This window comes from Schistocerca nitens, chromosome 8 (assembly GCF_023898315.1).
Source record: "Schistocerca nitens isolate TAMUIC-IGC-003100 chromosome 8, iqSchNite1.1, whole genome shotgun sequence".
NCBI classification, from domain to species: Eukaryota; Metazoa; Arthropoda; class Insecta; order Orthoptera; family Acrididae; genus Schistocerca; species Schistocerca nitens.
The window spans coordinates 388,103,557-388,247,735 of NC_064621.1; the positions used below are offsets into that span (position 1 = coordinate 388,103,557).

Consider the following 144,179-nt stretch of genomic DNA (forward strand, 5'->3'; position numbering starts at 1 on the left):
GTTCAACATGTAGCTCTCCCAGCTACGCATTCTCACTTCGCGTAGTTCCTTCTGAAACCTCTGCTTGGCCTCCCTGTATTGCAACTGCCATCTTTGCCTTTCCAGCCAGACGACACTGCGCTGCGCTGGTAGTTCCTCCTTACAGACTGACGTAGTTCCTCTAATTCGGCCGACCATGGTGACGGTGAGGCCGCCACGGCCTTCCTCCTGCTTGGTACAGCGGCCCTCACTGCTCTGTGTACTGCGCCCACCAGTTCGTCAGCTCTTTCGTCCACGTCTATGTTTTGATGTACGTCACCTTCCGGTAAGGCAGGAATGCCGCACTCCCTTGCTAGGCGTTCCCAATTCGCTTTGTTATAATTGAATTCCCACCCCATGGTCCAGCGGCACTCCCGTTCACCTAGAGTGAAGGTTATTAAATTATGGTCATTCGTGGTGGCATTGCTCACGACTTTCCAGCTCTGTATGAGATTTTCTGCGTTATGAGATGTTAGGGTTACGTCCATGTTCGTGCCCTGTCCTCCTCCTGCTGCGTAGGTAGGAGGATTGCCCGGCTTGTTGGCCACCACGAGCCGTGAAGCCATGATAAACTCTTCCACTTTATCACCGTTTGTATCTCTGGTGCCGCTGTACCACAGGGGGGATTTTGCATTGATGTCAGCTGTTAAGACTATCTTCCGTCCCCGAAAGCCGTGGTAACTCTTTCCAGATGTTCTAAATGCTGTTCAATCTCGTCTCCATATTGGAAGTACATATTTATGAGAGTAATTACTCCAACTGGGGACTGAAGCTCCACGACGTTGCAGTGACTAGTTGTAAATTGTGAGAGCGTGGTGACCCTCAGAAGTTTATATGTAACTGCTATCGCCCCTCTAGGGTCCTCCCCTCTGCTGACAATTTGCCATGTTGCGGCAGCAAAAGCTATTTTTCCAGCTTGGGAGTACGGCTCCTGTAGGCAGAGCACATCCAGTTTCCTCTCCTCCACCTCTTTACAGAGCTCCTGCATAACAAGTCGGCTATTGTGGGTATTTAATTGTCCAATTGTTATTTCAGTCATCATGGGAAGTATGTGTGCATGTGGTCGTCTGGCCAGGTCTTACTCCAGTCGAAAGCAATTCGTCCATTTGCCAGTACAGCCTGTTCCCAGATGTCCAGGAGGTCAAACTTCTCACCATGTCTCTCAAAGACTTTTTTCAGCAGGTCCCGCAGGGCTCCGAAATCAGTGGGGAGATTCACTGACTTTAGATGAATTCTGTCCACAGCCTCCATTACCGAGAAGGTTACCTTCCTATCCTCTTCATGTCCTACACGGACCACATGTAGTAAGGCAGTGGCCAGTGTAATCGGCTCTTCCAGCCTGGGCAGTTGCATCGTGTACTCGATGTTGGGATACACCTTTACCAGGTCCATAGGTGGCAATCTGACCACTGGAGTGCTCTGCGTTGTGGACTTCAGGCTTGTACTTGTGACTGCGTTGTCTTGAATAGGTTGGTTTTCTTTAAGTTTGGTTGGGGTTGTTACAGTCATAGGATGCCCTTGCCGCTTCAAATGGACTGCCGGCTTCGTTCCCCGGCGTTGAGGGGCGGGATCTATGCCCATTGCGGGGAGATCTGTCTGTATACTGCTGTCAATCATATAAGGCTCTGTTTGGATGGCCTTGTCTATTACTTCTGTCTTAGTGGCGCCAGAGAGCGCCATCAAGAAGTTTTTAAATCTGGTTGCCCTCATAGCGTCCCGCCTCCCCTTGCTCGGGGATTTGCGCCTTGGCATCCAGTTTTGTGGGCTGTGATCAGCCATAATCGATTCTAGAGATCAAACGTTGCTCTAGAATTCGATATGTTGGGCAATTACGTCCCGTGGCTCCACATGACTTTTTTCCGCGGCTTTTGCAGGGAATGGAGACCGCTGCTGCTTTGCAGTCCTTGCGGTTATGTCCGTTTGTGCCACACTTCGTACAAGCCGACTTCCTGGTACAAAGCCTTAGAATGTGGTCCAGGTCACCACAGTTGGGGCAGCGAGGTACCACGATGTAATCCCTGACGTTGACCGAATGGAAGCCAACGTATAATCTGCCCATTGCCATGATCTTCCTCCACATTGGTGCCGTGACCTCAGCAACGTGTTGAACATCACGCCCCCGAGTCCGTCTTGAATCTTAATTTAAAGCTGTTTCTAAATTCCTCCTCATTTACGTCATCAAAGTTTTGCTCCCTTATTGTGTCTGACAGTTCCTAATCAGTCATTATGGTGGGTACATCGTAAAGGATTACTAGGGGATTTCTCTTCTTTGGAGGTCCACACTTGACTACTGAGTTTAGTTTTTGATTCAAAATTGTTGAGGCTTTCGTGGCCACTTGTTGACAAACTGCCTATTGGCTTCTGTCTCGGGTTCTTCGGCCGACGTTCATCTAATGATTTTTCTGACGTTTCGCCAGCACGAGTGGCTGGCATTGTCAAAGCTTCACCCTCCATTGCCGGTGGTGAACTGGAGCCGAGCTCGCGGGCGCAGACTATATGTACCTGGCGCGCCAACGTCCGAGGGCTTCTCCGCGGTCATTTCCGGTGCGGTTCTCCTCTTGCTACCTGCGACGGTCGTTCGCTGCAGTACGGGAAGCCAGGATCCGTTGACCTTCAGGCTTTCCTCTTTCTTGTTCAAACTGTTCGCGTGTTTTTGTATTTCTACAGCTTCTCTGAACAAGCGCGTGTGATAGTGGTTCTCTACAGCCAGAACTTCCGTGTCGGCGAATTTTATTACGTGGTCGGTCTCATTCAGTGCGTGTTCTGCCACGGCCGATTTCTCCACCTGCTCCAACCTGCAATGTCGCTTATGCTCCTTGATCCTGGTGTTAATGGATCGTCCAGTCATCCCGACATAAACTTTTCCGCATGTGCATGGTATGCGGTATATTCCCGACATTGAAAGTGGGTCTCTTTTCTCCTTCGCCGATCTAAGACACTCTTTGATCTTCCTTGTCGGTTTGAAGATCGTCTTTACGCCATGTTTGCGCAATATACGGCCGATTCTGTCCGTCACTCTGGGAATGTATGGCAGAAAGGCCGTACCCGACATTTCTTTTTCTGGTTCCTTACTTCGCCGAGTGTTTGGCTCAGTTACACTTCTAATATAATTTGTGGAGTACCCATTGCTCCTCAGGACTGTTTCCAGGTGTTGCATTTCTCGTTTGAGGTGTTGCGGCTCACATATTCGTCCTGCTCTCGTTACGAGCGTACTAATCATGCCCCTTTTCTGGCTCGGGTGGTGGTTTGACAGTTTGTGCAGGTATCGGGCCGTGTGAGTCGGTTTTCGATACACGCTGTGTCCCCGGTTTTCGCCGTCCCTTGTGACCAGCACATCTAGAAATGGCAGTTTCTTGTCCTTTTCTACTTCCATGGTAAATGTTATGTTGGCATGGAGGCTGTTCAAGTGTCTTAGGAAGTCACCGAGCTGTTCTTCACCATGGCTCCACACCACGAAAGTATCATCGACGTACCTGTACCACACCTTAGGTTTGCAAGTGGCCGAGTCCAGTGCCTGTGCTTCGAATTGTTCCATGAAGAAGTTGGCCACCACTGGACTGAGTGGACTACCCATGGCGACGCCTTCCAGCTGTTCGTAGAAGTCGCCATTCCACGTGAAATAGCTCGTGGTGAGACATGCATGGAAGAGCTTTCTGATGTCTAGCCGGAAAATGGAACCGATGTGCTCCAGAGCGTCACTGAGTGGCACTTTCGTAAATAACGAAACAACATCAAAGCTGACCAGGATGTCGTTTGGTGCAAGTTTCAGTTTCTTCAGCTTCTCAATGAAATGTCCTGAGTCCTTAATGTATGTGTCGGTCTTCCCCACGTGTGGTTGGAGCAGAGAGGCCAAGTGTTTTGCCAGCTTATATGTCGGTGATCCAGGAGCGCTAACGATCGGTCTCAGTGGAACGTTGTTCTTATGGATCTTGGGTAATCCATACAGCCGAGGTGGTAGGGCTTCTGTGTTGCGCAGGTTTCTCTGTATGTCCGCCGGCAGAGAAGACGCCTTGATCAATCGATTCGTATTCCGTGTGATACGTTGCGTCGGATCTGCGCTTAGTTTTCGGTACGTCGTCGGATCTAATAGGTAAGCGCAGATCCGACGCGGACATTTCATTGAGAAGCTGAAGAAACTGAAACTTGCACCAAACGACATCCTGGTCAGCTTTGATGTTGTTTCGTTATTTACGAAAGTGCCACTCAGTGACGCTCTGGAGCACATCGGTTCCATTTTCCCGCTAGACATCAGAAAGCTCTTCCATGCATGTCTCACCACGAGCTATTTCACGTGGAATGGCGACTTCTACGAACAGCTGGAAGGCGTCGCCATGGGTAGTCCTCTCAGTCCAGTGGTGGCCAACTTCTTCATGGAACAATTCGAAGCACAGGCACTGGACTCGGCCACTTGCAAACCTAGGGTGTGGTACAGGTACGTCGATGATACTTTCGTGGTGTGGAACCATGGTGAAGAACAGCTCGGTGACTTCCTAAGACACTTGAACAGCCTCCATGCCAACATAACATTTACCATGGAAGTAGAAAAGGACAAGAAACTGCCATTTCTAGATGTGCTGGTCACAAGGGACGGCGAAAACCGGGGACACAGCGTGTATCGAAAACCGACTCACACGGCCCGATACCTGCACAAACTGTCAAACCACCACCCGAGCCAGAAAAGGGGCATGATTAGTACGCTCGTAACGAGAGCAGGACGAATATGTGAGCCGCAACACCTCAAACGAGAAATGCAACACCTGGAAACAGTCCTGAGGAGCAATGGGTACTCCACGAATTATATTAGAAGTGTAACTGAGCCAAACACTCGGCGAAGTAAGGAACCAGAAAAAGAAATGTCGGGTACGGCCTTTCTGCCATACATTCCCAGAGTGACGGACAGAATCGGCCGTATATTGCGCAAACATGGCGTAAAGACGATCTTCAAACCGACAAGGAAGATCAAAGAGTGTCTTAGATCGGCGAAGGAGAAAAGAGACCCACTTTCAATGTCGGGAATATACCGCATACCATGCACATGCGGAAAAGTTTATGTCGGGATGACTGGACGATCCATTAACACCAGGATCAAGGAGCATAAGCGACATTGCAGGTTGGGGCAGGTGGAGAAATCGGCCGTGGCAGAACACGCACTGAATGAGACCGACCACGTAATAAAATTCGCCGACACGGAAGTTCTGGCTGTAGAGAACCACTATCACACGCGCTTGTTCAGAGAAGCTGTAGAAATACAAAAACACGCGAACAGTTTGAACAAGAAAGAGGAAAGCCTGAAGGTCAACGGATCCTGGCTTCCCGTACTGCAGCGAACGACCGTCGCAGGTAGCAAGAGGAGAACCGCACCGGAAATGACCGCGGAGAAGCCCTCGGACGTTGGCGCGCCAGGTACATATAGTCTGCACCCGCGAGCTCGGCTCCAGTTCACCACCGGCAATGGAGGGTGAAGCTTTGACAATGCCAGCCACTCGTGCTGGCGAAACGTCAGAAAAATCATTAGATGAACGTCGGCCGAAGAACCCGAGACAGAAGCCAATAGTTAGTTTTTGATTGTTCAGTTATGTATCTTTGTCCTCCTCCGAAGCAACCTCCACAATTACCGAATTTTTACTTGGTTTAATCCTCTTTATTCTGATTTTGTCTTTTGCTGGATTTATTGTTTTCGTAAATAGCTCCTGAATTTTCTTCACACTGGTGTCTTGCCCACCAGAGCCCTGAGAAAGACCGCAGTGTGTGTTCTCTTGGCTACTTTGTCTATTGTCTCTTTGGTTGTGTGTGGCTTGGTTGGCACTTGCGCAGCCACCGCCACCCAGGTCTTGACCGGTTGGTTCCGCAATCTGCTGTTTTCCTTCTCTAACTCTTCCACCCGGCCTTCAAGTTTTACATGAGCAATGGCCCACGCTGTAAGTTCATTTTTTATGATAGACGGAGCCACTTGGCTTATCTTACCATTTTTACAATCTGCTCTAAGAGCAGTGAAATTCTGGCGTGCCTCTGTGTTACTGTTTCACCCTCTGCCTGTCCTAGCTCGTCCTGGGGAGTGGGATCAGGCGCAGTAGAAGTGCGTTTCGATGCACACGAATCACTCGTTTCAATTGTCGCCATGATGAATAAACGAGTTATAAAAGATGGGAGCCCGTCACTTACTCCGGACCGGCTCCTCTGGCAGGGGGGGGGGGGGGGGGGGCGGGGGACAGAAAGGCAGCTCGCCCACCGGCCTCGCCCCAAGGCCAAGGGCACTCTTCGAACGGCAGGGTTCAGCACGCTGTTGCCAGCGCACTGGTCCCCGTCGGTGGCTCCGTCATCGTCGATTTCAACCGACGCTCCTCGGCAAGTGTACCCCGCACTCAGGAGGGGCAGATGTACCTCTCGCTCTTCGCCGCTTACTAGCCCGGGCTTCCACCTCTCGGCCAACGACCCCCTCCTACTCAGGTGGTGGGTCGGTCACCCAGTCGTTCAGCGGTCTGGAACCATCTGACCTAGCCCAGGCGATGTCATCACCTCCTGGGTTTGGCAGAACACGCCCCGGTTACCCAGGGGTGCGGCGAAGCACCCTTGCCGAATCGCGCCGCGATCCCACGCCGGCAAACGAGGTCTCCTGCATGCAGAACACCTGATGGTCTGTGCCCTGCGAACAGACAGGGACTGATGTTCGGTTCCTCGACACAGCTCCCCCTGTGCCACGCACCCTTCTCTTTCGCATCGGGTTGGGTCGCAGCTCTCCCTTTCGTCGCAAGGCAGAATGCCGAGCTTAACATCTGGCACCACGAGAAGGCGGAAAGAGCCACTTGGGAAGGAGAGGCTATAAGAGACGCATCACTTCCCCGTGTGAGGACTGCCGCGGCACGCTCGACTGGAAGCGATACGCCCTAGTGCGGGCCTCCGTGCCTTACGGCGCGCCGGCAACGGGCGGGCCCGCGCCGAACGCGCCGTCAAGCGACCGGCCTCACCCCAGACGAGTACAACAGTTTCCACCAAAAAAAAAAAAAAAAAAATCCGACGCTTTACAACTGTTTCCACAAAACCGACGCTGCACAACTGCCATCTTACAACCACCTCGTTTTCTTTCTTCAGATGCAACACGCTCAAGTAGCACCACCGCGGCCTTGTTGTTCATAGGCTGAGATACTCCTGAGATCGCCAGTGAAACCTAAATAACTCCCACGTAGCAGAAAGATATCGAAATCGGCCAGCGAGCGGTCGGAAATGCACCAAATTTCCCTCCCGTAATTGACATGCAAAAATACGTAAGCGAAATGAAGGGTGACCGAATCAACAGACACCTTTAAAAAGAATAGAATGGTTATCAAAAACGTTCCGTAAAGGTGGGACCACGAATAATACGTTTGCGAAATAAATGGTAATGTGTGCTTACGAGCTTCCAACAAATTAAGCATGAAATATTCTATTTACAATACCAACGTTTCTATTGAGCCCCGTGTAACAGGATTCAAATTTTTAATGGTCTATCTTAAGAAGAAGTACTACGTGGGCTTGTTAAATGTTACAGTTTACTGGTACACTCATAACTATAATACGAGGATTCCACGTTCCATGCTCACATTTGTATGCAATGTTTTATTTAATATCCCAGAGGTTTTATTATTGCTTATTTATTCACAATCGTCTCAGCAGTGAGTCTTGAATTCTTTGAAGCTCCTTCGAGCATCACCTTACCCTTAATAAGTTCGTACAACTCGTTGCTCGTCCTGTCCTCGTGATTTTATCGCTGGAGTAAAATTGAAGATAGACTTTCAAAGTAGAATCCTAAACATTTTGCTACTCTGACCGTCTATTACGTACAGGAAGCATGAGAGTTGCTGTTGGGTCCTTCCCACTCGTCTCTTATAGGGTGTCCAAGGAAGCTGTTTTTTCTGAATTGCTAAATGACAATTCAAGGAAATCACATTAATAGTTTCCAGAATGAGATTTTCACTCTGCAGCGGAGTGTGCGCTGATATGAAACTTCCTGGCAGATTAAAACTGTGTGCCCGACCGAGACTCGAACTCGGGACCTTAGCCTTTCGCGGGCAAGTGCTCTACCATCTGAGCTACCGAAGCACGACTCTCCTACTTACGCACTACACACAAGGTTAGTTTGCTAAACTGTAATGCAGTGCAGGATACGATCCTTGGGTGTATAACATACAAAAGAAAGATATGTGAGCATAAGACCAGAAACGCGTTCCTAAGGAGGGACGCACACTTGAAGTAGGAGAGTCGTGCTTTGGTAGCTCAGATGGTAGAGCACTTGCCCGTGAAAGGCAAAGGTCCCGAGTTCGAGTCTCGGTCGGGCACACAGTTTCAATCTGCCAGGAAGTTTCACATTAATAGTTTTTGTTACAAAAAAGTAGATTGACAATAATTAATTTTGGGTCGCAAGCAATGGGCGACATTCAAATACGCTATGTCCTTCGTTTTATACAATGTCCATAAAAGTAAATGACACGACTTCATATGGATCACTAATAACGGTTCTTCTAGCGCCTCTCTTCTAGGGCGTGGTTTATGGTCGGGGTCTGCTAGTGCGCGTCTTCTACGGTCCGCCGAGTGTTTTTTTTTTTTTTTTCTTTATGTGGAGCCCCTCCACGTCCACACCGGCGTGAGGGCCAACTTAAAGGGTCTCCTGCCATCTCTGCATAAGGGTTAGTTTTCACTAATGTGAGGTGTCTCAGGATGTGGGTACTGCGATGTTTGCATACGTCTGGTTAATGTTATCCATTAATACGCGCTCATCTGGAGATAGACTGGGTCCAAATTCGAACGAAGAGTAGCGGTTTGAAGGACAGAGAAAAAAAAAAGAGCCAAGGCAAGCGCCAAGGGAAGAAAACTCCTGCGATAACTAGGTCGGCTGGTAAGAGCAGTAGAGGATGTCTTTCTGACTACGACAGTTCATGCAAGAGTAGGTTATTTTAATAGTAGGTATCGTGCAAGAAGATACCGGGTCAATGTCAATGGTCGTTATAATAAAAGGAGTCCGGTGCGGCAATACAGTGCGTTGCCTTACGCCCTCTGCTGTGCTGTGTCGTCAGTGACTTGGCACAGCTTCATCAGGCTGGTGCTGAACGGCGGCAGTTCGCTGTTGGCCGGTGTCTCCTGCTACTGTGCGGCGCAGTTCTGCCGCAGCTGCTCCCCGAGCTGTTCTGCTTGCTCAGCGTGCTGCACCGCAGTTTCACCGGAGGACTGCAGGCCGTTCTCTCGCGCATGCGCGATGTAGGCTGCCCTTTTTGAATTCTCCATCCCCTGCGGAGGCTGCCCCCACGGCGGTCGGCGTCGGCGCCGATACCGTTGAAGCGGCGGTTGTCCTCTTGGCACCCTTCCCCTGCGACGCTGCTGGGGTGGCCGGTAGGGCAGGCACCCGAACGTCCTACTGCGAGTTTGCAGGAGCGTTCGCAGGGGTCCCAACCCCTTCTCCTGGACACAGGCCTTGGGCAACGTCTGCACGCAACTCCCTCAAAGCCTCTTCCTTTTCGGCAGCAACGGCGGTTGCGAAGGCAGCCCTCTCTGCCATCATGAGGGCTTTGAGGGCTGCTGTGGCTTCCTCCACAGCGGTCCTGATGTCAACGCCGCTAGCTGGTCGTTGTGGCCGAGCAGTTCTAGTCGCTTCAGTCCGGAAACGCGCTGCTAATACGGTCGCAGTCTCGAATCCTGCCTCGGACAAGGATGTGTGTAATTCATTAGGTTAGTTAGGTGTAAGTAGTTCTAAATCTAGGAGACTGATGACCTCAGATGATAAGTCCCACAGTTCTCAGAGTCATTTGATTTTTCGACGCCGCTGTTCTTCTCAAGGGCGCGTGCTGCACCATGGCCGACCGCCTCCGGGCGGTCGGCCCCGCTCTTGGCGGAGGAGCCGACTCCTCGCTGTCCTTCAGCTGGGCCGAGCTGGTCTGCGCCCGTGGGCGTCACCGACGTCGTCGTCTCTTCTGCTGCGTCAGTGCGGCCGCTGCCGTCTCGCTGCCTTCAGCGCGACTGTGGCTTGAAAAAGCCGGGCAACCGCGCCAGCTGGCGACGTGCGGGACGCCACACCGGTCGGAAGTCGGCAAAGCTTGTCTGCCGCGGTCGCAGGCGCGGCTGGCGTGCTAGCCAGAGCAGTTGACACACCGCACCGGGTTGCGGCAGCACTTCGAAATATGGTCCTCGCCATGACACTTTAAGCAATGGGGCTGGGGTCCATGGCAGTCGGGTGAGCCTCTGTCGTCACCGGGAATCCCAGCGGCTTCCGCAAGCCGAAGATGTCGCCCTTGCCGTCGGCCGTTTGCACGGTTACGGCATAGAGCGGCGGCTTCTTCTTGTCGGTTGGGTTGTGCAGCCTTGCGGTTGCGTTACGGAACCCGGCTAGCAGCAGTCCCTCACGAACCGCTGCCTCATCACAGCACTAAGGCAGCCCCCTTAGGACTGCCTTGGTCGTCTTCTTCCTTCCATCTGAAGGCGCCTTCTCACGCGCTGGGCAGGGCGTCGGGTGGCCACAGCGCTCTTGATCGCCATGTGGTCGGTCAGGTTTGCTGCCAGAAACCAAATCAGCGAGTCTATGACGACAGACTCGTAGACCACCACATTCTTGGCGCAATTCGTCATTAAGTCGAACAGCGCTGTCCACCTGCCTTTGCACCTGACGTACAAAGGAAGAACAGGCTGCGACTCGTCTTCTCGGGTCTTCCTTGCTTGGTGGGCAAACTCATTGATTCGCACAACCGAAGGCCTCCTCGTGGCAGTAGGTTTGTTCTGCGAATTCTTCTTTCCCATGCTGTGGAGCGCAGAAGACGACAATTTACTGGCGTTGTGAAAACAACACACGACAATCTGCTTCTCGCGGCACCCACAGCACAAAACTTCTTCTAGAGATCTCCTCGGCCGAGATGAGGTGCGCACTCCTCGTGGGCTCAAGTCGAACTGGCCTCGCCGAGGCTGGCAGGAGCGGCGTTTATGTCCTCTTCGAATAGAGGCCGCTCCTGTTGTGGTGCAGTCCTTGCGTGCTATTGGCTGACCCGTCTCACGGCCTTCTCTGCGGTTACGTTCCCGACCATCGTGCGGCGCTTGTCGTTACTCCGAAACACTGACTTTCTATGGCGTAAACAGTCATTATTTCTTTGGTACATTGCCAACTGAAATGTGACGCTAAACAGCAGACTTTACACAAAGCACTCTCAGCAGCGTCTTTGCGTATTACTGTATATCTGCAGGTGTAGATGTGAAACCCTAAATGTTTATTCAGTTTTCCATTTTTGACCAGCTAGGAATTGTAGCTGGATCCCTGCTTACAGTATCACAAATTACAGGGTGATTGTCCACATTGACCAGCAAATGTTACATCTTCATGTTTTTACTCTTAGCCTCCCGTTCACCATTACAGAAATGATTATGCTCCTCCTACGCTATTTGGAAAATCATATAACGCTAACCTGTGGAGCGGTACTTACTGAGTGACGGTTATTAGTTCTCGACTCATGACAGTCTCTGCTTACTAAACTGAAAATACGACAGTTTCGCCTTTGATTCCCGGAATGCTACGGAGATCTATACAGTTGGACCACAAATGCACGTGAGAACATAAATGAAAATCTGCTGTTTGCAAAATAGCAAACTTCACACATCCGAGACTGACGCTTAAATGAAGAGCCACTGCTGTGAATCACACTCCTGTTGCAGGCATTGTTGATGTTAGGATCCATTCAGGTGTGCCACATTGCCCCTATTTCTACGACATTCCTTCAAGAATGGACCACCTATTTACTATAGCCTAATTTTGCACATCAATTTCAACACAATGTATAATATCTTTTTTTTCTTTGAGTCGTTAGTCTCTTACTGATTTGTGGTTTGATGCAGTCTTCATCCTCAATTATCTGCTGGATATATTCCACTATTTCAGTTTGAAGCATTACATGGACAAACCCACGTAATTTTATGTAAACCTAAATGCAAGCACAAAAATACGCACTAATCTAATTTTCACTATAAATAACTTCATATCTAAATAAGGTACACACACTAATTTGATGAAATGTAATTATCGTTTTTCATAAATAGCATTTCAAATATGTAGCTGCAGTAATCCTGTGGCTGACTGCGACCGATTTTAATACTTTTTTTTGTTTTAGAATATAAGTGAAGCACTTTGCTGCTCGTATCTGTATCTCTCTTGTCTGTTAGCCTTGGTTCCGATAGAAAGCAGTATAGTTACGTTCCTTGAGTATCAGTTAATAATCCTTCTTTTGCGTAGACAATTGTTATCTAAGTGTCATGTTTTAGCTTTAGAACCATCTGTAATGAAATTAATGTAAATTACTTAATTCTCATTTTAACAGTTCTCGTAATAGATTTAATATAAAGAAAATGACCAATAAGAGCATAACGAATCGTGGCTTGGAGAACGCAATGGCCGAATACCATTAGTATTCTGTAGTATGCTGCCTTGTACATGCAGGGCAAATCTGCTTTATGAGCCGCCGCAACGGCAGAATCCTCTTCGAGGTATGAGCGGTTCGAACAGGCGTTGTTAAACAAATATTGGTCACCACATATTGAAGCACGCTTAAGACGTGAAGTATTCAACCCGGAAACGTACAATGTCACGCAAGAAAATCTTCGGAAATATTGTGAAAACTACTTTGGAAAGATACTCTATTAGGACATTCCTATATCGGACAAGACCGCAAGTCTCTAGAGGAACGGAGGGTTCCAAATGATTGGAAAGAGCACAGGTAGTCCCAGTCCTCAAGAAGGGTCGTCGAGCAGATGCGCAAAACTATAGACCTATATCTCTGACGTCGATCTGTTGTAGAATTTTAGAACATGTTTTTTGCTCGAGTATCATGTCGTTTTTGGAAACCCAGAATCTACTCTGTAGGATACAACATGGATTCCGTAAACAGCGATCGTGTGAGACCCAACTCGCTTTATTTGTTCACGAGACCCAGAAAATATTAGATACCGGCTCCCAGATAGATGCTATTTTTCTTGACTTCCGGAAGGCGTTCGATACAGTTCCGCACTGTCGCCTGATAAACAAAGTAAGAGCCTACGGAATATCAGACCAGCTGTGTGGCTGGATTGAAGAGTTTTTAGCAAACAGAACACAGCATGTTGTTATCAATGGAGAGACGTCTACAGACGTTAAAGTAACCTCTGGCGTGCCACAGGGGAGTGTTATGGGACCATTGCTTTTCACAATATATATAAATGACCTAGTAGATAGTGTCGGAAGTTCCATGCGGCTTTTCGCGGATTATTCTGTAGTATACAGAGAAGTTGCAGCGTTAGAAAATTGTAGCGAAATGCAGGAAGATCTGCAGCGGATAGGCACTTGGTGCAGGGAGTGGCAACTGTCCCTTAACATAGACAAATGTAATGTATTGCGAATACATAGAAAGAAGGATCCTTTATTGTATGATTATATGATAGCGGAACAAACACTGGTAGCAGTTACTTCTGTAAAATATCTGGGAGTATGCGTGCGGAACGATTTGAAGTGGAATGATCATATAAAATTAATTGTTGGTAAGGCGGGTACCAGGTTGAGATTCATTGGGAGAGTGCTTAGAAAATGTAGTCCATCAACAAAGGAGGTGGCTTACAAAACACTCGTTCGACATATACTTGAGTATTGCTCATCAGTGTGGGATCCGTACCAGATCGGGTTGATGGAGGAGATAGAGAAGATCCAAGGTAGAGCGGCGCGTTTCTTCACAGGGTTATTTGGTAACCGTGATAGCGTTACGGAGATGTTTAATACACTCAAGTGGCAGACTCTGCAAGAGAGGCGCTCTGCATCGCGGTGTAGCTTGCTCGCCAGGTTTCGAGAGGGTGCGTTTCTGGATGAGGTATCGAATATATTGCTTCCCCCTACTTATACCTCCCGAGGAGATCACGAATGTAAAATTAGAGAGATTAGAGCGCGCACGGAGGCTTTCAGACAGTCGTTCTTCCCGCGAACCATACGCGACTGGAACAGGAAAGGGAGGTAATGACAGTGGCACGTAAAGTGCCCTCCGCCACACACCGTTGGGTGGCTTGCGGAGTATAAATGTAGATGTAGATGTGATAAGAATTTTAAAAGGTAAATTGAAAAAAACGTTCAGGAGAAGCTAATACATGCACCCGAAGACCCATTGGGAAAAAAAATTATCTGCTCTGGATTCGCTTTATTTAATTCAAGGAGTTGAAAGCGTCAACGGCAACCGCTGCGACCGCCCGCAACATAACCCGAACCACAACAGTGGTAGGGATCACGCTGGGAACGGCAACGGTGCCACACCTACTGGCGAGCACAGGAATGACAGAGCGCACACACAAAATCAGAAAGGTTCGTGATTTGTGTCCAGAAATAAAAATAATAACCACAGATACCACGCCAGATATCAGAATAACAGACACTTGCAAAATCAGGATTACTGGGGGCAAAACCAAAACCACAATGGGGGTCAGTAACGGCGTAATTTTTGTGGGCTACCGCCGGAAAATTTTTCACAGCAGCCTCCCGGCTGGCAATACCAGCAGCATCACGCCAGATGTACTAATCAACACATACAAATAGTTGAGGTTACAGTTGGCAATCTCAACGACAAAATCGGGCGTCAAACTAAAAGCGGTCTATCCTGCTCCCGGATACCGGCCGCGAAATGGAATGGGTCCGAAATAAATAATGTTGTGTCGAACATGATTCATCATAACGAAGGAACTGACATAAGGGATTAGTTATATAACGATTATTGTTGAGCACAGAATGTTATGAAGAGCAAAACCAGGCAGTAGTAGGTAGAATGCCAACCACCGTCACTATAGATAGTGGGGCGAAATTAAATGTACTTGCTTTAAATATTTTTAATAAGATATGTGAGACCACAAAGGTTCCAACTTTACCCATGTAACGCTATGTCGTCCTGGGAGGCATTCACGCACGGAGACAAAGGTTGGAAATGCAGGCACAGATTGAAGCGTTATTTGAAAGCGGAGCAACAGAATGCACGTTTCTCATCGTTAAGTGCTTGTTTGTGTTCTTCTAAGTGGGGATGCAAGGTTCGACATCAGGAGTGGAACCTGCCAAATAGATGTTGGAGGTAAAGAGTTTATTTTGAATTTGTTGCGCACTATGGCATGTCAAGGCAAATTTTAAATTAAAGGATATAGGCAGCAAGGTGTTGTGGGCAGACAATCATCTTGTTGACTATGAACATGGCACGCTAGTATCTCATCAAATAAATGATGATTTATCTGAATCTAATAAGATCGTCGCTAAGGCACGAGAAGCAGAATACTTTAGCGAACAGCAGAAAGCTGAGCTGTCTGGTTTGTTATTTTCTTTCATAAATGTGTTTCCTTGTAAACCTGTAGTCATTGAAGGATACAATTAGAAGATGAAAGTTACTCCACTTGAGACGTTCTCACGCCAAACTTATTTCATTCCGCGGTCAAAAAGGGAGGCAGTTAAATGGGAAAGACAAAAGATGCTTGCTGGAATATTATAGATACACAAATGTCGCCTTACAGCAGTCCATTGTTAGCAGTAAATAAAGCAGGTGGAGGCGGGCGTCTTGTACTTGACGCTTGAAACATAAATGAAATTGTTGTAACCCTGAGAACCCGGCCTGAGGTTTGGAAGAAGAACTTCAAATGTTATTGGGAGTAAAATACCTATCCACGATCGATTTGAGATCATCATTTTGGCAATTGGAATTGCCCAAGTAATATCGAGAGTACAAGGCGTAAATTTTTTCCGGTCGCTCGAACCAATTTAAAGTATCGCCTTTGGCTTTGAATGTCAGTTCAGGTGTTTTTATCGCAGCCTTGAGATTGTGAAGGATCTTGATTTATTAGATTAGGTAAATGTATGTGTAGCCGATTTGTTAGTTGCTACAGCTACATTGGATGAACATGTTTGTTTATTAAAAAGGGTACTAGAGAAATTTTCAGAAGCACGTATTATTGCAAGCCTTGAGAATCCCAAATTTGTCAAGACTGAAATTAAATTCCTGGGCCACATCATATCTTCTTCTGGTATTGTCCCAGATCGAGACAAGATATCTGCTATTGCGAACTTTCCACCTCTTAGTACAAATAGGCAACTAAGAGGATTCTGTGGTGTCGTCTCATTCTTTAGAAAGTTCGTTCAAGACCAGCTGCTCAGTAATAAGTGCCTGTTTAAACTGTTAAAGGAAAATGCTCCATGGGTTTGGATAGTAAAGTGCCAGGAAAATTTTTACACCATTTAAAGGTCATTGGCGTCCTCCAATTTACTTCACCTTCTAGATTTGATGAAGGACTTTTGTACTGCGCCTAACGCGTAAAATTCAGGACTTGGAGGGCGTCTCTTTCAGATAACTGAAAATAATGGGAAATCTGAGATTCACTATGTTATTTTTCCTAGTAGAATGTTACATGAGTGTGAAAGAGCTTACTCAGCAACAGAATTAGAAGCACTGAGTGTCGTGTGGTCATTTCGCAGATTCAGTTGTTACTTATATGGTCATCATGTAAAGATATTATGCGACCACAAAATGTTGAGTTTTCTCCTATCATCCAATTTGGTTCACTAAGTATTAACCAGATGGTGTCTTACATTGCAAGAATACGATTTTCAAATTGTTTACATTAAGGGTGGTGAAAATATCATAGCAGATGTACTCTCCAGCTTGCCACAAGGGCTTCCTCAATTCACCAAGTTAGTAGAACAGGCGAACGATTGCAATATCTATTTAATGAAAGACGTTGCACATCGCAAGTACTATCTCGAGATGTGTACAATCATGAGTAATTTGCAGATTACTAATTCCAGATGGAATGAAGTGAAGCAAATCATTCGAAATCAGCCTACACACAAGATTGCAAAATTTTCCAGATTATATAATAATGTTTTATTCCATAGAATTAGTGCCGAGTCTCATGCATGGAATGTTTGTATATCGCAGGCGTGTGAAGAAAACCTAATCTGGTACATGCACACTTAGCGTGGGGACATATGTGAGTAGGAAAGTGCAAACAGAAGATTGCAGCTTACTGCTACGTACGAAGCCTGCACAGACGTCTGCATCAGTTAAGAACTCGCTACATCTCACAGAGAGCAAATTAGATAAACGCCTCCACAGAGATGCCAATGCACCCCATTATAACATCTGAGGGTGGAGAAACCACAGCATTGGAAACTGCGACCCATACCGTCAATTCAAGGGACGTATCAAGTATATTGTAGAAGTACATGATTTATTTACCAAACACGCACGGCTGTACACTGCTAAGTCAACAAAAGCAGCATCGATTGCGAAGGGATTAAGGGTGACTATTTTCCAAGTTTCGGTAAACCAAAAGCGGTCCTATCTGATAATGCTACAAATTTCATAGGTAGAACATGGCTTAATATCTCACTTCCATTCCGAAAAATACTACACTGAAAGGGTATTTAGAGAGTTTAACCAGTTTATAGACACGTATTGACAAAACAGACATACCCGATGGGTAGAATTTTTAACCCTTTTTGAACAGATTATGAATGGCTTGCCACAACTTTTCACAGGATTCAGTCAGACGAGCTTATGTTAGGCAAAGAAACAAAATGAGTAGATGAGTGCACTTCCTCAGACTCCAATCAATAGCGTTTCGTTACAAGAAAGAATACGTGAAGGAACTGATTCCTTAAAAAAAATGTGCCCAGGCCAGAAAGAATGCTTATGATAAGTAGCAAGGCCTCACTGGAAAATACTCAGTTGTAAATTTAAATTTGCTCAGTAGCCATCCAAAACTGTCCTTGCTTAAACGCTAAAACCAGAAATGGTAAACAATGTTTAACGGTCCAGTCAAAATTGTCAAAATAGCTCATGAATGGCCGGCCGAAGTGGCCGCGCGGTTCTGGCGCTGCAGTCTGGAACCGCGAGACCGCTACGGTCGCAGGTTCGAATCCTGCCTCGGGCATGGATGTGTGTGATGTCATTAGGTTAGTTAGATTTAACTAGTTCTAAGTTCTAGGGGACTAATGACCTCAGCAGTTGAGTCCCATAGTGCTCAGAGCCATTTGAACCATTTTTGAACTCATGAATGATTATATTTGGTGGCATGTTCAAACAAAAACAAGATCTACGGATTGTACCACCACCACGATCTGAAAAGATTTATCCAGTAAATATATACGTTCACGTATTTTGAAAGATTTGTCAGTAACTTCTTTTACAATTACTTTGTCATGTATGTATGTGAATATTTTTTTTTTTTTGCCTTATACTATTTTGTGTTGTCATAAATTGACAAGACAGTATTATTTGTATTAGAGCAAATAAATTGTAAGTTTTGTAAATTGTAAATATCAGAGTTTCACGGCACGAAGTAATGCAAGGGCGGGACTAAATTCTCTGCAAACAACTGTGTAAGTGAAATTGCACGGACTAAACTGCCGGGAAAAACTTACTTTCGGAGTGCAGAACAAACTTTCAGTGACACTTACATGTGACCGTGTGCTACAGAAGTGTAAACAGTGCAATACTACCTTCGCCAAGCAGTAACGCGAAGAGACAAAAGGATGGCCGGCCGATCTGGCCGAGCGGTTCTAGGCTCTTCAGTCTGGAACCGCGCGACCGCTACGGTCGCAGGTTCGAATCATGCCTCCGGCATGGATGTGTGTGATGTCCTTAGGTTAGTTAGGTTTAAGTAGTTCTAAGTTCTAGGGGACTGATGACCTCAGCAGTTAAGTCCCATAATGCTCAGAGCCATTTGAACAAAAGGATGAAACAGTAAACAGAGTAACCCGATATCGACGAGCTGCAGAAATAATAGACACGATTCACAAAACACTCGCACGTATGCAAACATAATGCTCCCGTAAACGTTAGCCAGTGAATAATGCCGCCGACATTATGGAGTGCTACAGAGATTAATAGTTAGCGTGCGGTGTTGTGTGCGTACTAAAGTAAAAAATTTAAAACTGTTACCGCGTGCGAGTGACTAAACGAGCACTTCACAAGATACTCGTGTGTGCACTGTAAATATTAGGTTAGTGCAACGTATGAACAGGAAACAACGAACTCCTATGGCAGTGAACAAAATTCGGTTCGTTCTATGTGGTCTAACTAGCTACAGACATATGCCTCAATAACTTTTGACAAATAAACGATACAAGGTTATACAAACTTCTAAATAGTCATCCATAAACTAAATTTGAGTGCACTTTACCAAGATAAAGAGTCAGCAATTACTGTGTTTGCAGCTAAGCGGTTTGTAGTAGCTATCAAACGATTGATATTGCTATTTTATCTTTTCCGTAAATAATCTCGGACGCTGGTGGACGAGTTGGCGACATTGTAACTGCTTGTTTCTCGCCAAGGCTGTCGTGAGAGTCAGATGTCACAGCAAACTGACAGCTGAGCCACTCACGTGTTGGCGAGGTGCAGATGTAAACATTCCATTAGAAGGGGGCGAGGCGCATGCCGCTCCTTAAAGACATGCTCAAATCTGTGGTCACGGAGCGGTGAAACAGAACAACAAACTTTTACAATTTCTTCTAACAGCGGAACAACGAGTCGACATAGCGTTATATAAATTCACATCGTCGAAATTCTACTGCTCTTCATCTACAACCGTCGAACACTAAGACAACAACAAACCTTTACAATTTACAAATCATGGATCACAGCAATCAGTCGTTTTTTTTTTTACAGGTTTTATTTGGCAAATCTAGATCTCGGCTAGTGCCTAGCCATTACCAATGCACTGTATCATAGTATCAGTGCATGTCAGATCCCTGTTGTTCTGGCGTTTGTCACAGTTCTTTTAGGACTACTACATCTACCAGCAGAACAACGAGTTAACACAGCATTGTATAAATTCATAACGTCGAAATTCTCTGGCTTCACCCCTACAATCATACATCTACAAGGCGTCACAAAGTTTTGTATTTCTTTGGAAATTCGTGGAATGTTCCTATGGGACCAAACAGCTGAGGACATTGGTCCCTAGGCTTACATACTACTTAGCCTAACTTAACCTGACTTACGCTAAGGATAACACACACACACACACACACACACACATACCCATTTCTCTGTCCGGGGATGGGTATTTGTGCTGTCCTCATCATTTCATCGTCATCATCATTCGTGATAGTATATATATTAGACTGTAAAAACAATAGCAGTATGAAAAAATAGGGACTCTGTACAGGCGCTGATGACAGCGCAGTTAGGCACTCCACAAACCAAACATCATCACACACACACCCTTGCCAGAGGGAGCACTCGAACTTCCGACGTGGAGCAAGGCGCCTTAGACGGCGCGACTACCCCGCACGAAAGCTTTCTATATCCATCCCATAACGACAACGAGTCTACAAACATTGTATTAAATCGAAACCATTGAAGTCTACAGAAATAAAGAAAGAGACCATAATCAAACAACAAAAAAGTGTAAAACATACCAGTTTATGTAAAACCCTTATCCCGTACCATATATCCGATGTACTCTGATTTAATTCATTCCGATTTGTATAACTAATATAATGTTTTATTTACCTATATATGTGTACATGTAAATACGTTTTTGATTGACATTTTTGTGAATGTATTGAAGCAGCAGTTTGTGAGTTCAAACAGTTTTAATTACTAAAACACCTACCTCATACTCCGCAAGCTACCTAATGGCGTTTGGCAAGGGTACTTTCGGTAACACTATGATTCCACCAACCCTGTTCCACTCACGAATAGTGCGTGGGAAGAATGATTGTCGGTAAGCCTCTGTATAGGCTCTAGTTTCTCGAATTTTCTCCTCGTGGTCATTACGCGAGATGTATGTGGGGGAAAGTAATATGATGTCCGACTCTTCCCGAAAAGTGCTGCTCCGAAGTTTCAATAGTAAACCTCTCTGTGATGCACAACGCCTCACTTGTAACGTCCTACAGTGGAGTTTGTTTAGCATCTCCGTAACGCTCTCTCGCCAGCTAAACGATCCGGTAACGAAAAGTTCCGCTCTTCGGTGCATCTTCTCTATCTCCTCTACCACTCCTACCTGATAGGGCTACCAAATAGATGAACAATATTCAAGAGTCGGGCGAACAAGTGCCTTATAAGCCACTTCTTTCATGGATGAGATACATTTCCTTAAGACTCTTCCGATGCCTCTGAGTATTGTGTATGCTTTTCCCACTATCTGTTTCATACGGTCATTCCACTTAAGGTCGCTCTGCATAGTTACGCCTAGATACTTTACGACAGACGATGTCTCCAGCTGTCTGTCATCAATAGTGTAGCTGTACAGTAGTGGATTTCTTTTCTTATATATGCGCAATATGTTAGATTTATTTACTTCTGGGTCAACTGCCAGAGCCTGCTGCATTCACCAATTCCCTGCAGGTCGTTCTGCAAATTCTTACTATCTTCTGGCGTTTCTACTTTGGTATGGACAACTGCATCATCCGGGAATAGCGTTAAAGAGCATCCGACGCTTTCTACTAGATCATTCATATATAGAGTTAACAGCAACGGTCCTATCACACGTCCCTGTGGTGCTCCGGATAATATCTTTACACCTGCCGATTATGTTCCGTCAAGAGCGGCGTGTTGAGTTACGTCTGCAAGAAAGTCTTGAATCCTACCGCGGGTCTGCTCCGATACTCCATAACCTGGTATTTTCTTCATTAAATGTCAATGCGGGACTGTATCAAACGCCTTACTGAAATCAAGGAACACAGCATCAACCTGAGAGCCGTTGTCCGCTGCACTGTGGATCTCATGGTGGAATAGAGCGAGCTGAATTTCATAGAATCTCTGGGGAATCCATGTTGATTTTTATAGAGGAGATGTTCATTTTCCGAAAACGTCATAATTCTTGATCATATAACATGTTCCATAATTCCACAACAGATTGACGTCAACGATATTGATCTGTGATTGTGTGGATCTGTCAACGGCTTTTCTTAATATCGGGAATGACCTGAGCTTTTTTCCAGTCGTTAGGTGCCTTTCGTTGCTAAAACCATCTACTATAAACTACTCCTAGAAGGGGAGCAAGTCCTTTCGCATAATTTTTTTGGAATGTTATAGGTATCTCATCTGGTCCTGAAGCCTTTCCACTACTAAGCGATTGTAGCTGCTTTTCAATTCCTCGATCGGTTATCTCAATATCTGCAATTTAGATGTTCGTACGACGATTGAAAGGAGGGACATTGTTACGATCTTCGGGGGTGAAACAAATTCGGAAGACTGAGCTCAGTATTTCGGCCTTCCTTCAGTTCCATTTCGCTACCGGTGTGGTCACTGAGGCAATGAATAGATGATTTTGACACGCTTACTGATTTTACGTACGACCAAAACCTCTTAGAATTTTTAATCAGGTCGGTCGACAACATCTTACTTTCAGAGTCATTGAACGCTTCTGTCATTGCACTCCTTACGCTTGTTTTCGCTTCTCTCAGCTTTTGTTTGTCAACTAGGATTTTACTTCTTTTGAATCTGAGATGAAGTGCTCTTTGTTTACGTAGCACCTTACGACCATGGCTATTAAACCACGGTGGACATTTCCCATCCCTTAAAACCTTACCCGGAACTTATTTGTCCAGGGCATATTGAACGATGCCATTGAATTTTCTCCATTTGTTCTCCACGTCTTCGTCTTCATCACCGAATATTTGATGCTCACTGCTGAGACCTGTATCCTGTCAACCTTTCTGAGCAAATGAATCTTCCTACTTTTCTTAAATTTCTTTGTAGGACCCGTCGTCACACATGTGGTCACAGCCTTATGATCACTGATACCTTCCTGTACGTTAACTGATTCGATAAGTTCAGGTCTGTTTGTTGCCAGGAGGTATAAGACGTTACCCGCACAAGTTGGTTCTCTATCTGCTCAAGGTAATTTTTGGGTAAGACATCCAGAACAATGCCTCACGATTCCCTGTCTCTGGCACCAGTTTTGATATCATAACACTCCCAGTCTATTCCTGGCAAGCTGAAGTAACCCCCTATTACAACGCCATGATCAGGAGAATTACTAATGACATTCTGCAAGTTCTGTCTGAAGCGCTCTACAACTACAGATCCTGACCCGGGTGGTCTATAGAAGCATCCGATCACAATTTTTGACTGTTCTTTGATACTCAGTTTCACCTAGAACATGTTGTATGAACACCTGCTCAGCCAAAAACATGTCATTATTAACCGTACGAAAAGGAATATAAATATTTCTAAAGTTACGTGCCGAAGCCTTGAAGATAATTTGTAAATGAAATAGCCTCAAGCCTTCCTGGAGGCGAATGAAGCAGTACAGGAATAGAGGGGGCGTAATTTTATTTTATGTAAATGTAATTTCGCAAAAGTGCCGAAAGCACAGCAACGCGCAATAATCTATATTTTACTGTATATAACTTCATATCTAAATAACTTATGTACATTAATTTGGTAAAATTTAATTATGTTTTTTCATAAATAACATTCCAAAGATATAGCGGCAGTCATCCTGTGGGTGATTGCGATCGATTGTAATTAATTTCTGTTTTGTTTTAGAAAGTATGTGAAGAGCTGTCTTGCTCGTATCTCTCGCTCTTGTCTGTTAGCCTTTGTACTGATAGGACGCTCTATAGCTGCGTTCCTTGCGTGTCAGTAATTAGTTTTCCTTTTGTGTAGACAAATGTGATGTGTCATGTGCTAGCTTCAGAACCACTTGTAATTAAATTAATGTAAATTAGTTAAATCTCAAGAGTTCTGACTTTAACCGTCCTTCTAACACATATAAGATGCATGAAATGTTTTATTGTTACAGCCAACGACCAATACGGGCATAACGGATCGTGGCGTGGAGATGCAGTGCCCGAATACAATTAGTATTCTGAATGCAAGCGTAGAACCTTAACTGATCTGGCGACGATTCCATTTCGCCCGTAAATAACAGATACCGGAAACGCAAAACTGATAATGATAATAAAGGATTTTATTTTCTCTAAATTTTACAGCATTTTTCTAGAAGTCAATTTGGCCACTAACAAAAATGTATCCACCATCAACAATTACCGCCTGCTCCAGTTAATTTTAAGTTCTTTTTCCCATAGTTAATTTCAATTTCTACTTAAAACCAAATTTTAGTAATCTTGCATGTGAAGAGGCTTCAAATCACTGTCTCCCTCTACAGATTTTATCGTCTACAGTTCCCTCTGATACCAAGGACGTTAATCCTTGATGTCTTAACAAATGTCCTGTTATCCTGTACCTTCTTCTTGTCAGTGTTTTCCACATACATATTCCTTTCCTCATTCTTTACCTCATCAGATCAGCTAGTTTTCCACATTCTTCTGTAGTAACACATCTCGAATGCTTCGTTTCTCTTCTGTTCCGGTTTTCTATGTTTTGCTACCATACAGTGCTATCCTCGAAACGCATATTCTCAGAAATTTCGGCCTCAATTTAGACCTAAGATTGATATTAGCAGACCACTGTTGGACAGAAACTGTCTTTATGACAATGCTAGTCTGTTTTTATATCCTCTTTGCTGCGTCCGTCCTGGGTTATTAGGGTGAATTACATATTATGCTGAATATGTAACAGAATTCCCAAACTGCATCTATTTCTTGACAGTAACGATAGCAATACCTAAAATTATAACGAATATGGACATACAATGACTAGGTAACTTTTTATCAACTTTCATTGTACTGCAAGTGGACACTGCACTTACAAATTACGCCTTCGATTACGATCTAAACATGTATACATAACTCAATGATATCAGAAGAACTACATGGATAGCAATGGTGTCGCAAGGCACTGACTGCATTCTCTGAAAGGTAATAATCTTTTACTTTAACGCAGTAAACCTATTTAGAATATAAGATAAAATATGAAAACCATAGTGTATTAACATGAACCAGCTTGAGTGTAACAACAATAAAAACTTAAGCCGCACAGAACACATATTTAAAACTCATACCTCTATCCTGTTGGTAATAGGAGTTCTATGACACCCATGTCATTACCACATGCCATGTTTCGTAGCGAAAAGCCATATCTACTTGTATCACTGTTTTTCTGAAAAACTACGTATAAGTACTGATATGTCCAAGGCTGCACCAGAAATCTTATTTCTCTGTTGTGAGCCTGTGGATCCGGCTTTGCAGAGATGTTTAAAAGGCAATGAAATTTCAAGTAAAATTTCAATTAATAGTCATATACAAAATATCACTCTATGTTACAGAAAAGTGAATTTTTTATACAGTTTTCATCCTGAATTTAGATTTTAGTCTTGTACTTGTGTTTCCTATACATCACGTAGACACTGCATGCGCTTTCATTCACATTAAACTATTACTGAACTGTTATTATTGTCACCGAGAGCGTTCAGTGCTTGCGACAAAGATACACTGGTATTTCCTAAGATATGAAATTATTGAATACTTCGTCCCGACACCAATACTATTGCTATCCAATCATATATATCGATACTTGCTTAGGTAAGGTATGTTTATAAGTCTCTGAATACCTGTATATGTGAGAGAGAGTGACGGGAGTAGCTGTCGGAGAATGATCCACTGCAATCGCTGGTTCCGTGCTCTCAGATGATTCATCACATCTGACGGCATGAAGCTATGAACAGCAGAATCAAGGAAGCCGGAAGCAGCAGACCGCCATAATTCTCTACACGCAAAATACGAACTACAAGGAGACTGTGAAACGTTTAAGCCGTATCCACATGGACCGAGCATTCCAACGTTGAGCATGTTGAGCTTCTGACGTCATGGAGTGGAAGAAGCACGTTGGGAAGTCTTTCCGAACGTGCCCAAGAATAACTAACGCGATAGAGATTTTAAATGTGTGTTTGAACGTTCGCCAATGAAGTGAGAGAACCCTACCTCTGTCACAGGCACGCCATCCGAGGCCTACGAGAAAGACAGGCCGCGGCGCGTACGTCACGAAGTCAGGCCTGAGCTCGCTCACTGGCTCAACTCAGCAAACAAACTCCATTTCTACACCTATTAACTAGTGACTAGGTGTGTACGTACAAACGAGAATTATATCTTCTACTGGAATCCGCTATTATGGAGTCTTACTGTTATTAGTCCTACAGTGGTCGGAAGTCCAGAGACCTACTAATAATTTGCTACGGCTTTGGTGGGATACAAAAAGTTAAAACCAAGCCAAAACGATTATCAGTTGCAAAAGCCAGCACTTCTTGTACGAATTGAAGACTATTGATCAGAAGAGACTAAATACTATAAACAAGGCGATATAAAATTTTTATTTTGTATTGATCTTAAATTTTGTTGTAGTACTGTTGATCAGTAAGGCTTCATAACAGCGGATTGTTGTACCACATGCAACTCCCGTTAGGACGTGCACACCCAGGTGCGAGTTAACAGGTTTAGGAACGTATTTTGTCTGCTGAGCTGAGCGAGCGAACGGGTTCAGGCCTACCTTCGTGACGTACGCGCCACGGCCAGTCTTTCTCGTGGGTCTCGATGCCATCTCTCTTCAATACAGAGTCACGAGAATCCATATTGGATTTCAACTGAATCCCGTATGTATATAAGCCTTTTAGAGGCATCCTAAAATTGAAGATCTCTCGAAAACCAGTCGTTATTTGTGTGGTTTGTTGTAATAAAATTTCTGGAACGTCATATTGGTGGTTAAAGAATTATTGTAACTTGGGTATTGTCAAAGTATGCCGTTTGAAGGCAACGGCGCACTAAGCAAGGCCGTTTTCTTGGTGCAATTTGTTATAATCGTTACACTACAATTAAAGCTTTCAAGAGATGGAGAGAAGCAAAGTACGGTCGCATAGGACTCCTGGTCCGTAAAGCGCAATGAGTAGCAACGGAGCCGGCCGCTGTGGCCGAGTGGTTCTAGGCGCTTCAGTCCGGAACCGCACTGCTGCTATGGTTGCAGGTTCGAATCCTGCCTCGGGCATGGATGTGTGTGATGTCCTTAGGTTAGTTAGGTTTAAGTAGTTCTAAGTCTAGGGGACTGATGACCTCAGATGTTAAGTCCCATAGTGCTCAGAGCCATTTGAGCCATTTGAAGTAGCAACGGAAAAGCGCAAGATAACGCGTGGTGTGTTACGGATTCGAGCTTCACTGGATCCTAAAATTCATTTTAGTAGCCTTCAAGTTTTATGATACGTTCTAATATTTTCTTATTAGTTTCGTTGAAGTCTATTCCGTAATAGCCGATGTTAGAAGTGCGTTCTTTCTGAGGAGTGAGTTTGTTCGATTGACAGTTTTCGAACCAATATCTGTAACTAGTGTCAAAAGAGTAACAGTGCTCCATAAAAATAAAGGTAAACATGATGAACAGCGTAAAGAAAAATTTCCCAATATTAAACTGTGCTTATGTTTCGGAAATGAAGTGGTTGTGCGACCTCCAGACCAGTTGGGAGGAAACTCAGATGCCAACAAATTGTAAGTAATTACTTATTTTCATAAAAAAACTTCGTGAACTGTTTGATAATTTAAATATAACACATATAATAACATAATGTATCGTTCTAGAATCCACTGTAGATGCCTTAGAGTAAAAAAAAGGGCGAAACGCGCAGCAAGAAAAGGCGATTTTATATACTTATCAGAGAAATAATCTGTAAATATTTAATCAAAACGAATGCTAAATATATTAAACCGATCACATAGGATAACGATGTTTTCTACAACTCGTTAATTTGAAATTAAAAAAGGTTATAGTACCAAGCATATAAGAATACGCGAACACTGGTCTCATATCAAATTAATAACCAACTGTAGAATATTCTACGTAGCAAAACAAAGTATGGTCCCGTAGAGCAAGCATAGACTTAACAGACACCAGTAGCACGTATCAATTAAGCGAATATACCACACGGACCACCTCTGTCGAAAGGGCACGAAAATTCCGCTTTAAAAAATCATTTTTTTTTTAATGGGAAAGAAACAGACTTTTCCGTTGTCTCTGAGCGTCACATGAAAGGCATGATGAGCAGTATTTTCATGGGCTAACTGCAGCTGGATCCCTGAAAAAAAAGTAAAAGTTGAAAATATCTGCCAAACACCAAAGCAAATATGCCTGTCGACTGTTGCGAGCGACATGGGCTGCAGTCTTACTCTATTCCAATTTTATCACCTATGAATTTTTTTTATCAGGCTCAAGAGCGTTAGGCAAGAGCAGAGTTTCCCAAAAGATTTTATAATCACAGAAAACTAATTCGTCTATATCAACAAGGCGAAGTTCAGTACACATCTCATCAGTATTACCCGTTATCTCAGATGTTTCAAGATGAAAAGAAGTCGTTTACATCAGTAATTGCCTCAGTGACTCAGCAGTTCGGAGTACGTATATAAAGTACCTCAGAGACTGGTGAGCGATAAGTGCCCGTCGAAATGTTGGCAGCCATCTTCCTTGCAGCTTTGGTGGCTGTCGGCTCCACGCAATCGACAGATAACAAGTTCCCGGATGGCTTCTTTATGGGGTGTGCAACGGCTTCCTACCAGATAGAGGGAGCATGGAACGAAGATGGTGAGTGCCCATTTTAAAAGCGTAGCTCCAACTTCATTAGCACAGCAGTCTGAAAACTTTAACGAAATGAAATGCAGTCGGTTACTCTTTACGAAGAGAAAGTCCTTATTTCCGAGAAGTAGCTTGCACACAGGTAAGACTTGATAAAGGCGGAGTTTCGTTCCAGACGTCATCTGAAAATGAAAGTAAAACTATTATATTTTTACAGCAAAATATTGCAAAATAGGTAGTGTATTCAAATTTAGGACTTGTCTGTGTTTTTAAACCATTTCAACATTCTCTTCCAAATGGAAACCTGGGACTGATTCAGAGAAATTCTTATATTCAAGTAGCTTTGGTACGACACGTTTTCTGCACAACCAATACTTTTTGCAGGAGCCAAAAGTGATTAACAGTTGATAATTCTTGGAGAATTTTCGGGCATGATAGGACGTTTTGGATGTCTAAAATTTCTGATTGTTAGTAACGGTTATAAATAAATCAGAGCTGCTACAATTAACACATACTTAGGTGACATGCAAGTGTACTCAACAGCGATCGCCATTATGTGGCTGGGAAAGTCGCCTAATGCCTGACTCTTCCGGTTAAGATCTGTCAAAAGAACTGCAAACGAAACAGCAAGTGCTAGTAAAACTCTTCAAAGTCAAAAGCGAAATGTAAACACTTGAATAATTTGCGACAAGGAAGTACGACAACATTTCGGGGAACTGGTTCAATCCATTCATTGCTATAACAGTGACGCCAAGATGTGTGGAAACAAATGTAAGATAAAAAAGTTATCTGTTTTATTTTGTTTCATTTGTAATTTGGATTGTGTGAACAGCAAAAATTTATACCTCTGAGGCTTTAGACAGTCTAGCACGTTCACCTCGTTACGCAACTACGTGCACAAAGAAAGTGACCAGTCAAATGTGGGAGTTCCCTTACCCAGTTCTTCCCTGTGTTCTTCCTTACCTGACATGACTGGGTCAAGTTTGGTTGGTCACAAGCACAACACAGTCCTACAGCAACACTTCTAAAACGGAAACTTACATATACCTTTGCTTTATTTCTTCACTAAGACGGTTGGGAAGCTCTGTTTGTGCAACTTAGCGATTCCAAACAGTTCTAATTTCTATGATCCTCTAATCCTAATCAGATGAATATTGTGACGTATTTAGCCTGTGGTACGAACTACAATTCAGTTTCATGCTAGATCCAGTTTTCACAACATTATCTTTAACGAACCGGGACTCGTGCTCTGTAACGCCAATTGTATCTGGAGAGCCGCTTGAATGCGAGCTCTCAACGGTCTGCTTCCCTACCCTCTAAGCTAGTTATTTCGGAAATGGCGCTACGTATGCCTTCTATTTCTTAAGAATTACTTCTCAGCACAGCCGCCCCTGCAACATAATTACAAGTTTCTCAGGCTGTTTCTGACCACCCTCTACATTTGTGACAAAGCTAGTGGAAGAAAGCTGCTGTGTCAGGTTGAGGTAGTAGAGGGCCGGTTGCAAAGGACAGCTCGACGATAAAACTGTCAAAATTGTAGGTAAGGAACAAGACATAGAGAATTAGACTGAGAATATCTTAGTAAGGAAATGTGTAATTATATTTAAAGCACAACACCACTGAACGCACGGCATGAGTGTATGAAACATGTGGAACAAAGAATCCCAGAATTTAAGCACAAGGAAATCAGTATACGCCGAAAGTTATTAAAAATACTTGCTAATCGGAGATGTGGTGAATAAAAATTTGCTGATATCTGGGTGGATAAGTATTAACATAATTGTTTACCGTGCTTCGCAGGTTACACTTCTCACAAAGCCACGAACCAACCTAGGAAGTGGTCATTAAAGATCTATGAATGCTGAAAATGTCGACATCCCAAGCTCTGGAATGGAAATTAGAAAATAGTCCGTTTCTATACCGCGATGTCTGCGAATGCACGATAGTCGCTGACTTCAGTTGTACTTAATTATTACTCAACTATCATCGTGTCTTACCACACCTGCATTTCACAAAAAAGGCTAGCTTTGTCCATTGAAACCCAAGCGGTCTCCAACAACCACGTGCCGTGTTACACTCTGATTATGTTTCATGATTCGGCCCTCCATAGAGCACCTTACAAGCGTCCTACTGAGTGTTGTCAAAGATAGTTATGCCTTCAAAGACAGACAGTCTGGTGCAGAATATGTCTATGCAAATAACAGGCGCGAGAAAACTGGCAGTGAAAGGTTTGAATTTTATGGACACCTTTCAAGAGTTGTCGAGAAAGCTGCATTTCTCGTTAGGGGCAAATGCAGTTGCGTTTTTAGTATGTGGTGGTAGAGAATGTAATGCCCAAAAAATCGGAATGGATTTACCAAGTAACGAATCGCCAGAGCCTTCATTCTAATTTGAATGAATTTTGTAACATACTTACAAACTTACGAGAAACTGAGTTTCTATGCTATAAGTGTCTCCATAGAAAATGGTTTGCATAGGAAAATTTCAGTGAATGTGTTGTGTGCGATACTATTCGTTCATAGTCGACCTTTCGCCTGTTGCAGAAATGCATACATAGAACTAACGGCGTCGAAGGTATAGATGGAGCAGCAGTATCATGCTAATCTAAAACGAAGTGTGAAAGTAATGATGGCACATCATTCAATTCTATCAGTGGGAGTTGTGGCGTGCTCCTTGAACCCACCCTACTGGGACACCCTTTGTGGGAGTTTCTGAGGTTAGGAAAGCCGAACTCTCAAATCGTCAGGAAACCGAAAGAATGGAGAAAGGATGATACCTCGGCAAACCGAAGCCAATCATGTGGTCACTGAGTCAGTTCTCTTTCAGTTTACACTATCTGATCACGATTATCCGGACACGCCTATGTAATGCGGAAGTAATCACTAGACGTGGCACCTGTCAGTAAAAAAAGAGGCTTGGGGTACTGTATTTTCCGTAGACAAACGAAAACGGCAAAATGAAAGGTTAGGAGAGCTCAGTGACTTCCGAATGTGACTAGTCATTGGATGACAACTGAGTAAAAGTCCGTCAGAGATATTTTAACAGTCTAAACGTGCCATACCGATTGTTGGTTTTGTGATTGTGAAGTGGAATCGCGAAGAAACAACCACATCTAAACCAATACCAGACGCACAGGAAAGGTGAAGGACTGCGGAACGTCGTTGAAAAAAAAAAAAAAAAAAAAAAAAAGAATTCAGACAAAGAAATCAAACGTATCTGTCGTCAGTGATAAGAGACGCTTAGGGTGGTGTAAAGAGGGACGCCTCTGGACAGCGGCTGATTGGATACGAATGATTGTGGGTGATGAATCACGCTATACTGTGTCGCAGTCCTGTGGAAGGGTTTGTGTTGTCGAATGTCTGGGGAATGTTGCCTACCGTCATGTGAAAGTGCCAATAGTCCAGCACGGAGGAGGTGGTGTTACCGTATGGCGATAATTTTAGTGGCCGCGGTGTGGTCCTCTTATTGCACTTTGAATGCGGAAGGGTATGAACGCATTTCACAGCATTGTATCCTGCATACATAGAGCAACAGTGTGGAGACGATGACCGATTTTATCAGTACGACAGAGTACCCTGTCTGAAAGCAGCGTCTTTGAGGCAACGATTTGCGGTTAATAATATCCCTGAAAAGCACTCGCCTGCACGGAGACCCGACCTGTGCCAAATGCAACACCTTTGAGATCAGGCCCCTACAGACGTTCATACTGATAGTGTCAGCAGCAGAGTAAATGCCTTTATAAAGAAGGTGACAAAGGGACTACGCCAGGGATCCACACTTGCCCCTACACTCTTTAAGATCTACCTAGAGGAGGCATTAAAATCATGGAAAAGGAAATGCGGAGGAATGGGTGTCCCTATAGACGACGAGATCTTGTTCACTCTATTTTTTGCTGACGACCAAGTGTTAGTAGCTGGAAATGAGGAAGATGCAAATTACATCCTCCGCAAATTAAAAGAAGGATATGAAAAAATGGGGTCTTGTCATAAACGTATCTAAAGCAGAATATCTGAAAGTGGGAGAAAATACTGTTAACGACTTACAGCTCGGTTCTGATACTGTTAAAGGGTGTCATAATTTTAAGTACTTGGGAGTGACACTGTCGTCCAATGGTAGACGTATGAATGACGTAAACAATAAAATAGGCCAGGGCAAAGGATCCATAAAACAACTAAATGGTATTCTCTGGAACAAATACATAACGCGCAAAACAAAACATACCATCTACCACACAATTATTGAAAGTATCACAGAATATGGTGCAGAGTTGTGGGAACTAACTCAGAGGCAGAAAGATCGCCTGCTGGCTGTCGAGATGGCTTTCTGAAGACGGAGTTGTGGACACTCCAGACTTGACCATATTAGAAATGATAGGATCAGAGAGGCTATGAATGTTAAAAGCACAATCCTAGACTACATAGAAAGGAAGCGCCTACTCTGGTATGGTCACTTATAGCGTATGCCAGACACAAGATGGCCAAAACGGGTATGGCAATGGACTCCACATCAAAGAAGAAAGCGCGGTAGACATGCAAGATGCTGGAAAGACGACGTCAACGAAGCAACGGCGGCGAGAAGTGTTAATGAAGGAGACTGGAATGACCGTGAATGATGGAGATTGGGATGCGAGAGGTGGCGGCAGCCGTAGAAACCTCACTCTCATATACATATATATAAGACGGAGGAAGAATGCACCCAGTATTAATGTCTATTATTATTTGTACGGACACTTTTGTCCATATTGCCTATTCGCTGATAACTAATCGACTACGAGCCCCTCCACCCCTTCCCCTGCCGCGCGGGGTAGCCGTGCGGTCTTAGGCGCCTTGTCACGTTTCGCCCGGCTCGCCCCGTCATAGGTTCGAGTCCTCCCTCGGGCATGGGTATCTGCGTTGTCCTTAGCATGAGTTACTTTGAGCTAGATTAAGTAGTGTGTTAGCTTAGGGACCGAGGACCTCATCAGTGTGCTCCCATAGTCCTTACCAAAAATTTCCAATTACTACCAGCCCAAGTATTGTTAATCGTAGAAGCTAACGTTGTGGATGGTATTGATGGAGCAGCTGTTACATCCTCATCTGAAATAATAAATGAAAGCTATGACGTCAAGAGATATTGCCAGTGTATTATCCACTGTAGTACTCGTACTCACTAGATACAAAGTTAGTAAAATGTAGTTCGAAATTTGGTTTCAACATGTTAGTGTTTTAGAAGGCATGCTTCTATTCGAAGTTCCTACATCCAATATTCGAAATGATTTACCCTGCCAGCTACAGGGGGCACTACAGTTCAATGTGGACTCCGGAGCAAGTTACAAACCAAACTATTTCATAACAATAATAATAATATACGAAGAATGGAAAAGAAAATTGAGGATGCGCTAGATGACGATCAGCTGGGATTTAGGAAAGGTAAAGGCACGAGAGAGGCAATTCTGACGTTGCAGCTAATAATGGAAGAAAGACTAAAGAAAAATCAAGACACATTCATAGGATTAGTCGACCTGGAAAAAGCGTTCGACAATGTGAAATTGTGTAAGATTTTCGAAATTCTGGGAAAAATAGGGGTAAGTTATAGGGAGAGACGGGTCGTATACAATATGTACAAAAGCCAAGAGGGAACAACAAGAGTGGACGACCAAGAACAAAGTGCTCGAATTAAAAAGGGTGCAAGACAAGGACGTAGTATTTCGCCACTACTGTTCTATCTGTACATCGAGGAAGCAATGATGGAAATAAAAAGAAGGGTCGGGGTGGAATTAAATTTCAAGATGAAACGATATCAGTCATACGATTCGCTGATGATATTCATATCCTGAATGAAAATGATGAAGAATTACATGATCTGCCGAATGGAATGAATAGTCTAATGAGTACATTGTATGGATTTATCGCGAATCGAAGAAAGGCAAAGGTAATGAGAATTACTAGAAATGAGATCAGCGAGGAACTTAACATCAGGATTGATGGTCACGAAGTAGATGAAGTTAAGGAATTCTGCTACCTAGACAGTAAAATAACCAATGACGGACGAAGTAAGGAGGACATCAAAAGCAGACTAGCAATGCCAAAAAGGGCTTTCCTGGACAAGAGAAGTATCATAAGTGCATTATACCCCGTCTGAGGCATGCTGGACCACAACCGTTGCAACTGATCCTTGTTATACTGGAGAGTCGTACTGGAACGGGGTTGACGTCTACGGTATCCCACGTATGTTCTATCAAGGACGGATCTGAAGATCTTGTTGGCCACAGAAGTACCTCAAAATCACACGTTCCATGTGTGGACGAGCATTTTCCTATCGAAAAATGTCTCCACGTTACTGTTGTATGGAAGGTAATACATGAGGTCTCAGTACGGTTGTGTCGTACTGCTGAGCTTTAAGAGTTCACTACCAGCCGTGACCTCAGTTCACACCCGTTGGTTCCCTTTCGATGTTAGAGCACCCACAGCTCTGCCTCTCCAAAAAAATTGGAAGAATGAGACCTCTCTCCACGTCACAGCCATCGTCACCGACGATTGTCATGGGTTACTCCAAACAGCAGTTGATCGCTGAACACAATTTGCCGCCATTAATCAGCAGTCCACGCTTCCGAGTAACGGCTTTACCCAAAACGATGGCGTTTGCGTTGCTCTGTTAACGCCAGCCTCTGCGTGGTACGATGTATTCCTGGCTTGGCTGCTGCTAGTCTCCGACCAATGGTGCAGGATGATATAGAAGGATGCAGCTAGTCTACTACTTTTTCTTGGATGTCAGGAGCAGTTTCAAAGGAGCTACGATGCACCTGGTGCCATATGTCGATACGTTCTTAGGGTGGTCAAATACTTTGATTAGTATGCCTGTCCACGTGTTCCCACTCTGTCCAACATCGGAATACTGTTGCATCCAAATGTACGCAAATCTATATAACTTCACCAGCCGGCCAAATGGAGACCCACGTGTAGTCCACTTTCAAACTCTCTCAGTTTCTGATAACGCTGTCTCACATTAGTATGCGGCGTCTCCAAGTCATTCACAGTGATTATTCAATAACTGACGCTAACTGCGCCGCTTATATGCTCTACCAGACTTGTTAACTGTACTAACACATGAACAACACTAATGCAGGGTGGTGGTCATCCTAGCTGTCATAGAAAATTGCACGTCCTATAATTTTAATTCCAGCAGCTGGCGTGTACATTTATGAAATTACACTAACAGCCGACCATTTCATAAGACTGTGACATATAGGTGACTAATGTTTTGTGAAACTATTACCGTATCTACAGTATTATACTGATTTGAGACGCAGGTGGTCAAGAAGGAACAGGAATTGGATGTCTAGAATGTGCAGATGTAGTTTATGAAAACAGACAACGTATTTAAAAGAGACAACATAATCAGGAATGGTGTTATCGGAAATGAATGAAACACATGCAACGTAATAGAAAGTTAGAATAAAGTAAGAGAAGGTAAAGAGAACATATACAGAGATCGCATGCTGAAAAATTACTTGTAAACCTAAAGAAATACAAACCTCAAGAAAAGGACCCATTGAAAGATGAGAGAAAGTTTGGGCACCATAATAGCCAGTAAATGAGCCAAACTGGGAATAGAAGAAGAAGAATCAAAGAAAATGGTAAAGATATATGCTTTTCAAAAATAAAGTGACTCAATGTCACTCTCATTTAATTCCGACCTTCTCATTATATTTAGCAGTTGTCTGAGCATGCCGGCCGAAGTGGCCGTGCGGTTCTAGGCGCTGCAGTCTGGAACCGCGAGACCACTACGGTCGCAGGTTCGAATCCTGCCTCGGGCATGGATGTGTGTGATGTCCTTAGGTTAGTTAGGTTTAACTAGTTCTAAGTTTTAGGGGACTAATGACCTCTCAAGTTGAGTCCCATAGTGCTCAGATCCATTTGAACCATTTGTCTGAGCATGTGATCTTCCTATAACTACTGCATGTCTTACAACCTCTGAAAGTAGATAATCTCTCTTGCGACTTGTAGCAATATTTAAGATGTTGCTTCTATTTTTCTTAGGCAAGGGAGAGAATATCTGGGACCACATGTTTCACGAGCATCCGGAATACGGAACAAACGGCGACAACGGGGATGTGGCCTGTGATTCTTACCACAAGTACAAGGAGGATGTGCAGATGCTGAAGGCTCTAAACGTGAGTAGACACTGGGGCATTTCACATATTCTTATCCTTGTTATATTTACTTCTATACTTCACAAGCCTCTTTATGGTGAGAAACGAAGAATATCTCTTTTACCACTATAATTTCCACTAATTTCTTTTTCATTCAAGGATGGTTCTTTGGAAGTTCGAATGTCGGTAAATTACCATACGAATTTCCATACAAGATCTAACATGTCTGTTTTTCCAGTCGTGTTCGGTTCGTGATATGTTTGTGGAAGTAATACATTATCTTATTTTTCTTGGAACTAACACTCTCGAATTCAAATTGTAAAGCTCTCTGTTGCACGCAACCAACGTCTTGTAGTGCTTGCCTCTCAAGTTGGATCAGCATCTGTATAACTCTCTAGCTAAAAGAGCCCAAAATGAAACGTGCCGTTATTCTTAGAATCGTCGGTATCTCCTCTGTCAATCCGGATTGGCAACTGGCCCAGACTGTCCAGTGTTACTAACGTTCACACTCCGATTAATTATTGATACCTTTCCATTGTAATAGCTAGATGCAAGATAAGTTAAGGATTATCCAAACGGGTATTATGGCGCCGATATTATACACGAAATACGAAGTTGATATGGACGAAAGGTCAGGAGGTACTTGTTTTTGAAGGACGCGGCAGAATTTAGAATAGTCTGAATGCTGGAAAGTGTATCGGAATTCAGGAAATTCTATACAACATTAACGCTTGGTGCAGGGGCTGCAGTTGACCCTCACCATAAGAAAATATAACTTGTTAAATATACTTGTACGCATATGTGAAAGAGGAGATAGTGTTCACAACCCACAGCCATACCAAATAACGTCGAAATTAATTCGGTATTGCAAATTCCTTGACATAATCAGTACTATATAAGATGTACTACCAGCTAGTGACATACGAAACTTTTTGTTGGACACTTATTTGCACACAGTTCGTATCAAAGCTCATTGAAATGTAACTTGTTTTAATAAGTGCCTGCAATATGGTTCTAATTATATTCTTTGTAAAAATAAATGCATGAGTAGGTGACAGTGAAGTACTGTGTCTAATTATTCAATATACTCAGTTCTAACCTACCTTAAAAAGTGGTATTTCAAAATACGATTGCATGAATTAATACTGCGTACATCACAATTACAATTACGTTGCAAAAAAGGAATGTTAGAAACGTATACATTGACGGAAAAAAAAATCAACACCGCAGAATACAGAGTGATGAAATTTCGGGAATGAATTTGTCCAGGCAACATATTTAAGTGATTAACATTGCAAGATGACAGGCTTATGTAAGCACGAGATAAGCCATTACAAATGCGAAATATTGATACATAAAAAGCCGGTGTAAGCGCCAGAACGTAGGATGCAAGCATGCAAACGTGCATGCATTGTGTGGCACAGGTGTCGGAGTTAGGTTTGTGGGACAGAGTTCCCTGGCTGTAGCACTTTGTCGGTCAGTACAAGGACGGTTAATGCTGTCTGTGGATGAAGCTGGATTTGTCGTCCGATTATAATCTATATATGCTCGATTGGAGACAGATATGGTGATCTAGTAGGCCAAGAATACATGTCCACACTCTGCAGAACATGTTGCGTTACAACAGCTACATGTGGACGACAGTTATCCAGATGGAAAGCACCACCTGGAATGCCATTCATCGATGGCAGCACAACCGGTCGAATTAACAGACTGACGTATAAATTTGCATTGAGTGGGCTTTGGAATGCCACGAGAATGCTTCTGCTGTCATACGAAATCGCACCCCAGAAGATAACTCCAGTTGTGTCTGGCACGCTGACTGGTTGGTCGCAGGCCCTTAACTGGTCTCCTTGTAAACAACACACTGTCATCAGATGACATCGAGACAGGGCCAGCTTTCATGGGAAAACACAACAGAGCTCCACCCAGCCCTCCAGTGACCTCTCACTCGATACCACTGAAGTAGCAAATGGCGGCGGTATGGGGGGCGTCCTTTGCTCGCAGCTGTCCTTGGAGTAACCTATTTGTAACAGTTCGTTGTTTCACTGTAGTGCCACCTGCTGCGTATGCAGTACGACCCGCTAAAACCAAACGCCGAACACGTTGCTCTTCTCTCTCGGTAGGGACACGTGGTCATCAGGAGCCAGGTCTTCTTGTGACCGTACATTCCCGTGACCGCCGCTGCCTGCAATCATGTACAGTACCCACTTTGCTGCCAAGTCTTCCTTCAGTATTGCAGTTGGAATGTTCAGCTTCTCGTAGCCCTATTAGACAACCAATTCAAACACAATGAGGTATTGACAACGGTGACTTTGTCACCTTAATGGCGATCTAGACTGACATCAATTCTGCACGTCCAATCTCAAAGATAACTAACGCTCACAATTGTTTCAGCGTGTATTTAAAGCAACCGTTATTCATATTCTCTTTGTGGCGCTACTAGCACCACTCTTATGCGACTAGTGCGATATCTGAATAGACAGCATCTTTAAGATGTAGAAACACGCCTAGCCACTTTCGTTTATGTCGCACAACTCTTTCTTGGTGTTGTGATTTTTTTTCTGTCATTATGTACGTCAGATGAAGCAGAACATATGCTACCAAATGCAGTTCAGCAAGTGGTTTCATAAGAGTGAGCTATATGGCCATATTTCCTTAACAAGAGTGAAAATCTGTGTATGATAAATAAGTTTTCATTTTTGGAAGCATCGACGTGCAAGTCGCCGAAGTGGCGTCAAATCGAAAGACTTGCACCCAGCGAACGGTCTACCGATGGGAGGCCCTTGTCACACGACATTTGTTTTGCTTTATTTTTGAAAACCTATGCATTATCGAACTAGCACACAAACATATGTGACAAATAATTCTCTAGAAGAGCAACAGCACACAAATGCTGCTTTCCTAGATTGTAAACCAACTTGAAAGTGACATGGATACGGATGACAGTGTACACACATACATTATTTCCAATACTGCAAAAGACACTGTATGTCCATGCGTGAAGCAGACTGATATTAATACCTGAAATCCGACTCCAAATAAGATCATGTGTTTTGGCAGATCCTTTGTGATACTTTCAGAGTTAGCTTCCGTATAACTTTCTGGCAAGATTTCTTGTATGGTTCAGTGTTTTTCTCATGTATTTTCGTATATGAACAAAGATGCTAAAACATTCTATAGAATACCAGGCTGAAGTCAGCCTTTACCAAAACACAATTTCGTCTTTTATCACAAACATGTTTCACTGCAGTTACAGCATTTTCAGTGGGCTTTTATTTTATGCCTGTTAAACACAAATAATGTTCTTTACTGTTTATATACATGTAAATATAGTTTTTAAAAACGTTATTAAGGATTTTTGAAGAACACAAAAATTTATGTATTCATGCCTTTTTACCATTGGTGTGGTTTTCCTAATGTATTATGCTTTTATAGTGATGTCTTTTACAGTTTGTCATCTGAAACCATATACAACTTCATGTACACAAATGATCTAAGCAAAAACTATAATTAGGGACCTGTTATTGATATGCCTGAAATTAATTACTTCTGTGTGGGAGTGTGTGTGTGTCTATTTACATTACGTTTCACTTACGTTTTCTTCTTTCCTCATTTTCTTCATTGTGAAGTTCTGTATACTGAGCTCTGATTGTTACGGTTTCACTGTTTACTAGCTGTAAAAGCAATGTGGCGGACAGTGGAATAGTTGAAGGTGTTCCTGGCAGTTTTTTTGAATCTTTGAGAAGTGTATGTGCCCTTGTGTGTTTGTGTGTGAGTGTGTGTGTGTGTGTGTGTGTGTGTGTGTGTGTTTGTCAAAAATGGAGAGAGAGAGAAAGAGAGCGAGTGAGTAGGTTTGAGGACAACCAACACCAATTCTTCATATTCAGGAAACTGACTACCACCAGCACAGCCATTCACAAACATTCTAATCATCCGATCGCACACAAACTAGCTGGTTTCCAGTACACTCGTATGTTACACAGATTGAACAAAACTCCACTCACTGCCAGCCGGGGTGGCAGAGCGGTTCTAGGCGCTACAGTCTGGAACCGCGCGACCGCTACGGTCGCAGGTTCGAATCCTGCCTCGGGCATGGGTGTGTGTGATGTCCTTAGGTTACTTAGGTTTAAGTAGTTCTAAGTTCTAGGGGACTGATGACCTCTGATCTTAAGTCCCATAGTGCTCAGAGCCATTTGAATCAAGTCTACTCACTGAAAGCAATTATAACAATGAATTAGAGACAATCAGATAAATAGCTGTAGAGGATGGATATGATACAAACGCTATAGATAAACTGAACCATAAAATTAAAAAAAAAACACCCAATACACAAAAGCAAAAGAATTCTCACCAACTTAAAAACACACATATAAACACATATGAACAAAAAACATCCAAAACAACAAAAAAGTGGCTCACTCTCACCTACAAGAACAAAGCAGCCCACAGAATAGCAACATACTCAAAGAATAGCCTACAGGACAGACAACTCAACCAGAGAAAACTATGGATAACCAACACAAGCCCAGACAAAGACAACACATCTGTGGTATTTACCAACTAACTTGTCAGAACTGCTAATCAGTTTTTATCGGACAGACAAGCTGAATCTTTAATACCAGATACACACATTCCACATTTTCTGAATATCTTATGGACAAGTAACATATCCCAACAGACATCAATACTGAGTTGAAAATTCTCAAATGCTACAACAGCCTCCCCCACAAAACTAATAATTGAAGAATACTATTAAATGTAAAACGCCATAATTGAAGGAAAACAAGTAATAAATAAATACACAGCTCTCTCCAATGGAGCTCTGTTTTCTGCCCTCAAAGAATTATTAGGTAACTCCAACCTATAGAACCCCCCGTCCCCACAAACACATACATACATACACACAAAACTAAAAAAATAAATAAATAATAAAATACTGATAATAACAATGAAAGATCCTCAAACCTACTCTCTTTCTCTCACTCTCTCTCCATTTTTCACTCTCTCTCTCTCTCTCTCTCTCTCTCTCTCTCTCTCTCTCACTCACACACACACACACACACACACACACACACACACACACACACACACACACACACACACACACCCTTCCACATAGAAGTGATTAATTTAAGGCAGAGCCATAACAGTTCCCAAATCGTAATTTTTGCTTAAATAATGTGTCTTCATTAAGTAGTATATTGTTGCAGATGACAAACTGTGAAAGAAAACAGGTCACTATAAAAGCATAATATATCAGGAACACCACAGCAATGGTGTTCTCCTAAAGTCTGTAATTACGATTATAAAAAATAAAATTTACATTTATACATACAGAAAAGAATGTTCCAGAATGAGATTTTCACCCTGCAGCGGAGTGTGTTCTGATATGAAACTTCCTGGCAGATTAAAACTGTGTCTCGGTCTGGCACACAGTTTTAATCTGCCAGGATGTTTCATATCAGCGCAAACTCCGCTGCAGAGTGAAAATCTCATTCTGGAAACATCCCCCAGGCTGTGGCTAAGCCATGTATCCTTTCTTTCAGGAGTGCTAGTACTGCAGGGTTCGCAGGAGAGCTTCTGTAAAGTTTGGACGGTAGGAGACGAGATACTGGCAAAAGTAAAGCTGTGAGGACGGGGCGTGAGTCGTGCTTGGGTAGCTCAGTTGGTAGAACACTTGTCCGCGAAAGGCAAAGGTCCCGCGTTCGAGTCTCGGTCTGACACACAGTTTTAATCTGCCAGGAAGTTTCAGAAAAGAATATTATTTACGTTTAACAGGCATAAAATAAAAGCCCACTGATGATGCTGTAACTGCAGTGAAACATGTTTGGGATGAAAATCAAAATTGTGTTTTGCTAAAGGCTGACCCCATTAAGAAGCATATGTACTGTTAAAGCATACACGGACAAAGAGCTTCAACCTCAAGATGATTATTCTACAGAATATTTACTGCAACCGAACATGCAGGGAAGCAAAGACACTAACATAGTGTCTTATAATTTAACTCCTTTTATATCTCACACTTTAGTCGTTGACTTTCAGCACTCGTATTACTATAGTCGAATTCTATCTTACGTTGTGGCACTTACTGAAGTACAAATTGCGGAGTAAGCAAACTGCCTAAGTTTGTTCACTATATGCCAGGTATTTTTTGGTGGTGCAACCTCTGTTCTTCGTTAGATACAAGATGCTTTTCTTCGGTATCCTTCAGATCTGCATTGTGATTTTGAATTGCTTTCTTCACATATTTCTGATACACTTTGTAAAACGTGGAGCTCATGTCTTCGTTTGTTTAACACTTCAAAAGCTTCTCTGAATTCCATGCCAAGAAGCTGGCATCGTATGCTTTATTTAAATCAGTACAGGTTTCCCGAAAGCTATTCATTCCAAAGCCTTTCTCTGTTTGACAATTGGTTAGTGATTCACAGAAGGACTACAAATCCAGTCGCTTTTAATTTGCAACGGCGAGCATGATTCGACATGAATCCTTTTCACTTTTCGTACTTTGAATTATCCGTGCACGCTTCCCGGACCGCCCCAAACTTCCATATGGCTCGTAATACCTACATGCATTAGTTAGACTGTCTAATGAATTCATTAGACAGGAAGAAATGGTTAAGATGGCCGAAGGGGTAAAGACGACCGCGTGCGATAACCAGGAAATCCTGATTCGAGTCAAGGTTCAGCATAATTTTTCGAATGTCAGTGTTGGGTAATTGACTGATACTTAGCACACGTGATGTCAAGAAGCACATGCAGCTCGTGGTCGTGCGGTAGCGTTCTCGCTTCCCGCGCCCGGGTTCCCGGGTTCGATTCCCGGTGGGGTCAGGGATTTTCTCTGCCTCGTGATGACTGGGTGTTGTGTGATGTCCTTAGGTTATTTAGGTTTAAGTAGTTCAATGTTCTAGGGGACTGATGACCACAGATGTTAAGTCCCATAGTGCTCAGAGCCATTTTTGAAGGAATACATGGTTAGCAAATTATATTCGAAATAGGCCCTCTATAGTAGGCATACCACGATTCGTCAAAAATTTGGAACTGATCATCTCGTGTATGTAACGAGGAGCGCGCTTGCTTGCGAGAGATGCATATGAGCGAGACCCAAATGCGAGCAACGGATTAACGGCCGTGGACTGGTACACCGGCCAGAGTGACTGCTGGGCTGGTTCCCAGATTTCACCTGAAAAATACGATACACAAGCCGTTAAAATATAGTAAGCACAACAAGGTTTACACAGTTCATTCCCTTAGGTTACGTTGAAGAGTGTGGGCATTCTACCACGAAGTTAACTAATTAAATAGAATTTGCTAAGGGTTGCGAAATCGGACCCCGTGCTAGACGGTAGAAACCCTATGGAAAAGAAAGAATGTGTCTTCGGAGCTACATTAAAGTTATTGTAGAGAAAGCATATGCCATACTGAGATCCCTTGCAAAAAACCGAAAGATATAAACTGTAGGTAAAAAATCTTAACACCAAGAAGGAGTTGTGCGACATAAATGGAAGTTGGTAGGCGTGCATCTACATCTGAAAGATGACGTCTATTCAGATTTAGTGCCGGACGCATAAGGGTGGCGCTAGCAGCTTCACTAGGGCTATTTAAGTCAGTTTTGCTTTAAATACACGTTCTAACGGTAGTGAACGTTAGTTATCTTTGAGATTGGGCGTGTTGAGTTGACGGTAGTTGAGAATGCCTTTAAGGCGACAAAGACCCCATTATCAACACCTCACTGAGTTTGAACGAGACCTTGAAACAGTGCTATGAGAAGCTAGACGTTCCTTCTGGGATACTAAATAAAGGCTTCGCAGGACTGTTACCACTGTAAATGGTAGGTGGCAGTGGTGATCAAGTGCATGTACATTCGCCATAAAACCGGTCTCCAGAAGGTCACATGGTACTAACGATATGGGAGACCATCGTGTTCGGCGTGTTGCTCTGGAACAGCGTACTGCATTTGCAGCAGCAAGCTAAGCAGCAGTTCGTATCATATTGGACATCGATCTGTTACAAATCGGTACTTTAAGGACAGCTCCGAGACAGCCGCCCTCTGGTGTGCAAAACCAAAACCACATCCGTAAATGACATCCATTTGCATATTTAGTGGTGTCGAGCGAGAGCTCGTTGGAGGGCAGGTTGGAGGTCTGTCGTGTTTCCTGATGAAAACTGCTTCAGCCTCGGTGCCAGTGTTGGTCGTGTTTGATTATAAGTAGCCCAGTTGAAGGCTTGCAACCAGCCTGTCTGCGAGCTAGACACAGAGGACCTACTCTTGGAGTTATGGTCTGGGATGCGACTTCGTATGACAGCAGGAGCACACTTGTAGTCATCTCACGGAACCTGACTGCAAAATTGTACGTCAACATGTTGATTCAACCTGATGTGCTGCCATTCCCGAACAAAATTTCAATGGTTGTTTCCCAACAGGATAACGGTCGCCCACATACCGCTGTCGTAACCCAACATGCTCTAGAGAGTGTCGACGTGTTGCCTTTGTACACTTGATCACCAGATCTGTCTCCAGTCGAGCATGTATGGTACGTCACCGGTAGCCAACTTCATCTTCCCACAAACAGCTCTAACCGTTCGTGTATTGACCGACTAAGTTCAACAGGCATGGAACTCCATCCCAAAAACTTACATCCGACACCTGTATAGACCAGTACAAGGCACGTTTGCATACATTCAACATTCTGCCGGTTATACCGATTACTAAAGTAACAGTGTTTTACATTTGCAATGGCTTTTCTCACGCTTACATGAACCTGTGGTCTTGAGATACTAATCACTTATCCCTGTAAGTTACCTAGACAAATGTATTCCCTAACTCTCATTACGCTGCATTAATTGATTTTTGGCGTTGCGTTTTTTCCGTTAGTGTATAAGTTACGTAAAAGATATCGTCCTGGTCTCCAGTCCTAAGTCTGGTCCCTTTAATCCCACAAAACCAACCAACCAGTCCTAAGATTGGTTTGATGTAACTCTCCACGTAAGTCTGCTTTGTGCAACTCTTTTCATGTCTGCATACATATTGCACCGTAAGTTCATCTGAACCTGCTTACTGTAGTCTAACTCTGTTCTCCGTTTACAAAGGCCTCCCTGCCCACCCTTACTCTCACACGTACACACAAAGGTTGTGCACGAGAAACTCCGAAACATCCGATTCTCGAATACCGTTCACCTGTCTGAGACCACAACTAGTGAAGATTAATAGTCGAGGAAGAGATATCGAAGGAAGCGCGGAGAGTTTCGGCATGTGTTCTTTTGCTCATGCCATGAAGTGCCAAAGTCGGACGGTACAAATGATATGCATTACGTAGTGCTTAACAGTTAAATGCTCTTGATTTCATTCCAAGAAGAGGTAGGCTAAACATTTATTGTCTTTCACATACAAGCAGCGAGAAAAGAGCACTAGCTATTTCTGTGCTCAATTCGGTGATACGGAAAAAGGAAAATGGTAGTGGTAACGAAGAAGTACAATTGTTGCGGAGTAAGAATATAGGTGAACTTTCCAAGTTCATTTTTATGTCGTTCCCGGTTTAACGTAAGACTGAGATCAAACGTCATACTACATATGTAACTGAAAGAGACATCTCGGTCGCGCTGGATAGCCGTGCGGTCTTAGGCACCTTATCAGAGTTCATGCAGCTGCACCCGTCGGAGGTACGAGCCCTCCCTTGGGCATGAGTGTATGTGTTGTCTTTATCATAACATAGTTTAAGTTAGGTTAACTGGTGTGTAGGCCTAGGGGCCGATGACTTCAGCAGTTTGGTCCCATAGTACCTCACCACAAATTTCTAAACTTTTTTTCAGACATCTCTATGTGAACTGCAACTAAATAACAATATAGCAGGATTAAGTACGACAATAGCCAGTTCGCGTACATCATATACATGTCTATTCATTAGTTCTAAGGGTGAAGTTACTGCTCATTTTTTGACATTTCTTGGAACACAAAGAGATAAGGTGTCTTCCAGTTTCTTCAGTGTTCTTTGTTAACCGTGTGAATCGCTTGACTAGTGTTAGCGGCCTCTAATACTGTGTCAGGATGTTGTGAACTGCAGTTCAAAATGAAGAAACAAAGAGACTGACAGTATCGGCACATAGTCCAGTCCTCTCAAACGCAGCCTCACATCCGATGGATGGATGACCTTTAACTCTTCATTGCACTGCCTTGCACATCTGCCCAATTTTAACCGAATTTTCTCTGCTGTCAGTCAGAAATCCAGAGTGCAGATTGCATTGCTGATATGAACTGGTGCAGATCGGTACTGGTAAATGTGACTATATACACACAGTTTTGAAGATCTGCAAAATTAGAAAACAAAAAACACTTTCCAAAAAACATTAAGTGAAATATGTTTAAAAAAATTTCTGATAGTCCTTGACCAATATTACACATAAACAAATTATTGCTGGTCATTTATAAAAAGATGCGGAATGAAGGGTTCAGTTGTTGCCTGTTCTACTCAATGAGACACTCATACTCAGTCGAGCAATATTTGAAAGTTATCACCTCACCTTCCGTCAGCTGCTCAATGGTTATGAACATTTCTCCTCCTCCCGTCAGAATTCGAAGCACTGTCCCCCAGGTGAAAGCAGCTTCCATGATATACACTTTTTGCCTGGCAGTGAAGGCGGTTAGCTTGATTCCTGAGGATGTAGAACAGTTCCATCGCCTTACTGTGACTGGCAGTGCACGTGAGACCGGTAATGTACGTTTACCATGAGAAAAATATTATTTCATTGTCCTTCCTCAGAATCGGAATGTTTTGGTAGTGGCTACACAATATAAGGTGGCCGCTGTGGACAACATATAACTCTATGTACATCGGACCATACTCTGACTGGGAGAAAACCTCTAACTAACTGTGGATCTCCTTTAATCTGCCGAGTGACCGTAGCTTAATTTTTTACAGTAAGTGGTGCTGGAAAATACTTTCTAACTAAGCTCTGTGGACTAGATGCCAAATGGGTCTCGTGTGGTATAGAAAACTATCTGTGACAAGTTGTTGCGTGTAAGAACATTATGGATATTTACCCAGATTTGCGGAAAATAGCCATCTTGACAAGAACTCGCAATGAAACAGTTGTGTCCGGCCCTCTCTGATTGTTGCTTAAGTGATAAACGTTCTTTATCTCAAACATTTCTTTATCTGAAACTGTTCTGAATCAGGTGGACGTGTACCGCTTCTCTATCTCCTGGCCTCGCATCTTGCCGACTGGAGATGTGGACATTATCAACCAGCCGGGCATCGACTACTACAATAACCTCATCAACGAACTCCTCGACAACGGCATCCAACCCATGGTAAGTGAAACAGCAGCTATTAATACTTTATCCAAACGCTATTGTGGCCACTAAACGACAATCACTTTTCCGAAAACATGAACTAAGATACTATTTACTGGATTTGTTGAATCCCAATCTTCTATTGAAAGTTTCAGGAAGACCGATTACATTTCACAAGACTATATCCTCTATGTGAATGAAAATGTAAGGAATGCGTTAATATGGCTTCTTCACAAGACGACGAGGATCTTATTTACTAAATGACCATCCATTTTTTGCAAGGGTACACCTCTTACGTGCATGCAGATAAAAACATGGGGAACTTTACAAAATTACGTTGAGGAACGACATTTTCGTTTATCTTTAAGAAATGGTCTGTGTACCCTTACCAGAAGACAGTCAAAATCATAGTCAAGGTTTGCTAGATAGTTGGAGTTATTGTACTGTTTGCAACATCGAAAACCATCCAAAGTTGTGACAACGGTGGGTGCATTGCTAGAGGCTTTCAAAACCCGCTAAAAACCACTTAATAGGGGATCATCGAATCCTGGAGGCCAATGATTTAGTGGGAGGCCTGTACACCCCCTACAGCCGATGAGTCATTGAGGCAACACAGTGGTAAGGAATGCTCTTACATCCAGCTGACAGTACAGTGGTATTTTGTCTTGCTGATAACTGAATTTTTTGGCCTGTCCTCGGAAAATCAGATCTCCAAGAAATCGAGATGTGTGGTTCAAGTAAACACTTTCCACGTAAAAAAGACAATGGATCGTAAATCGTATCTCGGAAACGACGCAAAACACATACAGCTTTACACCGACTCTCTCACACTCAATAATGTATGTGGCTTCTTCGTCCCATTGTCCCATATTCTCATATTGTGACGGTTTACTTTATCTCTTAAATGGATAGTAGCTTCCAATCTACCATGCACACATCCAGAAAGAGTTCATAAATCTCTACACGCTGTTATTTTTCCCTATTATCAAGGCCTAATAGTAATTAAAGGCTGTACGTTTTGAAGAGTAGACGCCAGACTCGTGACTGGTGCGTAACAGCCGATTGGCACGACTAGTCTTCGGTGGAGTACGGACAACAGAAACTAAAAATAGGAACTTCAGTCGTCAAATACTTTGCACTGTTTGCTTTGGAGTGCCGGACATTCGGCGAAAAACCCGCCGCGTATTTTACATCTCTCGAAAACGAGAATGCTAAACGACTTTTATTGCCATGTTATCACTTTGGCGTCGCTGAGACTCCACCGCCAACTGCACGAACCTAGAGCATAAATTAAAATGTACCTCAAGTGGTGTCTCCATTCATGTGGAAGATACAAGTTTTCTGAACGTAGGCTACCAGTATTTTTGTGAAAACCGAAATGCCACTAAAGCTTTTTGTCAGAATGGCAGAATTTGCTCCACATTAAATCTACGGTATACGAAGAAAATAATATGTGTACACCTCTGGTTTGTTCCGTATTGATCCGTGTGTGTACGAGTGAATGAGGGACTACTGTATTAACAGTGTTGCAAAACACGTTGTTCCGTATATCGGTGGTTGTCTCAACGAATTTTCTCAATCTTTCTGAGTTCTGACAGGGCCATGAATCACACTGAAAGTAATTTGATATACTCTGTATCATTAAACCTCCACTGATATTGACTGTGTGAGATATAGATGAAATTAGCACGAGCGTAGCAAAAATGTTTGGATCATTGCGTGTCTAAAAACCTCAACTTTACAGTGCAATAAAATAATGTTGCATGTTGAATATCAGAAGTTGGCGCAGTTGTGATACGCTGCTAAAGCAGCCTCTAATTGTAAATGCACTGGGCTGAACAAGTTTTCACGTTGTCACTCAGAAATGAGGAAGCTAAATGACAGCTGTTGGACAAGTACTGCATGAATGCGATATCAATGACGAATTGGCGTTAAATGCATCGGACCACATCCTCAAAAAAGCTAGCACATATAAGTCATAGAATGAAATCCGGGAAGAAACGCTGTGGACGAGAGGTCACCAGTATTACAATGTACAGTCTTTTCCTGTCAACAGTTCGATATTTTTCGATTGAACTTGTAGTAGACCTTATCTAGAGTCCGTCATAAGAATGCGTTTCCGCCACGGAAACCTCCCCAGCCACCATACACTATTACTAGCAATAATCCTCGCAATTCCTGGATGGAGGGGGGGGAGGGGGGTACTCTATGCTGGCCACTTTAAAATGTAATCTAGTCAGTTAGTTTACCTTTTAGAATATTGAAAAAAATTTCTTGTTGAATTCCTCTACGAGATTACGTAAATGTTTTCAGTTAAACTATAAGCCAATTGTAAGTCTCCACAGCAGATATCAATTTCCCAATGAATAACGTAGATACAGGGCCTTACTTACATATCAATGTCTCTATAAAACTAATGGTGAGAGAAAAAGCCTATAAAAATGAACGAAAATAGTATTTTTTAAATTTTTTCTGCTGTTCGGGAGCTCAGTACCACATATTATTGGAAGTGCGTAAATACTATTAGGAAAGTGCTGAGAGGTATTTTCAGGTTCTGGATCCTACTGATGCATGAGTCCTTCTCTAAAAGGTATGTCGTAGGTATAATTCAACAATAGTTATCGATTTTTGAAAATTTTTTTGTGTGGGTAGACAGAAAGAATGCCCTTGGCTATTGGTAATGCACGTTATGGAAAATACCTTGCTATTAATAGTTTTAATACAACGCCTCGTAGAACCATCATGAACTTCGTAAGAGATTATAAACGCACATATAACTGAGTGTATTAATACAGTTCGTGTATTAATACGCTTCGTCTGCAATCCGCGAAACGAGAAACCCAGTCCGTATTATCTCCGCTCGTCTGCATCATGAAGACGATTGGACGAGGATAAATCCATCCATCTGCTGCGCACCTTTCATATCAGCTTAGATGTAGTGCACAGACAGGTTCAAGGGGCTTTTACCATTGTTAGAAATTAATAAATTAGTAATTTATAAAAGCAACGCAAGAAATGAACGCGAACTGGATTTATGTAACTTATCGCAAACTGCACTACACTTTTACGCGTCAAGTAAGTACTTCGTGATCCTATAAGACACTTACAGAGTCTTTCTGGGAAAGGCCATTCAACCTACCAGGCATGCCGTTCGCTCTTCAGTTCACAGACAAACTGAAGTCGGGATGGTCGTTAACTTTAGCTAATTAATGGAACAAGCAATGTTTGAACACTAAGAACATTAACGCAGTTTCTGTTTTTATGAAGCAATGAAGGATATACATTGGTATGTACTTAGTAAATAAACTTTAATTTTTATGCTAACATCGCTGGACAACATTTTATTTCACAACAAGGAGCAGGAAGGTACTTTTGTGATGTGGTTTCTCTTGTTGTTCCTACAGCTGCTGTACCGTTTAATAGTCGTCGTGAAATACAGCAGCCATCTCCCTAGTATCAATAGGACAGCATTTTATAGGAATGAAAAAGCGGTTGACGAGATTTAAAACGAATTCGCCTGCAGTCTTAGACTTCGTGGCAGATTAAAACAGTATGTTTGACCGAGGCGAACTCGGGGCCTTTGCTTTGATGGATAAGTGCTCTGTCTACTGAGGTACCACAGCACAGCTCACTCCTTGTTCTGGCAGCTTTATTTCCGACCATACTTCACAGCGTCCCTTCCAAACTGTACAGAAGCCCTCCTATGAAACTTTCTAAACTAGTACTTCTAGACTAACGGATATTGCGGAGTCGTGGATTAGGCACAGACTGAGGGATGTTTGCAGAATGAAAGTTTCAACATGCAGACCAGTGTGCGTTGATATGAAACTCTATGGGAAATGAAAACTGTGTACCGGATCTAGACTCGAACTTGGGACCTTCAATTTATTTTTATAATGAGGTTTTGCGTAAATAATCCGTTCCTTTCTGAAATTGCTACAGTAACTTTTTTCAAGTACTTGATACTAGCCAATCTTTTAATCTCAATGTTTTTCAAAATTGGGTATAATTTAATATGAAAAGTAAACAAAATAAATAAACTGAATTAGAAACTTACTGGTAAGTCAAAACTTTTATGACCAACGCTGACAGCGAGATTGGAGCTCGCTTGCTGGCGCTACGGGCGAGTGATGTGGAAGTTTGTAATCGGAAACAGGGATGATACGGGACACAAATGGAGAAATCCACGAACTTCAGAAGCTTTCACAACGGCCGGTTTGCTATAGCCCGACGACTGAGAACAATTTGGGAAACGACGTAGCCGGTCAGCTGCTCTTGTGCTATTGTCATGAGCATCTACAGGGAGTGGTTAAAGGAGGATGAAACCATGACATGAGAAGGTGTGGGACGTCCACTCCTCAACACAGAAGGTGGAAGTCGGAGACTTGCCGGCAGATCTGACGACACAGACACATGCGCTCCGTAGCACAGCGTTATTGAACATGTGTTACTCTGATGACGACCCCTTCGTGATCCTTCGTTATCGTTAGTTACAGTTTTAGTGGGCAAGGGATCATCGTGGCTGGACCGTGGATCAATGGAAACGTGTCGCCTGGACGGAATAATTTCGTCTCCGGTTCCAAAAAAATGATTCAAATGGCTCTGAGCACTATGGGACTTAACATCTGAGGTCATCAGTCCCCTAGAAATTTGAACTACTTAAACCTAACTAACCTAAGGATATCACACACATCCATGCCCCAGGCAGGATTCGAACCTGCGACCGTACTGGTCGCGCGGTTCCGGACTGAAGCACCTAGAACCGCTCGGCCACCTCGGTCGGCGTCTCCTGTTCCACCAGGTTGTTGGTTGTGTACAGCGTCGCCGTTTTTCAGGTGAACGACTCTTTGGAACATGCTTCTTGATTCGTGCACTGCCCCGGTGGGCCAATTTTATGCTAGGGGGGACATTCACCTGGGCTTGCAAGAGACCTGTAGTACCTTTAGTAGTAATCGAAGGTACCATGACGGCGATGGATATTCGAGCAGGATAACTGTCCGTGTCGCAAGGGAATGTAAGTTTCACTCCGTGTAGCAATATATGTAGTGATTATAGATGCTTAACAACCTTTGACTACTAATCGCCATTTTCAGCCGTATCAAGACAACACAGACTTTGCACGTATACAGCGATGGAAAACCGGTGTCACATTGTGGTAAGAATTGTATATGGGTTTCGAGCTGCAGTTTGGTTGCCTTTGAACTATACCGTCACGTTGTCCATCAGGCGTGTTTTGTATAACAATGTAGGCCATCGTATAGCCAGGCGATAATGTTGCAGTATCACACCATAAAAAATCAAGGTTTCGTAGTATTTTTACCCTTTAGTTCATCAGTCGTATAAAAGAATCGTATCTTCGTGTGTCCGAACAGACACCTCGTGGAATCCGCAGCTGTGATACATATTATGAACATTGAAGGTGGTTGGGGAGCAAGGAAAGGAAAGGGAACAAACTACCGGTACTAGCTGCATCGGAACTTTACGCTGATTCATCGGCGCCGTATGAAAATGTGTGGTGGAGCAGAATTAGAATCTCGATCCGGCCTTCATTTTCACTCGGCGCCGCTGACTCGGCGTAAACTCTCGATGCAGCTGACATCGATAGTTCCATCGCTTTCCTTTCCTTTGTGCCCCCTCCATCTTCATTTCACACAATCAAAATCGTATCTGCTGTCTTCACCATGATGTGTTTTACTAACGTATATGTATTTACACTCTCTGAAATTATGATGGTGTAAGGGATGAAATACAGTGAGCGAAAAGTTATTTATATTTGTACAAAAGCTAAACTGCAGTTATAAGAGTGGATGGACCATGAAACGGACCATTAGTTGAGAAGGGAGTGAAACAATGTTGTTGTGTCTACTCGGTGTTACTCAAATTATTCATTGAGCAAGCAGTAAAGGAAACCAAGTTGAAATTTGGAAAGGGAATTAACATTCAGGGTGTATAAAGAAAACTGGAAGGCCAGTTGTATTGTAGCCCTTTGAGGGACAGCAAAGGACCAGCAGAAACGTCAGAACGGAACAGGAAGGGTGTTGAGAAGACGTTATTAGATGACTATCAACACAAGAAAAACAATATTATGGACTGAAGTGGACCAGAACCAGCTGATACTGAAGGAATTGGAGTAGAAAATGAGTCACTAAATGTAGTAAATAATATTGTTAATTCGGAAGAAAATTTATCGGTGACGATGCAAATGTAGACTATAAAAATGAAGAATGACAGTGGGAGGAAAGGTGTTTCTGTGTCAAGAGAGATTTATTTAGATGCGATGTAGACGTAAGTGTTATTAACTTTTTCTGAATGGAGCGGAACGTTGTACGAAAGTGAAAAGTAGATGATAAGCAGTTCAAAAAAGTGGAGAACTGCTGCTTTTGAAGTGTAAAGCTACAGAAGAGCAGCGAAAATTACATAGACGGAAAGAAGCAGCGCAAAATTGCTCCTATCGAAGCACGAAAAGGCGATTATCCTCTTGTTTAGTAAAATAATCTGCATAAGAGTGTGATACAAGCTGCCTCTTTGTAGCCTCATCAGTAGCTTTAAAAATTTTCGCAGAATTGTTGGCATGCGAAGATACTTGCTCTCTTTTCAACATACAGTTCATTTCACACTCCCACAAAATGCCATAACTGTAACTCGCTTACGCCCTCTAGTCCATCGGTGTAAGTCTCTCATACCTTTTACCTTTATTTTGGTCATCAGTCTTCGTACTGGTTTGTTACGGCCCGCCACGAAGTCCTCTCGTGTGAAAACCTTTTCAGAGTAGCACTTACAACCTACGTCCTCAGCTATTTGGTGGATGTATTCCAATCTATGTATATATGTCTTGAACAGCTCCCTCTAGTACCGTGGAAGTCATTCCCTGATGTATTAACAGATATCGTAACATCATATCCATTACCATTGTCAGTGTTTTCCTCATATTCCTTTCCTCTCCAATTCTCCGCAGAAACTCCCCATTCCACACCTTACCGGTTGACCTAATTTCAACATCACTTGTAGCACCACGTTTCAAATGCTTTAATTCTCTTCTGTTCCGGTTTTCCCACAGTCCGTGTTCACACATCCTTACATCCTCCAGACATACATTCTCCGAAATTTCTCCCTCAAATTAAGGCATACGTTTGATACCAGCAGACTTCTCTTTCTCAGAAATGTCCTTTTTTCCAGGGCTAACCTGCTTTTGATGTCCTTTCTCCGTTTGTCATTGGTTATTTTGCTGCCTGAGTAGCAGAATTCTTAACTTCATCGACTTCGTGACCATCAATACTGATGTTAAGTCTCTCGCTGTTATTTCTGCTATTTCTCATTACCTTCATCTTTCTTCGATTTACTCTCACTCCATATTCTGTGCTCATTAGATTTTTCGTCCCAATCACCACATCACGCAATTTCCTCTTCACTCTCACTAAGGATATCAATGTCATCAGGGAATCGTACTACTGATAACCTTTCACCCTGAATTGTAATTCAACTCCTGAACGTTTCTCTTATTTCCATCCCTGCATCTTCGACGTACTGACTGAACAGTAGGGGGAACAGACTACATCCTTTGTCACACACTCTTTTTAATCCGAGAGCATGGTCCTTGGTCATCCACTTTTGTTATTCACTCTTGGATCTTGTACTTCTTGTATATTACCCGCTTCTCCCTACAGCTTGTCCATATTTTTCTCAGAGTTTCGAACATCTTGCACGATTTTAGAGTGTTGAACGCCTTTTCCATGTGGACAATTGCCATGAACGTGTCTTGATTTTTCTTTAGTCTTTCTTCCATTATGATCCACAACGTCAGAATTGCCTCCCTGGTGCCCTTACCTTTTCTAAAGCCAAACGTATCGTCATCTAGGGCATCCTCAATTTTCTTTTACATCCTTTTGTATATTATTCTTCTCAGCAAATTAGATGCATGAGCTGTTAAGCATTTTGTGTAACAGCTTTCGCACCTGTCAACTCTTGCAGTCTTGGGAATTGTGTGGATGATATTTTTCCCAAAGTCAGATGGTATGTTGCCAGGCTCATACACCCTACACACCAACGTGAATAATAGTTCTGCTGTCACTTTCCCCAACGATTTTAGAAGTTCTAATGGAATGTTATCTATCCCTTCTGCCTTATTTGAACTTGAGTCCTCCAAAGTTCTCTTGTATTCTTATTCTAAAACTGGATCCCCTATCTTCTCTAAATCAACTCGTATTTCATCTTCTATCACATCAGGCAAATCGTCCCCCTCATTGATACCTTCAGTGTACTCTTTTCCGATTTCTTCACATTTTTCTTCCAGGAGTCTCATCTTAGCATTCTGCACTTCCTATTTATTACATTCCTCGGTTACTTGTGCTTCTGTTTTCCTGAACTTCCCTACACATTTTTGTACTTCCTTCTTTAACCGATCAGCTGAAGTATTTCTTCTGTCACATGGTTTCTTCGTAGTTATCTTCTTTGTACCTATGTTTTTGTTTCTAATTTCTGTGATTGCCCTTTTTATAGATGGCCATTCCTCTTCAACTGTACTCCCTGCCGAGCTGTTCCTTATTGCTGCATCTGTAGCCTTGGAGAGCTTCAAGCGTGTCTCGTCACTCATAGTACTTCTGTATTCCACTTCCTTGCGTATAGACTCTTCGTGACTAATTCCTTGAACTCAGCATACGCTTCATGACTACTACAATGTTATCTGAGTGTGTATCTGCTCCTTGATACGCCTTACAATCCAGTATCTGATTTCGGGATCTCTGCCTGAGCATGATGTAATCTAACTCAAATCTTTCTGTATCACCCAGTCTTTTCCAAGTATATCTCCTCCTTTGGTGATTCTTCAACAGAGTATTCGCAATTAATATCTGACATTTATTACAGAACTCAATTAGTTTTTCTCCTCTCTCATTATTTGTCCCAAGTCCATATTCTTCTACAACCTTTTCTTCTTCTCCTTCCCCTACAGCTGCATTCTTGTCCATAACGACTATTAGATTTTCATCTCCTTTTATGTACTGTATACCCTTTTGATATCCTCATATACTTTCTCTATCTCTTCATTTTAGTTTGCGACGTCGGCATGTATGCCTGAACTATAGTTGCCGGTCTTGGTTTGCTGTCGATTCTCATAAGGACAATCCTATAACTGAACTAGCGGTTCCCGTCAGATCACCGAAGTTAATTGCTATCGGGCGAGGCCGACAACTGGATGGGTGACCATCTGGGCAGCCACGTGCTGTTGCCATTTTTCGGTGTGCACTCAGCTCTCGTGATGCCAGTTGAGGAGCTACTCGACAAACAGTAGCGGCTTCGGTCAAAGAAAACCAGAATAACGACCGGGAGAGCGGTGTGCTGACCACACTCCCCACCTATCCGCATCCTCAGCTGACGATGCCACGGCGGTTGGATGGTCCCGATGGGCCACTAGTGGCCTGAAGACGGAGTGCTGCTTTATTACTGAAGTGTTCACTATAACACACTCTTTGCCCTACATTTCTATTCACAACAATTCCTACTTCCGTTATACCATTTCCTGCTGCTATTGATATTGCGCTATACTCATCTGTCCAGAAACCCTTGTCTTTTTTCCATTTCACCTCACTGACGACTACTATATCTAGATTCATCCGTTCATTTCCCTTTTCAGGTTTTCTAGTTTCCCTATCCCATTCAAGCATCTGACATTCCACGCCCCGACTTGTAGGACGTTATCCTTCCGTTGATAAGTCAATATTTTTCTCATTGTCATCTTCCCCTTGGCAGTACCCTCCTGGAAATCCGAGTGGGGGCTATTCGGGAAACTTTTGCCAATGGAGAGGTCATCATGACACTTTTTCAATTACAGGGCTCATTCCTCTGGATATATGTTATGTTTCATTAATGCAGTGGTTTCTATTGCCTTCTGCATCATCATGCGGCTGGTCATTGCTGATTCTTACGCCTCTTAGGGGTAGTTTCCCACCCCTAGGACAAGAGAGTGTCCTGAACCTCTGTCCGCTCCTCCACCCTCTTTGAGAAAGCCATTGGTAGATTGAGGGTGAGTTCTTATGCAGGAAGTCTTTGGTCACCAATGCTGCTTATTAATCGAAATATAAGCGGCGTCGGGTTTCGAACCCGGGACCAAGGACTTTAGATTATTAATCAAAGACGCCACCCCTAGACCACGAACACATCCTCCCATGCCTAACCATTCCGAATTGCCCTTTTGGTCAGCGCAACTCATTGTTATTATCTCTTTGTGGCTCTCGAACTGTCACTGTCTCCAGTATCACAGGCACAGTCGCCTTCGTTCTGTCCTACCACTGAAGCCTCTCACTTTCACTGTCTCCCTATTCTTCTCTCTTACTGCTACTCATTCATTCATTTCCACTGCTGCTGCCCCTTCTCACTGTAACTATCTCTCTCTTCCACGTTGTCATTATCACAGACTCTTATTGTCACTAGCGCTCACTTTCTCCGTCTCTTTATTCTTCTCCCAGTAGCATTGTCTCCTTCGCTCTTTCCCTAACACGCTTCTCTCCCTATGTTCCATTTCCACTATGTCCTTCAATTCATTAACACATCCACTATCTACTGGTCCAGTATTATTTTTTCTCCATCTCTTTCCCGTAGCGACCGCCTCCCTCTCTTTCAGAATAAAAAAAAGGAGCGTGTGGTTGCCCATGCCAATGTCTTTGTGGAAATTTTTAAAGGTGCTGAGGGAAGTAGAATGAGGCAGTTGGTCCTCCACTTCTCAAGGTCTTTTATTAAAGAGAAGCATATTCGCCCTTTTTGTGCTCTGATAGGAGCATTTTTCTATTGGTTCCCTTGTTTTCCCTGCTACATCGTCGCGTGTCACTCACATCAACGTTGATTTTTAATTTTTACATGCATATTTTACGTGTTCGAATGGGGTACCTTTGAACCACTGTATCTGGGAAGAGTATAGTGGTTGCTGACGGTGATAAAAATTTTTGGGGGCGTTCTGAGGAACCACCCATGAACTTAAGCAAATGCTTCATTCATTTATTAATTCACTCATTCATTCGTTCACAAGTATACCCTTCAGTTTAATTAAAATAAGTGATAGAGATTTCAAGAAAATTTAAATGTTGTTCGAGACTGGATGTCAGGAATATATAAGATAGCTATCCTGGGATCCTCGGCTGGGTTTTGGTCCGCTGATGTCAGTGAAAATATAGAAAAAATCTTTTATCTGTGGGTTTTCTGTGGAGCCGTCGTTGAACTAGTGGTTCCTCCATAAGTCCTATCAAACCCATCGTAGACAACATCAAATACAAAAAGAACCAGCCGATTTTCTCCATTTGCCTAAGAAGGAGGGAGTGTGTGATGTTCTTATTTTGACACTGTAGTGTACGATAGTGACACTACGACGATCCTTATGTTGGGCATGCAAGTGATCGCTAGACAAAGGGCTATCAAAACCACTTGACCCTACCTTTTTACCACCAATGGGATCGGACGTATGAGTACCGGAACTCCCGCTTTTATGCGCGGTATTTTGGAACGTATTTGCTAATCGTGCTGTCTCCTGCATACCTATAGCAAATGAGGAGGTACTGAATAGAATTTATGAGAAAAAGAATTGATGTCACAACTTGACTTAAAGAAGGGATCGAATGGCTGTGCCACCCAGGAATGATCAGAAGAATGGAGGAAACTGTGCCGGCCGCAGTGGTCTTGCGGTTCTAGGCGCTGCAGTCCGGAACCGCGGGACTGCTACGGTCGCAGGTTCGAATCCTGCCTCGGGCATGGATGTGTGTGATGTCCTTAGGTTAGTTAGGTTTAAGTAGTTCTAAGTTCTAGGGGACTGATGACCTAAGATGTTAAGTCCCATAGTGCTCAGAGCCATTTGAACCATTTTTTTTTTTTTGAGGAAAGTGTGGGAGGATGGAAAATGTTGAGTGAGTCCAACGTCAGAATACAGGAAGCGGGTTCAAGTTGACGTAGGTAGCAGAGGATATGCAGAGAGGAAGGGGCATGCTCACGATAGACTGGCAGGGAAAGCTGCACCATCCCAGAGATTGCATTGAATAGTAAGAAAACAGCAACATATATTTATTCTATTCGGTTTTGGTATGTAAAACACATGTGATATGGTACTGGCTGCGTGACACGTACATAAATCCTCAACAGACAGGAAATAATAATGATAATGAGATAAATTTCCACTTGTCATCTCAGCAGGAGAGTTATTTATTCACTACGCTTATACGCATTACTCTTTCACTAACAACTATGCATCTGGTGCAGGTGACAATGTACCACTGGGATCTGCCACAAGCACTGCAGTACATTGGCGGCTGGACCAACGGCCTGATGGCAGACTACTTCGTGGAGTACGCCAGGGTACTGTTTGACAATTTCGGCGACAGGGTTAGTACTAGCAGATAGCCTTTGAACTTTGGCGTCTCTTCATGTCTTCGGCGCCCGTTTGACCTGACGAGGGCCCACAGGTGAAGTGGTGGATCACCTTCAACGAGCCGGAGGCGTTCGTGCGGGGCTACGCGAACGAAGGCTGGGCGCCCTCGCAGCCCGCGCCTGGCATCGGCGATTACCTGGCGGCGCACACGCTGCTCCGGGCGCACGGGCGCGTCTACCGGCTGTACGACCAGCAGTACAGGGCCGCGCAGAACGGTGAGGCGGCGCGTGGCGCACAGCTCACCGCCTCGCACTCTCTTTCAATTGTTCTGAATCTGAATAAAAGACTTCAAATACGCTTTCTCAAGCAATGAAGTGCACTATTTTACTTTTTTTTTTCGAAACTTCTTGCCCTAGACGACATGGGTTAACATTTGTAAGCACTTTTTATCTAGTGTTCATGTTTCAATGAAAATATTCAGGTCTTTTGAACTGCAATCAGCGAGAGCATGAGAGCCCGATGTTAAATATGCACGTGACTGGAGAGAAAAAAAACGACAAAGATAAATTTTGGGAGGATGACGATCGGTCTTGGAGGAAAGCGGACGTATTAAGAAAGAGATTAAAACTTATAGACACATTGTTGAGCCGCTTTTGGTGATATCTTCAGTCAGGAAGTTAACGAGTTATTAACACGGATTATATTGTCAGTGTTTTTTATATATTAATAGCTTCAAAATATAGATCTACAGTTGATGAAGGTACGTCGTGTCCAATTTAATTTAATGGAACTCATGTACTTTTTAGTGGTGATGGTCGTAAGTCGTGTGGATCGCTGGTTTCTGGACGTAGGTCAAATACTGCATCGCACGTTACTGTTCTAATTTACTGAACACCAAAAGAAGAACATAAGATAATCATTAAAATCAAAAACATAAAAATGAAGAAATTAGAATTATATAAATTTAAATAAACTGGACCTCTAACAGTGTTTGTTAAAGAACACATTAAAAAACTCAATAACATTTTACTGAAAGAGAAATAATCAATAGCAAAATAGTATCTAATTATATTTAGATCACCGAATAAACACAAATCATTAGAAAACTGGCCAGAAACATGAAAGAATGAACCAACCATCAACAATTGTTTAATAAAGCTAGAGAGATAAAAAAAGTCATAAATGAATATTTTACATAAAGATAATCCAAAAGAATCAAAGAAACGATTACCATGGGGACGAATTATTGAAACTAAAATAGAAATACACAAATCCCCTTCGCAAACAGAAAAAAATCAAGAAATAACTAAAAAATAACCATAGTCAAATTCAATAAGGAAGATAGTAATCAATATAAATAAAGGAAGTACAGTGTATTCCAGTCTCAACAAAACAATCAATAAATGTTAACGTTTTTTAAGAAGAAACGTAAACGCCAGCAAAATAAACCAATAAAGAATTATTTTCCGTTTTTCAGTCCTATATAAAGCACTATTTTATTGAATGACTCTCATTGACAATCCATCGAACTATTCATCATTGCACAACGATGAACCCATGCACCATGCGAACATAAGAAATAATTTCAGAGACAGTTTTAGATAAGCCTCTGTATCAACGTAACCTAGCAGATTCTAGATGCCGCCAAGAAGACCAGCAGTAGAAGCATTCCGTTTACTCTGAGTGAATTCAGGTTTAATAATTTTACATTAAGCTGTACAAACGTGTGCCTACCTAAGATAACTCTGATAGCCATTACTCAATAGGTTTATGCAGCTAGGAGTCTCATCTGATTCCTCACTGATGCTGGTTTAGATTTCTCTTCAATAGTGTGAAAGTTTGTTGCTTCTTACACCACTTGTTAAGTGTCACACATGAACAGAATTTACGCGCTACGCCCTTGGGAGTAACAGGTAATTAAATGAACAAATTCTCAGATATAGTTTATTAGCTCTGTGTTGTCTGATAGGGAAAGGTAGTTCAGTTTAAGAGGCGATCAAAAGTTTCGAAGGCCATGCAATCCAGAATCCTTTTACGAAATGGCCAGAACCTCCGTTAGCATTGAGGCAATCATGCCAACGACGCACTGGGATGAAGATACCCATTTGATAAAACACCGTGTCCTGCTGCGTGAAGAAGTCGTATTGCTGACAGTACTTGTCCACCCATCAAGGTTTCTTCTGAGGGACCAGAGGTGCGATAATCGCAGTGGGAGAGACAAGGACCAGTTTCTAGCACTTGGGCTGTAATGGATGAGGCTGGCCTGCTAGATCGATCGGCGTCTTGTTTCGAATCACGACCAGCACCGAACTTGGCGCACCATTCCACAATAGTGACTTTCGACAGAGATGCTGCCCCAGTTGGGCTGTATATGCACTGGAGAATTTTTCATTGTCTGGTGTTTCTCGTTGAGCAGCCAAGAAAGGAATAATAGTACGTTGACAAACTGCCTATTGGCTTCTGTCTCGGGTTCTTCGGCCGACGTTCATCTAATGATTTTTCTGACGTTTCGCCAGCGCGAGTGGCTGGCACTGTCAAAGCATTGCCGGCAATGGAGGGTGAAGCTTTGACAATGCCAGCCACTCGCGCTGGCGAAACGTCAGAAAAATCATTAGATGAACGTCGGCCGAAGAACCCGAGACAGAAGCCAATAGGCAGTTTGTCAACAAGTGGCCACGAAAGTCTTAACAATTTTGTAATAGTACGTTGGTCCTGTTTTGACGAATATGGTAAATACGACGCCGTAGTTCACTTTTATGGATTCATTACACCAAAACAAAAAAGACATCTAAAGCGAACACCTTAAGAGATATGAGCACTTGTTCGTATTCGATGCTATTTAACACATCTCTTCTATTGTAAGCTCATTGCTTTTCATATTTTGGGAGGAGGTAGTATGGACCAAAATGAGGTAATAAGCGTCTGGTAAACATGGACTGTAAAATGCATACCTTAAGAGATACGAGCACTTGTGTAGTAGAAGAGATGTATTTCACACTGGTGATAAACAATTGCTCATAGCTCTTAAACTGTGCGTTTTAGACTCCATGTTTAGAAGACTTCTTGTTTTGGTTAACATTTCTTCCTCACAAAATATGGATAGTAAAGACCATCCAGTAAATAAGGACAATATCATAGTATCGAAGATGAAAAAGACTCCATACCCTTTTAGGGTATGCATTTTAGAGACCATTTGTACTTGACATGTTTTATACATTTCTGTGTGAAGAACCTGTCCCTAAGCTTTATCGCTGTTTATGTGGGGCACGCTGATACGTGCAACAGAGTCGGGCTAGCTTGCATATGCACTGCAGCAACGCCCTCAAACGGAAACTATTTGGTCGCCCCTAATAAGTAAAATTTTTCAGAATACAATAAATAAGTCATGGTAAGACATGAGTTTTGGTAGCATATGCAGTGAACTGACGAAACAGATCTTAAGCAACACAACACCCAAGTTCAGGTTCAGAGGAAAGTTTCCGTAGGTTTCCAAGGATAAAACCGGAGTCAGAATGGAAGATGGACTCTTCAAGTTCCTCTTTAACTGTCGACTAGATGAGGTGATCAGGTAAAGCGACTAAAAATGAGAAGAATCGGTGGAATACGATTGGGGTCCAACCGAAAAGTAATAAGGGTAAATTGTCCAGCATTCACAGACGATATTGTGATATTTTCAGAATTATTAGAGAAGGTTAATCAAACTAGGCAACTACAGATACAAGCGGGCAAAACGGGCCTACAGATCACTATCGAGAAGATGCGATAAATGGTAAACTCCAAGGCATCTCTTAGGTGGATGACTATAGGAGGAGGGAATGTTTAGAAGTTGGAGAGATTTAAATACCTAGTAGGATGAATAGAATTTGGGCTGATAGAAAGGAATCGATTAGGGCACGAACAAACTAAATTAACTTAGTATACAATTAACTAGGAACATCTACATTAAGAAGAATATTTCGATCAGTAGAAAACTAAGACTTGGTGATCGGCCCTGAAGCCTTATGGGCAGTAGAAACTTTTAAACTAATAAGAACAGAAGTACTTACGAATCTAGAACTAATGGAACGGAAGATAATCAAGAGGATATTTACACCTCGAAGATCAAAAGACAGTCAGTTCTGACGACGAGTGAACCGAGAATAGTATACCAACTAGAGAGGATCTCGGATGTCGTCAGGAAACAAGGAGCATATTCTTCAGACACATCCTAAGAATGGGCTGTGGGAGGTTAATACACAAAATAATACTATTTCTTGTGAACAAGAGAATGAAAAGGCTTTCGAGCCGAGAGGTGCATAGTCATCTGAAAGAAATGGGGATACAGCAGTCAGAAATACACAACAGGATGGTTTTTAAATGAGAAATTCAGGTTTTCACAGCTTTACAGGACACAGCTATACCCAGAACACGATCTTCAAGAACAGGAGAGCGAAGACGGTTGCAATGTATGAGAATGAAAGAACAATGAGCAAGGAGAAAGACTAAATAAATGAAGCTGACACTGAAACTTCCAGGCTGATTAAAACTGTGTGCCCGACCGAGACTCGAACTCGGGACCTTTGCCTTTCGCGGGCAAGTGCTCTACCAACTGAGCTACCGAAGCACGACTCACGCCCGGTACTCACAGCCTTACTTCTGCCAGTACCTCGTCTCCTACCTTCCAAACTTTACAGAAGCTCTCCTGCGAACCTTGCAGAACTAGCACACCTGAAAGAAAGGATATTGCGGACACATGGCTTAGCCACAGCCTGGGGGATGTTTCCAGAATGAGATTTTCACTCTGCAGCGGAGTGTGCGCTGATATGAAACTTCCTGGCAGATTAAACCTGTGTGCCCGATCGAGACTCGAACTCGGGACCTTTGCCTTTCGCGGGCAAGTGCTCTACCAACTGAGCTACCGAAGCACGACTCACGCCCGGTACTCACAGCCTTACTTCTGCCAGTACCTCGTCTCCTACCTTCCAAACATTACAGAAGCTCTCCTGCGAAACTTGCAGAACTAGCACTTCTGAAAGAAAGGATATTGTGGAGTCATGGCTTAGCCACAGCCTGGGGGATGTTTCCAGAATCAGATTTTCACTCTGCAGCGGAGTGTGCGCTGATATGAAACTTCCTGGCAGATTAAAACTGTGTGCCCGACCGAGACTCGAACTCGGGACCTTTGCCTTTCGCGGGCAAGTGCTCTACCAACTGAGCTACCGAAGCACGACTCACGCCCGGTACTCACAGCCTTACTTCTGTCAGTACCTCGTCTCCTACCTTCCAAACTTTACAGAAGCTCTCCTGCGAACCTTGCAGAACTAGCACTCTTGAAAGAAAGGATATTGCGGAGACATGGCTTAGCCACAGCCTGGGGGATGTTTCCAGAATGAGATTTTCTCTCTGCAGCGGAGTGTGCGCTGATATAACTTCCTGGCAGATTAAAACTGTGTGCCCGACCGAGACTCGAACTCGGGACCTTTGCCTTTCGCGGGCAAGTGCTCTACCAACTGAGCTACCGAAGCACGAGTCACGCCCGGTACTCACAGCCTTACTTCTGCCAGTACCTCGTCTCCTACCTTCCAAACTTTACAGAAGCTCTCGGTCGGGCACACAGATTTAATCCGCCAGGAAGTTTCATATCAGCGCACACTCCGCTGCAGAGTGAAAATCTCATTCTGGAAACATCCCCCAGGCTGTGGCTAAGCCATGTCTCCGCAATATCCTTTCTTTCAGGAGTGCTAGTTCTGCAAGGTTCGCAGGAGAGCTTCTGTAAAGTTTGGAAGGTAGGAGACGAGGTACTGGCAGAAGTAAGGCTGTGAGTACCGGGCGTGACTCGTGCTTCGGTAGCTCAGTTGGTAGAGCACTTGCCCGCGAAAGGCAAAGGTCCTGAGTTCGAGTCTCGGTCGGGCACACAGTTTTAATCTGCCAGAAAGTTTCATATCAGCGCACACTCCGCTGCAGAGTGAAAATCTCATTCTGGAAGCTGACACTAATTAACATGGTCGTCAGACGTTCAAAACGAAACGAAGAAAAAAATTCATACGAGACACTGTTGTAATATATGGTAGATCACAGAGTAATATCAGGTTTTTTCAGTAAATATTTTTGGGTATTAGGTTCAGTTTTCCAACAAAAGAGGATCGAGACTATTTCAGTAAGCTACACAGTATATAAGGATGAAGATTTTGGTGTAAACTGGTCATAGTATCAGCACTGAGGTCTAGGGTTAGCGTCTACGATCTGAACTCAAAGCGTCTTAATTCCTGGTTTACATGCCGTACACTGCTTAAATTACTAATAAGAATCATTTGCAGTGGCGCCCAGTTTCTTTCGTTATAAGTCACACTCATTATGACAACAGCCTAATAAATGGCAAAGGAGCGGACAGGATTTTATATCACCTGCTTACACTTCGTGTGGGAAGCTGTCCTTAGAGGTGGAAGAATCAGGATGATTCTCGAGAAGGCAATGGAAGCCACTACAGCAGGGACTGGCAATGCTTAATCCTCACGAAATGTGACATGTGATTCAAGCGTCACGATGAAGCTTCCATTGACACAAGAGTCTGGATTAATGACTATGCATCTCCAGAAAGGGACTGTAAAAGGTGGTGTGATCGTGGTTAAAAGGTTGAATAACCAACGAAAGGGTAACATTCTACGATTTGGAACGAGTAATGTTAGAATACTAAATCTGACAAGGAAGCTAGAAACCTGAACACGGAAATTCTAAGTCAACCTAGAAGAAGCGGAAACCAGTTAAGTGAACTGGTAAGAGGTTAAGGATCTTTTGTTACCTGGAAATTGGGTAATATCAGATGCAGGAGCAAAGTGTGTGGCGGTGTTTACGGTTCATTATGAACATGAAGATCGGCAGAGAGTGAGTTACTGTGAACAGTGCAGCGACGACGTGTATGAGCATACTGAAAGAATAATGCTCTACGTAAAATTCGATAAAAATCTCATAATCATTTTGGATTGAAACACTGTAATAGAGGATGTAACGATAGACAACGGTACGGATGAATACCGCCTTGAGGGAGAAGAAAGGCCACTTCAGTTCCAGGTAACAGTAAATACAGGTTACAACACTCTCAAGAGGAAAGGACCTGTACACACGGAAAGTTAACAGTTGGGTTGCATGATTGCCAGACAAAAATTACGAGATCACATATTCCATTGTGAAGCATATCCAGCAGAAGAAATAGTCACTGCTCACAATTTTTTAATGGTGAACACTAAGCTGAAGTTGCGGAAACTCGTTCGGAATAATCAAACCGCAAAGATGTGTGATACTGAAATAGTGAGGAATGATGAGATGCATTTGAAGTTCCCTGAGGCAATAGGTTCTGCGATAATGGCTACCACAATAGGCAGTTTAGTTTAAGAGGAATGAATGTGTCTATATAGAGCAACCACAATATTTGCAAGAACAAATATAGGTAAAGTAACGTAGTTTGCAACGTGCCTACGGCCACAGAACAAATACTTCAATTATCAACAAAACAAGAAAGTACAAAATTGTTTCGCACAGGAATACAGAAATAGAATTCACTTATAAATGAAGTCAACAGGAAGGGCAGGGAAGCAAAAGCGAAGTGGCTGTAGTAGAAACGTGATGAAATATAAAATGTAATGATCGTCAGAAGGACAGATGTATCATACAGAAAACCTTGTTCAATGCATGTATCGGAAATTTAAAAAAAAATCAGGTGTTGAATGAAAATCATGTGACAATGCTTTCAGGTATAAGATCTGCAGATGGTATTGTTGTCTTCAGTGAAAGACATAAATAAAAGAAAGAATAAGACCTGTTTGATGGATTGAAAATTCTAATGAGCAAAGAAAGCGCACTGCAGATAAACAAAAGAAAGACGAAAGCAATGAGCAAAAACAGAAATGGGATTAGCAATAAATGTAATATCGAAACTGGTGGCCATATAATATGGAAGATGATAAAGTTTGCTTCTTTCAAAGCAAAATAGGACATAATGGATGAAGCAATGATGATATAATAAGCAGACTAGAATAGGCAAAACTGCTATTCCAAGCTAACTGAAAACTTCAAGTATCCAACGTAAGCCATAACATGCGAAATTACATCTGGTGTACTGTGGCTTGTCAAACATTCTCAGCTGGCCAGCATTTCAAGAATACTCTTCATAATCTGTATAAAACTGTTGAAACCATCCGCTTTTATAGCCATTGTAAATGTATTGGACTTGTGCCAACGACATAAACGATTAGACCAAAAATAGTTCTAAAGCAGCGAAAACACAAAATTAAATCATTTCAATGAGTAAATGTAAAGAAAAAGTTTTATAAAATTCATCTTCGGGTAGCAGAAATACTAAAATGCCTACTATATATGCTACCATCATGGGAAAATTCGCCTGCTGCACATGCAGAGCTATAGACAAAATGCGAACAACGCATAAAAGACAACTATAAATCTCAAATTTCACGATACAAAACCACATGATAACAAACACGTACACATTCACTATTTCTGTCCAAGGGATGACAATTTGACAGACATAAAACTGAAATGGACAGCAGCTCCCAGAAAAGAGTTTAAAACACAATGTGTACTCATCACTAAATGATGAAAAAAGAATCTCTCATTATAGAACCTGAATATACTCTCACCATGGCAGAAAAAATTACAATAATGTAATCACAGAACTAACATGAGAATTAATAAAAGAAGAAATTAAAAACATAGCAACACAGATTAAAAAAGAATACAATACACACAATACTAAAAAAGTCTAAGAAGGGAACTGCAAGCAAAAAATGTTGTTATAGCAAAATCTGATAAAAACAGAATTGTTGTGCTCATAGAAACTGAAGACTATGTAGGAAAAACACAGGAGTTTTTCACCAAAACAAACATAAAAAGTTAAAATCAATCACAACAAACATATTTCAAGTATAATTTAATAACAAACTGGAGAACATAGACAATCCATTTTAGACAAGGATAAAGAGAGACTTGTATAAAAAAAATTCTCAGCCAAACAACATGAGATGCCGGTGGAAATTCCATTAGGAAAATATTCCTGTCTGTCAAATAGTAAATTTTGAAGCACCTACCACATACCTACAAGGACAACAGATGCAATCACAGTTCACCCATTGATACAAAACAGGAAATGATGAGGCAATAGGATATACAAGTCAGCTAACAGAAGATGTGATATAAAAGTCCCATACAGAGGAACATTGCTCCCTATTAGTGGAACCACTATACTAATTGAAGACAATGTGGAAGCCCACAAAAAGTTATACCATGAACAGAATAAAATTGTTATAACCACACTATTGTTACAAAATTATTTTGTATTCAGTTAGGAATACTACATACAGGAAGCAAGGTTTAACCATGTGTTCACCTTTTTCACGAACACTAAACAATGTACTCATTAATCAGATAGAGAAAGTAATATTTGAAGTGAAATCACAGAGGAAAACTGATCACAGATAGAAGCTACCTCATCTACTGGTACAGGCACATAAATTACATAATATCCATGGTAGTTAAATTTCAAAAAAAAAAAAAATACAAAAATTACGCAAATGCAATACACAAGAACATAAAGTTGGCAACATAAGAAGAAAACTAAAATACAATCTACTTTCTAGACACAACCATAGAAAAGACAATCAGAACCACACCCTTGACATGTAAAGAAAACCCACAACAGGAGACACAATAATAAATGAAAAATGAAACCTGAAACCACTTACAGAAATACAAAACAGTTGCATAGGGCATATGTTTAAGCAGACTCAATAGGATTTCGCTAGACATTTCTGACCATCAAACAGCGCTAGCCTCTGTTGAACAGATATGATTAAAAAATAGATAAAAAGAAAAAGAAATAGTAAGTAACATTAGCATTAAAGTAAAGACACAAATGATAAACAAACAAATCACATAAACACATACAAGCAGCACAATCTTGAGAAAATTGCATACAACAAATTACCACAAAAAAATAAATACACATAGTAGGTAATATATTCAAAAATTAGGCGATAAACATTGCATACAACGCAAACAGCTTACTAGATAACCAGTCCCTAAACTAAACTCAAATCGAGGCAGTACAAAGATAAACCAGGATCTACCGCCTCAATTGCAGGGACTGTGTAATGAATCTACATGCTGGTTATTGGCAAAACATTTGACAAACGATGTAAGAGCACATTAGTGCATGGAAATACAGTACAAGCCATTCAACATTTGCAGACCACCATAAAAAAGAATACCATACAACACATCCTATAGAAAAAGATATAATCATCATAAAACTCAGTAAAGACAGACATCTCCATCCCCCCCCCCCCTTCCAAGGAAACTTTCACACACATAAAGCATTAGCGAACAACAATAAATTAATCGATGATGAAATATATATTCGAAACGAGGCACTGTAGGCCGAAGTGGCCGCGCGGTTCTGGCGGTGCAGTCTGGAACCGCGAGACCGCTACGGTCGCAGGTTCGAATCCTGCCTCGGGCATGGATGTGTGTGATGTCCTTAGGTTAGTTAGGTTTAACTAGTTCTAAGTTCTAGGGGACTAATGACCTCAGCAGTTGAGTCCCATAGTGCTCAGAGCCATTTTTTGAAGGCACTGTATAAACAACACATGGGAAAAAAAGAGTTGAATTCCTTTTCCTATACCTCACTACCTCTTATCATCAATCTCCTCCCCCCCCCCCCTCCCCATCCCTGTCCCTTTCATTTTACCTACAGCTCGTCACCTTTTCCTTTAACTCACTCTCCGTCTCACTATTTTGTACTTACTGTTCACTCATCTCTGTCTCTTTTCTCTCCCCTCCCACCCCCACCCCCCACCTCCCTCCCAACAGACCTCAAATCTACATTTCAACTCCTACAACAATCTTAATTTTCCTTACACATGCAATAAACACATAGTAACGTAACCAAACGAAAATTGTGAACTGATGGAAAAGAACAGTTTTAGGCTGAAGAAAGTCTTGTGTTATTGTTGGAAACACTACACAAAACACACGATAAATATTTCACCTGAAGTCTGAAGCAAACAGTAGGATACTATATTGTGTTGTGTTTAATTTTTTAAAAAGATGCGTAGTTCTGCAGCGTCATACGGGAGTAGGCCAGATTCAACATTGCCAAAGGAAGAAATAGCCAAAAATGTGCAGGCAGACAGCGTTTACTGATGTAAGAGAAAAACCAGGCATGAAATACCGTAAGTAAAAATGAACATCTCTTGTAACGAAATGGTTTTAGATGTAGAAAGGAAGTCAAGTGACTACGGAAATCACGAAACCAAGTGTTAGGGAACGCCCTGAATACTCTTTTACTCCTGCTCATTGAAAAATAATTTATTTATCTTTGACATGGGCCACATTGCGTCGTCATCTTACTCTGTGAAACCACATATGGGAAGGTCATTATTATGTCTGTGATTGGATCAATGATGTATGCAACGTACGTGATTCCCTAGTCTGAGATGGATGTAAGACCTTCTGAAACAATTTAAACTATGAAATTTATGATTTTGTTATCACTTTTTATTCACTGAGCTGTTAAATCGATTTATGCTTCAGGCCGTTGTGGCAAGACAGGCCACCATCTTGGCCTTTGCATTGCTCCCTCATAGATTTGCCCTAGCCTTATCCAGTCCTCTTTTTGATCTGAGCACTTATCAGCCTTCAAGTTAGCATCAGCTTTATACATGCAGAGGAACACATTCAGGATCGTACAGTTCAGTAACATTATGAATACCGAGACGAAACAACGCGAAGCAAGTGGCTTGTAGTGAAATCATTGATGAAGGTTTACGGTCTACACACTGAAACATAACAAAAGAATTTATCATGTCATATCACCCACATGCATAAATAAAGACGTTGGTTGCATGAACTTTACAATAACTATGCAAACGTATCATTTGGTGGACAAGGAACCTAATTGTTCTAAGCATAAGTTTCTTAACCATTATGTTGTGATATTATTTCTGGTCTATGTACCGCTAAAAACGCAAAGAAACATCATAAAAACATATAAGAATTTGGACAATTTGGATAGTATATCATGTGATCACAATAGTTTGTCAAGTGATGTTACTGTCGCTAATGGAATATTTCTTTAGTCAATATACATCTTGTGAAGAATACATCACAGTCGTATCATTTTTATTGTACGTTCATTCAAATGTTATGTGAAACAGCCAGGCAATGTTCTATCTGCATTTCAGGCAGTGTTGGAATTACATTGAATATACAAGGAAGCGAGCCGCTTACGAATTCGACAGAAGACATTGAAGCTGCCGAGAGATACCAGCAATTTGAGGTGAATACAATAAAGAACTTTAATATCTTGTTTCAGAATAGGATCTAACTTTAACTCTCATTGATTTTAAACACTGCAAGGTGAAAGACGCCTACTATGTTGTATTGTTTGTGTAACAGTTAAATCGTTTTATTGTTGTTATGGTCTGATGATCGGAAACTGGATTGATCCACCGTTTCACGCTAGCCGATACCGTGCAGACCTCTTCATTTCTGAACAACTACCGCAACCTAAATCGTTTTGAGGCAGTTTCACATATTGTTCTCCCTCTACTGTTCTTGAGCTTCTAGTTCTCTTCACTGCCAAACTACTGATGGTTCTAGAGAACGAAGGATGTGTCCTATCTGTCTGTCTATCTATTCTTTTATTCAGGTTATGTCAGAAGTTTCTTATTTGCCAAAGTCTATTTAGTACCTCCTCATTAGTAATTTGATCTTCTGATCTAACCTTAAGTATCCTTCTATAGAACCACATTTTCAAAACTATTTTGTTCTCGTTTGAATTGCTTGTTGTTCACATTTCATTCCGTACAATGCTAACCTCTAGTAAGAAACGTTCAGAAGGGAATTCCTCAAGCAAAACGCCTCTGCTATTTTTGGTGACACATTTCCGTATCTAATTCTCTCTGCATCCCCTGAATTAATTCCAGAGAATTTCGATTCCTTTGTTTTGTTGTTGTTGTTGTTCATCTTGTGACCTCTTTTCAATGCACTATCCAATCCGTTCACCTGCTCTTCCAAGTCCTTTACTATCTCTCACAGATTTACAATGTCATCGACAAACATCAGAGTCTTGGTTTCTTCTCCATGAACTCCATGAACCCCATTTCCAGCTGCCCTTTGGTTTCCAGTGTTGCTTATTAAATATACGTCGGGGATAAGCTGCAACCTTCTCTCATGTCATTCTCAACGAGTGTTTAGTTTCCAGTGTTGCTTATTAAATATACGTCGGAGATAAGCTGCAACCTTCTTTCGTGCCATTCTGAACGAGTGTTTAGTTTCCAGTGTTGCTTATTAAATATACGTCGGGGGTAAGCTGCAACCTTCTCTCATGCCCTTCTCAACGAGTGGTGTCCTTCAGTACGAACGCGGTCGCGCTTCCACACAAGTTGTAAGTAGCGTTTCGCACCCTGTACTGTATCCCTGCTACCATCAGAATGTCATAGATCTTAAACATTCTCAAAAGCTTTCTCTTAATCTGTAGTTACTATAATGATGGTTCACCTTTCTATAACCTATCTTTGAAGATAACTGCTAGGACCAATATTGTTCCTCTTGTTCCTTCATTTTACAGAACCCAATCTACCATCATGTCGGCTTCTACCAGGTTTTTCGTTCCTCTACAAATAAATATTTAGGACTGTTCATTAATGATTCGGTATTCGCTCCTGTCGGATACATATTTTTTGAGATGGGAATTATTACATTCTTCCTGAAGTCGGGTGGAATAGTTTTGTTATTTCTGGTCCTCCCAAGAATCTCAATAATTCTGAGGAATGTCCACTTCAGATACTTTGTCTCGATTTGGAACTTCCATGATTTGTTAAATTTTTCTCACAGTATTGTATCTCCAATCTCAACTTCATTTACTTTCATTGCCCTTTCTATAATTGTGTCTTCAAGCTCATTTCTCTTACATAGCCACTCTATACAGTTCTTCCACCATTCAGTTTTTGTTTAAGACTGGCTTATTATCTAAACATTCGATATCATACAGGTGCTTTTCTTTTCTTTCAGTTATCTTTTCAGTTTTAATATAGATGGCATCTATTTTTCCCTTAGTACAGGGCTATTACAAATGATTGAAGCGATTTCATAAATTCACTGTAGCTCCATTCATTGACAAATGGTCACGGCACACTACAGATACGTAGAAAAACTCATAAAGTTTTGTTCGGCTGAAGCCGCACTTCAGGTTTCTGCCGCCAGAGCGCTCAAGAGCGCAGTGAGACAAAATGGCGACAGGAGCCGAGAAAGCGTATGTCGTGCTTGAAATGCACTCACATCAGTCAGTCATAACAGTGCAACGACACTTCAGGACGATGTTCAACAAAGATCCACCAACTGCTAACTCCATTCGGCGATGGTATGCGCAGTTTAAAGCTTCTGGATGCCTCTGTAAGGGGAAATCAACGGGTCAGCCTGCAGTGAGCGAAGAAACGGTTGAACGCGTGCGGGCAAGTTTCACGCGTAGCCCGCAGAAGTCGACGAATAAAGCAAGCAGGGAGCTAAACGTACCACAGGATGGTGCTCCACCGCACTTCCATCATGATGTTCGGCATTTCTTAAACAGGAGATTGGAAAAACGATGGATCGGTCGTGGTGGAGATCATGATCAGCAATTCATGTCATGGCCTCCACGCTCTCCCGACTTCACCTTATGTGAAAGATTGTGTTTAAGCCTCCTCTACCAAGAAACGTGCCAGAACTGCGAGCTCGCATCAACGATGCTTTCGAACTCATTGATGGGGACATGCTGCGCCGAGTGTGGGAGGAACTTGATTATCGACTTGATGTCTGTCGAATCACTAAAGGGGCACATATCGAACATTTGTGAATGCCTAAAAAAACTTTTTGAGTTTTTGTATGTGTGTGCAAAGCATTGTGAAAATATCTCAAATAGTAAAGTTATTGTAGAGCTGTGAAATCGCTTCAATCATTTGTAATAACCCTGTACTTCAAGAATCTGCAGACCTGTATTTGTCCTTTAGTCATTCTCGCTTAGCCATTTCATTCTAATTTTTTAGACGTTCGTAATCCATTTTGGTTGATTTATCTGATGCATTTTTGTATTTTCTTCTTTCGTAAATCGTATTTAATATCTCCTATCATATCCAAGCATGCCTTGTATATCGCTGTAGATGATCACTATTTCCATCCATTCTGGAAGTAGACGTTGTTTGTCAAGGGAAAAATTTTCCATTTTTCAGGCAGGACTCTACGCTCATCCCATCTTCAGTGAAGAGGGCGACTACCCGGCAGTGATGCGTGAGAGAGTAGACGCCAACAGTGAGGAGGAGGGCCGACCTCGTTCGAGGTTGCCGAGTTTCACGCAGGAGGAAGTAGAATACATCAGAGGTGTGGATATAATGTATCCATTCCCAGTTGTATGTGTGGCAGTCTAATATAGCAATTTTAATTTTAGTAACTTACATTTCAGCAAAACTTCACGCAAAAGATTATAACGTAGAGGAGAAAACAAAATCTGTCGACACAGGCATCGCCTGCACGGGAATCAGCGAAAGTTAGGCTTGTAAGTTGAGATGAAACAAGCACAAGTCCAGTACAATTTCATCTATAACTAATTCCACTCACTAAGTGAGGGTAATCTTCAGATTTTTCGTTGCCAAGTTCTGAATTTATTATAAATCATACAAGACACAAGGAGTTACTTTTTTAAGCTCTGTTTTTGAATTTGCTTTTCAGATGGAGGTTTATGCAAGTAATTCAGATACTGAACAGGACTTAACAATATATATCTAGCGCTCTCGATGCGAAAGGTCGCTGTCGGCTTCTAGGCATAACTGTCCACGTTTGGAGAAAGAAGAGGGTATTTTAACAATAACTAATCCTCTTTCTTACGACACGTTGTTTTGGTGCGGTAGCTTCTTTGATTAGTAATCAAAGCGTCCTCAGTCCGGAGTGCGAAACCCGCAACTGCTTAAATTTTGATTAATAATCAGCATTGGCGGCCGAAGACTTCCGGCATAAGAAGTCACCTTGGTTCTGCAAACGACCTTGTCAAAGAGGGTGGAGGAGCGGACAGAGGTTTAGGGCATTCTCTGGCCCCTAAAGGCGGAAGCACCAGCAATGATCAATGGCATGAGGATGCTGAAGGCAATGAAGACACATAACGTGCATCCACATGACACGTGGCCTGTAAATGAAAAAGTGTCATGATGATCTCTCAATTGGTAAAAGTTTCCGGAATAGTCCTCCTTTCAGATTTCCGGAAGGGGACTGCCAAGGGCGAGGGTACCATGAGAAAAAGAAAAAATAATCAAGAACAGGATTCGTTCTATGGGTCGAGGCGTGGAATGTCAGATGCTTGAATGTGTTAGGGAAGCTAGAAAATCTGAAAATGGAAATGCCAAGGCACAATCTAGATATAGTAATAGTCAGTGAAGTGAAATGGAAAGAAGACAAGGATTTCTGGTCAGATGAGTGTAGGGTAATACCAACAGCAGCTGAAAATGATATAACGGGCGTAGGATTCTGTATGAATAGGAAGGTAGGGTGACGAGTGTGTTACATTGAACATTTCAGTGATAGGGCTATTCTTGTCAGAATCGAAAGGGAACCAACACAGACAACGATAGTTCAGGTATAAATGCCGACGTCTCAAGCTGAAGATGATGAGATAGGGAAAGTAAATGAAGATATTGAAAGGGTAATGCAGAATGTAAGGGGAGATAAAAATGAATTAGTTGTGGGTGCTGAAATGCGGTTGTAGGGGAAGGATTAGGAAAAAAAGGTTACAAGAGAACATGGGCTTGGGACAAGGAATGGGAGAGGAGAAAAAAGTAATTGAGTTCTGTAAAGCAGTTGGTAATAGGGGATACACAGTTCAACAACCACAAGAGCAGGAGGTATACTTGGAAAAGACCGGGTGATCCTGGAAATTTTCAGTTAGATTACATCATGGTCAGATTCCGAAATCAGATACTTGATTGCAAGACTCATATCACAATGTTGTAGTGATAAAGAGTAGGCTGAAATTCAAGAGATTAATCAGGTTCAAATGGTTCAAATGGCTTGAGCACTATGGGACTCAACTCCTGTGGTCATCAGTCCCCTAGAACTTAGAACTACTTAAACCTAACTAACCTAAGAACATCACACACATCCATGCCCGAGGCAGGATTCCAACCTGCGAGCGTAGCGGTCGCGCGGTTTCAGACTGTAGCGCCTAGAACCGCTCGGCCACCCCGGCCGGTGATTAATCAGGAAGAAACAATATGCAAAGAAGTAAGATTCATAAGTAACCAGGAATGGCCACACACGCTTGAAGTTCTCTAAGGCTATAGATACAGGAATAGCTCAGTACGCAGTACAGTTGAAGAGGAATGAACAACTCTAAAACGGGCATTCACTGAAGTTAGGCCGGACGCTGTGACCGAGCGGTTCTAGGCGCTTCAGTCCGGAACCGTGCTGCTGCTGCGGTCGCAGGTTTGAATCCCGCCTCGAGCATGGATGTGTGTGTGATGTCCTTAGGTTAGTTAGGTTTAAGTAGGTCTAAGGCTAGCGGACTGATGAACGGAAAATGTAAGTGCAAAGATGGTCACAGAGGAGAAACCACCGCTAACAAAAGAAACACTTTAGTTGATCGTGAAAGAATGAAGAACAAAAATGTTGAGGGGAAATTCAGGAACCCAGAAATACAAGTCACTGAAGAATTAAATAAATAGGTAGTCCAGAGAAGCTAAGACGAAATGGCTGCATGAAAAATGTGAAGAAATCGATAAAGAAATGGTTGTCGGATCGACTGACTCAGCATAGAAGAAAATCAAAACAAACTTTGATGTCATAAAAAGCAAGTCGTGCTGGGCTAGCACTTGGATGGGTTACCATCTGGTCTGCCGAGCCCTGTTGGCAAGCGGGAGCACTGAGACCTTTTGAGGCAAACTGAGGAGCTACTTGATTGGGATTTAGCGGCTTCGGTCTCGTAAACTGACATACGGCCGGGAGAGCGGTGTGCTGACCACATGCCGCTCCGTATCCTCCTCCAGTGACGCCTGTGGGCTGAGGATCGGCCGGTCGTTGCCGATGGGCCTTCCAAGACCTGTTCGGAGAGAGTTTAGTTTAACATTAGGAGAGCAACTGGAATCCCACTGTTAAATGTCGAGGAGGGTGTACACGGAAGGCGTCTGTGAGGGGGGGGGGGGTGGAGATTCGTCTGGAGTCGATTTAGCAGAGATAGGAGATCCCCAATTAGAATCAGATTTTAAGAGAACTCTTAAGGACTTAAAATCAAGTAAAGCAGAAGGGGTAGATAAAATTCCATCAGAATTTCTGAAATCATTGGGGTAAGTGGCAAGAAAACGACTATTCACTTTGCTGTGTGGAATGTATGAGTCTGGAGACATTCAGGAGTACCATCTGACTTTCGTAAAAATATCACCCACATAATTCCGAAGAATGCAAGGGGTGACAGGTGCAAGAATTACTCCACAAGTTGCTTAACAGCATATGCATCTGCCGGCCGAAGTGGCCGTGCGGTTAAAGGCGCTGCAGTCTGGAACCGCAAGACCGCTACGGTCGCAGGTTCGAATCCTGCCTCGGGCATGGATGTTTGTGATGTCCTTAGGTTAGTTAGGTTTAACTAGTTCTAAGTTCTAGGGGACTAATGACCTCAGCAGTTGAGTCCCATAGTGCTCAGAGCCATTTTTTTAGCATATGCATCTAAGTTGATGACAAGAATAATATACAGTGTAATGGAAAAGAAAATGAGGATGTGCTAGATGACGATCAGTTTGGCTTTAGAAAGGGTAAAGGCACTAGTGAGGCAATCCTGACGTTGTTGATCATAGTGGAAGCAAGACTAATGAAAAATGAAGACACATTCATAGGATTTGTCAAACGGGAAAAAGTGTCCGAGAACTTAAAATGGTACAAGATGTTCGAAATTTTGAGAAAAATAGAGATAAGATGCAGGGAAAGGCGTGTAATATACAATAAGTAGAAGAGCCAAGAGGGAATAATATGAGTGGACGACCAAGAACGAAGCGCTCGAATTAAAAAGGGTGTAAAACAGGGATGCAGTCCTTCGTCTCTATTGTTCAATCTGTGTTTCGAAGAAGCAACGGTGGAAATAAGAGAAAGGTTTAGGAATGAAAGTATAATTAATGGTGAAAGGATATCAATGATACGATTCGCTTATGACATTGGTATCCTGAGTGAAAGTGAAGAATAATTACATGATATGCTGAATGGGATGAACAGTCTAATGAGTGCAGAATGTGGATTGAGAGTAAACCGAAGAAAGACGAAAGCAATGAGAAGTAGCAGAAGTCAGAACAGCGAGAAACTTAACATCAGGATTGATGGTCACGTAGTAGATTAAGGTAAGGAGTTCTGCTACCTAGGCAGCAAAATAACAACGGCGGACGGAGCAAGGAGGATATCAAATGCTGGCTAGCCCTGGGAAAAACGACATTCACTGCCGAGAAAGGCCTATTGCTATCAAACATAGGCATTGATTTGACGAAGAAATTTCTGAGAATGTGCGTCTGGAGCACGGTACTGTATGGTAGTGAAACATGAACTGTTGGAAAACCGGAACAGAGGAGAATCGACGCGTTTCAGATGTGGTGCTACAGACGAATGTTGAAAATTGGGTGGACTGATAAGGTACGGGATGAGGAGGTTGTGTGCAGAATCGGAGAGTAGAGGAATGTGTGGAAAACACTGAGAAAGAGAACGGACAGGATGATAAGACGTCTGTTAAGACATCAGGGAATGATGTCCATGGTACCAGAGGAAGCTGTAGAGGGCAAAAAACTGTAGAGCAAGGAAGAGGTTGGAATACATCCGACAAATATCCGAGGACTTAGGCTGCAAGTGCTACTCGAGATGAAGAAAATAACACAGGAGCCGAATTCGCGGCGAGCCACGTCATACTAGACAGGATAGTGATTACCGTCCCCCCCCCCCCCCCCCCGCCGCAAAAAAATTCTTGTGTGTGGGCGTGCATTATCGTGTTAGAGCAAGATTTGCTGGATTCCTGTGCAACCGAACACGTCGGAAACGCTTCTTGAGTTTATACAAAATCTTCACGTACGGTATACCTCTGAATTGATGATTGACCCTCTTGGCATCACATCTACGAGAATGACGCCACCCCAATCCCAGAAGACCGCCACCATAAGTTTACCGACAGACGGGGTTGTCTTGAATTTCTTCTGTTGTGGTGAACGATGATGATGCCACTCCATGGACTGCCTTTTTGTTTCCGGCGCAAAGAGGTGCATCTGCGTGCCCTGTAAAGATTTATGACGGAAAGGCCTCTCTATCGGTCTCAAAACGCTCCAACAATTCAGATGAAATGGCCTTTCTTTGAGCATTCTTGGAACTCAACGTGAGCATCTCATTTAATACACGAGAGTCTCGATCATAGCAGACGCACCTCCTATGGTGACCGACAACTGTAGAGCCAGTTGTCGGGTTGTGGTGCGCCGGTCGGCACGAATAATGGCATCCGCACGATTCAGCGTGTCCGGAGCAGTGGCTGTGACAGGACGCCCGAGCGTGGCTGATCTTGGAGCTCTGTTTCTGCATTTCCTGAGGCTGTAACTGTCTTTACCTATCGCCCAACTGTACTATCAACTGCAGCATCACCATACACTGCACACAAACGTGTATGGATGTTCATCACCGTTTCTTTTTCTGCACACAAGAATTCGATAACAGTACGCTGCTTGTAACGTCAGTAGTATTTAGACGCCATTTCGACCCTGTACTATGGCTCTGACATCTGCCAGAACGGTTCGGAACTTCACCGACACGCAGACCAAACTTCAAACGTGAAGCACCAACAGGGTCATTTGCCTATGTATATTAATGGCTTTCTTTTAAAAAAATGTGGGACAGTACTTGTTGGGCGACCCTCGTATTAGTCTTTGCATCTGGAGTTCCATACGTAACGCTCTTCCTTGCTGTAGATAAATAGTCCCTTCAGCTCTCTGTACAGCCTCCAGAATAGTTTCATATTTGCTACTGACACATAATTAGTTAATTTAGACACTGCCTATGACCGTGTTCTGATGCAAAATGTGACAACATTGAGAGCAACGTTGCTGATATCGGAGCGATTTTGTAGACCATCACACCAGAAAAGACGATCACCACTTGGTCAAATTTATTTTACGTACTTAGATGAATCTTATTTAATTTAGATGTGGCCATGGATAATTTCAGTTATGTAACTGTATACCGCTTAGAGTTTACTATCTAGTTGGACTTCTATCAGTAATATCTGATGTTAGTTAACGTAAATCGTTCAATGAAATTGATATTGTACAGTACAAACATTAAAGATAATTAAGATAAAGGAAAAGTTGCCTCTAATCAGAACTGCAATGCCTTAGATAATGAGCCCTATCTGATCGTAATCACCTGGACACTTAGTGCATAATGGGGTCTGTCCATCGTTCCCTTTCAACACGGTTTAAACTCTGCTGGGGACGTGCTTGATCATGTGTCTCAATATCTGTATAGGAATGGCAGACCATTCTCAGGAGCTGAAAAACCAAAGTAATGGCTTTGGATACTGGGGCCAGGAGCGAGGTCAACTAACTCATCATAATGGTACCGCATGTGGTTTCCTTTGGGACTCTGATAAGACCAGTCCATTAACGGAATTTTGTAACACCGTGGCCAGGCTGGAGCACGAACTAATCATGACTTCAGAATTCGCTTGGGGCATACGGCCTACCGAACTGGGGGCCAGGATCAGTAATGAGCACTATCTCCAAGGAGCTGACATTCGACCTATCTGATTGGAGATGGGGGGCAATGCCCAGCAGGGGATGGAGTACTCACGGATCACCGTGTGAGACACGCTGTGGTCTCCGCCATCTCTGAGCAGGACTTCCGACGGGGTGAGCCTTCCGCACCATGGGCGGCAACCTCCCTTCTGGAAGTCGCCATCCTGAGCACACGGCTGTTGCGGCGAATTACGGCAGCCTGGGGCAGCCGCTGCGTTCAGCAGATGCTTCGCCAGCCTGCTAAGCCACTAGCCTCCTAAGATGTGGCTAGGAAAATATGGCAACGAGTTGCGTACAGAGGAATAAATAACATAAAATTTACTTCTATTTCATGGCGTCTGGCCGAAGTGGCCGCGCGGTTCTGGCGCTGCAGTCTGGAACCGCGAGACCGCTACGGTCGCAGGTTCGAATCCTGCCTCGGGCATGGATGTGTGTGATGTCCTTAGGTTAGTTAGGTTTAACTAGTTCTAAGTTCTAGGGGACTAATGACCTCAGCAGTTGAGTCCCATAGTGCTCAGAGCCATTTGAACCATTTTTTCATGGCGTCTAGCGACACTACACAGGTGCCTGGCCAAACAGCAGGGGGTTTCCTGCCTATGAGTGTGTGACCCCTACAATTATTTATCAGTATCACTGCACCAAAACCTTTCCTTTTTATGTTATAATTGCTTACTCCAACAGCGTGATATTAAACCTAGTGATGGTGTCAAACGTGAATAAACTGTTGCAGGATCTGCCGACTTCTTCGGGCTGAATCACTACAGAACGTACTACGTTATGAATGGAGCGAACGCGACGTCACCTTCCAGAGCTCACGACTCGGGCACAACTGCCGTCAGTAGTGGCGTAAGTGACTGAATATAAATAAATTACCTTCTTGATCTGAGGCTCCTTCTCATACAGTTTCTCTACTTGTCAATTTTTCACATTTGGAGAGGGAATCAACTGTGGTGTTGTCCGACATCAAACATAATCCAAAGCTAATGTAATTTCATGCTAATTTAAATGCAGTGTGGAGTCCCACAGCACAGATTTATTTATGTCATTCTATGACACTCCCTGTGGTATTACTAATTTTGCAGAGGATGAGATAAGGTAAAGGGAATACGCGCAGATGTGGAAAACACCGGAGTTCTCAATTGTAGAAGCAAGAGATACTATCATTCCATTGCATTTTACGAAAAGGAAACTATAACAGTTTACATAACATTTTATACGTTCTTCTAATGTCATAGGCCTTGGGGAATTTTTCACCTTATTGGTACATGGTTACAGCCAGTTTATTATATTCTCTAAGTAAATACTCGGGATTCCTTTGTTACCAAATGGTCACAGTTTCTTTCACGACGACGTCTGGAAGTTTCTTCGGTGAATAGAAGCACATAGCTAGAACAGTAAATACTGTAGATGTGTCTACTATACTACCAATCAAGTTTTGCATTTGTAGAATTCTACATTTGCAGACAATCAAAGTGTGAAGTTAACGAATTTAAAGCCTTCAACATAAGGGACGACACCGTGTAACAAATAATTACGACTAGCAAATTCAGAAGAGTAATGAAGAAGTATTATGAGACAAAACCCGAAACAGTTATTTGGAGCAATATGTGTTCACAGATGATGTTCTTACAGAGTCATATTTCTCAAAAGAGAAGTTATTCTATTGTCGTATACTGTATTCCTCATCGAATATGAAATTTACAGCTTCAGCAAGATAAGTAAACCAAATGGACAGATCGTGGCAATGATTACATAATGTGACTTCTGGGGCTTTTACTGTCAGACTAACGCAGTACGCCTTCTCCAAAAGTGGCGTAGTATGCTCATACTTTACCGTAGTCAAGTGTGCATATTGTTCCAATATGTAGCCAAGTAATACATATGATGACTGTTGTAACTTCGCTTCTAGACGTTGTTTGTCAAACGATGTTGCTTCCTTGAGCGACTTGTGCGTCTCAAGACTATCATTTCGTTAACCTTGAAACACTGTACGCAGATTTCGAGGTTCACAGAACAATGACGATAATAGACGTTAATACAGAAAAATTTTTAAATTTTAAGATATTTTAATCGATTTCTATCCTTCGAGCAGGTCTTACAAGTAAAATAAGTGGAAAGGAATGGCAATTTTGATTTGTAGGAAGAAGGACGTACAGTCTTCCGTTGAAATTGCTTCATTTTAGGATTGATGCTGCGCTTTACATATGGCCATTTACGAAAATAATAACACAACCGATAAAACTGCCAATTCATCTTGTAACACGCCAGGGAGGAAAGTAGCTCGATATCCAGTACTTATAAAAGCTAGCCTTTACTGGAGACTGTACAATACTCCCTAGACACAGGAACGGAGCTGGATATTTAACGGCCGTGTCCCTTAGCGCACGTACGTGGTACTTCTCGCGGCAGTTGATCTACTGCTCTCTGCACTGCCTGCTGTGATGTGTTCTATAATAGCTTTTGTATAGCAGGGAGAGGAGCCATTCACACCAAAAATACCAAGTTGATCTGACACAATTGACTGTATTGTGTTAAACACTAGCACAGGGTGGGGCTGCTCTGTTCACAATTAAAATTATTCCACAATGGACATGATCAGTATTAGTGCTCAAATGCATGTTCGTTGTAACGTACAAGGTTGCTTCTAAATGACGGCATCGAAAGCAAAAACAAGGTGCACAGAACGAAAAATAACCACTGTTCAAAGGAAGTTTTCTCTGTCGATGATTGGCACAGTTCTTCCAACAGTAGTAAACAATTCAATAACTTATTACACGAGCGTGCGCGTGACCGAATCGCGACGCGGATGCTGCATATAATTTCGGGTACGATATGCGAACGAGAAAGTATCTGCTCTCGTGATATTGAGCCAGTCCAAACGATATATGTTTCTTTCACTTAGAACTTGCAATTACGATCATACCGACCCACATCATTTTTCCGTAACCGTCGCGACGCGGTTGATCGTTGTTCTCGCGATACGACACAAGAAACATCACCTTGTGTACGAACAATGATACTACTTCTTGAACACTGAAATTAAACGCACAACTTGTGTGGCAAACATTTTCAAATATTTTACCCAAACTTGTAGGATACGTGTTGCAGCCACGGCATCAACGTAACACTCCGCCCACGCTCAACAGAAGGTACGCCACGACTTCCTATTGTTGCTCTGCGCTCGGCAGGGAGGCGACTATCGATTGTCAACGATACTCTATGCGATATTCAATACTTTCATTCCAGCACAAGAATGTTTTCGAATGCTATTAGATAATTAGGAAAAACATGCCAAATCAGAAACCCCTCTGGAGGTGGTGATTGGGAGGGGTAGTTGTGGGACACCCCGTCCCACGGCTAGTATCACAGTCGACAGACTATCGCAAAGCCATACCATGACATGCAAACATATGTCAAGAAATGTAATGTTATAGTACATTCAAGAAATCACAAACGCTTACAAACCTACCTACAGTGCAGCCCACTAGAGAAAAACATAATTACAATTATAAGATAAAGGAAAATACAAATGCAAAATACAATATCATTTAAGTTCCTGAAAAAGGAGGTACAAATGCATAAAATCTACGTAAACACAGTGATTTTAAGTACACCGCTGACACCGTCAGAACAAGAAAAAATTTTTTTTGCTCTTACGCATCAGCACTTGGTCGTCAACACACACACACACACACACACACACACACACACACACTCACACACAAAACTTCATTACTCTCAGCACTGCACCCCTAGGGCGTTTATTACAGGGAAAAGTGGAGAAAGGGTTGGTCTGTTGCAGTGCTGCCAGCTCGCAGCTACAGAAGATTAAATGACCGCTGACAGAAATACTGTACTCGAACAGCCAGACATCAGATTCCTACCCACGCCTTGCAGTAATCCATCCATGGTGTACATGGAACAAACTTAACAGTCCATTTTCAATGTTGACCTGGTCTTAACCTACGCATCACATCTTCAGGTTATAGTAGCCCTTACAGTTTCCTCAACTAGCTTTAACAGGAATACATAAATTAAAGTAATATCCACAAATCTTTAAATGAGCCTGTGCACACTGCAGATACTCTGCCCACTGAAAATATACACTGCTGTGCCGAAGCACGGTAGCAGCTAGTTTCCATGTTGTCCTGAGGAACAAGTCTACAAGTTACCCACATATTAGGTATCAAATTGATAATATAGAACACACCCATTTAGCTTTTTAGTAAAAAATGCTTTAAAGTCCTCAATCAAGAACATAATACCAGACCACGTAGCATGTTAACACTTATCAGTACTACCCAAAAATATTACTTTAACTCAGTGCCACCACTCAGCACTAAGCACACAAGAAAATATAACGAAATGCTCCCATAAAAAATAAACACTTACTCATACTGTTATAAAGTTGTCGGTTTACATAAACAATTAACTATATAATCACATACACAGCAGAATTATTTTACCTTAAATTTTGTTTAGGAACTTTAAACATGTTAGTTTTCAATACTTGTTAGTTTTCAATACTACTCATAATATGGTTTAATGGTTTCCACATGATGTTTGCCCTCACGTCTACCACAATTTACGGCTTCCAACTGGACAGTATTTGGACACTCGATACCTATAATACGATACGGACCCTTATAGACATGGTGGAACTTCTGTATCTCTTTGTTTACCTTGCTTGAACGCACATGAATCTAAATTAATACAATATCTGCTGCCTCATACCTGCCATATTCTGTCGTGCTTCTCCCTTGTCTGCTGAGCATTCTCACAGAACCGTTCCATGGATAATTCTATCTTTTCATCCCACATTCGATCTATGGCTGGGTAGTTAACAGAAATCTCAGAAAATATACTTTGAGGTGACTGGTTAAGCAGAATTACGGATGGTGCGAATCCTGTCATGGCATGAGGCATACTGTTTATTACTCCTTCGAAGTACTCTAAACAATCCTGCCATTTACTGTGCTTGCGGTGGCAGTAAGTATTTCCTTCATAATTCTCTCTGCCGGACTGGATGCCAGTCTGTATTTTGCTATCAAGACTTTTGCAAATCCTGTCATGGCCTGAGGCATACTGTTGATTACTCCTTTTGAGATCCTCTTAACAATCCTTCCATTTACTGTGTTTACGGTTGCGATGGTGTCCGTACGCACCCCATTGTCATCGGTAACCTCCACGAACTCGAAAACTACATTCAAATCTTCTGTCATCCTCTTGATTCCAACGCTGATCTCTATACCCCTACCATTACGCGGTCGGATACCAGCATTTGTCTCACTGTTTCCTGTCACACCTCTATTATGTCCATCTTCTTCAGTTCCTCATTGTTCATACAGTGTATCTAGCTGTTCCAAAGCTGACTTAATCGCCTCTACGTCATTCATAGGAATAGTCAGCATCTTACCTTGAACTGCTACTGGTAGTTTACATATGATCAAGGATACCATTGACTCTGTCTTGATTGGCTCATCTAACTACAGGTCTGCTTCATTATAATCTTAGAAAAACTTCCTTAGGTTCCGGTGTTGACCTCTATGAAACCTTATGTTTTGTTATAAGCGGTTTGGCACATCATTCTGCTTCCACAGAGACCAATATTGTTTTAAAAACTTCCTCTGAAACTCCAAATATGTATCGCATTTTCGTCCTATTCTCATTCCCCAAGTACCAGCTTCGCCTTCCATTCCCGATGCAACAAAGCGTATCTTCCGCTGGTCATCCCATAGTTAACATAGCACACCGTTAAATTGGTCTAAATAGTCACTCATATGCCATTTTACGTTTGGATCAAAATTCCTAAAATTCCCAATATTAAGAAAGACCTCGTCATTTTTTATGCCAAGTATGCTACCTCCTGTTATGCCTCCACTGCGCAATAACGACTTTAATTCAATTTTAACCTGTTGACCATAAGTGACTGGCTCTTGGATACTTCATTTCACACCTGCTCTACACGGCGTATGTAAACACCTTGATTCAGCACAACAGCTTGCACCTTATGTTTACACTCCTGCACGTTCCCATACAGTCTTTCAAATTATTTACCATAGACCACAACCCTTTTGATGAGTTCCTCTTTTAACTCACTGACTTCAGCTTCAGCCTAATCAAAACGTTTCATCTACTGTAAGACATGTTGATCTAATCGAGACGTAAGTGTGTGTACCTTTTTATTACACTCGTCCCCCACTTTCTTTATGGATGCCTTCAGTCAAAAAAAAAAAAAAAAAAAAAGGGTTCAAATGGCTCTGAGCACTATGGGACTTAGAAGTTAAGTCCCCTAGAACTTAGAACTACTTAAAGCTAACTTACCTAAGGACGTCATACACATCCATGCCCGAGGCAGGATTCGAACCTGCGACCGTAGCGGTCGCGCGGTTCCAGACTGTAGCGCCTTTAACCGCTTGGCCACCACGGCCGGCGATGCCTTCAGTCGATCGTTGTCATCCTTCACTTGCTTACTAGTTTCTTCTGTCTGCCTATTGATTTGGTCAAGCTGCCTATTAGTTTTGTCAATAGCAGCAACAAGTTAATCCTTCATTAGCTTACTTATTTGGTCAGTCTTCCTATTAGTTCGGTCAATCTGCCTATTAGTTTCCTGGAAACCCTTCTTCAGCATACTCATCAATGTTGCGAAAATGTCAGGGTTACGCGTACACTCCTCTCGTCTGGATGTAGTCACTATTGGTGACGATACAGCACCAGGGCTTCCCATTTCAACTGACAAACTACAGTCTCCCTTTCCAGAATCTCTCGATTTTCAATACTACTATCTTGAACCTTCCTCTGTATCGGACTACTTTCACCTGACGAATCTCCATCTACATTCCTGACTATCTGTGCTGCATTGATCTCATTAGCTGACATAATGAATTACTTACATCACACAAGCAAGAAAATGGAAAAGGGGGAAGAGAAAAAAATTATAAAGACTAAATAATACTAACCCTCCTGCACAGTACACAAAAAAAGCAATAAGTTAATCTCTCCAACGCTGTAATTCGTGCTAAGAAGCACAGCAATCACGCAAAGAATCAATGCCACAGAAGTACACTTATATTTAGACAAAAGATTCACTGCTGCTGTAGCATTACATTAGCATATTACATGGACTATTACAGCAGGTCTGGGAAATGACATTTAACTTTACTGCACTAACTGACCAGTGTCAAAGTGTAATGTCGATACGATAAGTTGCCTCCACTGTATTATATCAACACTAGCTGCATTCCTTGAGATAATCTAAATAAGTCTCCATCATGATCTAGTACCCATTAACAGACTATCGTGTCAGTTTTACAAGTTGCTTCCACTGTAAACATTTAACACTATTTGCATGAAATTCTGCATTGCTAGTCAGTTACGCTAGCGCCAGAAATCGCAGCGCTGCGAAGCCTTACGTTCCTGACTGCCCATTGGCGTGAGCGGCTCTTTCACACGAGCTCCCGATTCCCGGTGTCACAGTGTCGATCAGCACTGCCACCTGCTGGCCGGTAGGCGAAATGCAGCAATGGTGTGGTTGTAGTTTTTCGCGTTGCTCATAGTGGCTGCCTATGTCGCAGATGATGCAGCATGCATTAGTAGAATAACTCTCCAACACAGGATCTTTGCACTGCACTCCATAACAGAAAAGTAGAATAGCTGCAACTTAAACTCCTTGGTCCATAGCGCACACAGTGTCTGACGTCACACAACAATCCAAAATACGCTGTTTCCATACGTTATTCATTGTTTCCGTTTTCGAGTAAATCGGCACCTCATCACCGAAGCTTACAAGTCCAGGAAACGTACATCGCAATGTCACACGCCCAGGAGGAAAGGGGGTCGATATGCAGTACTTATAAAAGTTAGCCATTAGCACTCGAGACTATGCAACACTCCCAAGACACCAGAACAGGGCCGGATATTTAACGACCGTGTACCTAATTCCATGTACCTGGTCCTTCCCACGGCAGTTGATTTGTTTCTTTTTGCATTGCCTGCTATGATGTGTTCTGTAATAACTATTGTCTAGCAGGGAGAGGAGCCATTTACACCAACAAAACCAAGTTGGTGTGACAGAATTCACTGTATTCCGCTAAACATACGCACAGGATGGCACAGAACTGTTCACAATTAACATCATTCCATAATGGACGTGATCAATATTAGTCCTCGTAAAGTACAAGGCTGCTGTCTAAATGATGGCATCCAAAGTGTTGTGACTTAACAAGACAGCCAAGTCACAATGAGAGGAAGCCGAAAGGCACGCGTTAAGCTCACGCAGATTGGCGTGAGGTCTGGAACAGTTAAAGGAATTAATAGTAGCAAATAAAGTACGTAGTTGATATAATACTTAACTTTAATCCACAATTGTAGAACATCTCTCGTTACGGTACATGCTTCATAATATTAATTATGAATTGAATACGGCGCCTTGCTAGGTCGTAGCAAATGTAGCTGAAGGCTATGCTAACTATCGTCTCGGCAAATGAGAGCGTATTTGTCAGTGAACCATTGCTATGAACGTCGGCTGTACAATTGGGGCGAGTGCTAGTACGTCTCTCTAGACCTGCCGTGTGGTGGCGCTCGGTCTGCTATCACTGACAGTGGCGACACGCGGGTCCGGCGTATACTAATGGACCGCGGCCGATTTAAAGGCTACCACCTAGCAAGTGTGGTATCTGGCGGTGACACCACACAAAGCACAAACACGGTGCATAGAACGCATAATAATCACTGTTCAATGGATGTTTTATAAGTCGACGATTGGCACAGTTATTCCAACAGTATTTATTACACAATTGAATAACTTATAACACGAGCGTACTCGTGACCGAACTGCGACGCGAATACTCCATAAAATTTCGGGTACGATATGCGAACGAGAAAGTACCTGCGCTCGTGATATTGAGAAAGTCAAAACCACATGTGTTTCTTTGACTTAGAACTTGCAGTTAGGATCATACAGATCCACAATATTTTTCCCTAATAGTCGCGACGCGGTTGACTGTTTTCCTCCCGACACGACACCCGAAACCGAGAAACATCACCTTGTGTATAAACAATGATACTGCTTCATGAACACTGACATAAAACGCAAAACTTGTGTGGCAAACATTTTCAATTACTTCATCCTAACTTATAAGATATGTGATGCAACCACGGCGTCAACACAACACTCCGCCCACGCTCCACGAAAGCTACGCCACGACTGTTGCTCTTCGCTCGGCAGAGAGGCGACTATCGATAGTCAACAATACAGTTCTATTCTTACAGTCTTCAACCAAATGTACCCACTAATTCATCACGAAGGGTCAAAATGCTCATTTTAGTCTAAAAAATTCATCTACCTGCTCCGAAACAATGCACTCAATATCATCAGTGTCGCCTTTAAGTTCCACGCCTTCAGCGACGTTGAGAGCAATTGTTTTCAAGGGTTTCGGTTCCCAGAAACGACACGGCTGACGAATGCGTGAGCTTCAGCACTAGATTAGCTCAAGAAGCTCAATGCGTATTTTTTGCTTTCGTCTGTCCTCTTCATTGACACTAATAGAGCAGAGATTATCCAAATTATCATTCTCATGCTCATCCTACAATGGTGCATTGTTTGTAAATTGGGACGCCGGCCGGAGTGGCCGAGCGGTTCTAGGCGCTACAGTCTGGAACCGCGCGACCGCTACGGTCGCAGGTTCGAATACTGCCTCGGGCATGGATGTCTGTGATGTCCTTAGGTTAGTTAGGTTTAAGTAGTTCTAAGTTCTAGGGGACTGATGACCTTAGATGTTAAGTCCCATAGTGCTCAGAGCCATTTGAGCCATAAATTGGGACACGGATACAGTCAACGCGAAACGTTTGTTCCCTCCAACTGCCCTGCTATAAATATAATCAGTAACTTGTTGCGTGTTCGTCTTAGCTACTGATAGGCAATGATTTGACCAATTACTCAATATTCACTTTGCATTGAAATGTTTCGAGAATGCTTATGTCTCAAATTCAACAGAATCAGTAGGAACATACCACAAAAGGGAAGCTGATGAATAAATTGATACTGCGTTACTGTAATGAAATATGAATGAATTATATAGCTTCTGACAGTCTTAATCAGGATAGTAAGATATTTAGAACTGAAAAAGGAGTGAGATAAGTAGGCAGTTTTAAGATCTTTCAGTTGGGGAAAGAATCAGGTACTATTCGTAATGGCATATACCTGAAATTTTTTGTTTTGGTGTTGCCATTGTCCGCATTTCCACTAGTGCAGGCATGTCTGACAAAAGCTGGAAGAGAGTCACAGAGCAAATCTGAAACTAGGCTGGTAGTTCAGTCCAACATGAGTACAACATCTAGCTAACAACTTGTTGAAAGACTGGCTGTAAATTTTAACTCGTACAAGCAGTTTATGTGTGTTAATTTTTATTATTGTAATCACAGATTTCAGATATTTCTTTGCTAATTATAATGTTTGTTCCGAAATAAGTCTCGGGTGAGCAGCCTGGAATGAGTGTGCGTACGACACAATATTGGCAATCGACCACGTTGGCATCATAAGGGCGTTGATGTAATGACCGGCGGTGGGTCGGCGCCAGGTATATACAGGACAATTCCCCTCCCGCTCCTCCCTCAGGCCTACTGGGTGACAGCACATACCGCAAGATTGACACCGATCCTACCAATAGGGTCGAGAGGAAGACTCTGGCGCTTCTCAAGGATTCTGGCTTCCCTGACGAGGTTACCAAGAAGCTACGCCCGAGGGCTGCTGTTCCTCCTAGAATTTACGGACTGCCGAAGGTGCACAAGGAATCGATTCCATTACGTCCCATTGTCAGCAATATTAATGCCCCAACGTACCTTCTTGCCAAGCACCTCAAACAACTGCTTAGCCCTTACGTTGGGAGATGTACACACCATATCCGTAACTAGGTAGATTTACTGGGACGCATCAAAAACCTTGTGCTTAAGGAATCTGAGCTTCGACGTGGTATCTCTATTCACTAAAGTTCCGTTACAAAAATCCTATGAACTCACCAACCAAAAATTTGACGAAGAGACCACCAACCTTTTCAGACCTCTTCTGACATCAACTTACTTCTTATTTGACGGTGAATATTACGAGCAGACAGAAGGAGTAGCCATGGGGAGTCCACTCTCACCCGTTGTCGCAAATATGTACATGGAACATTTCGAAGAGGAAGCTCTTTAATCAGCACATCTAAAACCCATCTGTTTCTTTAGATACGTGGACGATACCTTCGTTATCTGGCCACATGGAAGAGATAAACTGGCAGACTTCCTCACACATCAGCTTCCGATACGAGAATATTAAGTTCACCATGGAGATCGAAACGGATGTGATGCTCCCTTTCCTAGATGTTTTGATTAGAAGATGAGCTGGGCCAGAGCGTGTATACGAAGAAGAAGCACACTGATTTGTACCTACATGCGGATAGCTGCCACCACCCGGCACAAAGAAATGGCGTGCTCAAAACTCTTGTAGACAGAGCTCACACCATATCCGACAGTGACAATTTCCAACAAGACTGGACCATCTGAAGACCGTGTTTCGGAGGAACGGTTACAAGGAAGGGCAAATTCGGAAGGCTCAACATCCCACAGCTTCAGCACCGGCGGAAACTGAGGATGAACCTTAGGAGGAGGCGGCCTTGGCTATTATTCCGTTTTGTGGGGCCTTAGCCGGAAAATTGGACGCAGTTTACGTAAACACCAAGTGAAAACCATCTTCCGTCCTCCAAGCAAAACCAAGAACCTTCTTGGTAGTGACAAGGACAACCTTGGTCTACGTAAATCAGGGGTTTATCAGATACCTTGCCAATGCGGGAGTATATACATAGGCCAGTCAATTCGTACCACTGAGGACCGATGCTGAGAACATCAACGGCACACTAGACTGCAACAGCCCAGTAAGTCGGCAATCGCTGAGCATTGCCTGTCGGAAATCCACAGCATGGATTATGACCAAACCAAAGTCCTGACACAGGCTTCCAAATACTGGGAATGTGTCATCAAAGAAGCCATAGAGATCAGAGTAAGGGAGCCACAACGGAATCATGACAGCGGTTACATCCTTAGCAAGGCGTGGGAACCCGCGATCACCCTGATTAAGAAGAAAAAGGATTTTTCCGAGAGTGTATCGACTTCGGGGGAGGGAAGAATAACGAGAGCGGTGCCGGCAGACTCTCCTGAACGAGAAGATCCAGGACACAGCACCCAGACGGCGGGAGAACGGAAACTGCACCTGGACCGCGCTCGGGGCGTGGACCGCAACGATTCATAGGAAACGCCTGAGAGAGGAGCGGGAGGGAGATTGTCCCATATATACCTGGCACCAGCCCACCGCCGGCCAGTACATCAGCGCACCTGATGATGACAACGTGGTCGATTGCCGAAATATTGTGTCCTATGCACACTCATACCAGGCTGTTCACCCGAGATTTATTTCGTCATAAAATACGCCTGGAGAAAGTGAAGAATCACATCATGATGTTTGTTAATTTTTCGTGAATAAATCAGCTAAATTGATCAAAAAGATTGCCTTATCATTCCGTTTAGGCACATGGACGACTTACTAAAAAAGGTTTGAGAAGAATGGTTTATTACTGTGGCAGTGTTATGTAGCACTATGTAACAAATATTAACTTTTTGTTCATCTTTATGTTTCAACTGACGGTTCCCTAACTGTATTACTTTTATTTTATCTATATATCTATATTTACGGAATTAAAGGTGTGTAGGACTAACTTTGCACATACTTTTACCCTCTTCAAAAATTTCTGGAGGTGGTTGCAGACACTTAATTTAGTGATGTCGCTCCACTGCGATTTGTAACAAATCGCCATATGTTCCCTACTTCACTCTGCCGGCTAACAGCTGACTGTTCGAATGCACGTCTGTTGTTTACAATTGTTAGTTCAAGCTGCCAGGAATAAAACCAGACTTGTAAATTCGTGAAAGGACGGTATGTTCTTCGCGCTCGTTTAGACAAATTCAAAGACAACATGGGAGCGTACACGGAAGAGTAACGGGATTACTAACCAGAAGATATACTGAATTTTGAACATATATATCAAGGACAGAATAACGAAAGCATGATGGGAGACTACATCTGGGAGTTGGTTCGCGAAAGTGCTACACCTCGAAAAGCTACTCACATGTAATGCACACGCTCCACATTTAATAGCTTGTATAGATCAAATTTAATATGAATTCTGTTTTTTAACTTACATTGTGAAACAGAAAATGTAACTTACGAATTTTACTGACTTCAGATACGTAACTTTCAAAGTATTACTGGAAGATTCATAAAAACAAAGTCTGATGTGAATAATTCGTATTTTCCACACTTCTGAGACGTAAGAAGTAAGAAAGTTCCGTTTCCAGCTCAAGGAGAAAAACGCTATTAAGTAGTGTGATCATTCTTTTCCTAACTAGTGACGGAAAGTAATAGGGTGATGAGAAATCGCTCATGACAAAAAGCTATTTCATCATGCTCGCAGAAATCAGACCACAAAATTCAAAAACCAAAATCAAGGTCATATAAATAACACAAGGCAAATATAATAGAATGACATAACTCTACGTATTAAGTGCGGCAACCGGCAGTTGCCGTACGGTTTCAAGAATCATCTTTACTCCTTTTGTGGTGTCTATAGAATAACAGAGGCTTGTTTTACACAGAGGTTTTAGTTAAAACTCATTGCTGTAAGAGAACTGAAATTTCTAAGGTTAACGGTATTTTCTGTATGTATTTGAATACAAAGTCAGATTTTTCAGCCAGAGCTAAGGCTGAAGTCTATATTGAAATTTTCGTTGCTCTCAGGACACATAAACGAACTTCCACAGTATATTACGACCAACTTCAGTGACAAGTCACGTTTTGCAAACAAATGTTAGTTAGGATACGATTCTCATTAACGATAACCTAATATAAAGCTGGAATCACTCCATTAGTTTTTTTCTGAGAACACTGTGCTCAAGTTATTACATAATAAATTTTTAACTCTGCTTTATTTTTATTTAATTTTTGTTCCGCACCGTTATGTTGCTAACAGGGTGCCAAATTTTTCTTTCGCAAAAATTGCACGTGGTAAACTGGAAAAACATAATTACTAACTGTTAGCCAGAGGTGTTCTCCAAGGAAACAGGATGGAGTCAAATGCGACTGCTTCCTGGAACTTCGGATTCTCCGATGGAAAAAAGATTAATTCAACAAGTGTTCTGTGAACTACAGAACGAATACTCTCGGCATTCCATTCCATTACATACGTAAAAGTACGCATCAAGATAATTTATAGAACTTGAGAGTGACAGGGGAGATGAAAAATGCTCGTATTTCATTTCACACGAACAAACAAAGAAGAATCGGAGGTTTGGTGGCAAGTTGCAAGTAAAAACTCTTAGAAGTCGGTTCGTATTTCGTGTAATAAAGTAGTAATAGAACTGGTACAAAATTTGCTTCAAAAGAGGTTAATTTCTACATCTGTTCGGTTTGTTGCTAACACTATCTATGCCACATTACTATTAATAGAGTAGCCAGCGTCCTATTCTTCCCACAGCAGCAAAGTAATCCTCTTTTTCAAAGTCTTTCCCCAGAAAACCCACATCTTTTCCACCTGGCTAAGATATGGCCTTGTCTTGAAGACCTTTGTGACATGATTGATAATGATGTCCATGTAAAAGTTAAAGATGAATAAAAGGAATAGGAATAAAACTCACTTTCTTAAGCTTGATTCCATATTTGTTTCCTAATATTTGCTTTCCCACATCTCTCACGTGACTACTACGTAACAGCAGTGCTGTCCTCTTCTATTTTTTTTTTTTTTTTGGTCATCAGTCTACTGACTGGTTTGATGCGGCCCCCCACGAATTCCTTTCCTGTGCTAACCTCTTCATCTCAGGGTAGCACTTGCAACCTACGTCCTCAATTATTTGCTTGACGTATTCTAATCTCTGTCTTCCTCTACAGTTTTTGCCCTCTACAGCTCCCTCTAGTACCATGGAAGTCATTCCCTCATGTCTTAGCAGATGTCCTATCATCCTGTCCCTTCTCCTTATCAGTGTTTTCCACATATTTCTTTCCTCTCCGATTCTGCATAGAACCTCTTCATTCCTTACCTTATCGGTTCACCTAATTTTCAACATTCGTCTATAGCACCAAATCTCAAATGCTTCGATTCTCTTCTGTTCCGGTTTTCCCACAGTCCATGTTTCACTACCAAACAATGCTGTACTCCAGACGTACATCCTCAGAAATTTCTTCCTCAAATTAAGGCCGGTATTTGATATTAGTAGACTTCTCTTGGCCAGAAATGCCTTTTTTGCCATAGCGAGTCTGCTTTTGACGTCCTCCTTGCTCCTTCCGTCATTGGTTATTTTACTACCTAGGTAGTACCTTAACTTCATTGACTTCGTGGCCATCAATCCTGATGTTAAGTTTCTCGCTGTTCTCATTTCTACTACTTTTCATTACTTTCGTCTTTCTCCGATTTACTCTCAAACCATACTGTGTACTCATTAGACTGTTCATTCCGTTCAGCAGATCATTTAATTCTTCTTCACTTTCACTCAGGATAGCAATGTCATCAGCGAATTGTATCATTGATATCCTTCCACCTTGTATTATAATTCCACTCCTGAACCTTTCTTATATTTCCATCATTGCTTCCTCGATTTACAGATTGAAGAGTAGGGGCGAAAGGCTACAGCCATGTCTTACACCCTTCTTAATACGAGCACATCGTTCTTGATCGTCCACTCTTATTATTCGCTCTTGGTTGTGGTACATATTGTATATGACCCGTCTCTCCCTATAGCTTACCCCTACTTTTTTCAGAATCTCGAACAGCTTGCACCATTTTATATTGTAGAACGCTTTTTTCAGGTCGACAAATCCTATGAAAGTGTCTTGATTTCTCTTTAGCCTTGCTTCCATTATTAGCCGTAACGTCAGAATTGCCTCTCTCGTCCGTTTACATTTCCTAAAGCCAAACTGATCGTCACCTAGCGCATTCTCAATTTTCTTTTCCATTCTTCTATATATTATTCTTGTAAGCAGCTTTGATGCATGAGCTGTTAAGCTGATTGTGCGATAATTCTCGCACTTGTCAGCTCTTGCTGTCTTCGGAATTGTGTGGATGATGCTTTTCCGAAAGTCAGATGGTATGTCGCCGGACTCATATATTCTACACACTAACGTGAATAGTCGTTTTGTTGCCACTTTCCCCAATGATTTTAGAAATTCTGATGGAATGTTATCTATCCCTTTTGCCTTATTTGACCGTAAGTCCTCCAAAGCTCTTTTAAATTCCGATTCTATTACTGGATCCCCTATCTCTTCAAAATCGACTCCTGTTTCTTCTGCTATCCCATCATACAAATCTTCACCCTCATAGAGGCTTTCAATGTATTCTTTCCCCCTATCTGCTCTCTCCTCTGCATTTAACAGTGGAATTTCCGTTGCACTCTTAATGTTACCACGGTTGCTTTTAATGTCACCAAAGGTTGTTTTGACTTTCCTGTATGCTGAGTCTCTCCTTCCGACAATCATACCTTTTTCGATGTCTTCACATGTTTCCTGCAGCCATTTCGTCTTAGCTTCCCCACACTTCCTGTTTATTTCATTCCTCAGCGACTTGTATTTCTGTATTCCTGATTTTCCCGGAACATGTTTGTACTTCCTCCTTTCATCAATCAACTGAAGTATTTCTTCTGTTACCCATGGTTTCTTCGCAGCTACCTTCTTTGTATCTATGTTTTCCTTCCCAACTTCTGTGATGGCCCTATTTAGAGATGTCCGTTCCTCTTCAACTGTACTGCCTACTGCGCAATTCCTTATTGCTGTATCTATAGCGTTAGAGAACTTCAAACGTATCTCGTCATTCCTTAGTACTTCCGTATCCCACTTCTTTGCGTATTGATTCTTCCTGACTAATGTCTTGAACTTCAGCCTACTCTTCATCACTACTATATTGTGATCTGAGTCTATATCTGCTCCTGGGTACGCCTTACAATCAAGTATCTAATTTCGGAATCTCTGTCTGACCATGATGTAATCTAATTGAAATCTTCCCGTATCTCCCGGCCTTTTCCAAGTATACCTCCTCCTCTTGTGATTCTTGAACAGGGTATTCGCTATTACTAGCTGAAACTTGTTACAGAACACAATTAGTCTTCCTCCTCTTTCATTCCTCGTCCCAAGCCCATATTCTCCTGTAACCTTTTCTTCTACTCCTTCCCCTACAACTGCATTCCAGTCGCCCATGAGTATTAGATTTTTGTCCCCCCTTACATACTGCATTACCCTTTCAATATCCTCATACACTTTCTCTATCTGTTCATCTTCAGCTTCCGACGTCGGCGTGTATACCTGAACTATCGTTGTCGGTGTTGGTCTGCTGTCGATTCTGATTAGAACAACCAGGTCACTGAACTGTTCACAGTAACACACCCTCTGCCCTACCTTCCCATTCATAACGAATCCTACACCTGTTATACCATTTTCTGCTGCTGTTGATATTACCCGATACTCATATGACCAGAAATCGTTGTCTTCCTTCCACTTCACTTCACTGACCCCTGCTATACCTAGATTGAGCCTTTGCTTTTCCCTTTTCAGATTTTCTAGTTTCCCTACCACGTTCAAGCTTCTGACATTCCACGCCCCGACTCGTTGATTATTCAATCTTTTTCTCATGGTAACCTCCCCCTTGGCAGTCCCCTCCCGAAGATCCGAATGGGGGACTATTCCGGAATCTTTTGCCAATGGAGAGATCATCATGACACTTCTTCAATTACAGGCCACATGTCCTGTGGATACACATTACGTGTCTTTAATGCAGTGGTTTCCATTGCCTTCTGCATCCTCATGTCGTTGATCATTGCTGATTCTCCCGCCTTTATGGGCAATTTCCCACCCCTAGGACAAGAGAGTGCCCTGAACCTCTATCCGCTCCTCCGCCCTCTTTGACAAGGCCGTTGGCAGAATGAGGCTGACTTCTTATGCCGGAAGTCTTCGGTCGGCAATGCTGATTATTTATCAAAATTTAGGCAGTGGCGGGTATCTAACCCGCGCCCGAAGACGTTTTGATTATGAATCAAAGACGCTACCCCTAGACCACTTCCTATAAAAACGTCACTTTAGTACAGATAGCCAACTGGCTCTTTGCAACACTCACTTTTATTGATGATTCTCACTTGTGAATCTGTCACAAATCACTGTCTCCCACTCAACTGCCTTCCCCCAATGAAGCCGTCTGTGACAGGAGCAGCACTGCACACCAGAACTAACTACGGCATCTTAAAAACGTAGAGTTCATGTTTGGTTAGAAACAACCGCGAACACAGAGTTAATTAGTGAAAGCAGATTTCTTAAACGACAGCTAACATTTAAATTAAACAAAAGTTGCGTGTATAGTTGTTTAGCAACAAGATAAATACAGTGTAGTTACGTAGAAATTCATTCACCTTTGAACGACAAAAGAAAATATAATTCAGATATTAAAATTCTAAATTATCCACCTATTAAGGTTATTACGTGTGCGCTAAAAACGAAATCTCTTTTAGTGTTATACTTAGTAATTATTAAAAATAGTTTGAATTGTGCAAAATGAAATGAAGACGCGGTCACTCAGTCGGAGATCATTTCCTTAAGAGAAGGTATCGAAATGTCCTGACGACGAAAATTTCAATGTTTTTGCTTGGAGTGAAGGTACTGCCACATTCTTGAAGTTATCTTAAGTGATTTTAAATACTATGGCCACTGTTGTACACAAACTGCCAACAATTATTATTGTGCCATTGTGATGAGGCGCAAACGTCCAAGAATTTAACAAATTTAAATTACTACGAATGAGGAGTAAAACCAATTTTGACAGTTGGTAAAGCTCACTATTTGTGTATTCTGTGTACTTTTAATCTGTACCCAACAACACCAGTCGCTACAATAAGAATTCACTTCCACAGTTGTACAATCAACTATTGTATGTTGCAATCCACGTATAAAGTGATCCATTAAATCGCTTTTCTCTCTGTTGATAATTGTTCCTACATTATAAATAGTGGGCTTCATATCTAGATAATAATGTTGCGCGGGAATTCTTGAAGTGGCCTAATTTTTTACTAGGTCAATAGCCGGCCGGTGTGGCCGTGCGGTCTAGGCGCTTCAGTCTGGAACGGCGTGACCGCTCCGGTCGCAGGTTCGAATCCTGCCTCGGGCATGGATGTGTGTGATGTCCTTAGGTTAGTTAGGTTTAATGAGTTCTAAGTTATAGGCGACTGATGAACTCAGAAGTTAAGTCGCATAGTGCTCAGAGCCATTTGAACCATTTTTACTAGGTCAATATACATGCTTCAACGAAGAATATTTGATCATATGTCATAAACAGTAAGCCCTCGAGAAAGGAAAATCAAACACAATATATTTGGTTTAGCAATTAATATTTGTAATTTCCCCTTTTTAGTATTTCATAGTTATACATTGTCATATGTTTCAGTTTTATTCTTGGGGCTTCCGGAATTTACTGAACTGGATTGTGAACGAATATCCCGGCTACCGCATTATTGTGACTGAAAACGGAATCGGAAATACCGGTGGACTAAATGACACAGATAGGATACAATATTACACGGTAAGTACCTCACAACGCCCTATTGCTAAGATTCTCTTGGCACTTATTAAACTCTATTCCTGACGTGTCTTGTATGAAGAAGAAACCAAACATCAATTTCAGGATTATCTAACAGCTCTCCTGCAAGCCGTGAATATTGATGGAGTGCCAGTAATTGGTTACACTGCATGGAGTCTCATGGACAACCTGGAATGGACATCCGGATTCACGTAAGTCATTCTCAATTATGGAACATTTTTAAATTCCCACGTTAATCGAAGTTAGGTAGTTTTGCACTCTCACTACACTTTCTTTCATGAGCAACGCAATTATACATATCACTTAATCTCTTCAGAAACCGGCCAGCGTAGCCGAGAGCTACATTCTGCTTTAGGCGGTGGCGCGGCACGGAACTGCTGCCCCGGCAGCGGGCGCGCGTGGACGAGGAAGTGTTTACACCGCCGGTACTCGTGTGTGTTGTTGTCTGACTCGATCGCCATGGCACACAATTTTCGAAAGGCCACGCTCCAATTTACGTTCGACATCGAATTTGCCAGACCCAAAGCTTTCGAAATAGAGCGTTTTTTGAGGGAAGAAGTTCGTTGACCTGCTGCAGACATAATTGGAATACACCTGTCCATTGTAAGCAGTACAATGTACGTAAAGATGACCGATGCAGCTGCGTGTGAAAGAACTCTCTCCGCTGCTCAAAGAGGATTTAAATTTCGACACTCTGATGGCCATATCAGCGATGTAACAGTAGCTCCTTCAGGATTGGGTGTGAGGGTCATTCGGATCTTTGAATTGCCGTTTGAGGTGCCAGAATCGATGGTCACTGAATCGCTGCGACCATATGGAAAGGTACTTATACGCCTGAACGCTGGGCAAGTTCTAGTACCTATCCTGTGCTAAACGGCGTGCGAAAGGTGCGAATCGACCTTACTAAACATATCCCGTCTAATTTATACATTGACGGATGTCGAGCTATTGTGATCTACGATGGCCAGCCACGCACCTGTTCTGGCTGTGGTGGAAAAGGACATATCCGCTCGGAGTGCATACAACGCCGCGTCGTGCAGCTGCCACATGGAGAAGCGTCACAGCGAGAAGTTCCCATGCAACTGCCGATGACGTACGTGTCGGAGGCCCGCTGGGAGGTGTTGCCAAGTTCGGGGCGTGACAAGGACGTGTTTATGCAAGAGCAGACCGAGTTACGGGAGCATGGTGGTGACTCGGAGAATGTCCCTACACCCACGTCACGTTAGTTGAGGGAGGAACCTTCCGAAAACTCACATGTAGCACGCGGCGTGGAAGTAGAGGTCGAGACAGTGGCGCCGGCAACGGACCAACGAACGATCGACGAACACAGTGAGGCAGCAGAGGACAGGGCACGCAAACAGCGATTGCCGAAGCGTCGTAAAAAGCGTCGCCATAGTTCGGGTGATACGTCCCCCCCTATCTTAGGGGACACGGAAGGTATCCTAGCCGAAGAACTGTCTGACACAGAATACGTGCGTTTAGAGGACGCTGACAGGAATCCGTCAGATGGTGACCGGGTGTCCTGCCTTTCAGATGGTCCCTCTTCATTGACACCGACTGACACAGCGCTGCCAACGAAGGAGTCAGGGACACCAATGTCCCGGCAGCCACGTCGAAATACATCAGAGGACGTTTCTCGGATGGATGACCACTGCGACTGGGCGGAACCAGTCGAAGACATACAGGAATTGCCACCCCCTAATGATGACCACTCACCTACAGGATGCACACCACGGAACGACAACAAAGGAGGGCAGCCCGTTGGCGGCACCCCTCTGAGCACGAATAGTGGACTAAAGCCCTTGGAGTTCTCAATGACATGACACGAGCATGACAACGACAACGAACCAAGCTTATAAGGTGGGCACAGTGAACATTAACACCGCACGTTCGCTTGGAAAGATGCAACTTCTCCGGGACGTTGATATTCTGCTGATGCAGGAAACCTGCAATGCTGCTTTTCCCGACGTGCACGGATACAACACTTATCTAGCGCCGACTCCAGATGGAGGACGTGGCACAGCGATACTAGTCCGGGAAGGGATTCCAATGTGTGACCTCGATTACCTTCCTTCGGCTCGGGGTTTGGCTATGACCGTGAACGGCATTCGTATCGTCAACATCTATGTAGCCTCCGGATCTGACAGTCGACAGGCGCGTGCACGATTCTACTTGGATGAGATTGCCCCCCTATTCCATGGGAGGTATGACCACATCTTGGTAGGGGGGGATTTTAACTGTGTACTCACACCGAAGGATCAAACTCCTAATTTCAGCTCCTGCCACGCATTGAAGACGATCTGCCGGGACATGGCCCTTATGGACACGTGGGAAAAGATCCATGGGCAGCGAGAGGGCTACACGTATTTTACTAGCCACTCGGCGAGCAGGCTGGATCGGATTTATGTTTCTGACGGATTAAGAGATCACGTGTTGGCTGCTGAACGTTGGCCCACAGCTTTTACGGATCACCTTGCATATTTATGCACGTTATCCCTCCCACGGCAGCGGGTCTGGCGAAGTCATAGTTCCTGGAAACTTAATTCCTCCTTATTGGTGGATCTCGAATGTCGCCAGCGGATCGAAGAAACATGGCAGACTTGCACTCGCCGTCTGCCGCTGCACCGTGCGGTTCTTTCGTGGTGGCTGCAGTGTACAAAACCGGCGATACGAAGAGCTCTCATAACGTATGGCAAGGAACAAGCGAAATGGCTCCGAGATACACTTGATAATTACTACATGGTGCTCCGCGACCTGTCCTCCACGGCCCCATCGCCCGAGCGTCAAGCGGAAGTCCATCGCATTCAGGCCTGCATTTTATCGATCACGAGACGTCGAATGGAGGGACTTTCGATCCGTGCTCCGTGCTTGGACAACGTCGATGGAGAACGTATTGGCATGCATCATGTGTCCAAGGGACATGCGCGTAATCGCCGATGCCTAATCACAGTCCTCCATGATGACGATGGTCGGCCCTTGACGTCACAACAGGACATTGCTGCTGAGTTTCTGGAGCATTACCGCCTCCTTTTCACTGGGACGCTGACGGACAACCGGACAGGAGAAGAAATTTTGCGACAGATGCAAACGGAGGTGTATGGTCCGGATGCAGAGGCGCTATTGGAACCCCTAACGGAAGATGACATCCGGGGCGCACTCGCGAGGGGTGCGGTGCATAAAACCCCTGGGCCAGATGGGTTGACACTCGAATTTTACCGCGCATTTGCAGATTTAATGATGTCCCAGTTGGTATTGATTACTCCCAGTTACTGAGCACTGACACGGACGTTCCGTCGCAGTTCATGGCGGGACTGCTTATACCAATACCGAAATCGACAGCGACTGTCAGCGCCCATCAATTTAGACCGCTCACGATGCTCAATACTGATTATAAGATCTTTTCGCGAATGTTGGCGGCAAGGCTCAAGACTGTAATATCCAAGATAATACCACCAGACCAGGCTTGCCTAGGGGTTCGGAGCAACATACATTCTATCCTCGGCGAATACCGTGACGTAATTTCCCTGACTGAAGATTGTCGCATGCGAGCGGCGTTCTTATCTGTGGATTTTGATCGTGCCTTTGACAGGATCAACCATGATTTCCTTGACTCGACCATGCGACGCATGGCGATACCACAGGATTTTATTACGGTCCTCATGCGCCTCCTTCGCGGCGCTTCTTCGACGGTGAGAGTCAATGGCATGGAGGTGGGAACGATTCCTGTTTGCAGCTCAGTTAGGCAAGGATGTCCTTTGTCGATGATACTGTTTACAATAGCGCTCGAACCATTGATGCAGACTCTCAGACGGACTCCAACAGGCGTCCGACTCCGTGCGAGCTCCTTCACGTGTCGTGCATATGCCGACGACTTGATGATACTCGTCCGGTCGGAGAACGAAGTAAGTCAGGTGGTTACCCTCCTTACTACGTACGGAGTAGCTGCGGGAAGCAGGGTCAACATGAATAAAACCAAGATCATGCACATCGGTCGAGGGCTGGACGCTCTGCACAGTCCGTTTACGACGGTGGACATCTTGCGATGCTTAGGTGTATTGTTCACCCGATCGCTACGGCAATCAGCGGCGGCGAGCTATCAACGTCTCCTCCAGAACGTCCGATTGCACATACGCAACAATTCACTCCGAACACACGACCTGCTCCAGAGGGTGGACTACACTAACGTTCACCTGGCCTCGCGACTGCCGCACCTGGCACAGGTACTGCCAATGCTACATGGTACTGCTGACAGATTAATGGCGGCCTTTGGAAACTATGTCAGCCAAGTAATGTTGTTTAAGATCAAATACGAGACTTTAACTCTCCCACACCATTCTGGAGGACTTAACCACACGGATGTGCGGAACAAGGCTCTAGCTCTATACCTGCGAGCGACGCTACGCTCTTGGAACCAACGGCAACACGCCATCACGTCGGCCATCCTGGATGTGCTTCTTCCCACGTCCTTTGAACCACCGGTGGCGGTAGGCACAATCTAGCCCTCTTTTTCTTAAAAAATGGTTCAAATGGCTCTGAGCACTATGGGACTTAACATCTATGGTCATCAGTCCCCTAGAACTTAGAACTACTTAAACCTAACTAACCTAAGGACATCACACAACACCCAGCCATCACGAGGCAGAGAAAATCCCTGACCCCGCCGGGAATCGAACCCGGGAACCCGGGCGTGGGAAGCGAGAACGCTACCCTCTTTTTCTCACGTCGCGCGATTTTTTGTTGATTTTAGTTATGTTCAGTTACAGATACCTTCTACAAGAATCCCCACTACCCGTGAGATATATCGATTCTTGCGGCGTCATCATGGCAGCAATGTTGTCGAACTTAAATACCCAACACGAAACTGGCGACAGATTTGGCGAGCTGTCCATACACAGCTCCTCACCACAGCAGCGCGATCGTCATGGTATACACTAATCAACCGCAAGACAGTCAACCGCCAACGATTGTACGACATTCGCATGGTAGATTCCCCGCTCTGCCTTGTATGTGGCATGCAGGACACCGACGAACATTCACTGCAGTGCGGTGGGGCAAAGGATGTTTGGCGGCTGACGCAACGCATCATGGCCCTCCTCCGACGCACCGACGAATCAACGATCACGACGGTCGCTTTATTTTTCCCTGACGCTGTATTTTTCTCCTCACAAAAAACTTCGGCAATCCGATGGATTGGAGGACACGCATCGACTACGTGCTCACGCGGACCTTGATATCGGGCATGGACTATTGGCATTATCTACTAGAACAACACGAAATCATCCGACGCCACTCTAAATATAAAACGCATTTTGCGAACTTTCTAGGCAGCATGTTTCATAACCCCCCGAAGCGGTGGGGAGGCCCAGGTTTACGTTGTTTCGAGGGTAGGATGTACTCCCAGTGAAGTGACGAGGATGTCACTTCAGCCCTATATTTCTTTCCCTTCTTTTTATATATGATTTTTCTTTTGGGACATCAAAATTTAATGAATAAATAAAATATTATTGTTACTAACAAAAAAATTACAATGTACCATGTCTCCTTCCTGCAAAAAAAAAAGCGCTAACGCCCTGCTTCCTGGACTCCGACAGGCGAGCCGGCCCCGGATCGAATCCGCCCGGCGGACTAACGACGAGGGCCGGTGTGTCAGGCAGCCTGTATGTGGTTTTTAGGCGGTTTTCCACATTCAGCTAGGTGAATATCGGGCTGGTGATCACGTTCCGCCTGAGTTACACGACTCGCAGACTTTTGAAACACGTTCGTACCCTTCCATGGATTACACTAGACGCAGACTGTTGGGTACACGCAAAATCCGGTTAACCATAACAGCAGACCCCGCAAGTCGGGATTAATGCTTGGAAAAAGAAAGAGTTAATCTCTTCCAAAACTGTGTTTACGGTTGATTTCTGAAATAAGGGATATTTTTTATTAAGCAGCGAATAAGCGTTCTAAAGTGCTATTTACAGCAAAGTAAGCTCACCGGACCAAAATTGGTAATCATTTAATAGCGTGAAATTACGCTCCTGGAATTTAACACCTAGATTTGCTTTGGAAGTGAATCCACAATGTCGTGCAGGTACGTCGCATCAAAGTCGAATAAATCACTGTTCCACCAAATTGCGGCGGTTCAGGATAAAGATTTTACCCGCTGTTCCAACTTGGGCCACATATTTTCTGTGGAGTTCAAATCACGTGAGTTTCTAGTTCAGTTGAGATGAAATGTAGTGGGGGAGTGTTGAGGAACCCAGACACATGCTTTGCCAATCCGTTGAACTTAGCTGTTGGCGTAGTTACCTCCCTTTCTGAGTAATGGCGTCTGACCAGGTGAGCGACTCCAAATGTTCATTGCATACAATTCCAACGCTAACAGGTAGGGATGGACCTTCATTCACTACCTGCAGCTGTTCCTGTCGGGTTTGGAAGCAATTTTGATTCACAAGCCGTGAAACGAATGTGACGTCGTGACTCGTGGCCACGTCGGCCACAGCACAGCTCGTACACACGTTGAACAGCCTGCCACGAAACACCAAGAAATCCAGCAATTTCATACCTCCTATGGAAATGGGCAAGGCGAAACACAAGTGCCATTTCTATTAGTCTTATCATGTATTTACATTTATCGCTACTTTCTGATGCTCAAGTGATTTCAGTGCACCAGAGATTCAGCTGGTGTCACGGTCCCTGTCCTGTATGTAAGGGCTTGATGATCAATTTGTGCGTGTGCATCGAGGTGAGAAATTTTTTATCCGGCGAGCTCACGTTTCGCTTAATGCGAATTTGCCGGGTTAATTCATTTCATAAAATGGTCTATGAAACTAGTTCCTTGGTATTTATATGAGCATTCTCTTCTAAACGACTGTTCTGAGAACACTGAAGAGAACGTGGAATTATACTCTGCAGACCTGAGGATCATCTGCAGTGTTCGATATCAAATTGCGAAAAACTTATCGACGGTAAATTATACTCAACAGAGTTTCTCACTAGAAGGTTCACCTAATTACGTAACGTGAAGGTCGACGTAGTCATAGCAGAATTCAAGTAGACTGAAAGTACAAGTATCGCAACTGAATCTTATGTTTGCAGTTATTTCATTCAGTTACGTAGCCAATGTTACGATGACGTGTTGACGGGTAATGCTCCAAAATTTTTACGTGAACTATGTTAAACATGTTTAAGTGAATCAAACGTTATTAACATTCGAAATCTGAATTTTCTTTTCTGTATACTTACTTCTTAAAGTAGTCACCCTGGCGGCAAAGTGGTATCTTCCAGCAAGAGACCGGTTTGTTGAAACCCTGTCAGTACAGTCTGTTTGACTTAGTACACGCAGCCACAACCTCACCTGTGCTTCATCATTATCAAAGTGAAGTCCTCGAATGTACTTTTTAAGTTCTCGAAACACTCTGTGGAGGATGATCGGCGCCAGTGAACCCATGCGGTCGAATTGTTGCAGATGTCGCAGCGCTTATGTGTGATGATAGGACATATTCATGCTGAAAGAGAGGGTGCTCCGTGTGTGGACGGAATTTTCGAATTCGAAACTCGATTACAATGCGCTGTTCCTCACTCACCAGCATAGTTACGATACAGATCGACGTTTTACAGGCGGCAAACTGGAGTCCCCTAGCGGAAGAGGACTGCAAATATGTAGAGATGAAGAATGTTAATAAAATTATTTTTGTTGACAATGCTTTAAGAGTTTTCATATACAAGATTTTGTTGGCATTACTTTTCAACACGCCCTCTTACTGTGCTCTGGTTCTAGACTACCAATTAGTTGGTGGTGGAAAAATTTTCACCACCAATGTTAGGTGGGGGTGAGCAGAGGTTTCATCGTGTGAGGAGAAAGAAAAGCATTCCCTATTCGTTGGCTGAATTATCTATCAACGTCTCCTATACAAAAATGGGATACCATTCATTACTCTTTGTCTTCCACGAACAAGGGTCTGATTCAATTTTGTAACTTACTATAATCAGAAAAAAATCGTCTCCCTATCCTCAAAAAAGAAATCGTTTTTACTTCTACCTCCATTGAACTACCTACCGTGGCATATTTGTGTGCGACCATTTTCCAACCTTGATCTGTAGCCTTACGATTCGTAAGGTTTCAGTTTGCTCAATCATCTCGATGACAATGAATGAACAGTTTAGTACTGACTTATACTTACTCAAACATTCCGAGAAATTACATCGTGGTCGAATTAATTACCAGGTGCAGCGCACTGCGCTGCCATGTTATGCCCTCTTCCTTCCGATCAAACGTATTAGCGTGTTTTTGCTGCCCCTGGAGCCTTTACACACTCTCGTACTACCTGCTTGCAAATCATATTCCACAGCAGTGGACCGATCTGTTTCTCCCCTTCTGCAGTTGTCCGTTCAGTCGCTTTTCTACGATATGCTCACAGAGAAGCTAAAGATATATTTAAACAAGCTGATAATTTTACCAGGAAGTAGAATGGCGTAGCTCGGAGTGGTATCTGGATTTCGTTCCTAAAACCTGTGAGCCACTATTCCACCGTAGCAACCGCAACACCCAAAGCGCAAAGTTCTGAAAACATACAACGTCACGACTTTGCGTGGGAGCACAGAAGTTTTACTGCCGTCAGTAGCGAGGCAGAGTGTGGGCACCACATTCATGGAATAAACAACCCGGCCCGCGTGCCCCTTCCCCCTCCCTTGAAGATGTCTGCAGAGGGGGATGAAACGCTGATCCATGAAAATCCCTAGACCACGGCATGAGAGCCCATAGTACTTTAATATGTGTGACATTTCACACAACTTAAGTTTGTATTTTACAGTCAGACGTACTTTCGCATCCCGCAATGAAGTGCTTACGATAGCTGAGAAAGATGAATACAGACAAATCATAAAAGGGTGTGTACTTGTCAAAACTAGTACTTTGAGATAAAAATAAGGCTAAGATCCGGTGAAAAGCCGAAAGGAACATTTCAGTTAGTAGTGGTTACATTCAAAGAACGATCAATTTGGGTTCATGCACGTTCTTTTTACTTCTCAATGAGTTTTGTATTTCGTTTCTGCGAGATTCCTAGGCTTATACTTCCCGCATAAATTTTCCTGTTCTGAACTGCACGTCGATTTCCGTCGACTCTGTCAAGCAAGCAGAAACCTCTCACAGCAAAAGGACGCAGTTGAAGGTTGAAAACCAGTATCGCAGAGATACACTACGACAAATATTTTGAATCGTCTAGCCTCTAGCTTAGATAAATTTGAAGAACACCACTCTTATTCCTTTTGTTATCATGGAAAAACACAGTGGCGTCCTAGAAACTTCGACAAATAAATACTAGGTGATGCGAGAACTCTGATTTTCTTTGCGATTCCCACGTAACATAATCACAATTTTAACTGCACGTTTTCCTCCTTCAGAAACTGTCTCTACAAACATTGTAAGGATCTGGCAGTGCATCTTTGTATTAAACAAGGATGCTTTTGGGTCTTCAGAATTATGAAAAATTCTCCAGTCCCTTCGCATTATTCCGCAAATGGTTTATGCAGCCAACCACTTTATTACAGGGTGTAACAAAATGAAATAGGTAAATTTAAGAGGTTGTAGATATTCTCTTGAGGAATAAACTGACGATAGAGGCGCAGCCTGGATGATGGACCAATCTGGCGTTGTAGCTCGGCTTTGTTATGTCGATACTGTAGTGGACTGAATATTAGGGGAAACGAAAGCCATTCTATTTCCCGAGTTCATTTTTGTATGATGACGGCGTCGTATTGTGTTAAACATTAGCGAGGTAAAAAAATGCCTTATTCGTAATACCGGATAACGGACAGGGTGGAGGGGTGAGGAGACTGGTCACGAGAACATTGGCACTTTATACAAAAAGAAATCTAGGTCTATACGGAAAGAGAAATGGATATGATATAGTTCGGTGGAGTGGGAATTAGTGAAGTGCGGTAGCATAAAGAACCGGACATTGCGTCAGACGAGTATAGGCTAATCAACACAAATACAATTAAGAATAATAAGGTCTAACAATGAACAAGAAAATAAGAAACGCGTTTGCTAGGATGAGCTGTACAGTGAACCCACTATCGCAGTCCACATCGACGTGAAGACAATATCTACCGCAGTAGTACAAGCATATGTGCGTACTAGCTCCCACAGCGCTTATCAAATCAAAAGAAAATATAATGAGGTGAGAGAACTTATTCAGTTAGTGGAAACATAGATTCAATTGTTATGGGGCATTGGAATTTGGTAATGGGAAAAAATACACTGACTGTGGTAAGGAGTAAAAGGGAAAGCCGCCTGGAAGAATTTTGCAGGAACCACTGCTTCATCATTGCAGATACTTGGTTTAAGAATCATTGATGGATTGTGTACACTTGGAAGACACGGAAGAGGTGTGGAAATACTCGAAGGTTTGAGACACATGAAATAATGGTAAGACAGCGATTCCAAAACTGCCAAACGATTGTAGGGCAGAAGTGGATTTTGACCATAATTAACTACAAAGCCAAATTGAAGAAACTGTATGAAGTTACGGAATTGAGGAGATGACACCTGGGTAAATTAAAAGAGATAATGGTTGTTGTGAATTTCAAACAGAGCATTAGGCAGAAAGATGAAATTGTGAATCCAGCAGTCAAATAGACCAATAAATAAAGCCCAGTATGAATCCCTCTATAACAGAGGAGATACTGCATTTCATCGACGAAAGGACGAAGTATACAAAGGCAGCAAGTAAGCAGGCAAAAAGGGAAACAAATAAATGAAGTATCGATCCATCCTTTTACAAGCACGCTGCTATCGTTTTGCTTTTGTACCCAAACATGTTTCGCTACTCATTGTAGGCGAACAGTAAAACACACACACACACACACACACACACACACACACACACACACACAGAAAGAGACTGATAGACAGAGAGAGAGAGAGAATGAAGACAAACGGAACTTTATCAAAGTCAAACCAAACGAAAACAGTAAACAAACGACACTCGGAAGATCGTCAAGAATGCAAGTTTGGTGCAGTGAAACGTGTGTTAAAGTCACAGCATTATCGTGAAACCCAGTATTCACAAACGAGCCGGAAACAACGCTGAGTAAACACTGTTAAAATACGAAACATGGCTAATGACTAATAAAACTCACCGAATACTTCCCCATACCGAAGCTTCACAAAATTTTCGCTAATGTTTACAGGTCTCTCTAAAATACACAAAAACTTCAAAACACTGTCTGCACGCAAATAAAAACCAGCCACTGATCACGAGAAACCTCTTACAGTAATATTGAGGAGAAAAAGGGGGATATACCACGATTTTTACCGGATTATGTAGTTTGAATGTTGGATCATACATAAAAATTCGATGCAGACGATATCCTAACATCCCTAATGTTTGCACATGACATGGGTGCTAATTTAGTCATGTGGTTTATTTAGGGTGGCAGCCACAGAACACACACAGTGTAAAGTAGAAGGTAAATTACATATGTAATTTAAGTATAAAAAATTCGATGTTACATATTTATTAACATAAATATAAACCTTATATGTTTCAGAAAAAATAAAAGGAAAAACCCATCTAGGATTCAACAACTGTGGTGAATTATGTTTGAGAATTAGGGGACCCATACTTAATTCATTATTACTCACTGAAAGCAACGGAACTGATATAAAAATTCCAAAATGATAAAAATGAATACTGGCGTCCAAAAGATGAGATCGAATGGAAGTGCAGAATGCTAAAGCAGCAAATTCTACAACAAAAATGCAGAGCTGTAGAAGCAACCATGATCCTGGGAAAGACAGATATGGGATACAGGACAAAAAGAAAATAAATAAGAGTAGCTACCTGTCCTATGACTATTGTATGAATAGCTTCAATGACTGGCTATTACAAAGCAATGGAGGGCTGGCTAAAAGGTAGAAGGAACATACGGACGGACAATTCAAATGAAAATACCAAGAATGAAAAGTTTGGAGAGATTCGAACCCATTTGGAGACATATCAGCAGTCGCTCTCCCCATGCTCTAGGGAGGGAGAAGGTGGAGGGCGAGGGCGGAATTGACAGTGGTAGTCAAAGTTTGCTCCGTCGGATAGCATAAGGTAGGTTGCAGATGAAGTTTCTAGTGGTTGTAGAGTGGTGGCACCAGTAGCGATAGAAGCAGTAGATGTCAGTGGAGGTACAAGGCGGCATGTAAAAGCATACGAGGTGAATTGTATTCTTTTACTGTACCGTAGGCTTGGGTCGGTAGTTAATTAACTGTTGCTGTACAGAAGTTCCACAATTACACCACGTACACACACTATTATCCTTGTCTTTATTTCTGTCTATGCTTTCAGTAAAGTAATGTATCGCTTTCATTCTCTGGAAGTTAGGCAAAGGGCCTAATCTCATTGCTACCGAAATGAAGGTAGTTCGCGGCACAGCCCTCACAAAAAAGATCTCCGTGCGTAACAAGCGTAGTTAAAATTTTTTAAACCCAAAAATAGCCTGCTATAATCATCTTTCAGATTAAACATATTCCGCCACCGGCTTACACCATCTGCATCATTTTTTCTTCATGAAATGGTGACCAGCAGTCTTGCCCACAATAGCAAACCGGCACACTAATTCTACTAGACTATTTGTTGAAAGTTTCGGAAATGGATGAGCCTTCGATTTAAATCAGTTACTTACACCGTACTCTTTCTTCAGGCATCGGATACGTTATATGTCGGTAATCACCGACTGTCATGTACCATATTTCGGGCAGTCTCTACATCTGCTGTAGTTGTAGTGTTCGGACGTCTTCCAAACACAATAGCATCATGAGAAATACTGGAACTTTTTGATTCGGGTACCTGTGATATATATGTCATGGTAATGACCGGTCAGTAGTTTTACTTGTGTAGGAGGTTACTGCAACACACATAAAGAATATTATTTCAGTTTAGTGAAATTCTTTGATGTGGACTGCTCACTTTGGATTAATCCATGTCTACATGAATTACAATATCCAGGGCGTATCAAAAAGAGTCATCCGGTTTAAAAGAATCATAACTACTATGTTACTTGAAATGTGCGCGTGAACAACGTACTGTTGGAAAGGTCAAACTCTCGAGTTTTACATGGTTCCCGCTAGGTAGCATCAGTGTGCGCCCACTTCAGTTCTAGTAAAAAGGGTGTCGGGAAAACAGAAAAAGCAGAAATCCGTTCGCCGTGCAGATCGACAGCTCAACACGTCCCCGATGTCCGTCCGGCGTGTGTTGCGTCGACGTTTACACATGAAACCATACACAATTCAGCTGCTGCAAGCTCCTCGTGAAGGTGACAAAAAACAATGTGTGGAATTCTGTAATTTCCTTCTTGGCAAGATGGAGGATTCACTTTTTTTTTTTCCACGCTTGGAGTTTAGTGACGAGAGAACATTCCTTTTCAATGGAAAGGTGAACCGTCATAACGTGGGAATAAGGGGTACGGAACAACCACATGAAGTTGTACAACTTGAGAGGGACTGTCCAAAATTCGGTGTGTTTTGTGCATGTTCACCGGAAAAGGCGTATAGTCTATTTTTCTATGCTGAGGACAGTATTACAGAAAACACATACCTCGATATGCTTGAGAGCTTTCTTTTCCCACAGTCGGAATTGATTAGAACAACTTTATTTACTAATAGGATATGGCACCACCACACTGGCATCTGAAAGTACGGGAATTTTTAAATCAAAGGATAACCGACCGATGGATTGGTCACAACGATCTTACATTACTGGCCCCCAAGGTCACTGGACCTGACTATATGTGATTATACCTCGTGGGGATTTATAAAAGATTCTGTTTCTGTGCCTCCATTACTAATAACAATGATTGAACTGAGACACGAATGAATGATCAGGAGCTGTGGAAGCTGTAACTCAAGGCATGCTCGCTGCAGTGTGGGAACAATTTGAATACCTCATTGACATATGCAGTGCATATCAAGGGGGCGTATTGAACACTTACGAAAAGGTATGAAAAAAACTTTTTAAGTTTCCCATTCATCAAAAACAAACATTCACTTTATATGTTTATTAGTCTCAGAAATATAGACATGCCAACTTTGATGACTTTTTTAATTCATCCTGTATATTTTGTACTGTCGCAGAACAGAATGATAACTTCATTACTTTACATAATACTGAAATACAGTTACACGTTTAACTACAAATTTGATACACAGTTCTGACTAACGAATCTGAACTACGATGATGCTGCTAACAGACTCGGCTATCAAAGAGCAGTGCGGGAGGCGCTGCGTTCTGGCGTAAGCAGACATCCAGCAGCGGCGGCTTACGGAACCTCTTGAGGGCATGTCTTCCACGACCCCCTTTATTCGTGGCCGGATCTGGCACCGACTGCCCTTAGGTTGTGGTTCTAATGCGAGTGACCAACTTTACTAGGGGACACAGCAAAATTACAGGCATTGACTGCTACCGGGCATTATTTAAATCAATGCGGAAAGTTGCAAATTTGTGCCGGTCTGGTATTCGAAATAGAATCTTCTGCTTACTAGCCAGAACCGCTGACAGCAGCGTCATCCGGACACAGTGGTGATAACCACTAGTATATATATATATATATATATATATATATATATATATATATATATATATATATATATATATGTGTGTGTGTGTGTGTGTGTGTGTAGTGTGTGTTATTTCAGATACATCCGGAAGTCTAGATTTTTTTATTTTATTTATTTATTTATTTTATTTTATTTATTTATTTATTTTTTTTTTTTTGAGTCGTCAGTCTCCTGACTGGACCGATGTGGCCCACTACGAATTCTTCTCCCGTGCCAGCCTCTTCATCTCAGAGTAACACTAGCAAACTACCTCCACAATTGTTTGCTGGATGTATTCCAATTTCTTCCTCTATTGTTTTTGCCCTCTACAACTCTGTCTGGTACTGTGGAATTCATTTTCTGATGTCTTAAGAGACGTCCTATCACCCTGTCCCATCTCCTTGTCAGTGTTTTCCACATTTTCCTTTCTCTCCGATTCTGTGCAGAACCTCCTAATTCCTTACCTTATCAATCTACCTAATATTCAACATTTGTTTGTAGCACCACATCTAAAATGCTTCGATTCTTATGTGTTCCGGTTTTCCCACAGTCCATGTTTCACTAACATGCAATGCTGTGCTCCAAGCGTACATTCTCAGGAACTTCTTCCTCAGAAGAACGGACACCACAGTTATATATACTATGTAACAAAACTCTTCGGACGATACCACTTATTGATTTATACTGCACGCTCTAGCAATTCATCCGCGCCAATTAAACTTATACAATAAGAATGTCGTACCTTAAGAAATCATAAATTTAGAACCTAGGCCACAGACAGAGCTGACATTTGATTTACACTGTTGTACAGCACGTATCAACATAAGAGGAAGTCACAAATAGTTGATATAATACCACGTTTCAGGAAAAGAGATTTTATCCTTAATTCGTGTTCCGTGGCCTCGATGTTCTGTGCTTTCATGAATGCTGCGGAATAAGACTGCGTATGCTTCCACGTACATGTCTGCAATTGAGATTAGCATATATCTTCCGACATCTGTTGCTCTGTCTACATGGAGCCCTTCAAAGCGTACCTTTCGCTTCCCCATTCGTCAGTATATTTCGTCAATCAACATTGAACGCCGACCATTAATTACCTTGAAAACACTTATACAGTAATCGTTGATTTTCGCAACTAACATGTTAGTAGTATGTATTAGCGCATATCAATAGGATTCCGAAGATTTTAATATATTGAGGGTAGCAGTTAGTATATGCCGAAATTTATCTGAAGTAGCTGCGCTTAAATATTTGATATCACTAAGAATGCATACTGTAGTTTCCCTTTTTTGTGCAGGAAGAAATTCGGATTGTACGAGGTGGACTTCAACAGCCCAAACCGAACGAGAACTCCGAAGGATTCGGCGGCTTTCATGGCGGATATATTCCTTAACAAACAGCTGCCTGAACTGAGCTGATGCTAAAGATACATCGCCTACAGCTGCATTAATGTTCCATCTACCGTTATGTTTGACTATTGGAAATAAACATTATTCATTACTGGTGATACAAATATCCGTTGTTTCAAGAACTGTTAAAGTAGTTGTTTAAAACGATTGCTCTGTACAAGACAGTAATTATTTGTTTCTCTGTTTTAAGTTTTATAACCACAGGACTCTCACCTAGATGTTTTTAAAAAATTTCTCAATATACAGTCACTCTTCTGTACAACAAACCTTTGTTTTGCGAAATTTATATAAAATAATTAGACTAGCATCACGTAACTGTATAAAAGGTGAAAAAATCACAAATGCAATAAACTGAAACTGGCCTGCCTGGTTAGCCGAGCGGTCTAACGCACGGCTTTCCGGAGCGGGAAGGAGCGCCTGGTCCCCGGCACGAATCCGCCCGGCGGACTAGTGTCGAGGTCCGGTGAGCCGGCCAGTCTGTGAATGGTTTTTAGGCGGTTTTTCATCTGCCTCGGCGAATGCGGGCTGGTTCCCCTTATCCCACGTCAGCTATACTATGTCGGCGATTGCTCCGCAAACAAGTCTCCACGCACGCGTACACCACCATTACTCTGCTACGCAAACATAAGGGATACACTCGTCTAGTGTGAGATGTTCCCTGGGGGAGGGTGTTGGGGGGTTCCACCGGCGGCAGAACCGCACAATAACCCTGGGTTCTGTGTGGGGCGGCGGAGGGGTGAAGTGGACTGCGGTACTCGTCGTTGGTTGCGTATAAATTTGCGTAGTCGTCGTGGGGTTGTGGACCACTGCGGCTGCGGCGGGGACGGAGCCTCTCCGTCCTTTCTAGGTCCCCAGTTAACATACAACATACATACAAACTGAAACTGTATAGATAAGCTTAGGCAGTACCAGTAAGTACCTCAGAAAGACTGACTGTAGAGGTGCTACGTTTATTTATTTACATGACTTCAGAAATACACTCTAAGCCAGGGGAATAAGAAAATAAAAATGAAAACGCCACGAAAGAATTGTTCGAGCGGGACAGAAATCTGTGAATGTGATGCACATGTGTAAAGAAACAAATGTCTGTGGCGTCTCCAGACACGTCTTCTCTGGTCATCGAGGCGCAGTTCGAGGAGGGGCTCATCGCTGAAGACAATTTTACTGCAGTCAATGAGACTCCAGGCCGAAGAAATGTGTAGCGATGCTCCGGACGGCAGTGGGATACTAGTATTGTCGCCCGCCGCACGGCCAGACTGGCAGGAGTGATGGTCTGGTATGCCGTTTCTTTTCGTAGCAGAGCCTCTTCAGTTGTGATCTGCGGCACCCTCACAGCACAGCGGTGTATGGACGATACTCTGGGCCTCGTTTTGTGGCCCTGCATGGCAAGCCATCCAGGGATTATATTACAGCAAGATAAAGAACCTGAGAACGGTCGTAGTATTATATGCACGGCACTCCAACCAGCTCCGGATTTTGACGATCTACCGGGCCATTTGGACAGAATTTTCCACGGTATCCCTCAGGCGGACATCTGTCAATTGCTTCAATCATTGCTAAGCCTAAAACCTGCTTTCATAAGGGCCAGAGTTGGACAAACCGTTCTTGACTTGCTCTACTCGGGAAACTCTTTCTCTTGAAGAAATAGTCCAATTTTTTTTAAATTCCAAACGCACCAAGATAAAACCAAAGTAAAAGCATTCATTTGTGAAAAACACGGAATTAATGTAATTAATGTATGCAAAGGGAACTGTTCAGTTCGCGTACCTATCTGTAATTGTGTAAATTTTGATATAGCCTATATTTATATGTTAACGTCAAATTGTAATGTAGAGCACTACAGTACACGAAAAATGGAATATGATGCTTTTTAAACACGATTTAGAATCTCATCAGAGTACTCCAAAATTTCAAGCGGCAGCGAAAATTTAAATGCTTAAAATCGATTATGAGTAGATCAGCGAAGCCAATGTGACTACCTATTTAAGCGCGAGTTTATACACTTTTGGAACGGAATAGAGGAGTTATTGTGCATAGTATGTATTGTGAATGTACTCGCCAGCTTTCCAGAAGTCTGTGACATAAGATGTCTACGGGCCTTCCCGTAAATTACGGGTCGTTACATCGTGGGCGTGGAACTGGCGCCCGACACATCCCACATGCTTTCCGACGGATGCAGATCAGGAGAATCTTGGGGTAACATATCAGCATCTGTTCACTATCATATTCCTCAAAGTATTGTGTGGTTCTGGGCTAGTGACGTGGACAGTTATTCTGCTCGGACAGCAAAGCACAATAAAACACAACACAATCAACCTTTCCAAGACCGTCAACCCTGAGTGTAATCATACATTCGCTAGTAAACCGCCCCTCCCCTCTCCTGCCCCCCCTGTCTCAGGCCTGCCCCCACCATCATCAACACTGGCGTCTAACTGAAGTTTAGCTAAAAGAACTTTCTTTAAGCGCTTCAATTTTTAAAATTACGGAAGAGGTTTATTGAGACTTAGCTTTGCTGACGTTTTATTAAATCACGAACTGATAAGTCAAGGAGACAGTTGGTACAGCTTATTTCTAAAAACCTTTTCTGTTAGAATGATGAATTAATTCTCAGTGACTCGTGAATGGTACTCTCAGCTACAGCTCAGAAAAGAAAACTGACTTTCCACTGTGCAGATATACACTTGTCACAAAACATGCTCCTTCAGATCCGTTTTTGTCTCTAGTGACATTTGATTCATCCACACCTTGAACTCCTGGTTAAAATGTGTGCACAATACATTGTAAGTTACATGACTGCCTGAGTCCTTATTTCTGAAATGTCAGGAACTGCAAGACTTCAGACTGGTAATGCTTTGTACCTGACAACTGCCACTACTGTTAATAGCAACAAATACAATAATAATAATTACTGTACTTACTTTTAACGGCTTCTACACACTTCAGCAGTTGCCTTCTGTTCCTATTCGCCAGCTTTCAAGACCATTGCAGTCTTCATCTTCGAGAACTCTCTTCATCATCATTGCAATTATCCTGCTCTCCGTGTAATTCTCGGCCATCCACGCTTCCTCCTTCCTGGTGGCGACCTTTCCAGGGTTGCTTTAAGCCATAATCCTTGCACCATTCACCGTACGTGGCCCATACTATTGAAAAGCCCTGTTCTCAGTTCTATGCAAGACTTGTTACTCCATATCAATTATCTCCATAATTTCATTTCTTCTACGCTCTGTCCTGGATATCCCGACTGTCCTGCTCATTCAATCCATCTCTACTGCCTGTAGTCTGCTCACAACAACTTCAAAAATAACCGCCGTGTCCGGCCTTTCAAAATGCAGTGAGCTGTCTCAAGCATATTAATCTAGAACACAGATATAAAAATATGTTTGCCTTTAAAGCAACTAAGAAACACTTAGCGACAATAAACGTGCCTGCTCATATACACTGAAGTGCCAAAGAAACAGGTATAGGCATGTACATTAAAATACAGAGACATGTAAACAGGCAGAATACGGAGCTACAGTCGGTAACGCCAATATAGCACAACAACCGTATGGTGCAGTTATTAGATCGGTTGTTACTGCTACAATGGCAGGTTATCCAGATTTAAGTGAGTTGGAACGTGGTGTTACAGTCAGTGCACAACCGATGGGACACAGCATCTCCGAGGTAGTGATGAAGTGGAGACTGTCCTGTAAGACCGTTTCACGAGTGTACCGTGAATACAGTATAAGGAATCCGGTAAAACATCAAATCTCCGACATCGCTGCAGTTGGAAAAAGATCCTGGAAGAACGTGTGAACAAGGACTGTCGAGAATCGTTCAGTTTGATAGAAGTGCAACCTTTCCTCAAACTGCTGCACATTTCAATGCTGGGACCCGCCGTAGACTGGAACATTGGCGCCTCATCTGTTGCTGTGTGTAGCCAGTGGTGTGACACACCCCGCTATCCAGGAGAGCTGCCACACCGGAATAAATCTGTTTAAAATATTATTTATACTCAGCTGTGTGCCTCAGTTTCCCTAACACGCCACTTCGTGTCACATACGCACCACACCCCGGTTGCACCAGTGGGCTGCTTCTTCCTGTAACCTGCGACATACAAACTGCTGCGTTTACGCTTTTCAGATGTTCGACGGCTCCTGAGGCCTCCATTCTACATTCCAATTGTTGGTATGCGCAACTCATTGTAGTCTGGTCTGCTCCTGAGTGTAACTCGTGCTCCAAATATCGCACAAAACTAACTTAGCCTATCCTAAACGGTGGTGCCGCTACATTACTCCCCTCTTCAGGAAGACCCAGTCCCCAAGTCGCCCTTTACCTAACTCTGAAACTTGTTTGGATTGGCACTTATGTCATACTTACTTACTATTAGAAAACTTAGACGTGGTCTAGTGCTGCTAAGCACATGACATGAGGGGACATACATAAAGAATATCGTTAATGAATGACCACTGAATGCTCGTTAAATCTCTTACTAACGCCCTCGGTATCCAACCTACTTGGACTTTGACTACCTCTGGTTCCCTTTTTGAATTAGCTCTCTGCCTGATCAGAAAGAAAACAACACATAACAAAGTTAACGCTGCTATGACACTTGGCACAGAGGAGTTCAAAAATGGTACAAATGGCTCTGAGCACTATGGGACTTAACTTCTGAGGTCATCAGTCCCTTAGAACGTAGAACTACTTAAACCTAACTAACCTAAGGACATCACAGAACACCCAGCCATCACGAGGCAGAGAAAATCCCTGACCCCGCCGGGAATCGAACCCGGGAACCCGGGCGCGGAAGCGAGAACGCTACCGCACGACCACGAGATGCGGCCTAACATGCTCCCTGTAACACAAGCCTGGCCTTGGTGACATGGACAACTAACCTGCTGGAATATCTCTTCATTGCCGGGTAAAATATCAATCCTGACGGGACACAGATGGTCTGCAGTGTTCACCTAGTCCATTCATCGCAGCTGAAATCCAAGTCCTCCACAAACGACGCACATCCTCAGGTGCCTTGCCAGAAAACGGAATAATCAGACTTGCGGCAGCTGGATCAATCTCCTGCACCCTAGGCAACAACGACTGATCAGATGTGGTTTACAGCTTACTTCTAGATGTTAATTCATTTCTGAACTGTTTATTGTCCGCTACAATTGTGCTACCTTTTCCATCAAAATCCGCACCATTTCTGATTCTGACACACCCTGCGTCCTTGACTCTTCCATTGTGATGCTTTCGTTCCCAGTTAGTCCCGAAACAAAACGTTTAAGTACAAGAACAACCTGACTTCCAACAGTTCCGTATCATCACACTCAATATCATCATAAACCCCTACAAATGTAATCAAAAGCCACAAAAAAAAATCTTACTGCCCCAAATACACTAACACTTATTCTAACAACAAAATAATATGCCCAAGCAAAACATCTAAAAATCTGGCCCTTGACATGCCATACACAAAACACAAACAGAAAAGAAAGAAAACGTCAACACTCAAAATAACAATTTTGTCAGCACTCACCAAATCTTGTGACTGTAATGCAGGTGGTGGGCTCGAATGTCGTACCGGACAGACGATGTCCGCTATTCTGACACCAGATGTAGTTGTATCAGATGCCAAATGTGGCGTACTGAAACTCGGCGAGAACTTTCCAAATGATTTATTCGTCTCCACTACAGTGCTCTATTCCTCTCGGTCTGCGTCACTGGGTCCCACAATGCTGAGGCCACCGCCCCAGCGAGACAGTGCAATGTGCTGCTGTGTGTCGGCCTTATAGGATCGCGTCGTCACGGCTGCACCTGCAACCGGCTCAGCAGACTTCTTCCCTGTTGACTCGGCTCTGCTCCGCTGGGAGCCGCCGAGCGGCCCGCTGCGTCCTTCGTCGCTGTTGTAGCTGGTGGTAGCGAGCCGTGGAGCGGCCCGCCTCTGGCTGGCGGGCTACAGACCCCGCGTCGGCCTCAGACGGTCTAACCAACTACCCGCCGTGGACTGGGACGCTGGCGCCCCATCTGTTGCTGCTTGTAGCCGGTGATGTGACACGCCTCACCGTCCAGGAGAGCAGCCACACTTGAATGAATCTCGTTGGAAAACGGCACCTATTTATACTCGGCTGTCTGCCTCAGTTTCGCTAATGTGCCACTTCACGTCACGTACGCACCACTCCCCGGTTGCGCCAGTGGGCCCCTTCGTCTTGTAACTTGCGATGTACTAAGCGCTGCGTTTACCCTTTTCAACGGTTTGATGGCCCCTGAGGCCTCCATTCTACTTCACAACCGTTGGTATGCATAACTCACTGCAATCCGGCCCACACCTGGCTGTAGTGCTCTGAATATCGCACAAAACTAACTTTCCCTATCCTAAATGGTAGTGCCGCTACACCTTGATGGCTGCACGACAAAAATTTTATGCCTCGTCCTGGATCCGCCAACACCGACATTGGACTGTTGATAACTGGAGACATGTAGCCTGGTCGGACGAGTCTCGTTTAAAATTGTATTGGGCAGATGGACGTGTATGGTTATGGAGATAACCTCATGAATCCATGAACCCTGCATTTTAGCAGGGGACTGTTCAAGCTGGTGGAGGCTCTATAATTCTGTGAGGCATGTGCCGTTGGGGTGGGACTCCTGATACCTCAAGATACGACTCTGACAGGAGAAATGTATGTGAGCATCCTGTCTGATCACCTGCTTCCATTCATGTACACTGTGCATTCCGACGGACTTGGCAATTTCAGGAAGACAATGCGGCACCCCACACGTCCAGAACTGCTACAGAGTGGCTTCAGGGACACTATTTTGAGTTTAAGCAATTCCACTGGCCACCAAACTCCCCAGACATTAACATTGTTAAGCATATCTGGGATGCCTCGCGACGAGCTGTTGAGAAGACGACATCTCCGTGCTGTTGCGGATTTATGGACAGTTTTGCCGGATTCATGGTGTCAATTCCATCCAGCTCTACTTCAGACCTTAATCGAGTCAATGGCATGTCGTATTGCGGCACTTCTGCATGCTCGTCGGGCCCTACACGATATTAGGCAGGTGCACGAGTTTCTTTGGCTCTTCTGAGTCTATTTTTAGAAACCCTGCACCAATAAGCGACAACATAAGAATATAAAACCTAACGGCACTTAGCCAAAAGAAAGTGAGCGTAGATAACTTTCTGACCGCATGATGTACCACTCACTATATAGATTTGAAGAAAATGCTATGAAACAGCTTGAGTCTTTTAAAGAAGATCAATCGTTGGCGTCTATTAACAACTGAGTTTAAAAATGTTTTCCTATGAAACTGTAAAGCTCACCCATCATTCGTTTGTGCTGTCCCTTTCCTGCTACGATGTAAATACCAAAGCAACACGTTGTTATACAGCGACATTTTCAAATGGCACCAGCTGTACTTGTTGCGTCAGCAGACCTTTAGATAAAACAGACAGCACATTCAACAGCGCATACACAGCACGTAATCTCGATGGACAATTAGTTGGGTTAGTAAAAATAACACTTCCATGTCAATACTCGGCTTGGACTCCAAAAGTCGAACTCCATTTGACTTGTAGATCACCCTGCGAACATCTACTTTAATGCTATCATCGAAGTTCACTCCAAGGAAACCCTGTGCCAACCACGCAGCATCAACTCTGCATGAGAACAGCTCCCAAAAGACTTACTTGCTCTTGCATTCCCTGGAGGTGACAAGACCTTGATCTGATCCGCGTACAGCGGTTTAAAGACTCATCCACCGCCTAGCTGGGTGCTTGGGAAGACGTTCCCAAGGGAAATGGCATCGCTATCCTTGAATATCGATACCGGAGAGTCTCAGCAATGTTTTGGCTCTTTAGTGTGTAACGCCTGTTATCTATTTCTCCCCAGTGACAGTCGTAAATTTTTCACAGTTTCGAAATGAAACTCTGGTGCTGGATAACATTCAATAGTATGCTACTTCACTACGTCCGTTTGAACGTCTTTGTCGCCTCCTTAGTATGCTGAACACAAGGTGGTAGCGACGTACCTATTGAATCCCGGAACTGCCCTCCGACATCGGCCCTGTTTTTTCTATCCTACTCGGCATAGGTAGGACACAGTTCTTGCGCCAGTGAAGACGTAGAGACTGTCGGAACGAAACAGGCGGTTCTGGAGGTAAAAGAATGCGGAGATAACCAAGTGAAAAATAACCAAACAACGCCAGAGCGTAGCAAAGTCGTATAAAATATATACAATAATCCACAGAGCAACACAAACACCAAACATAAATCAGACAAGTTCAAAATTCTACTGTTCAATGGCGCGTAACTGAGGTGACGTAAGTCATGGAACACCTCTTAATATCGTTTCATCTGTCCTTTGTACTGCATAGTGCTGCAGCTCGGCGTGATGTTCAAACTGCACAAGAATTCCACCTGACATAGTGCAATAATGTTGACTGTAAGCTGTGTCTGTGTTCATATCACTAAAATTACAGATCGTACATCAGAGCTTTTATAATTCTTCTTGTCTTCGATGGATTTAATTATTCTTAGCAAATTGATCATGAAAAGGAACCACAGAATACCACCCGCACACAACACTGACGTATGCTACCAGAAATATTTTTCTCCGTGATTCGTGCGTAGTTTAATTTTGGCCACATACATGAGGAATGAAATCTTGTTCAACAATAAATACCATCAGCACTGTTCTTAGAGAATACAGTCTGATTCGATTAATTTTTTCTTTTATAAATAGAGTTCAGTACCACCGGTGCACATTTATTTCTTATACATCGGAATATTGAAAGTTTGCAGATTCAAGTAATTCAGATTTGCCGCTGTGATAAAAGTTAAGAAGGCGGCCAACAAAAGATAGAGGATTTTTTTTTTAATTATGATTTTCCTTTTCCCAATAAATCCTTTAAATCATTTAAATTGATGCTACCAATAAAAAAATAATTATATTCTTTTCCAAATTAGTTTAACACAAACCCATGCTATTTTCAACTAGAAGTACAGATGAAGTTGCTATATAATCGCAACTAACAATGGCTGCGCTTCTTGCGGCTATGATAAAACAATTACTACTAAATTATAATTAAAAGAGGAAGTGCATTTTCTATAATTAATCATACATACTTTTAACGCATTTGGCTCTATTTGTTTTTACCAGCAGATGAACATAAAAGTACAATAATTTTACATTAAATGTGTAAGTAGGCTGTTTAGGTTTTTATATTGGTAGCGCCACGTTGCGCTCGGTATGAAAAACACTGGCTGTGCTGTGTGCAGTCTGTGGCTGGTTTGCATTGTTGTTTGCTATTGTAGCGTTGGGCAGCTGGATGTTAACAGCGTGTAGTGTTGGCAGTTGGAGGTGAGCCGTCAGCAGTGAAGGATTTGGGGAGAGAGATGGCGGAGTTTTATAAAAAATAAAAAAAGTGAACACAAATATACATTTCCCTTCACAGGAATTGCATAAATAAATTTTTAACGACTTGGTAACTTTATTGCAGAGTAATTTTTTGTGATGCATCACTCTAGTGTTAAGATCTGACATAGGTATTAGACATGGCCATCTTTACTGTAATATTTTTTCTGCTTCAGCTTTGCCATATTTAGATATAAGTTATAGCACTTGCTCCTGCTGTTTTCCAGGAATAGGTCTACTCAATTTCACTTTGTATTACTCTGTTAAGCCAGTTTTACTACTGATTTACTTTTCTTGTTTGCTGCACATTGCCTTATATCAGTTGTAATATTGCAATTTCTTTGCTAATTTATACCTATTGCTGCTTGCTCCGCCAATGTGCATTTTTTGTAATTGCTGTTTGCGTTAATTGTTTTGTGCTGTTGCATTGCCTCGTCCCTTAGTTCAGCATCTGAGCTGAGTAGATTTAAGTTAGCTTAAGAGGGGGTAGGCTATATAAGAGAATGAGTTGTGATGAACTGGAAGAAATGAATTGACAAGGTATAAAAAAAAAAGGTGAAATAAGAGGAAACATCTATGAAATGAAGTTCTGGGTTGGACTGCAGTACCAAATGTCACACTGAAAACAAACCCTGTCCTGTCCTTTTGTGTTATTCTACTATGTGTCAGTGTACCTTGTATATTTGTGTTCTTCCTGTTTTATGTGTTTATCTGATAAGACTTATGTTGTAGAATTTTTCTAATACTCAGCTACATTCACTATGATGAATAATACTGTTATCCTCAAATATAATTTGCGTTAATAATATGTTATTTACTTTGTAAAGATGTGTAGACATTATTTTCGAAAGGTATTCCGATCTTTTATGTATTTACTTATGTCATAATTTCGATTCTTTTAAAGCCTGTATTACTACAAATGTTATCTGTATTGTTATGTACTTTAATGATGTATTTTCTACCTTTGTTACTGTATTCTCATGTTATAAAATTGTAATTGACACCAGTTCATAAAATTAAGTAACTTGTAAGCATTCATTTCAATGCACACATTTCTGTTGGTCATAGTACAATCAGAATATGTTAAAAAAGAGGACTGTTAGTGCTCGCACGTGTCTTGATAATTCAGCAAGGGACTGGTAAACAGCATTGCTGGTCCTAAGGACATTTCCAAAAATTTTTTTGTGAGTGCACAAGTGGTGGTTCATGGACTTGCTATATTATTCGCAAGACTCTTCAATGGTGGTTGTGCACCAACACAGTCACAACAGATGGCTGCTAGCTGTCTCTACAAGGACTGCAGTGGGTCTGCATCTTTGATGGCCCACCAATACCATTATTTCTACAAGGACTGCAGTGGGTCTGCACCTCTGGTGGCCCACCAATACCGTAACCTCTACCAGGACTACAGTGGGTCTACTCTGTGATGACCTACCTACTAATACTCTACAAAACTTCGACTGAATATATTGCGGGTTTGCTCTGTTGTGGACGATTACCTGTCTGCATGTCAAGAGTCAGCATTGTACACTCCTGGAAATGGAAAAAAGAACACATTGACACCGGTGTGTCAGACCCACCATACTTGCTCCGGACACTGCGAGAGGGCTGTACAAGCAATGATCACACGCACGGCACAGTGGACACACCAGGAACCGCGGTGTTGGCCGTCGAATGGCGCTAGCTGCGCAGCATTTGTGCACCGCCGCCGTCAGTGTCAGCCAGTTTGCCGTGGCATACGGAGCTCCATCGCAGTCTTTGACACTGGTAGCATGCCGCGACAGCGTGGACGTGAACCGTATGTGCAGTTGACGGACTTGGAGCGAGGGCGTATAGTGGGCATGCGGGAGGCCGGGTGGACGTACCGCCGAATTGCTCAACACGTGGGGCGTGAGGTCTCCACAGTACATCGATGTTGTCGCCAGTGGTCGGCGGAAGGTGCACGTGCCCGTCGACCTGGGACCGGACCGCAGCGACGCACGGATGCACGCCAAGACCGTAGGATCCTACGCAGTGCCGTAGGGGACCGCACCGCCACTTCCCAGCAAATTAGGGACACTGTTGCTCCTGGGGTATCGGCGAGGACCATTCGCAACCGTCTCCATGAAGCTGGGCTACGGTCCCGCACACCGTTAGGCCGTCTTCCGCTCACGCCCCAACATCGTGCAGCCCGCCTCCAGTGGTGTCGCGACAGGCGTGAATGGAGGGACGAATGGAGACGTGTCGTCTTCAGCGATGAGAGTCGCTTCTGCCTTGGTGCCAATGATGGTCGTATGCGTGTTTGGCGCCGTGCAGGTGAGCGCCACAATCAGGACTGCATACGACCGAGGCACACAGGGCCAACACCCGGCATCATGGTGTGGGGAGCGATCTCCTACACTGGCCGTACACCACTGGTGATCGTCGAGGGGACACTGAATAGTGCACGGTACATCCAAACCGTCATCGAACCCATCGTTCTACCATTCCTAGACCGGCAAGGGAACTTGCTGTTCCAACAGGACAATGCACGTCCGCATGTATCCCGTGCCACCCAACGTGCTCTAGAAGGTGTAAGTCAACTACCCTGGCCAGCAGGATCTCCGGATCTGTCCCCCATTGAGCATGTTTGGGACTGGATGAAGCGTCGTCTCACGCGGTCTGCACGTCCAGCACGAACGCTGGTCCAACTGAGGCGCCAGATGGAAATGGCATGGCAAGCCGTTCCACAGGACTACATCCAGCATCTCTACGATCGTCTCCATGGGAGAATAGCAGCCTGCATTGCTGCGAAAGGTGGATATACACTGTACTAGTGCCGACATTGTGCATGCTTTGTTGCCTGTGTCTATGTGCCTGTGGTTCTGTCAGTGTGATCATGTGATGTATCTGACCCCAGGAATGTGTCAATAAAGTTTCCCCTTCCTGGGACAATGAATTCACGGTGTTCTTATTTCAATTTCCAGGAGTGTATTTCCGTTGGCAGGGCAACACTAATTCTTCAAGACTGCATGGAAATCCGCTACTTCCGTGTGCATTTTCTTTTACTAATCAGACTTTGGGAAAAACACTGCAATTTTACTATGATGAACGATCGAGACTGTCTTTATGGACTGTGAGAAAATCTTTGCTTTTGACGAACATTGTATCAATAAGTGTGTGCATTTGATATCTTTGTTATTGTAATTAAGAAAAATTTGAACAAATATGTATTGGCCAGTGCCCAAAACAATTTGCAAAATTTTTTGTGGGGAGCGTGGGGGCTATGTAAGTAGGCTTTTAGGTTTTTATATTGGTAACGCCACGTAGCGCTCGGTGTGAAAATCACTGGCTGTGCTGTGTGCAGTCTGTGGCTGGTTTGCATTGTTGTTCGCTACTGTAGTGTTGAGCAGCTGGATGTTAACAGCTCGTAGCGCTGCGCAGATGGAGGTGAGCCACCAGCAGTGGTGGATGTGGGGAGAGAGTTGGCGGAGTTTTGAGAGCGGATGATCTGGACAGAGACAGTAAATTTGTAAGACTGGTTGTCATGAACTGATATATATATATATATATATATATATATATATATATATATATATATATATATTATCACTTTTGAACACTATTAAGGTAAATACATTGTTTGTTCTCTATCAAAATCTTTCATTTGCTAACTATGCCTATCAGTAGTTAGTGCCTTCAGTAGTTAGAATCTTTTATTTAGCTGGCAGTAATGGCGTTCGCTGTATTGCAGTAGTTCGAGTAACGAAGATTTTTGTGAGGTAAGTGATTCATGAAAGGTATAGGTTATTGTTAGTCAGGGCCATTCTTTTGTAGGGATTATTGAAAGTCAGATTGCGTTCCGCTAAAAATATTGTGTGAGTTTAAGCAGTCATTTATAATTTTTCTAAGGGAAAGTTTCAAATGTTTTTTTCATTTAACAGACCTCAAATCGATTCACGTCTTGCGTCGGCGATGTACATCAGAGGAAGACGACTAAAGGGTACAAAACAAAAGAAAAGAATGACATAGATTAACAAAGAATGTGAGACATTTATTGTCTCTATTTTACATAATTATGATCTTTTTAAGAAATAATTACATAATTGAATGAATATTATCCACACGTTCATATTCCACTTGTTATAGTGTGCTCCTGCACTGTCGCTTTGAAACATGAACCATTGCCGAAATTTTGAGTATATGACTGGACAACAAGTTGGAGAAACCTTTCTCAACAACTTACAATCTCCAAATTACCATGGACTGGGTGTTGTGTGCTGTCCTTAGGTTAGTTAGGTTTAAGTAGTTCTAAGTTCTAGGGGGACTGATGACCATAGATGTTATGTCCCATAGTGCTCAGAGCCATTTGAACCATTTTGAACCATGGACGGCGACGACAAGCGTCTGACTTTCGTACATACTTCATGACTAACCAACTCACTGTCCCACTCCCCACATAATTATTCCGTGATGGGCATTCTGTGTTGTACAAAGGCTCCAGGCCGCCCCCACACCCTGCTAATCTGATCATCAGGACCTAAGCAAAACCAGCTTTTCATGACTAACCAACTCACTGTCCCACTCCCCACATAATTATTCCGTGATGAGCATTCTGTGTTGTACAAAGGCTCCAGGCCGCCCCCACACCCTGCTAATCTGATCATCAGGACCTAAGCAAAACCAGCTGTCGTCGGAGAAGTGTCGACTGTTTGTGTCATCAGTCATCTGGCAGGTTTGACGCACCTCGCTACGAATTCATCTCAGAGTGGCAGTTGCAACCTATGTCCTACATTATTTGCTAGATGTTTTTTAATCTTTGCCTTCCTCTACAGTTTATTTCTCTACATCTCCCTTTAGAACCACTGAAATTATTCCCTGTTGGCCTAACAGCTGTCCTATTATTCTAAAATTTCTTGTTGTCAATGTTTTTCATTTATTCCTTTCCACTCCAATTTTGTGGAGAATGTCCTCATTCCTTAACTTATATTTAAGTGCAACAACTTTTCAACGTTCTTCTGTAGCAGCATATATCAAATGCTTCTATTCTCTTCTATTCCGGTTTGCTCAAACGTGCCTCACTGCCATTCAGTGCTGTTCTCCAAACTTACATTGTCAAAAATTTCTTCCTTGAATTAAGACCTACTGCTGATATGAGTAGACTTGTCTTCGCCAAGAATGCCATCTTTGCCATTTACAGTCGGCTTTTTATGTCCTTGTTTTGCCTGTCATGTGTTATTTTGCCGGCTGGGTGGTTTCTCGCTGTTGTCATTTCTGGCTACTTATCATCACTTTCGTTTTTCCACCATTTTCTCTCACTTCATATTCTGTACTCATTAGACACTTCATCCAATTCAACAGATCCCGTAAATCCTTTTCACTTTCGGTGAGGGTAGCAATAACATTAGATAATCTTAACACTGAGATCCTTCCACTCAGAATTTTAATCCCACACTTGATCTTTCCTTAGATTCACACACTGCTTCTTCGATGTATAGATGGTAGACCAGGCGGCAAAGACTACATCTCTGTCTTATACCCTTTTTAATCGGAACACTTCGTTCTTAGTCTTCCAGTCTTATTGTTCCCTCTTGGTCCTTGTAAGTATTATATATTATACGTCTCTCCCTAGAGCTCAGCCGTATTTTTCTCATAATTTCGAACAGCTTGCACAATTTTACATTGTCGAGCGCTTCTTAGAGGTCGACAAAACATATGAACTGGTCTTGCTTCCGTTATCAATCGCAATGTCAGAACTACCTTTAGCAAAACCAAAGGAAACGACGTGTAACAGAGTTTCAAATTTCTTTTGTATTCTTCTGTGTATTATCCTAGTTAGCAACTTGTACACATAACTGTAAGCGATAATTCTCGCATTTGTCGGCTTTTGTAACCTTGGGAATTGTGTGAAAGATGTTTTCCCAAAATTGTGATGATATATCGCCAGTGTCATACAGACTACAAACCAACTTGAATAACCGTTTCGTTGCCACTTCTCCCGATGGTTTTACGAATTCTTGCGGTGTATTGTCTACCCCTTCTACCTTATTTGTTTTTAAACCATAGAAAGTAAATTGTGAAGCTGATACAGTATTCCCAGTATCTTCCCTGACGACCGAGCGAGGTGGCGCAGTGGTTAGCACACTGGACTCGCATTCGGGAGGGCGACGGTTCAATCCCGTCTCCGGCCATCCTGATTTAGGTTTTCCGTGATTTCCCTAAATCCCTCCAGGCAAATGCCGGGATGGTTCCTTTGAAAGGGCACGGCCGATTTCCTTCACCATCCTTCCCTCACCCGAGCTTGCGCTCCCTCTCTAATGACCTCGTTGTCGACGGGACGTGAAACACTAATCTCCTCCTCCTCCTCCTCTCTTCCCTGACGACTCCTCTTTTTACTTCTATCAAGTCATCCTCCACATAGGGGCCGTCAATTTACTCTTTACACCTATCCGCACTCTACTCTACATGTACAAGTGGAATTCCCATTGCATTCTTAATGATTTCGCCCTTGCTTTTAATTTCACCGATGGCTGTTTTGATTTTCCTGTATGCTGAGGTACTCCTTCTGGCAATCATTTGTTTTCGATTTCTTCACGTATTTCATACAGCCTTTCGCCTTAGCTTGCATGCAATTGCTATTTATTTCATTCCTAAGTGAGTTTAATTTCTGTATTCCTACTTTTCCCTGAACATTTCAGTCCTTCCTTTTTTTCATCCATCAGCTGAAGTATTTCTTCTGATACCCGTGGTTCGTAAAAAGCTCCCAGCTTGTAGCTAACTATGTTTTTCTTTCCGAGTTCTGTGATTGTTCTTTTAAGAGGTGTCTATTCATTTTCAACTCTTCGCGGTACCTATAGCCTCAGAGAACTTCGTGGGTATGTCTACATTCCTTAATAGTTACGTATGCCACTCCTATGCACAATGATTCCTCCTTACTACTTTCGTAAAGTTCAGCCTGCTCTTCATCATTACTAAACTGTGATCTGAGTCTATATCTGCTCCTGAGTGCATTACAAACAAATATCTACTCTACCGTGATATAACGTTACTGGAATAGGCCTGTATATCCCGGCCTTTTCGAAGTGTGCCTCCTTCTCTTGGGATTCTTGAACAATATATTCGCTGTTAGTGTCTCAAATTTATTACAGAATTATTTATCTTTGTCCTCTCTGAATCCTACTATCAAGTCCATACTCTCCCATAATCGTTTCTTCCCCTCCTTCTCCTACACCCGCATTCCAATCAACACGACTACAAGATTATCATTTCCATTTATGTACTGATTTACCCGTACATCATATCCTTTCTCCATCTCTGACTTGCTGTCGATTCTCACGGGAACAATCTCATGACTGAACTGTTCACTGTAACTCACTCTATGTCCTACATTCCTATTCACAAATAATCCTACTCGCGTCATCTCATTTTCCTCTGCTGTTGCTATGTACATATTTTTGTCTGACCAGAAATCCCTGCCTTTTTCCCGCTTCACTCTGAGACATCCTGCTAAACCCGCAGAACTGGACAGATGGTTTAAGTTGTGGAAAGGGGCCAAAATAAGCGGATGTCAGTTACACTAGAACATACCACCTTTATTTCATCAAACATTACAAGAGCCTAGAACTTTTTTTAAAGGATACGCAGCTTTAGTTTTGGAACTTAACTAGCGGCTGAATGCGCCGTACAATGTCATGCCTTAAGGCTAAGTTCACTTTAATTTAAAAACGGCTGAAAGCCAGTAACTTAAAACTCAACCAAAATCAGAAATTTAAAAGGCAAAGCATTATCTTAAAACAGTTCCTTAATTAGGACCAAAGAATCTGACTCTTAAAGAGCAAAACATATTAAATTCAAAACGGCTGAAAGCCCAACACTTAATGCTTAATAACATTAATTTCAACAAAAGTGCCAAAGGCTATACGTAAAACAGTTCTTACATTACGCTGAAGGCCCAAACCATCTGACAGCTTAAGAGCAGAACAATTTTAGTTCAAACTCTACTGAAAGCCCAAAGAATCCGACACATTAAGAGCAAAACAACTTAAATTCAAAGTCGGCTGAAGGACCAACACTTAAGACTCAATAACATTAATTTTGAAGAATGCCAAATGGTTTACGTAAAACAGATCTTAAACTAGGCTGAAGGCCCAAAAAATCTGACGCCTTAAGGGCAAACCAACCTTAATCTAAAAATCGGCTAGAAGCCATACAAGTACAAACATCAAGAACAAACAAGAAAAGGCAGTACACCCAATGGTGCTCAGAAATTCCGAGAGGCGGCCTGGAATTCAAACACTAACGCTCGCTTAGGTGAGACAGGCACTCAGCGCAACCATTGTCGATCCAACGACAACCCAACCGACAGACAGTCAATAGACCCACCGACAAGATAACCTCTACATCACCCGACCAGCACACAACAAGGAGTTCAATGGAACAACGTAGTAGGTATTGGCACCCGCAACCAATTACACATTGAGCTGTCAAACTACACACCATGTTGCACAGTGACAACACAGTGAGGAAAATACACTGCCTGAATTTACATCAATGGCCATGGCAGGTAACGAGATCGTTAACGGCCACAAGGCAGAAGATTCCGCTGGTGCACTTCAATTCAAATAACCAAGTACAGTTAAACTCCACAGGAGGATGGCTAAAATATGCTATCTTGAAAATACATGTTGTTGCTCGCGGGAATATCCCAACAGCCGACAACGAACTCCAAACGACACAATGTGAACAGTCGTGACTTGCTGGTAGGTTAAGTCAAAACTCAACTTTCATGTCCACTGTCGGTGAGCCACGAACCTCGTAGCAAGGGGAACAGCACCAAACACTCCGACACCGTATAGAGACCGCCAGCGGGCCAGGCCAAATCACGCGAAGCAGAGATTTCCTCGCTGCTCCACGCCAACTGACCAACTGCTCAGGCCCGTAAATGGTGAAAGGACCAAATATACGTTGGCCTATGAGACGACAAACCGAACGACCAACCAACGGTCGTCCCGCTCGAGTCTCCCTCCGTCGGACAGTTCAAGTGTGTCGCCAGTTGTCAGCGAGCACTGGCTGTCGGCGCCTCCCTGGCGCTCCGCCCCCGACTTCACTGCTGCTGCATCCCGACTGCACTGCTGGTCCGTCCCGAAGTGACTGCCAGACACACGACGACCCGGAAATACTACTGGTCGCTCCAGAGATAGTACGACAGTACACTTATCGATACACTCTGCTGCTGCGACTCACGGGCAAGAAAAAAATGCCTCTGAGCACTATGGGACTTAACTTCTGAGGTCAACATTCCCCTAGAACATAGAACTACTTAAACCTAACTAAGGACATCACACACATCCATGCCCCAGACAGGATTCGAACCTGCGACCGTAGCGGTCGCGCGGTTCCAGACTGTAGCGCCTAGAACCGCTCGGCCATTAAATGGAATAAGAGAACGAGGCGGCACTACGGTAATAAAAGATGACAAACAATAAATGGGATGAACGCGAGCCGTGCGCAGCTCGCACTCTAGATTGGACGTTAGCATTACCCTTTCCAGATTTTCTAGCTTCACTACCACGTCCAAACTTCTGACATTCCACGCCCCGACAAGTAGAACGTAACTTTTCGTAGGTTATTGTATCTTTTTCAAATGATCACCTACTCCAAGGCAGTTCCACACTGGAGATTGAAATGGGTTATTAGTCAGTAATCTTTTGTGAATGGAGAGATCATAACGACACCTTTTTAATTGCATGCCACAAATCGTGTGGATACACATTGTGTATTCAGTGCAGTTGTTGCCATCCTCATGCATTTAATCACTGCTTATTCTTCCACCCTTAGGGGCAATTTACCACCCAAAGGGCAAGAGTGTGCCCTGGACCTCTGTCTGCTCCTCCGCCCTCTTTGACAACCATTAGGAGAATAGATCTTCGGTCGCCAATGTTAATGATTTTCATTCAAAATATAAGCATTGCCACAGTTCGAACCCGTGACTGAGGACGTTTCGATTTTTAATAGAAGACGCTACCCGTAGGCCACGGAGAGGACAACTCGAAGCAATTCGCACAGGTTCATTCTTGCATTCTTATATGGTCGGCAACGGTTGTCTCCAAAAACGAAGAACGCAATTCTGTTGCTTTCCCCTTGGGGAACCAACGAGCCATAATCTGTAGATTGTGGTCACCTGGTGCTGCTGTTGTCGGTGGGCTATCACTCAAATATAATTGTAGCGTTTTTGATCTAATGACAGCGATTTACTGCACATCAAATTGACAGGCTTCTTCCCATACCTAAAGAACCTCTTAAAGTAAAGCGAAATATGCTCACTGTGTACACTTTAAATGTTTCTTCGAGGCACGTTGATACACTGAACAGGGTACAAACGCCACAATGCTCCCTCCCTTGTTGGAGACACAGTTCTGTCTATAAACAACAACTAGAATTCCGGCTTACATTAGCCTCTATGGAGCTGGTGCTTTTACGTAGCGAATTCTTGTCCTCAAACTGTATGAAGATTACGGTTTCTGATAAATAACATAACTTTCATTTACTACGCATTTTAAAATATACAGCATATCGGAGTAGAAACATGTCAACTACTGTTTTGACTTCATCTCAGATTTATTAAGATCGTATGAGGTTTCCCTGTGTCCAATGGTACAATTTCTCAAAATTTTACTTTTACTAGAACTTGGCAGACAGCAAAAGTCAATTCGCTGCATTGAGATGGCAGCTAGCAGGAAGCTGATGCACTCGGAGGCAGAGATATCGACTGAACTTGTATATTACGCCATGGTGAATGACGCGAATGGGGAAAGGAAAGCGAGACTTGAGAACAAATCTTGTATTGTATTCTATCGAACTATGGACCTAGAAACGACGGAGAGGGTTAGTCCCTACCGTAGCCCGAAGTGGTACACAACCCTGCAACATACTACAGCAGTCTTGTGTGGTAGAGTAACGATGGTGTACGCGCACATTGAGAGAGTGTTAGCACAGCATTCGCCGACATAGTTCAATTGAGGCGGAATAAGGGGAATCAGCCCGCATTCGCCGAGGCAGATGGAAAACCGCCTTAAAAACCTTCCACAGGCTGGCCGGTACATCGGACCTCGACACTAATCCGCCGGGCGAATTCGTGCCGGGGACCGGCACCCCCGTGCCGGGGACCGGCACCCCTTTCCGCCCGGAAAGCAGTGCGTTAGAACGCACGACTAATCGGGCGGGCTAAGAACACATCTTACTCGCCGGATATACGTAGCGGAGAGCACTAACGTTCTGGCGCGAAACGGCGAATTTACTTTGTTATGCATTTAGAATTAGAGTTCTTCTTTGGCATAAAATTTACCAGGAAAAGCTTCAGGCCATTAGAGGTTCAATACAATCAAATGGTTCAAATGGCTCTGAGCGCTATGGGATTTAACATCTGAGGTCATCAGTCCCCTAGAACTTAGAACTATTTAAACCTAACTAACCTAAGGACATCACACACATCCATGCCCGAGGCAGGATTCGAACCTGCGACCGTAGTGGTCGCGCGGTTCCTGACTGAAGCGCGTAGAACCGCGAGGCCACACCGGCCGGCTTCAATACAATCATAACACTGTGCAGTAAACCATTAAATTCAACAAACAATTAAATATTGTTAACTTAACAAAATTTTCCGAAGGGCTATGAAGTTTTGTGAGATAAGCGAGAGATTTCCGCAGCCAGCCAGTCTCACCAGTCGGCGATGGGATGTACTTAAAGCCTATTCACACACTGACGGAAAAAAATTACAACACCAAGAAGGAGTTTGCGACCTTAAGGAGAGTTGGTAGGTATGTTATTTAAATTTCGGAACAGTCGCTGGTAGCACCACTCTGAGGATGTAACCAGGTTTGCCTCGTCAAGGACGCCTTTTTAGGCAACATAATCAGCGCCTCACAGAGTTTGAACGAGGTCGTGTAACAAGGTTATGAGGAGAGCTGGGTGTTGCTTCTGCGACGTTGCAGAAAGATTTGGAACGAATGCAGACGCTGAACGTGATTGCCGTCGGTGGCGATCACGAGAACGTACGGTCTACATCTACATGATTACTCTGCAATTCACATTTAAGTACTTGGCAGAGGGTTCATCGAACCACAATCATACTATCTCTCTACCATTCCACTCCCGAACAGCGTGCGGGAAAAACGAACACCTAAACCTTTCTGTTCGAGCTCTGATTGATCTTATATTATTTTGATGATCATTCCTACCTATGTAGGTTGGGCTCAACAAAATATTTGCGCATTCGGAAGAGAAAGTTGGTGACTGAAATTTTGTAAATAGATCTCGCCGCGACGAAAAATGTCTTTGCTTTAATGACTTCCATCCCAACTCGCTTATCATATCTGCCACACTCTCCCTCCTATTACGTGATAATACAAAACGAGCTGCCTTTTTTGCGCCCTTTCGATGTCCTCCGTCAATCCCACGTGGTAAAGATCCCACACCGCGCAGCAATATTCTAACAGTGGACGAACGAGTGGAGTGTAAGCTGTCTCTTTAGTGGACTTGTTGCATCTTCTAAGTGTCCTGGCAATGAAACGCATCCTTTGGCTCGCCTTCCCCACAATACTATCTACGTGGTCTTTCCAACTGAAGTTGTTCGTAATTTTAACACCCAGGTACTTAGTTGAATTGACAGCCTTGAGAATTGTACTATTTATCGAGTAATCGAATTCCAACGGATTTCTTTTGGAGCTCATGTGGATCACCTCACACTTTTCGTTATTTAGCGTCAACTGCCACCTGCCACACCATACAACAATCTTTTCTAATTCGCTTTGCAACTGATACTGGTCTTCGGATGACCTTACTAGACGGTAAATTACAGAATCATCTGCGAAAAACCTAAGAGAACTGCTCAGATTGTCATCCAGATCATTTATATAGATCAGGAACAGCAGAGATCCCAGGACTTCTGATGACCACGTGGCACTGCCGAGAGGGAAGATCATCTTCGGCATATGGCTCTGGTGAAGCATATTGTTTCTGCGGCAGCAATGTGAGCTGAAGTTGGCACCACAATGACACAACGAACCGTTACATATTGGTTGCTTCCACGACAGTTCCGAGCCAGACGTCCTGTAATGTGTATTTCAGCGACTTCAGTGTGTAACGTCGGAAATGCATATCCTCCTATTTCCATCTGTTGTACCGTAAATTTTTTTCCTTATTTTGTTACCTGAAGATACGACATTTCTGTGTCTTTATATATTGTAATTGTTCTATATACATGCATTTATGTCGAAGTATAATTGGTTTGTTTTGTAAATATTATTTGTATTTTACGCTGAGTCTGGCCTAGGGAAAACTATGCTATCGAACGATTACATCGATAGGTCGTGTGGAGAACCAAAGTGTTTAGGATCTTTGGTAGTGTTAACTCTGCCGCATGGAGCGCGGGCAGAGAGTGTCTGGCTGGAGTAGGGCGGTGGAGCAGGTGTGATCTGTGACGATTCCGCGAGTTGCCGCGCTTTCGGGGTTTGGCAGCATGTAATTGCGCTCGACTTGCTATGATAGTTTCTGACACGGTGTCGTGGACGGAAAGCATTAGCTGGCGCACATCAAGAGCCCGTTTCGCCTGGTGACCGTGTCGAGAAGAAGGCGCGCCAACATCCAGCTTCTGCAACAGCGACGGCCGACAATGAGTGACTGTCGCCACCTCCCCGATCGACGACTGCAAACCTTCAATCAACCAACAAGGAAGACAAAAAGCACTTAAAGTTTTAGAACTGTATGGCAGACCTCAGCTTTTCAAACTGTTGCATCACAAAAATACAGCAACTTAGGATGAACCTTTGTTGCTCATTGTCCCAATTGCATTACCAAGCAGGGTCCCATCCTTTTCTGGAATGAACCCGAGTGTCGTTGAAATTCATACGCCAGCATTAAAGCAATATTATTCCATTTCACTGCTTTAATTTCAAATTTCAGTTAAAGTATTCATAGCTGGCTATAATATTTAGATTACACAAGCATAAACTAAGAGTGCGAGTTTTGTTACCATATTTTAGCTTACCTGTGACTGCAGGTCAGCTTGGTACGTACTTTAATTCAAGTTAAAAGTTAAATCTCTTGTTTCTGGATTGCGTAGATTTAAAATGATTCTTGAGGTAGCACAAGACTAACCTTATTTTATTGAATTTCGTAGTGCTTCAGAAACAAAGTTCACTATTAATTTTAGTCACATTTCCGGTTTTATTAATTCTTTTGCTAAATTAAGTCAGAGTGTAGCGAAATTTATTACTTCTGACAAACATTCAGTTTTCACACAACACACGTCAACCTTCAGTTGCCATGCTTTTAGTGCTAATTATATGTGCATTAATCTTTCATTTTCAGTTATTATAGTAGTTGTCCATAGGACTGGCGACAGTAATTTTCCCCAAATCTCAACTATCTAATTAACGCCAATTAATTGTTAATCTAACGACCCCACATTTACTTTCTTAAATAATTTTACCCTTTCCTCAAAATTAATTTTCACCAATTTCATTTGCATTTTTCCTTTCATTTAGATGTAACCCATTCCTCCCTCTGTACCGACAAATTAACATCAGTGACGATTGCTGTTCTCAAATTTCCATTAGGTGCACGCGGTTTAATTTTTCACTGGCATTAAGGTCGATAAGTGAGGGGGGTTTACACGTGGCGACCTGGTGACAGTACAATCTTCGGATATGAGGTTGTTCTGGACACGAATTTTGCATTGTGCAAATCTCGTAACAAAGTACTGGTTACGAACAGGTCGTTACGTCAGCGAGAATACGTAGTGTGAGGAATCCTAATTAGATTTGAGATTTGGCATTTATATTGAAAATTATTAAAATAAGTGAAGGCAACAATTACCAACATTTGGTAGACTTGGATACGGAACAATCGGTCGAACAGTGGGAAACGCTCACCGCGGAACCCATTGTTCAGGGGCAGGTGGCTAGCATGAAAGACGCGACCGCCGAAACACAACAAAGAGCAGAAATGGAATTCCAAACTTTAGAAAATGTTTCGGAATGGGAAGTGAAAATCAAATCTGAACCCCTTGATGACGAATACGGGGGGACAATTAAAGAGGCACCCGTTACGGAAGTAAAACCGCTGGTTTCCGGGAATTTAACTGATTTATTGAATGTTTTGATTAACGAAATCAAGGCTCAGTCTAGCAAGATAGAAACTCAATCGGCAGAAATTAAAGCTCAGTCTGCCAAGCAAGAAGCTGTCTGAAAAAATTGACAGGAAGCTAGACAATCAGAACAAAGCTATTAATGTTGTTAACAACAATTTTGGAGTTGTTAACACAAAAGTTGATAAAATAAAAGAAGATATGGTTGTAATTAATACCGAAATCGGTAATCTTAAACAGGAAATGATAGGCGTTCAGGCGGAAATTGCGAGCATAAATACTCGTTTTGATTCAGAAATTATCAGAATCGAGAAAAGTGTAGGAGAAGCAGTTGCTCCGATCATCGAGAATAAGGTGACGGTACAAATTCAATTAGTGAAAAAAGAGGATCAACAGTAGGTGGAAACTTTAAAGGCTATAGTGTCCGATGTAGATACTAAAGTGAGGAAGCAGATTAATACCTGCGAAGAGAAAAAGAGGGAAGTGGAAACGCTTGCTACAACCACTTGCCAAGTAATTACGAGAGTGTCGGAATTAGAAAAGAAACTTGACGGAAAACAGAGTTATGTGCCAATCTGTGCACATAGTTCGGAATTGTTGACGAAAGAGGAGCGGTTCGACCCCTTGAAAACAGGCGATATACACGCGACGGATTTGATTAAAAAATGTGAAAGAGTTTTACCCAGATCATGGACTAATGAGAGAAAAATTAATGCTGTTATTGACGTGTTGGCTGGTGATGCGAAGCGTTGGGGCTTAAACCTCAACATTACGAACCTGACTTTTGATGAGTTTAAAATTTTGTTTCTGGCTGAATACTGGTTAGAGCAAAAACAACAAAGTGTCTGGCGCGAATTTGTCGTATTGAGGCCTTTCGATGCGAATTCGCGTGGCTCCATGAAGGAGTTTTGTGAGGGCTGGATCCGCAAGTTGGAATATTTGCGTGATCGCCACACGGAATCCGAAATAGTCTGGGAACTTTACAAGAAGCTTCCAGATGATACAAAACGCTACGTAGGAAGCAATTACAAGACAATCAATGATTTCCTGGAAAGAGTTGAGGAAGAGGACAATTGGCGCAATAATCGCGACAGTGGTAGAGGCCGTGGTAACAACAACGGGTACCATTACAACCACAACAACGATAACCATGGGAATAATGCATACCGCATCCATGGCAGCAATAACAGTAATGGTTCGGACCTTAGTAACAAACGGTACAATGCAAATAATAACAGGAATGACGGAAACCAGTATCATACTAACGTGATATGGGCTTCACAGAATAGTAATAACGCCAGAGGGTGTGATAAGCCGCCTCAGCAGCATCCGGGGAGCAGATCTGCTGGGACGAGACAGGGAAACCATTAGCCGCGCCGGTGAGGGGCCGACGGGGCTTGGAGAAATTTTGGCGGCCAAATAACAGGAGAAAACCCAGGTGTCGTCGTTATGAAAGTTCCGTATGGAATAATCAACGGCGGGAGAGTGTGCCAGTGTTAAGAGAAAGGAGTGCGCCCACAAGTAGTAGATCAGCTGTAGACACGGCAGTAGAAAATACATTCAGTGTCAGTGAGAAAAATATAAGTAGTGTTCCGGAAATCGATTATAAAGTGGCAGCTGTAATACCCACAGCGGAACTGAAGATTGAGTTTAAGAATGATTCGCAATTGTTGAGAGAAGATCAGACGTCGAATAATACGTCCGTCATCGAGCGAGGGAATGCAGAGATGGATGAGGTCTGGTTAAGGCAGTTCGGTCGCTTATACGACGAACGAAGAGATTATAGGGGCCTGTACGGGAGAAGTGTTTATGGGGAGCGCGGGCAGGATTTGCCGCGTCTCGTCCCGCAGGAAGATAGTGTTTGTGAAGTGATAGAAAGTTCTGGCCCTAACCGGCAGACTTTACCAGAAATAGTTGATGGTAATGGGGAGCACGAGCAATATTCATCGTGTTTCGTCCCGCAGGAGTTGGATGTTGATGTAGTAACGGAAAGTTCTGGCCCTAACCGGCAAACCTTACCG

General features: G+C 43.0%; 1 protein-coding gene across 1 annotated transcript; it reads left to right on the forward strand.

Annotated features, from left to right (window-relative positions):
* Window positions 1-28,336: 28,336 nt before the first annotated feature.
* Window positions 28,337-117,810, forward strand: LOC126198858 (myrosinase 1-like). Its single transcript, XM_049935447.1, has 11 exons — window positions 28,337-28,472; window positions 36,482-36,615; window positions 47,768-47,902; window positions 60,119-60,241; window positions 60,322-60,502; window positions 72,458-72,552; window positions 75,482-75,629; window positions 82,767-82,882; window positions 101,533-101,667; window positions 101,770-101,876; window positions 117,552-117,810. The coding sequence occupies exons 1-11, from the start codon at window positions 28,337-28,339 to the stop codon at window positions 117,670-117,672; spliced, it is 1,431 nt and encodes a 476-aa protein (XP_049791404.1). The 3' UTR covers window positions 117,673-117,810.
* Window positions 117,811-144,179: the final 26,369 nt, after the last annotated feature.

What these genes read in the sequence shown, in the direction of transcription:
- LOC126198858 (XM_049935447.1), top strand. Translation starts at nt 28,337, where the DNA reads ATGTTGGCAGCCATCTTCCTTGCAGCTTTGGTGGCTGTCGGCTCCACG. An exon ending in AGATGCTGAAGGCTCTAAAC is followed by an intron (nt 36,616 to 47,767) that starts GTGAGTAGACAC and finishes GTTCTGAATCAG; the next exon opens with GTGGACGTGTACCGCTTCTC. An exon ending in ATAGGATACAATATTACACG is followed by an intron (nt 101,668 to 101,769) that starts GTAAGTACCTCA and finishes CATCAATTTCAG; the next exon opens with GATTATCTAACAGCTCTCCT.